Here is a 124,012-nt window from a genome sequence, read left to right as displayed (position 1 = left end):
AACTGTATGCACAATGGCCACAGCAATAAAATGAGATCATTGCTAAGAGATGACAAAACAGAGGTCAAAATAAAACAGCACTGGACCAAGAATATAAAAGTTAAACTATGTTTTTTGTTTCTGTTAAAAATACATAAACTACAGAAGTAGAGAATGGTATGTATTATCAGTTACAATCATGTTATGTGATTTTGCTTAAGTGTTTTCTGGAAATTTTACAGTTATATTATTTCAGTATTTGGAAGTATCCTGTTTCAAATCAACAGTTATAACTTATGTTTGTTGCTAGGGCTAAAGTTTTAAAAATTGAAATAGTTGGTATTTAAACCTAACCTTTTCCATCTTTTCTAGTCCTCTTGTATTTATTTACTCCCTTCCTCATACTCTAATCCATGGACCCTGGTCTTTCTTGCTGTTCCTTATCTCTTGACTCTGTCATGTTGTTGTTTATCCTTGCTTTCTAAAATGCTCTGCCTTCTAACTTCTTATAAGATTGTAGCAAGCCATTCCTATTCTTCCCAGGCTTTTCCCTCTTAAGACTATTTTCATTTAGATTGTGTGTGTATATGTCTTCTGTATATATGAACATACACAAAAATGCTGTCTCTTTTATTGTAATGTGAGCTCCGGGAAAGCAGGGAATACATTTCCCCCATTCTTTGTATTCCCAGGGCTTAGTACAGCCCCCCCTGGCATGTAGTAAGTACTAAACAAGTGCTTCTTGACTGATGTTGTTGACCAATTTTGCTTTGTAACAGTCCTGATGAACATAAGGCAGACAAAGTGGTAAAATGGAAAGAGTCCTGGTTCAAGACAAGAAGATATTGGTCCAAAAACCACTTTTGAAGATTACTGTGTTTCCTTTGGCAAGGAATGATTATGATTAGATGGCCTCCAATGTCCTTTTCAAATCTAGAGTTATGACCCTCTAATTCTTTTCCTGCAGTAACTGAAAAAACTTTGGACTGGAAATCAAGAATCTAGGAACCTTCTATCAGAAGTTTTCAGTACTGTTGTTTCATAAAATCACAATTTCAGACTTGGAAGAAAATTTAAAATACATCTAGTGGAAACTTCTCAAATTGTATTGATTAGAAAACTTTATACTAAGAAAATTGAGTAACCTAATGTGCCTTATATTTTAAATAAAGTGATTGTATCTGGGTGCTGTCCAAGAACATTTTCATTTCTAAAATTCTATAATTCTATAAAATTCTAATTTTACAAAGTTTATTTGATTGAAAATATTAATTTAACGGCTCACCATAGAACAAAACTATTACCACTTTTTTTTTGAGTATTCTTTTGGCCACTGGAGGGCTTTCAAATGCAATAGAATTGACTGTGCCACTTAAATATTTCTGATGCTTTCCCTTCAAGGATATGAGGATATAATCTAGGAAGAACTAGTGAGTAGAGTATGGATAGCATGTGAGAGATACTAGTAGGCTAAGGGAACTTGGACTTTTTTTGAAATTCAATAGGATGCCAGTAATAACTAGATTTAGTCATATGATCACACACTTAGTGATTTAAAAAAAAACAAAAAGTAAAGCTGAAGGAAATAGTAAAGGCTATCTATAAGGATGCATAAAGGAGAATATTTTTCTAGGTTAGTGAAACCAACAACTCCCTTTTTCCTGTTTGTCATATATATTAAGCTGTTTCCACAAAGGAAAGTTTCGGGAAGCTTCATAGGAATAACTGATAAGTACAAAACTGTGAAGTAGAGCATATTATTTCCAAATTTATTTTTACTGAGTTTAACTTAATATCCCCATTCAAAACAACACAAAACTATTGAAAAGTGAGAGGGGAAAATTAGTATTCACAATCATCAAACAAGTCCTGCTTCCAAATACAACTCTTGTGTTACATAGATTGAAACTGTCTGAAGCCAAATCTAGCAACTTTAGTGTATTAGAAATACTCCTAGGCAAAGTCACAGAATTTGATAGATGCCTCTGTAGTTGGTTGTGGTTGCTTAGTCAACTCTGCTATCCCATATGGGATTTCGTGGCAAAGATATTGGAATGATTTGCTATTTCCTTCTATAACTATTTTTTTTAAATGAAGCAAAGAATGTTAAGTGATTTGGTTAGAGTCACACAGCTAGTGTCTGAAGCCAGATTTGAACTCAAAAAAATTGCTAGCACTCTATCAAACCTAGCTATCTTGCCTCAATAGTACTAAAGTCAAAAAAGAAAAAAAAAAAAAAAAAAGCTAAGTCATTCCTTCAAATACAGGAACAAAAAAAAAATATGTAATTGAAAAATAAAAACCACCTATGGAATTCCTACTTTATAGAAATCTTTTCTTCTCATGCTCTGTCTTCTGTTGTCTTTCCATGTACCTGGAAGACATATCTGCAGTCCTCATTTCCAGTACCAACTTTTCTAATATTCCCACCACTCCTTTACTGCCTCTCCTTTGCCCCCTTACTCCCACCCTACTGATTCTGGGGGAGCAGAACTACCTTGTTCCCCACTGCAACTTTCAGATATTCCCTGTTACCATTACTTCCTTTCTATTCAATATAATCCTTCCTATTCAAATGTCATCAAATCCAGAATTTGGTGACAGCTATTTATTGGTCTATTCTTTTCTTAAGGAATTCAGTACTTAGTTCTATCTTCCAGTCTACCTGAAACTCTGCCCTTTATATTAAGAAGATTTAAATACACACTAATGTTTAATGAAACACCCTTGGCCTTCCTGTTCCTTATATTTTTCTTCTTTCAAATTTCTTGTTTTTAACCTTGCCAAATTCCAAACCTGATTTATTTCCATTGTCTCCCTTTTCTGATCCTGTTCTGCTATTTAATCTTGAATCCTTGCCATATGTAATAAGGCTTTCTTTTTATTATTAAAATCATTCTTTATTCCATTCTCCACAGAAACTCTTATGTTCTTTGAAGCTTTCTTTCCATGCTATCTCTTCATTCCAAATTGTCAGCACAAACCTAATCTCAATTTTTACTGAGAAAAATCTTTGCCTGTGAGTACCCTCTTTCTCATTACTTTTAACACAATTCAAAACACTTTGATGTCATTATCCATTTTTTACTTTATGGAGTTTCCTCCTCACCTCCCCCCACTTCCCCATACAAAGACATATACTACTTCCCTTTTATTTTCTCTGGCATAATGTTTTCTTACTCATCTCTTCTTCCGCCCCAACTCCCGTCTTCATTTTGTCTTTATTTACTGGATCTTTCTCCATTGACTATACACTCAAATCTCCCTCATCGCTAAGTCAACCATCCCCTCAAGTTATCCTCTTATTTTTCCTTTCTTTCACAGCCAAACTCCTAGGAAAAGCTGTTTATACTTGCAGACTTTTATCTTTTCTTTTTTTATCCACTTGCAACACAAGTTCCGATTCACCATAACTAAAACTACTCCCTCCAATAGCCTATTATTCCTAAACCATAACTCTCTGCATCACTCTTTACCATTCTGAGAATTTTCACTATCTGCTGCTTCTCAGTACCCTTGCTGATTATGGATATTCTGTCTACTTAGTCTGAATATATCCCAAGATTCCATCCTAAGCCATCTTCTTTAAACTTTCTGAATGATTTCATTAGCTTCTATAAGTTTAATTATCTCTAAGCAGATTCAGATTTCTTTCTCTAAGTACTTTGATAATCTAGAGAGCACCAAAAGGGAGCAAATGAGATGGCTAGGGCACTGGAAACCTGGCCATAAGGATCAGTTGAAGGAACTGGCGATTACATTTATTCTGATGATTGAATATCAAAAAAACCTAATAATTTTATATCTGAAGATTTGTCATGTGGAAGAGGAATTTGTTCTGCTAGGGTTTCAGAAGGGCAAGCTGGAATAAATGGAATTTACAGAAGGTTTATTTCAGTTTGATGAAAGGAATAACAACATTTAGAGATCTAGGAGAGGAATGATAATTACTAATTAGAGGACTGTAAGGGATCAAAGTACATTTTCTTTTTCCTTTTATTTTAAACAAGAAAGTTATTTAAACAACAAGATGCTTGACTTGAAGGGAAAACTAGGATCTTTTTTTTAAATAGTAATTTATTCCTACCAAGAGACAGATTGCCCTACATGTAACAGCTATGTACAAAAAAGTTACAAAATTGTCCTTGGCTTTACAATGATAAAAGATAAAACACTGAATATTCAAAGTATGCAAGCATTTTTGGGAGGTGTATTTGTTGTTGCTGTTGTAAACTGACAGCAAAATAACTTACTAGAATATGAAGATAAAAATTGAATAAGCATGCTACTAATGGAAAAAAGGGATATTTTCACAGAACCAGTTTGGTTTTTTTCCCTCCCCATCTCCATTTGATGTTGATCAATTTAGTTAAAAAAAAATGCATTATGCCTATGCATTACAGCATTTACTTTATGTACAGAGAAGGGAATCAAAGGGAGAAAACTATACTGCAGTAGTTAGGATGTGGATGAACCATATCTTGGTTTTCTAATTTTGAATGTATTATTTTCCTTGATAGCATAGTTCTGGAGTAGAGTTGTAAGTTTTCTTTTTAGTAAATGCCTCCTATCTGTTCCTGGAATACAGCAATTATATCTTCATCTTCCATTTCCAGTTGTGCAGGTGTGTTTCATTAATTGTCCATCAAATTGGAATCTGGTCTGCCTCATTAACAAACTCTTGTCATCCACAATAGGCTTTCCTTAGTTTACTAAGTGGTATGTGCCTCAATTATATTTTACTTTTCCCCTCTTTTTTTAAATATTTTTTTTATTTTGAAAAAAATTTCTTTACAACATTATCCCTTGCAGTCACTTCTGTTCCGAATTTATCCCTCCCTCCCTCTACTCCCTCCCCCAGATGGCAAGCAGTCCTATACATGTTAAATATGTCACAGTATATCCTAAATACAATAATTGTGTGCAGAAACGAATAGTTCTCTTGTTGCACAGGAAGAATTGGATTCAGAAGGTAAAAATAGCCTGGGAAGAAAAACATAAATGCAAACTGTTTACATTCATTTCCCAGTGTTCTTTCTTTGGGGGTCGCTGCTTCTGTACATCACTGATCAATTGAAACTGAGTTATATCTTCTCTTTGTCGAAGAAATCTACTTCCATCAGAATACATCCTTATACAGTGTCGTTGTTGAAGTACATAATGATCTCCTGGTTCTGCTCATTTTCACTTAGCATCAGTTCATGTAAGTCTCTCCAAGCCCCTCTGTATTCATCCTGCTGGTCATTTCTTACAGAACAATAATATTCCATAACATTCATATACCACAATTTACCCAACCATTCTTCAATTGATGGGCATACATTCATTTTCCAATTTCTAGCTACTACAAACAGGGCTGCCACAAACATTTTGGCACATACAGGTCCCTTTCCCTTCTTTAGTTATCTCTTTGGGGTATAAGCCCAGTAGTAGCACTGCTGGATCAAAGGGTATGCACAGTTTGATAACGTTTTGGGCATAATTCCAGATTGTTCTCCAGAATGGTATGCCTCTTAATTTTAAAGTGTACCACTGAACCATCCCTCCCTGCCAGCTTCAAATTAATGTAGCCATTGTTTTCAGTCTTGACTCCTTTGGCTTTTTGTTGGCCATAGCAAGTCTAGGGATCTTCTTAGCACTACTTCACAAGAGAGGCTGAAGGATGGTCTGCTCCAAGGGAAGGAGGGTAACAGCAGCTGAAGCAGGAGCAGGAGGAAGATGGTGGTAATGATGGGGAGGAGGATAAAGAAGAGTGAGAACCTTTCGTTATAAAATCCGTCTTTCATTATTCAGTCTGTGGATCATCGAATGTTGAATTCATCTGTTTCAGTCACCTCATTTTACTGGTGAAAAAACTGAAGCCCAGAGGTGAATTGTCTGAATCATACAGGTAGTAAAAAAAAGTTGGTATTTGGACCCATGTCCTTTGACAACAAATACACATAAATGTTAAATCTGTTTTTGAAGCAGTCTGCCTGTCAAGTCTAATGTAAAATATCAAAATATAGATATCCTAACATAACCACAGATTAATCCATGATTTAAGGCTAAATGTCACCCAGTTCTTTTAGGGAGTATGAGACTATATTAGTAGGTCTTTTGTCAGCACAAACAAAACATGTCTTATAGATTTTATTAAGATAGAGGTGTAAAAAATATTGTTTTAGCTGGCATTGGGCAGGTCTCTGTTTAAACCACATTTAATTTTAAATATCATGCTTAAAGAAGAATAAGCTGGAAATAATTCAGAGAAATAAATGCATAACTAAAGATTTAGAAAATTAGACCCATGAGAAATTTTAAAAGATTTGTACATGTTCAGTCTAATGAAAGAATGTCAGACTTACTAACTATATATATGTGAAGAAATTTTATGCAAGTTTGGAATTTAAATTATTTTCAGAAACAATGGCAGAAAATGAAAGAATGGGATATTTATTTGACAATGAGAATATACTTTTAATTATGGTAAAAAATTAAAACCTTTCAAGAAATCACTATCTTATAATACATTACTGATGACAATTCTTTGAATGCTGTGGAAATTATGAGGGGAATATGGATCAGAAAAAAGAAATGGGAAAAATGAAATAAAATGAAAGCAAAGAAATACCTTTGGAAAACAGTGATCGTAATTTTTAAAAAAATTTTTTAATGAACTCAAACATAAAAAAGAAAAGATTTTTAAAATAATACAAGGAGAATTATATATAATACCAATAATTTCCATTACATGCATTTTGTTTTTTTTAAGTAATTATCAAACATGTTATCTTCTGAACTTCTGCTTGCTTCAGTTTTTTTGAAATATTTTATTTATATGCTTTTCTTTTTGTTTTGCTCTTATTTCATTTCCTCACATCCCTCTCATGCCCCCAAAGCTCTTTTATAACAAATATAGTCAATCAAGAAAATCTATATGTTTCTATTTTTTTCTTTTTAGTTTATTTTTAATACACATTGTTTTATGAATCATATTGGGAGAGAAAAATCAGAGGAAAAGGGGAAAACTGTGGGAGAGGAAAACAAAACAAAACAAAACAAAAAATAAAGGAACATAGCATGTGTTGATTTACATTCAGTCTCCTTAGTTCTTTTTCTGAATGCAGATGGTATTTTCTGTTCAATACACATTGCAAATGAAAACAAGACATTCTTCGCCTTCACCATATCATCTCTGCCAGGAAATGGTTAAGTATAAAATAAATGCAAGTCTTTTCAATTTATTATGAAATTCAACTTATTTTCCTTGTCAATCCTATAGCTAGCATTTCTAGAAGTACACCAATTATTAATGACAATGGAATTCTTGTATTACTTTTAATTTTATCCCTATGCTTCTAGCTTGCTCTTGGTTTTGGAGAGATTTATCATGCTAAAGACCATTTATTCTTATGCTTTTTAATATTTTAGTATACTAAATGGATGTGTTCTATTTTGTCAAAAAAAATTTCTACATACTCTACTTCTCTGTACTGCAATTATGTAAAAAGTACTGAGTTTCTCCATCCTCATTCTCCTCTGATGTATTCCTTTCCCCCTTCCTTAAAATCAGTAAAGAACAAAAAACAAAAAAAAATCCAGCTCCTGTATTATTTGTATTATTTGATTCCATTTAAAATACTTGAAGACAGTAGGATTTTGAAAAAATGCTTTTTTCCCCTACTAGAATAAGCATGACAATTATTTAGCATCCTTCTAATTGCTCAAATATATTTATCTTTATAGGTTTATGTTTGTGTTTTAAAAATCTGTTCAGAAATACCTGAAAGTCTTCTATTCCATTTAAGAACCATTTTTCCATTTTTAGGATTACAGTCAATTTTGCCATGTAAATTATTTTTGCTCATTTTTCTTTTGCCTTGTGAAAACATTGTATTTCAAATTTTCTTCATCTTTACAGTAGTTGCAACAGATTTGTATAATCTTGATTACAGTTCTTACTAATTCTTTCCTTCTAGCTGTTCCCGATATATATATATATATATATATATATATATTTGCATTGAAAGCTCTAAATTTGTGGCATGACATTCCCAATTGTATTCAATTTAGGTTTTTTTTCAATGGATTTTCTTTTCATTTTTGAACCTCTTGTTCTTAAAGACATATCTGGCCAATTTTCTTTTATGATTTCTTGAAATATCATGTCCAAGTTTCTTCTTTGTTCATGGTTTTCAGAAAGTCCTATTCTTAAATTTTCTTCAACTTATTTTTCAGATTGTTTTCAAAATAGTAGTTTTCTCCTAGTAGTTTGCTTCACTTTGCTGTAATATTTTTTGCTGTATCATGAAGTCATTGAGTTCTGATAGTTTCATTCAAAATAGAATGGAAATCTATGTAGGTAAAGGTTTTGTATTTTCCATTTTAAGTTTTTTATTCTTCCAGTTTTTCCTCTAGCACTCATTTCAATTAGAATTTCATTTCTCTCATTATTTCTTTCAGCCATGCTTATAATTCTTTTGGCCACAGATATTTTCTATAAGGATAGGGAGCTTTTACATGAATTTTATAGAGAGAGTTTGTGAGAGAGGGGGGTGGGGAAGAAAAGGGAGAAAGGAAGGGAAGGAATTAGGATAAGGAGGACAACAGCAACTTCCCTACTAATGAACTGTATATTCCTCATTTTACATGACTATCTGGGTCCTGTGGTCATGTGATGTTCTTACAATTAATTCTATTGGCTATCTTCTGGCATTTTTTCTTCTGCTTAGTTTTCTAGTTTCTGTATATTTTTCTCCTGGCTCTTTTTTCCATTCTATCAGTTCATCACAATCTTGCTATGTTCCTCTGACTTATTTAATTTGATGGACATCCACTTTGTTTCCAGCTTTATGCTACTACCAAAAAAGTGTAAATGTTTTATTTTTTGGTCTTCCTAGGACAAATGCCCAATAATACTGGGATCAAAGGGGTATGAAGGATATTATTAGTTTTAGTGACATGAGAGCAGAATATTTCACCTTGATAGAAAAATCAAGTTAGTGTTTTTTTTTTTTTTTTTTTTATACTTTCGCTTCATAAAAACTGAGTAAAAAGACTTAAAAATTATTTGCTTTTGGAAATAACATCTATTAGCAAGACTAGCTACAGCAATGTTTACATTTACTTTAATAGTTCAGTTTATTGAGTCTATATATATATATAGCAACAGATGTTAAAAATTTTATGTTATAAATAGGCAGTGCAAAGGTCTCAGGTGGATCCTATTACATTGGGTAATAACATTTTCTTGCTTTTCTTTTAAGTTCTCAAAAATATCTTACATCTACAATTCTGGGTATCAAATTTTGTCCAGTCTAAGCCTTAACAGTTTTTACAGGAGTGAATGGAAATTGAGGTAATTACATTGTAATTAAATATAGCACTTCTACACACAATGTATTCAAGGAAAATTTCCTTGCTGCCTTTATATTTGCATGTCATATGCGTGTTTGAGGTCTTAGAGAAAAAATGTATTTCCTTTTTAGTCTAAGAATTCAATTTTGCTAAAAATTATCAATAACTATCATTATGATTCTGCTGCTTTATTAAAACAATCAGCTCCTTTTATTTTATTACGTTTGTAAAAATACTCTTATGAAATATAATTTACGGGTTGACAGATTAGCCACTTTACCTTTCAGTGTTGTTGTACTTAATGGATTAACACACCCCCAAGTTTAAAAAGTAATAATTCTACAAGTAGAAAAAAGAAAAAACTTGGATCAGCAATAATGAAAACGAATACATGCACACATTTTAAAACATGGTCAATATGGGAATTTGCTTTGCTTGACTATGTATACTGATTACAAAGATTTTGTTTTTTCTCTTCTCTCTCCACACACTCCCCCCCACTCCCACCCCCACCCCCAGGATGGAAGGTGGGGAGAGAAAATACTTATTGGAAATTATTTTTTAAAAATTTATAAACAAAAAGGAAATGCATGGAGAATGTAGAAAAAGGAGTAAATAATCTCAAATGTAGATCAACATATATGCACCTTATTGTGATATATATATATTTAGGTGCATTGGAAGAGGGGAGGGATATGACTTGGAGACAAAAAAGACTTTGTGCTCAAGTTGCCAAACAGGTTTTTTGAGTCTATAAAAGTCCAAGGCAGAAGAGGTGTAGTTAAATGAGCGTTAACACAAAAACAAAAGAATTAAAGGAAGATGGTAAGCATCTAAAAATATACAAAGCATAGGAACATCAGGAGAACTTATATTTAGAAAATTAACAGAAACCAATTTTTATTTTAATCCTTGTTAATTTATTACTTTTGTTCAGATGGCAAAATCTGTGCCCTGTTGGTTAGGAACAAAGAAATTCAGAAAAATGATGGCTAGGATAGGGGAAGACAAGACAGGATAGGATAAAGACAGGCTAGAGGCAAAAGTTTTAAGTATCAAAATTTGAAAATTTCTTATTTTGCATATAAGGAAACTAAAAGAAAATGAAATGTTTTCATAATTCCTTTACCATCACTAGAAAGCAAATTCACACAGTTAATAAGTATTAAATGTCTAAGAACTGGTTCTGTCCACTGTACCATCCAGCTGCCCCATTTCCAAGGTATTTTTTAAATGTCTTAATCAAAAAATAGATCTCAATGTTTTATAAAATTATTCCTGAAAATATCTTGAGGTCAGTAGAGCTAAATAATTCTTGGCCCATAAGAGATCATTAATTCTCGAAAGAAAAGTAGAATTAAGTACTCCTACCTATAGTTAGTTCTATAGCATAATTCTAAAGATCGATCTCTAGAGCAAGAAAGTTATGCTAGTCTAAAGATTTTTTCTGTCATCAGTTTTAGGAACCTAAGGTCCAGTATGAATATTTAGTGTCTTAAAAGTCAATTTAGTTTTAATATTTTTAAGAGCTTAAAACTGGGCCTGGACTTTGGAAACATCCTATAATGGAATAAGGGCAAATTGTCTTTAATATCTGAAGATGTTATAATTTTAAAAAACATTGTGCATTATTAATAGTTCTTTCCACTTGACACATTATTTCTTGTTATATAGCTATGTCCACAGCTTATAGGATCCATTATTCTTTCAGGTCTATTTCTGTCTTGTTATTTTAAAATGTCAATACTTCTCAAATTACATATTCTCCGATGAGGTCCTGGGTTACTAGGTGGGGTTGGCAGAGAGTACTAATAAAATTACTCCCTGAGGCAAGCAGAGGAGGGCATTGATGGGGATCAGTTCAACCTTTTATTTCATTCTCTGTGGAAATTGTGTAAAGCCCTACCTTGCTGTGTCCAGTTAGTCTAAGCTGTGTTAAATCCAAGCCATATCAATTCTCTGAGGTTAAATTTCTTCCATGGATTACATAGCATCTCTGCTGAATACCTTTTGGGTTAAGCACACCACAACACTCTGCCTCAAGGTATCTTTTTCCTCACTTCTCCCCCTTGCCTCATATTGCCTTTCTTTTCATCTTCCACTATGCCTCATGGTTTCTCTTTCCTCCTTACAGCTTACTCTTTTAGGGTGTTAAATCCCTGTTAGGATTTACCTAACAGTCAATGGTATGTTCCCACCTCAAGAAGTATTTCCCTTCTGGTTAATTTTGAATTCCACTAGGGAAAATAACTTTTCCATTGTTAATGGTTAAAACCCCTTTCCTTGCTAACTATATATGCTTTTCCAACTCTTTCATTATTTGCCTTCCTAGTGTTTATTGTATCTCTTCATTTACTCTGTAATCTTTTCTCCTTAATAAGCCTATTTTTTGCCAAAGGGAGTGGCCATTGTGAATTCTTCACACGACCAAACCCCAACCTTTGGTCCCTTTTGTCTGAACATCGTTCTCAGTATTTGGTGTGCTGAACTCCCAAACACATCACTTAAATTTAATTAGTTCATACCAGCATCATCTGTTTTTGAGTAAAGGCAATACACATCTCTCAAACAATTTATCTTTCCTTTGAATAGAAATGGATTGGTTTTGCTTTATTTTTTTAAACATTATATCCAAATTTGGATAAACTGTGTCTCTATCCAATGCCTTCTAATAGGTATTAGAAAATTACTGGGAAGCCAAAAATCTGTTTTAATACAGATTTATGGATACTATAAAAATACTAATCAACCACTTGGGCTTCAATTTTTATAATGCTAGGAAGAGCATATTAAGAAGATAGGTAACTTATAGACAATAATTTAGATCATATAAAACATTTTTAGTTTGAAAATGTTTAATACCATTGATCAGAAATCTTTCATATTTTCCTTTTCAAATATATATTATACAGTCATCTAAAATCACTCTTAACTCTGTTATTTACAAATTTTTTTTAAGGAAGATATTTCTTCCACTTAATTTGTTGTATCCTCAAGGAATTTATATAATCAGAAAATGAGTAATATAAATACATATGTAACTCATTATCTTTTCTAACTCATGCCTCAGAAAGTAGATAGTATGTTTCCTCTTATAGGAAGTTTTTACAGAGAGACTTGGTAATGTTGTAGACAGAATTTTTAGGCAGTTATGGGTTAAAATAGATGCTTTTTCTATCTCTGAGATTCTAAGAGGCAGCATGGTGTCTAATGCTATGAGGGTTCTTTGAATTTTTCCTTTGGATTTCCCCAAAGAATCTTAAAATTCCTTCTTTCTATATAAAAAAGGCACTTGGGAGGGAAGGGAAATAGAAAAGGATACTGTAAGTCAATTCTGGGTAAGTTTGAATGACAAGTAATTTTCAGCAATAAATTACATAAAATAATAAATATCTCATTTGATCTTAGAATTCTGGGAGGTAGGTGCTATTATCCTCATTTTACAGTTGAGGAAACTTAGGCAGAGGGTAAATGACTTGCCTCAAGGTCACAAAGCTAGTAAATGTATGAGGGTAAATAAGATAAAAACAGTTATTAAATGAAAATCAAACTAGAATTATTTGTAGCTAAATAAATCCCTGTGTGATCTTAGGGTAAATTTGGGCTACACTTTCTAAATTTTCAAAATAAAGGGGTAATAATTATGATTCTAAGGCAAATAAAGGAGGGCCAGAAACTGATTTGCTCCTCTTAAAACATTCATGTAACATGAAAAGTCTATGATAGTTAAAAGCTTATGAGAGTGAAGAAAGGGAAAAAAAGGATGCCTTTTCTCATGAAGAAATAGGGAAAGCGAAGGGGTAGGGAATCAGATTTGGACATGGAGATAGTGCCTTTTTGTCCTTCCTAAGGAATTTATCTTTTTAATTTAATTTACTCAAGTAGAGAATAAATGGGAAAGAAACAAAAAATGAGTTTTAGTAGTATAGGCTGTTTCTCCTGAGGTATCTCAGATTAGTTTGATTAAAGATTGCTCTAAAATTTCAGTATTTATTTGATTTTGCTTTTGTATGACTGCTTTAGTTTTATTCTTTTAATATTAGAAAAATTAATGATTAAAGATTTATAAGGTTGTAGGCAGGGAGTCACATATCAAATTTTAGTTAAGACATGCCTTATTTGGCCATGGAACAGTATTGCCACTCTGTGGCAGCATATCTATTTCAAAGGTCCAGCTGCTTTTAAAAAATAAGTGTCCAAAAATTTTCCTTTGGACTAATGAAAAAGTAGTAGATCATAAATGCCATAATAGAGCAGTAATTAAAAAAATTAAGATCAATCTCAACTTTTAAATGAGGTAATTTTTCTTTCACATGATCAATTTTTCCCTCTATAAACTTTACCCTTGATCATAAAGTTGCGTCACCATTTATGAAAGACTTCATACTATTTATCCAATGACTTATCTGTTATCTGGAAATTATCTTTTACCTCTGCCTTTGAAGTCAAAAGGATGGTGCAGGGTTAGGGCAGAGTAGACAGAGCTTACAAATATACTGTAACATGTGAACTTAATATATGTATATGTGGAACCTACACTTCTACATTCTAATTTCCTCCCACTCAAGGCCAAAGATGAGCTTCTTGGAAGTTAATCTGATTTTTTCTTATGAAACATTAACATTCTTCTGTGAGCTAAAAGTCCTCGTGGGGCTAATCAGAGCCCAAGAAATTCAGGGGTATTCATGGCATACTCTTGTCCAGTACTACTAAGTATGTACTTATAATCTGCTTTGTAGATTAGATGAACTTTTAGGGTAACTGACTTGATTGTATCTTCCTCTGAGAGTAGCCTCTTGGTGTCTCCTGGTAGATAGATCTCAGTGATTGAAGATGAATTGTTTGATTAATTCTAGGAAAACAAACTCCTGTGGGACCATTATCATCTAAGAGACAACATCTTACAACTAGTCCTTTTTGCTTTTCATTGAACCATTAATGTCTGCTTTTGAGCAAGGAACATAGGCGTCAAATCATCTCCACCATGTGGGATCAATGGAAAAAGGAACCATATGATCAAATGGTACAGAAATGACAGTCTCTTGTCCCAATACATAAGTAATAGCTGCAGAAACAATAGAATATTAAGAGTGCCTGTATCTAGTCCTAGAGCTTTCTCTAGGAGAGAGCCAAGGTATACATGACACCTCAACCCTGAAAGAGGGAAACACAATCTGAGTGGTAAGAACCTCAACTTCCAAAGGACTACTAAAGAAGCTTCCTTGGAAATTGAGGTTCTAGTAACTACTAATTCAAGAGTCCCAGAATCTAGGCTATTATCAGAGAGAGGGGAGTTTCTAAATGTCTTTGATCCAAGAATCTAGCTTCATTGGAAAGAAGAGGATTGCATATATGAAACCTAAAGCAGGCAGAGTTACAAGGAATTAAGCTCATGATAGAATAGGTCTTCAGATGGCAAATCAGTGTATTTGCTGACCTTAAAGAATTAGGAAGGTTTCTCAGTAGGAATTATAAATACTAATGAAAATACAAGTCTAAACCCATCCCTTTACCTGCTCCTCCCACTCCAATCAGATGACATATGGAGGAAGGAGGTTCTCCTATGTAGCACCTCTAAATGTATTTTTTTTCTCAAGAGAAATCTAAACCCTCAGATCTGTACCAAAAAGCTGGGTGCCTGTATGATTATGAACTGGAAGTGATACTTACTGGAATGTTGAGATTTTTCTGAGGGGAGTCCAAAGCATAGGGTAAATAAAGGAATGTATATATCCCTCACCAGAATGAAGGGAAGATGGTGGGGAGGGGTAGGGAACAAGAGAGAAGTCCTGCTAGTAATTTGTTTCCCTTCCTAGAGATATCTGGATACCACAAGGTGGTGCTATGAGTCTGGAGGACTCTTCCAGACATGATTGATAATATGTGTTGTGTAGTTTTCCACTGATATGGACTGATAGTTTGGGTTAGAAACCGTGGGGATGACAATATGAATGCAGAATGGGACAGATATGAAAGATGTTGTGGAAGTAAAATCAAGAGGACTAGACAATTTAATCTGAGAAGGAAAGGCATTTGCTGTATAGAAAAGTCTCTTAATTAACCTAGTGTTAATTAGTGATGGAAGATGTTTAATCCTGAATCAACTTCTATGTGTCACAACAGGAAAATAGTGTGCTTCTATTATCAAGTGGTATGAGTTCAGCAAATGCAACTGATCTGAATCTAAGTCTCAGATAAATAAGGTTAGAAGATAAACCCATTATGAAAATTACACAAAATACATTCATTCCAAAGCCAAGAAAATTAATACCTACTATATTAGATAATGTGGACCACATATCCTCTTTAGTACGTGAAATGAAGGTGAAAGTGAAGTGGGAGTGGCCTCCCATATTTGAATTCAGCCAGAAGTTGATTTCAGAAGACATTGAAAGATGGTTCAAATTTATTGAGGTTTTGGGGGCACTTTTCCCACCTTTTTCTAAATGTAACATTCAAATAGTTGCCAATATCTCCAATAATACAACTTTTTGTGGATGATGCTACTGGTTATATAGCATCTTGATATATAATTATAACCAGTAGCATCATCCACAAAAAATTGTATTACTGGAGATATTAAGAAAACTTTAAAAAATTGAAAAATGCTTCCTTAATGATATGCAAACAAGTATGTACAAAGAATATAAAGTATAAATGGAAGGTAATCTCAGAAGTTAGGTATTTAGAAGTGTGGCTATAAAGAGATTCCTCTTAAGTGAATGGATGTCCATCAGTTGGAGAATGGCTGAATAAATTGTGGTATATGAATATTATGGAATATTACTGTTCTGTAAGAAATGACCAACAGGATAATTTCAGAAAGGCCTGGAGAGACTTACATAACTGATGCTGAGTGAAATGAGCAGGACCAGGAGATCATTATATACTTCAACAACAATACTATATGATGACCAGTTCTGATGGACCAGGCCATCCTCAGCAACGAGATCAACCAAATCATTTCCAATGGAGCAGTAATGAACTGAACCAGCTATGCCCTAGAAAAAGAACTCTGGGAGATGACTAAAAACCATTACATTGAATTCCCAATCCCTATATTTATGTACACCTGCATTTTGATTTCCTTCACAAGCTAATTGTACAATATTTCAGAGTCTGATTCTTTTTGTACAGCAAAATAACGTTTTGGTCATGTATACTTATTGTGTATCTAATTTATATTTTAATATATTTAATATCTACTGGTCATCCTGCCATCTAGGGAAGGGGTGGGTAAGAGGTGAAAATTGGAACAAGAGGTTTGGCAATTGTTAATGCTGTAAAGTTACCCATGCATATATCCTGTAAATAAAAGGCTATTAAATTAAAAAAAAAAAAAAGAGATTCCTCTTGCAGTAGATTTTGAACTAAATCTTTGATGGAAGCCAGTAGTATCTTAACTTCCTGTCTTAACAAAAACAAAACAATATAAGGTCAAAGTAGAAATAAAACTACATAGTTTTTTTTTTTTTTTAAGCAAGTACAAGGAATTATAGGTTTAGAATTGGAAGGTACCTTAGAAATAATCAAAAGTAACCTCGTGTTATAGATGAAAAAACTGAAGCTCAAAAAGGTTAAGAGACTTACCTAGCATTTCATAGCTAAAAATCTTCAGCCTATCCACTACATTATATTATAGTGAAATCATGTAAAGGATTATGTGGTAAGGAGTTACATCATCTAAAAATTTTAAATTGAACTGAAATTTTTAAAAAATTTAAAATGTACTGTAACCTTTTGAAAAATAGACATATACTGATACCTTTACAGGTTTTCTTGGTTGGCTACTTCTCTGACTGGCTTCCTCCCTCCTCCTCTCCACCCTTTACCCTAACTTAATGTTAACTTGAATTTTTTTCTCCCTACAACTTGAAAAAGAATGATTTTAAAAACAACATTGAGTTAGGAATACTCATATTAGACAAAACAAGTCTTCTAGTAGTTACTTCCTTACTACTCAAAGCAAATATTGCTTTCAAATTTTATGACAATTACTTTGCTTAATTATTTGCTTTGTTGATTATCTATCTTTGGAATTTACTCTAGTTCAATTACTTATCCTATTAATTTCTTAGCTCTCTTTTTTGTAAAGCATTTTTTCAAGAAATTTTTTTGAAATCCAGTACTTAAAGACCTACCTTACTTTAGGGAAAGTTTGAAAGAAGTCATCTGGTCAGGTATTTCTGAGAAACATGGAGAAAATAAAAGCTCACATTTATATTAAAACTTTAAAATGCTTTTTAAATAAGAATTCTGTGAGATGGGTCATTCACTGGGACCTAACTAAAAAGACAGGTCATTATTATTTTCTTTGAAGTGTATTCCTATATTCTCATTTTATAAAGAGTCAAGTTTTACAAGAACTTAATTTAGAAAAGGGAATTTCATACTTCATGAGGTATTCAGCTGAGAGAACAGCTTAGAACATTATAGATACTTAAAGTATAACACTTCATTTTGAGGCCTAATCTTAAAAGTAAAATCCATAACAAGACTATCAGAGTGTGAATGATCTCTTCACACAAGGCCTTATAACCTTGTCCATGGTCCTGCTATTTCAGAGGCTTTTCCCCAACAAGTATCAACAGAATTACAGAATTGAGTAATCCTCCCTCTAGTGGTAAACACCTTGACAAAAGGCATGGAAAAAAAAAATGTTATGTCACACCTAGCATATGCTCCAAGATTTATAGTTGAAAGAAACTTTAGGGCAAGCTAGTCCAGCATTTTAGAGATAAGAAAATTGAGGGCCAGAGAGGTTAAATGAAAGGGACAGAGAAGGAATATTCAGAGACATAAAGGTTCCCACAGCTCACAATAAACCAGAACACTGTTTTATAAGATATGAGATTTGGCACGAAGAAAGCAAGCCAGCCTTGAAGTTTCTATCACTCCCTTCAAGGCTCAAGTCAATTGCTTCCTGTTTTATGAAGATTTCTCTTAATTTTCTCAGTCAGAAGCTACCACTTCTTTCTCAAATTTCTTAAGAGAATGAATGACTATAGTAGAAAAGTGGGGAAAAATATTGTGCTTGGCTCTGGAGAACCTAGGTGGGAAGCTCACTTCGGAGAAGACTTCCATGGGCCTCTTTCTACTTCTGTAAAATGAGGCCCTCTAAAGTTCCTTCCAGTTTTCAATCTATATTACCTTAAAATCATGATTACTTGTATCCTACCTTATATCTAATTCACATATTTTCTCAATGATTTATTTGTACTCTTGAAGGCTGATATTATATCTAACTTCATTTTTAAAAAAACTGCCAACACAGTTTCTTGATCAGTCATTACAAAATGTTTGTTGAATTGGGACTGAATTAGTTTATGAGTAAGTTGGGAGATAGAGACAAAAGAGAAAGAAAGAACTGGTGACCTGAAGAGTACAAATATGAATGTACATTGCTGCATTTTCTTGCTATGCATATGTATTTTTAGATTAACAAATTTTTCTTATCTGTACAACTACAGGGCTAATTTCACCTGCTTCTAGGTAAAATGACCTTGGGTTAGCAATCTCATATATTGAAGACTATGGTAACTCAGGCATTCAATTATGTTTTTATCTAGTAGGGATCAGGAGAGGAACTTAGAAGCAGGATTTCATTAGTAAAGATTATGTCCCAGGTTAGGAACTCCCTCTGCCAATGCAAGTTGGTACCTTCTCTATAAAATCTACTTCAGTTGGACAAACTGAAAAATTTTAATTATAGATAATAGATAATAGATAGAGTCTTTCTTTCTCTTTGTAATATAAAACTATAGAATCAGAGTTGGAAAAAAAAATCTTAAAAGTCATTTAGTCCAACCACCACTTGAATCATGCTTGCCTTTTATAGCAACTCCAACAAGTAACTGGTCATTTAGAAGACTTCTAGTGAATGAGAATTCATTAGTTCTTAGGGTAGTCAATTCCATTTTTTGAGTTTTTTTTTAACATTGAGATTCCATCTACGGGGCCTCTTGGGTCAAGCAGAATAAATCTTTTTCACATGACAATTTTTCAACTATTTGAAGATGATAATACCCTGGCCTCCCTCAAATCCTCCTTTCTCCAAGTGAAACATTCCCAAATATATCAATCAGTCCTCTTATTTTACCATCTTGACTCCCTTTTTCTCAGAAAATCCAGCTTTTTAACTAATTTACACAACAGAGCCTAGGGCTCAACATAATAATACATATGCAGTATAACTAAGGCTAAATATAATGGGACTTTCTCACTTCCCTCATTCTAAACAGAAACTGCCCCAGAAAACAAAACAGTGACTTTGTATCTGTTACACTACAGTCAAATAGATCCTTATATCTTTTTCATATGAACTGCTAAGGAAGATAAGGCTAAACATATACCTATAGAGTTGGTATTTACCGTTTTTAAACTATTTTGTTTTTACATCATTAATATTTCCCCATTATATTCCTTCAACTCTGAATCATTCCTTCTAACAAAGAATAAAAATAAATAAATTACTTAATTAATAAGTAAAAGTAAATATATCAACCAAGCCCAACATTATTGTTGGTAGTGTTTCAAACCCCCCCTCCCCCGTTTATTCAATTAATCTTTTGAACTTAAATGTGAACCCAAATTGGATTTTTTATATCTTTATTAAGGTCAATTTAGCTTAAAAGCATACTTGTTTATGAATTCAAATCTTGTCATGTAATGTGTCAGAATCGGTAGAGGTTTGAAATGTTCAGTTCAGGGAGAAATGGCTTGGAGGAAAGAAGAGGGATTTTTTTAGGATTCTAAGATAACAGAAATCCTTGAGGAATAGGGTGGAGGTATTTATTGGTAAAGTCAGTAGTATATAGTCTGAAATGGATAAGAATCAGAAAGAAATTAAACTTTGGGAGTAGATGGGAAATACCTTATCCAGTGTGCCAGGGTCCAGGCAGAAGCTCAAGAGAGCCAATAAAAATATAGCCTACCCTAACATCCTGGGAGGGTCAAATTTGGAAATGACAATGGCAGCAGGTTTTAGGAGGTTTGAAGATGAGAACAGTAATGTTAATCCTAAGTAATTTTGGGATGGAAATGACAGTATATTTCTCTAACAAAATTTATAATGCAATCTAGAAAATTTTGATTTGCGGGGAAAGGACTGGAAACTATATACCACATAATCAGCAGTACCTAAGTTTTTTTTATTAAATTATTTAGGATTATTAACCTACATTTTTAAAAAAGTTTTTTTTTAAAGGTTTTTGGTAGTTAAGATTTTTTTTTTCTGGTGGGATAAGAAGTAAGGGAATATTATTTACATTAAGTTTTCTCATAAAAATTCCTTTTGAAATGTTCCAACCCTGTCTCAAATGAAACCAAGAAAAAAAATTTTTTTATATAGGATAGTTATGGAAATTAGTTTCTCCCAGTGGTCAGATGTAGTGGTGGTGGCAGCAGCACTGAACTGTTTAAAAAGAAAAAACTCAGGAAAACATTCAGAGCAACTTTGAAATACAGGTACTTCTAATTTGGCTCATTCAACAGACATTTACTTTAGAAAGAACGCAGGAGTAAAACAACAATGTCATATAGTTATGTGGAAGAAACTTTGGGAGAATTGTTAGTTTAAAAGTTTAGACTTTTCTTAATTGGAAAGATTTGAAAACAAAACCAATAAATGTTTTGCAGTTGAATAAAGATTTCAGAATTTAAAATTCTTAAATTTATTACAAAATGTATTTTCTACTCATTTAGTTGTTAAATAACATCAGCAAGATTAAAATCATCTTATCTTTCATTTTAAGGAATCATATTGATGTTTTAAGGTAAATCCCAGGTCACAAATTAAAATTAATTAAAGAATATTTTCAATTAATTTTAGTAGAGAAGAGTATGCATAGCTATCCTAAATGTGAATTGTACATACCTCTACTATTAGTTTACATTTACATATTGGAATATGTTTTATAATGTGGTTTCTCCAGAATTAAGTATCTCCTATTGTGCACAGTGTGATGGACATGGAGTTATCAAGCTCTGAATTCAAATGTAGCCTTAGAACTAGCTGTGTGTCAAGTCATTTAATCTCTGTAGGCCTTAGTTTATTTATCTGACAAATGAGGATAATTACAGCACCTGTCTTCTAGAGGTCTGAGGATTAAATGAGGTAATATTTGTAAAGTGGGTTATATAAACACAAGTTTTGCTAATTATATCTAGTATTTTAAATAGCATTCATAAAAATTTGTACAGCCTTTAAATAAATAAATAAATAAATAAATGTATATGTATATGTATGTTAATTTATTTGATCCTCACAATAAACCTGGGATTAATTTCTATTATTCCTCTCATTTTACAGTTGAAAAAACTGAGGCAGAGAGTTTAAGGGCCTACCATATTACCTAGCTGCCTCTATCCATCAGTCATTCAGCCAGCCAATTAGTCAACAAGCATTTATTATGTGTTTATAATATGCTAGGGTGGCACTGCAACTGGCAATACAAAAAAAGGGAAAGTAACTCCCAGAGGTAGGGAGTATATCATCATCTCCATTTACAGATAAGAAAACTAGCTCAGAGAGGTTAAATAACTTACCCATAGTAGAAGAGCTATGACTCAAACTTAAGGTTTTTATTTCAAGTTTAGGCTTTTCAAGTCATGTAGGATCATGGGATTTAGAACCAGTTTTTTTTTTTTTTTTTTTTTTAAATTCATTGTAACTTCATTTTGTAGATGAGAAAACAGATACTGAGAAGTAACTTGTCCAAGGTCACAGTGGTTGTAAAGCAACAGAGACAGGATTTGAACTCTGTTCAACTCACTTCAAATCCAGTGATTATTACATTATATTATGTTCATTCCTGGAAATTCAAAATTTTAAAAAGATATTTTTAATAATAAAAAAGAAACTGTATTATCTCCACTTTTTGAGGTTATACACATCCAAACGCTTAAGATTAAGGTTGATTTCAAAGACCCTCAAAAATGTACATGTTCAAAGATTTTAAACACATGGAATATTTATTTGTAATAGTTAAGTGTCTCTATTCGTTCTCTCACCTTGACTAATACAATTTTATAATCTTATTGACATTTTCCCTACTTATATCTTAAATCGATTCTAATGGTTACTGTTAAAAATCATTCTATTCTTTAGTCATCTCTTAACAACATTACAATCTACACCACAGATTCCTTAATTCTGACATTAAGTCCGTTTCAGAAGCTAATGGCAAACAAGTCACCTTTAGCATTACTGGTTATTACAAATTACTGGTTTTTAAAAAACTTCTCAAATCCCTTTCCCTTTAAGTAGACAGAGTACAAAAACAGTTAGGATACTTAATAAAGTACTCAAAAATACAGTAATCTTAAAATAGCAGTTTTGCTCAAAACTCTTAGATTTTTCATATGAATGAATAGGTAGGCTTTAAAAAAAAAATATGCCAACGACTTTTCTGTTGGCTTCGGCCGGAATTGGCTATTTGACTTTTTTAAAAAATGGGCAGATAGAACTCAAAGAAAGAAAGAAAAAAACTTTTTTAATTGAAAAAAGTTTAACATTTTAAAGTGGAACTTCTGTAAGCGAAAATGTCTTGGTGAATTCTAATGGTTAATGTTAAACCAGCAGCCAATCACGATAGGTGAGAAGGACCCAAAAGCGCAGCCATACAGCAGGCGTTTAAAAAAAGGCTATCTGACCAGAGACTGACTGACCCCAAGGAAAATGATGTCGTAAGGCAGACGGCAGAGACAACAACGACAATAACAGCAGCGGCACCACCAGCATTTTGTCAGAAACACTAACTTGAGGTCCCTTCCTCCATCCCGGATACAAACTTAAACCGAAAAAAACGACTTACTCTCCTCTCCGCCTGCAGCTTCCTTCCTCTGAACATCCCTGAGATTAAGTCGTCAGAGATCAGTGAGCCAGGAAGGGGGCCCAGGGAACAGGAAGAGAAGGTAATGAAGCGTAAAAGAAAAGAGAAGAGGGGAAAAAATACTTGTACTGACGGAGAGAGGTGCGAGAGCTGGGGAGAGGCGTGTTTGGGCATCTCGGGCGGGGCCCCACGCTCGGCAGTCACCCCCGCGAGCCCCTGGAGGCACCGATCCAGGAGGCGGTTGGCAGACCTTCCCCGCCCCCTCTCTGTCTCGCGCCGCGTGCCGCAGAATCCTACTCAACTTCTCCACTCTGCTCTTCGGTTCCACCCCGCCTTTCCCTGTCCGCGAGTATGATTGGCGAGTGCAGGGATCCCTCAGCATCGCTCGTCCTATGGCGAACGCCTCCGGGCCGCCCCTCCTCCGCTCCGCCCCTTCCCCATCTTCCCCTCCCCTCCCGATGATGGCCCGCCCCTCTAGCCTCAGCGCTTGGGAGCGGAGGGAGAGTAAATACAACAGGAGCGCAAAATGGCGGAGCCGCTGAGCCCAGTTCACGGTGCTGCCGCCGCCCCGGAGAAAGAATCGTTCTGCAAACCGCCGCCGCCTCCCTCTACTCGAGACCCATCATGCTCTCTGTCGGCCAAGAAAGTCAGGACGGAGGAAAAGAAGCCGCCGCGAAGAGTAAACGGGGAAGGGGGCGGTGGCAGCGGCGGGAATAGCAGGCAGCAGCCGCCTCCGCCTCAGAGCTATGGCAGCCCCGCGTTGTGGAGCTTCGCGGCCGTGGCCGCTGTCGCCACCCCTCCCGGCGGGTTCTCCTTTCCCGCGGGCACCGCCACTACTTCCTCCTCTTCCTCTTCCTCCTCCTCCTCTTCTTCCTCTTCCTCCTCTTCTTCCTCCTCCTCCTCTTCCTCCTCCTCTTCTTCACTCTCTCCTCAACCTCTGCCCCGCAAACTGCTTGTCTCTCCGACGCTACTCCACGCTCAGCCCCACCACCACCTTCTGCTCCCGGCCCCCGCTGCAGCTAACGCCAAGCCTCGGAGACCCAAGGAGAAGAGGGAGAAGGAGAAGAGGAGGCACGTCGTCGCCGGGGCGGGGGAAGCCGGAGGGGCCGGAGAGGAGAACGGGGAGGTGAAACTCCTGCAGAGAGGTGGGTGCTCGCCCGGGCCCGTGGGGTGGCGGGCGCAGAGGGCAAGATAGGGAGCGGGCCGCGCGGGCTGGGCAGGGGACAGTGCCCGGACTCTAGAGCTCCAGCCTCTTTCCGTCGCCCCCCCCCCCCCCCCGGGGCAGGGGGAGGGGTCGTGGTACCCAAGAGAAGGTTGGCTAAGGGCTGTCCAGCCCCCGGCCAGGATGGGGTGGCCCAGGTTGGCAGCGCGCCCCGGGAAAGGACTTCTCTCCCCGAGGTGACTTGGTCGTCACCCCTGGGACAGGAAATGGAGCCTGTAATTATAGTAGCCAAGTGAGGGAACGACCGAAACTCTTCCTTCTCGCCCTCCTCAACGCCCGTTTGAGCCTTCGAGATGATGCGCCGTGCGACTGGGCATAGCTTCCTATAGGGGACCCACGTAAGATGTCTCTAGGTGCTGCTGCACCAGTTCCCGGGGAGGGAGGCGTGGGGCGTGTTGCCGAGTGCCTAGATTTGATCCGCGAACCCTGTATTTGAGACGCGGTCCCCCCTCACCCACGCCAGCGATAGCTGCTGCTTCTGAAGATCCTGTCAAAAAAAAAAAGGGGGGGGGGGGGTTGGTGTGAGAACACTGGCGTCAGCTGGAAGCTACCAGAGGCCTGAGCTTTTCATCCCTATTAGGGAAATGAGGTAGCGTCCTGGGCGCTGAGTATGCTATTTCTTTCTCTCTCCAACATAGACGAGTTCTTGAGAGATTTTGGTGACCTTGCTCGAAACTCTTGCCCTTGCCCCTCAAAAGGTATATATGTTTACTATTATGTCGCCTCTAATGGAGATTGATACATAAGGGAGATTAAACTTTTTTTTGAAAATGACAAAAGTGGAGGTACGTTTCAGAAGCAGGGGCTTAAGGATCTGATCCTGGAAAAAGTATTTCTTTCAGTTGTAGAACTGTTAACATTTTTCAGGCACTACTTGTTATTTTTAAAAATTGCTTATGGCAACTATTACGGTATGATAATCGATCTGGTGTTGCGTTTATAACTTGGAGAGTAGTTGAGAATTAGAAATACGTGGTTTTTCAGTTCCAATAAATAGAAATAGCAGAAAACTTTAGTATTGTTGCTGCTTTCGATTAGCGTCTTACAATCACGAAAATCGTTTATTTGAATTGGCTTTCTTTTATCATTGGCAATATTATTCTTGCACATGATTTCTTAGCTACATTGTTACTTCCGTTTTCATGTTTTATCTGTAACAACTATGCATCTAAGCTCAGCCATTTAATACTTTGGGATTCCCCACCTTTGGGGAGTTTCCTTTTAAAGTACTTTTGAGAGTGACAGTTATTCTGGTTATATTCAGAAATACTAAGGAGCATATATCTTGAGGTTATTTTGTTTTCATTATTGGAAATCTTGATGATGGCAACCATTTTTTTAAAAGTACATATTCCTTGAATGTTTTTCAATTTCTGTTCTTAGTAATTAGGGAATAAGCAAGCATATGATTCCTTTGCCATATTGGTCTTCCTGATCAAAAAGGAGTTTAATGATACATTTTCTTTAAGTTTCTTTTCCTTCAGTTTGTAAATAATAAACGAAATTCTAAGATGACGGCCAGAAAAAAATTGAGATTTAGAATGCTTTAAAATATAAAATACATCCAAGCAGTTATTAGTAATGCTTCTGATCTTAAGCAACATTTAAAATCTCTTATTCTTTGGGTTACGACTATTTTAACCAGATAAACAACTGAATTATATTTGTTTTGTAATTTCTGTAAATTCAGTTACATAATTTCTTTTTTCATTGTTTGAATTGTGTGTTGAAGTTATCTCAAGGTGGCATATTTCCTTCTTGAATTTTTTTTCTCAAAAAGAACACCTAGGTACAGCATATTGGATAGAAGATCAGCCTTGTAATCAAAAAGTCTTAGATTCAAGTCCTCACTTTGACTCTTATTTTAGGGTAAGTCATTTAGCCTTTCAGACAGATCTCTAAATGGGCTTCTTAATCTTTTTGGTAGTTTAGAACACTTTGGCAAACTAGCAAAATTGATTCATTTCATCTCAGAATAATACAAAGAATTACCAAGGAAATTAATTAGATTGAAATATGGTTCATAATAATGATTCAGGAAAGATCAGATTGTAGTTTTGAGAAGACTCATACACTTTTGCTTTAAGACTTTAAAGCTGCAGATCTGTATCTTAGAGATTGTTTTCACATCTGGAATTCCCTACACTTCAAGAACTAGATATCAGCCTAGGGGTTATTATTTTTTTCTTTTTAATGACCATCTTACTGTTTCTTTGAGGGGGAAAAAACCTCAAGAAAATATAATAACTAGTAGTTTTGAATCTTTGTTGGTATATTCGTAGAAATCTTTGCTTTCTAATTGAGAAAGATTGACTCATATCCTATGGAAATACAACATTGACTGAATTAAGAAATAAAAATAATTTTCTCTCTGAATAGTAATAGTTCTTTGAGCAGATAAATGACATTTGACTAATACTGATGTTCCATTCAGATAGACATGTATAACTATAATTCAACCCTGCAAATATGGGATTTTATGATATACTTATATGCAGTATATACAGAGATATACTTAATTTTTAGTTTTTGTTTTTTTTTTTTAAACTTGAGATAATAAGCTGAACAGTAATATTAGTAGAGAACTTGTGTTGTTTAACCAACAAAGTCAGCTTTGAAGCCAGGAAGACCTAAGTTCAAGTTCTACTTTTCAAATATATTGGTTATATGACCCTGGGTTAGTCATTTAACTTCTCAGTGCTCCAACCCACTTTCTAAGACTATTAATTGCAGAGATGTTGTAGACTTTCATTGATAAGGGATGTTCCTTCATCTGGGAATCCCCTATGCCTGCAAAATTTTGAGATCATTTTTTCTCTCCAACATTAAGAGCATTTTTCTAGACACCTTAATTTAATTGGTTCTATTAGCTGGTTAGAGTGTCACACATATAGAATGTCTTTGGTTTTCTTAAAATATATGTCATGTTAAATTCCCTAAAGTGTTTGTATATGTATATATATGATGCAGATCTGCAGTTTGTCTGTGATTTAGGTTTAGAGAACTGTACTTAGTCTTAGAAATTTGCCTTTGTCCCTGAAGTTGAATAACTTGCCTTACACAGCAAATGTGACTCAGGCAGGTCTTGAATCACAAGTATTTGAGGATCCAAGGTCTACACTCTATTCATTAGACTACACTGCCACTCAAAAGTATATTTAAAAAATATATTTTCATACTAAGTTAAAAGATTAGTTGTGTAATTTTGCTGCTCGGTTAGGCTCAAATCAGAGGGACATAAAACTGTTTATGTTATTGCCACATGAACTTGGCTTATAAAGAAGAGTGGTGTTAAATTTACTGCCGCCTACCCAGCTTTTGCTGGACCTGTCTTTCAAGTGGCATGCAGAAGCTTGAACGCCTAATTTTTTTCCCAACAATTCAGATTAAGGGGAAAACTATTTTCAAGGTTAAGATATTTCTATTAAGGACATGAATTTCTGTTTACAAAAGTTTTTCTTTTTTTGAAAGTAAAATTAATTTGTTGCAAACATTTCCAGACTATATTTGAAATGTAACTAAACAGGAAATTGGTACATTTAGTTAAATACATTTTTTTTGTGTATTTATATCCATACATATGTTTTTTCCCCTATGAGGCAGAAATATAATAAATTTTATTGGCCCGATTTTAAGATTAAGGAAGTTTGTGAAAGTTACCTGTTTATCCCTTTGCGGCTCAGACCTTTTGGCCCTAGACTTTGTTTCATTTCGTATTTAGCAGTTAGAAATAGGAGAGAAGGATCTTGGCTGTTAGAGATAGGCTGGCTAAAAACGGCTATTATATCTGACAGTTTTGGGTGAGGAGTTATTTAGCTATTTATGATCGATTTCAATGCCTTTTTACATGTTTTTTTTCCTTTTTTTATTATAAGCTTAAAAAAATCAAAAAAACTTGAATATTTCAGTATAGAAAGAACACAAAGAATTGCATATAAAACTGAATCTTAAGAACATCCTAGAACATCCTTAGATATTTTTTAAAGTGCATATGAAATGTTAACACAGTATTACCCACATTGCCCTCCTTGTCTGTTGACCTTTCTAAACTTTCCTTTTCTGAGTTGGTTTTAAATGTTTCACTGAAGATCTTTTTAAAATATTTTTTTTTACTACCAATTGATTAGTCAACAAAAGCATAATTACTAACCACTCACTCTTCACTACTGTCTTCTCCATTGCCTCTCTCCAAAAGCTCACTTGTAACAAATACTTAAATTGATTCCAGTGTCTTTTTAAAAGCCTGTAGCATCAAGTAGTTTCTCCTATTTCTGAACTAATACGTTATTTCCATTTTGACATTATGCTCTCTGTTATTATGTACGTGTTTATTATATACATGTCTTGTTTCCTCAATAAAGCTGTAAGCTCCTGAAAGCTTGGATCTTAAAGTTCCCATCCTGCCTAACACTGTATTGAACAAATACAGTAAATAAAAAATAATATTTTATGAAAGAATTGATTTGTCTTAAATAAACTTGAAAATAAACAGACCTTGATTCTTTTTGTACAGCAAAATAATGTTTTGGTCATGTATACTTATTGTGTATCTAAGTTATATTTTAATATATTTAACATCTACTGGTCATCCTGCCATTTAGGGGAGGGGGTGGAGGGGGTAAGAGGTGAAAAATTGGAACAAGAGGTCTGGCAATTGTTAATGCTGTAAAGTTACCCATGTATATATCCTGTAAATAAAAGGCTATTAAATAAAAAAAAAAAAAAAAAAAAAAAAAGAAAATAAACAGACTTATTTTCTGGATATGTGTTGTTTCTTCCAAATAGAATTTAAGAACAAGGACTGTATCATTTTATCCTTGTGTCTCCAGTGATTAGTAATAAATGTTTGTATTTAAATTAAGAATCATTAGAATTTAGTTAGTGATTAGTTTATCCTTAATTTCATTTTTATTCCTCTCCCCAACACAACCAAAGGACAAAAACCACTGATAAATAGCGAAGCCCCCCTTTTGGAGGGAGGAGATGAAGTGATGAATGAGATTAAACTTGGCTTTGTATTGTGAGGCAATGATAGATACTTTTGGACTGTACAATTAAAATTTTGTCATACAGAACATTGCTCAAACAAGAAGACCATTAACTTAGGCTTCGGAAAATATTTATTTACAAATGGCTGGTTTTTCTTTTCTACCTTTTGCTAATCATCTTCTGGCCTTTATTCTTAAGATTTTGGAAACTTTTCCATTTTCTTTAGTCTTCCTCTCTGGCTTTGCTATTTACCCTTTCTGTACTGCAACTGTCAGCTTTTTCAGTTCCTAATAGAAACAGTTCTGACAATTTTCTATTCTCTTGCTGTCATTTATAAGTTTATTAAAAAAAAAAAATCCACCAGTACATTCTTTTGTAAGAGTTGTTAGAATATGAATATGGAAATATGTTTAGAAGAATTGCACTTGTTTAACCTATATTGGATTGCTTGTTGTTTTAGAGAGTGGGTGATGGGGGGGGGGGGGGGGAGAAGGGAGAAAAATTTCAAATACAAACAAGGTTTTACAAAGGTGAATGTTGAAAACTATTTTCCTATGTATTTGGAAAAATAAAATACTATTTAAAAAGAGTTGTCAATATTTGAAGAATATTTTACATTGTATTCTTGTATTTAAAAAGCATTTACTGTAAGCAAATTGTTCAAGATATTGGACTAGACAATGAGCATACAAATATTAAGAAAATTATAAAGTCTGTATTCAAGGAGTTTATATTCTTTTTTTTTTTTTAATTTAATAGCCTTTTATTTACAGGATATATACATGGGTAACTTTACAGCATTAACAATTGCCAAACCTCTTGTTCCAATTTTTCACCTCTTACCCCCCCACCCCCTCCCCTAGATGGCAGGATAACCAGTAGATGTTAAATATATTAAAATATAAATTAGATACACAATAAGTATACATGACCAAAACGTTGTTTTGCTGTACAAAAAGAATCAGACTCTGAAATATTGTACAATTAGCTTGTGAAGGAAATCAAGGAGTTTATATTCTTTTAGAATGTGGTTAATGTAGAATATACATACAGAGAAGTAATTCATGACCGAGGCAAAGGAAGTTTTAAAAACATTAATCTAGCAATGGTATGAAGATTGTTATTGCAATCAAGAGAAATTGAAAGCAAGTTATTTAGGAGAGTAATATGATAGCCAGATAAAATGATCTATAGGAAAATTTGAGAAAGAAGAGAAGCCACTTTAGCTAGAGAAGGTTTTTTCGGAATATATGGTATATATTTGAAGAAGGAAATTTTCTGAAAGGCAGGGATCAAGTTTCAGCAAGAGGTTTGATAGCTTCTAATGGCTTTGTAGACAAGATGGAGGCATGTAATACATTCAGAACTGGTTGACTGACAAGACCCAAAGAGTTATGATTATTGGATAACTGCCAACCTGGATGAAGGCCCTTATCTAGTTCAGGATCCTAGGGCTCTGTCTCTTGCACTGTTCTGTTGAATATTTTCACAGATAACTCCAACAAAGCCATAGATGACATATTTATCACATTTTCAGAAAGCTGGAATGATTATTTTGCTCATTATATAATAGAATCAAGATCCAAATAGATATTAAGATGTTGAAAAGATTGGTCAAATTTGATTTTTTTTTTTTTTAAGAAGATAAAATTTAGTAAGTCCTGCTCTCTTTTCCCAGCATAGTGGATAGAGAATTATTCTCAGGGCCAGGAAGACCTGGTTCAAGTCCTACTTCCAACACAAACTGGCTGTGTGAGTCTATTCAGATTGCCTCCTTTCTCTCAAAGCCTCATCTTTTTGCTCTAGGTAACCCTGGAAAACTATGAGAGAAGATAACAGCTGCTAATTTCATATGACACTGAAATTTCAGGTCCTATTTCATTTCTGGTTTTATTATAATGATTGTTTTGTTTGTTTGTTTTGTTTTGTTTTGTTTTTTTCTCAACCTGTTCCTTGCTCTTTTATAGATAAGAATGGGTCCTTTTGTTCTCCTTGATACAGGGGTCCTCAAACTTTTTAAATAGGGGGCCAGTTCACTGTGCCTCAGACTGTTGGAGGGCCGGACTATAGTAAAAATAAAAGCTTTGTTTTGTGGGCCTTTAAATAAAGAAACTTCATAGCCCTGGGTGAGGGGGATAATTGTCCTCAGCTGCCGCATCTAGCCCCCTGGCCGAAGTTTGAGGACACCTTGAACCTCCTGCTTTACTCCTTGTTAACAAAGTGGGAGGCAAGATTAGAGTTCTGTCCTTTCTCATAATACACATAATAGCTAGGATAGGCAGCTAACTTCTTAGCCTCAGTTTCCTTATCTTTAAAAGTGGAAAAGTAGCTATTTCACTTTGTGCTGTGAGGGCCAAATGAGATAGCATATGTAAAGTGCTTGGAAATCTGTAAAGCTATAAAGGCTAGGTATATTACTATGTTTCCTTGTTTCCAATGTTCCATATTCTCACAGTTTCTATGCCTTTCCTTTTTTTTTTTTTCCTGTTGTTTTGGAGGAAAAGGTGACCTTTTTCCTTGCTTGTTCAAAACTTCTCTATTTGTGTCATTGAAATCATGTCTTTCTATCTCCTTCAGAAGTTTATTTCATTTATCATTGTCTAGTGTGTCTCAGCTTCAATCTCTTCTCTCCTTTTTTGTTGCCTACACACATGTTCAAATTTAACATATTTTTAAAAAAGCCTTCAAAAATTGCACATATTTAATCTATATTAGATTACTTGCTGTCTAGGGAAGTGGGGGGAAGGAAGGGAGAAAAATTTTGAATACAGGGTTTTGCGAAGTTGAATGTTGAAAACTACCTTTGCATGTATTTTGAAAAGGAAAAGCTATTATTAAAAAAACCCCAAACAAACCTTCACTTGATCCATCACTTCTTTCAGGTTACTATCATATTTTCTTCCCTTCTCTTTGAATCTCCTAGGAACATTTGGCTATATTTGATGCCTTTCCTTCTTTAGTACCCACCACTTAGCTCCTTACATTCTGATTTCTCAGTATACCAAGATTAACAGCAGTTTCTTAAACCCTAAATCTGCACCCTTCTCAGTGCTTATTTTCCTTGTCTTCTGCATCTTTTATTTGTGTTGATCACCCTCCTGGATAGTCTTTCTTCCTTTGGCTTCTGAGATATTGATGTTTCCTCATACTCTTTTTACTATCATTTGCTCATCTAATTGACTCAATATCCTTTATAGGAAACTCCTTTATTCTATGCTCCATGTCCTGTCTCCCAAGTATAGCTGTTACCTAGAGTTCTTTTTATTATTACTTGCTATACCTTCCTCTTTTTTGACATTTCTTATGATATAATTACGTTTCATTACATTGCATAGCTACTATTTCTTGAGCTTTTCTCTCAGTTCTTGGGTGCATAGTTTCCTAAGTGGTTTTTGTTTTTATTTTTGCTTCTTAAAATTATGCTGCTTAGGATATTTTCGTTGAGAATTCTTTTTTTCTGCCACTAACAGTAGTATTAGGATAACTTTTTCCCATAGTCATGTCAGGATTGAATTATAGTTTATTATTTTAATGATAGTATCTCAGAATTGTTGTATTTTATTTCTCTGATTTATTAGACATTTGTTATTGATAATTTGGGTTTCAAGAATTTGCTGTTCATAATCTTTGCTTTATCTCTTAAGGATTTGTTCATAAGTGTATACATTTGTATAGTCAAGTCAGCAAGCATTTGTTGTGGGCATTCTGAGATAGGCACTATGCCAAACGCTAGAGTTGGAAAGAAAGACAAAAAAACAATCATTTTCAAAAAAGCTCCTAGTCTGATGGGAGAGTCATCATACAAACAACTATACACAAAAAAAAATTTCTTGTAGAAAGTGGGATTTTAGCTAGGACTTGAAGGAAGACAAAGAAACTGACCACATATAAGGAGAGAGAGCTTTCAGACTTCTGCTTTAGGACACCTGATCAATTTGACAGTTGAAGAAAGCTGAAGGTGGAGGGATGTGTGGAGAGGGAGACTACCCAGAAGGTTAGTGTAGTAGTTCAGGCTTAAGGTGATGAGGACCTGTACGGAGTGGGCACTTTTGGAGCAGATGGAGGGTAGGGCAGGAAGGGCAGGGTTTATATAGGAGATATTACTGGGTAATGGACAAGAGTTGGCAATTGATTGGGCCTGGGGAGTGAGGGAGGAGGACAGTGCCTAGGTGGGGAACCTGGGTGACTGGGAGAGTGGTAGTATCCTTGACAGTAGGAAAGTTAGGAACTGGAGAGGATTTTTTTTGGACATAATGAGTTTAAGATGTGTTTGGGATAATTCTTTTGAAGATCAATAAGTTGGCAATCAGGAATGCAAGATTGGAGGGCCTTATATACTTTGAATTTTTATTAGAAATGGTTATTGCAAAGCTATTTCCCTCATCTTTTTTTTTTTCAGAAGGTATCTTTTTTGTTATGCAAGAACTCTATATTTTAAAAATAATTATTCATTTAGTGTCAGTATGTTGTAATATGTTGTGTGTTGGACCTTGAAGTTAAGAAGATGTGGGATCAAATTCTGCCTCATAGACTTACTGGCTATAACCCAGGAAAAGAACTTAGAATCTGTCTGGGTCTCAGTCTCCTCAACTATAAACCAAAATAAAAAGTTCAGCCTTGACCTTTGAGATCACTTTTGGATCTAAATCCCTGATACTTGTGATTGGGAAGGAAAAAAAATATATTTTATATATTTTATATATATATATATATATATATATATATATATATATATATATATATATATATATACACACACATACATACATACATACATACACACACACACATACATATATATATGTATCCTGTAATGGATATAGTTTTGCAGCCTAGAAGAACCTAGGGGTTCAAGGCCCACTTGTGATACTCAATAGCTATGTCATCATAGGCGGGTCCTTTAATTTCCCTGAGCTTTAGTTTTTTTATTCTTAAAGAGGATAATAACCCTTGTAGTATAAACCTCACAGAATTGTTGGTATGGCCCAAGTGAAGCAATATTTTAAGAAAATCTCTATGAATGCCACTTGTTCTTCTCTTTGTTAAATGGTAAAGGATTTTCACCTTACTACATGCAGCATTCCAATATACTAATTTTGTGGAGTTTTTTAAAAAGGAAATATTTTGATTTATTGATGAATTTGGAATGTGACATAAGATCTTCTATTCTGTTGTACTATGTTCCCCAACAACCTTCCTTGGATTTATCAAATATTGCTCAATCATATGAGCTAATATGTTCCATTGAACTGTTTTTCTTCCTAATTTTTAAAATTTACTACAATTTTGACATATACTGCCTTGTATAATTTGTCATCAGACACTGTTAGTCCCCTTTTTTCCTTTATATTTTCCCTTTGTGTTTCATTTTGTTTTTCATTTAGTCTATTTTTAGTTAATAGTATAAAGTTTTCCATTGGTATTTTGTTAGTTGCATTTTTAAAGTATAAATTAATTTTATTAGTATATGCATTTTTACTATATCAGCTCAATTTGGCTATGTATATTGAATATCTTCTTTTTTTCTTGACTAAATATAGGATTAGATGTGTGTAAGTAACTCTTAAGAGTTATGAGATTATGGAAACTTTTTCTACAAAGACCAGTGCATAACTGTTTTGCAATGTCTAGTTTTTTCAGAGGTCTTCCTGATTTTTATGGTCATCTCTTTTTAAGCCATATTGCTTATTGATTTTTTTTTTTTTTTTTTTTAACCGAAATAAGTCATTGGACTTCATAGATTTATCTTATGTTTTGCTTTTGCTGAAATCATTTGTAATTGCAGTTAAGTTTTTTTAGTCTCAGTTATTTTAAAGTAAATTGTTATACCATATAAAAGATATTTAAAGCTCTTTTTGTCTAATCTGTTAATATTTTAAAGAAAATTCTGGGTAAGAATAAAATGTTTATTTTTAGTGGGAAAACATAACATTTCTTTTTAATTTGTATTCCTAGTTTATGGATTGATAACATTTTTAAACACATTTCCTTAGTAGAACTTTGATTTCATTAGAATATAGGCATTCAAAACACTTTAATCCTGTGGGGTCTTTTTAAAAAATTTATTTAAAAAAAAAAGAATAAAAAAATGAAAAACAGAAAAGCAAGACGAGATAAAACAGAACATCGTGTCCAGCAGAACATCAGGAAAGTTTCTTTGTGTGTATGTATGTGTGTGTAAAACAATAAATTAGCAGTTCAAGAAAGGATATATGAGTAGAAGAAATTATATCCATGATTATCCATCTATACTTCCTTGAAGGTTGTTCTTTTGTTCTCTATTTCTACCCCCTTTCCTTCCTTACCCCAGTTCCTCTTACCCCCCCTCCCCTTCTTCCCCCCACACCTCTCCCTTTCATATCCCTGCTAATTCTTTCCTTAATTCTGCTCCTTAACTTACTTCACTGTTACTTAACTTCCCCGTCAGGTTTTTTATACAAAACCCACCCAATATACACTCTCTGTCTCCTCAGGAAAAGTTTGCTGATAGTTAGCCAACAGTAACACCAGGGGTCTTGTGCTTTCTTGAACTTTCAATTGAGTGAGTGATTGTAAAGATGTGTTCTGCTGTAAAAAATTGCTTTTGAAATGTGACTTTTGCTGTTTTATTAAAGGTACCTGAAATATGTATGTAGATCACTTTCTTATTTTGCTTCTTGAAAAAGGCGCCTTATATATTTTTTTCTATTTATGAAATCGCTTATGCATTATTTGTTCTTTAAATATTTTGATAGAATTTAGTTGTGAATCAGTTCTGCCTTTTCAATGAATGCTTTATTCAGTTCCTTCTTCAAATTTTGCTTATGTGATCAGTCTCATCAGTTAAGGAATTTTACAATTTTTTACAATCTGAATTTTTTTCTGTTTCAGATAATGATTTACCCTTTTATTCTCCACTTTTTTGTTGTTTGTTCTAATTTTGTTTTCCATTTTCTTAATTTAATTTTTGTTTATGCTTTTTGGTTTATCAATTCCATTGTTCTTAAAAAAAAAAAACCTTGAATTATTTTCTATTATGAAATTTATTCTTTAACCCTGATGATTTCTTATTTTGTTTGCCGTTAGTTTTTTCATTTTAAATTTCTTTAGCTTAGCTGAAAAAAAAAAAGCATTATTTTTCTCTTTTTCTTTTGAAATATTTTCTTCTCACCTCTGCCTCTTAAAAGTTTTCCTGAAAGCTTAATTGGGTCAACACTTTCTTCCATGTGAGACCTTTCTTAATTCTATTATCCCCTCTACAACACCCCCCCCAATACTTTTTTTCTGTATACTAACACATGTTTATCTCCTCTTTTAGATGTGTGCATACATATGCCATTTTTTTCTTAATGTAAGCCTCTTAAAGAAGTTTCATTTTTGTGTTTGTATTCCCATTGCTTAGCACAGATTTTGCCACTTAATTAAAAGTTTAATAGATGCTTGTTGGTTAATTGTTGAATGTAAATTTGCCTTTGAATAATAGAATGGCTATATCATAGATTTTGATTTGTTCTATTTATATCGTCAATTTGTAGTTTGTTTCTGTAACTTGTTCTTTAACCTAGTCAGTATTAATCAAGTCTTCTTCTAGTTTCCATGGGGACTTGCAACTTATTATTATTGTTATTGTTGATTATACTTTTCAGGCATTGAAATCCATAATGTAATGTTTAGAATTTGTAGCTATGTGAATTAACTTACATCTTCATTAGGTCCTTTTTTTGTAACGAGTGTTGATGATTATACCATGTTTTTTTTAAAAAACAACATGGTCTTGCATTTTCACAGTAGTTTTCTTACATATGTGTGTATATTACATACATATATGTGTTTAAAAGGTCTTCATATATGTGCAGATCCAGTTTTTCAGCACTGTTTAAATTTAATTTCTTTATTTACCTTTTATAATATTCTGTTGTAGTATTGAAATCTTCTTTAAGTATTTTTCCCCCCTTATCTACTTTAAGTTGATTTTTTTATAAATTTAGTTATAAAAATATGGTTAACATTTTTGTGGTAAGCAATTCAAATCTCATTTGATCCTCACAATAACCCTGGATGATAGAAGCTATTCTCATCTTCCTTTTACAGATAAGGAGATTGAGGGAAACAGACTTAACTCAGTATCACGCAGCTAGTAAGAACTTGAACTCAGGTCTTTTTATCTCCAAGCCCAAGACTCTATCCAACTGTGAAATCTAACTCTCTAATTTGGTAGGCCAGTAATTGTAGAGATATTTAATGTCTGTGTTCACTTATTGTCAATTATACTTTTTAAACATAAGTTGGGTAATTTCCTCTATTTGTACTTCTCACATTTTAACTTCATTTTGTATATATATCTAATTCTTCTTGTTAGGCAGTAAACTTTCTGAGGGTTGAAGGTACATATTATTTTGTCCTTACATTTCTTAGCCCATTGTGCAGTATAGTGGGCATACTTGAAAAAGATATTTTTTAAAGAGTCTCTTGAGTTATACTTTTAATCAAAATGAAGAAATATGGCCAGAGTGAGATAATCTTGTCATTTGTCAAACTATCTACCCAAATAGTGTAGGGTTACTTAATATATTGGTGTTAAGAGGAATTATTTGCAGATCATACAAATGCAGAAAAGAAAAATAGGTTTGATGACTGATCAGAACTAAAAAACGATACACTGGAGCTAGTGTGTTGAAATTAACAAAATCAAATAAGTAGAAGTGAATTTCAAATTTTGTGCTGTGAAAAAAAAAATCAAATATATAAAGTTAAGGCTGGAAAATCATTTCATATGAATGTGAATTAGTTATTTTTAGCAGTCAGTTATGGTGAAGTGGCCAAGCAAAAAACGTGCCATCTTTGGCCAATTTAATCAAAGTTATTACTTTGTAGAAAAAAGGTTTTACATTTGTCATTCTCCATTGAACTCTGAATTAGATCACATCTGGTCTCTAATGTTAAATTCTATATGCCATGTTTTAAGAGGGACTTTGAGAAAATAGTATGTGACTCTTGAAAGATGAAGGCCCTTGAAAAGTTTCCTAAATACAGGTCTGCTGACCTGTATTACTTTACGGCAAATGTTTTTTGATAAAGTCCAGAATATTTTTTTCTCTCAAATAATTTAAAACCTGACTATCTATCCCTACTTGTGTCCTATAGCTATCCCCAGATTACTTCTTCTCTTTGGCTTCTTGCCCTCTTACCTGCAGAGAGTTGCCATATTGAGGGTCTTGAGACAGTAATTTCTGGGAGAAAATTTACATGTTTTTGTAGTGATCCTGTTCTTGAGGCTCTATCACATCCAGGAATGGAGTTTGTTCATCCATTTTTCAGTGGTATCTGACTTTTTATTATCTCATTTGGGCTTTTCTTGAAAAAGATATAGGAGTGATTTGCCATTTTCTTCTCCAGTTCAGTCAACTGTTGTGCTCCCCTGGATGATGGGGCATTATCATACAAGTGCTGCAGTTAATGTGGACCTCTGACAGACTTTTAGAACAACTATAGTTCAGAAATCTTAAACTCAAAACAATCCATCAGCCTCAGCTTTTACAGCAGCAGGAACTACATGTGTGCATCACTCTTAGTTGTGTTAAAATAGTATTGAAGGGGATGTTTAGCTAATAGTAAGGAAGATAGTTAATAGCTGTTGTTGTAGCTGTTAAGAAATTACATTCTTTGCAGATGATATGATGGTATACTTAGAGAACCCCAGAGATTCTACTAAAAAGCTATTAGAAATAATTCATAACTTTAGCAAAGTTGCAGGTTATAAAATAAATCCCCATAAATCTTCAGCATTTTTATACATCACCAACAAAATCCAACAGCAAGAGATACAAAGAGAAATTCCATTCAAAATAACTGTTGATAGCATAAAATATTTGGGAATCTATTTACCAAAGGAAAGTCAGGAATTACATGAGCAAAATTACAAAAAAACTTTCCACACAAATAAAATCAGATTTAAAATAATTGGAAAAATATTAAGTGTTCTTGGATAGGCCGAGCGAATATAATAAAGATGACAGTATTCCCTAAACTAATCTATTTATTTAGTGCTATACCAATCAGACTTCCAAGAAAATATTTTAATGATCTAGAAAAAAATAACAACAAAATTCTTATGGAATAATAAAAGGTTGAGAATCTCAAAAGAATTAATGAAAAAAAAAATCAAATGAAGGTGGCCTAGCTGTATCTGATCTAAAACTATATTATAAAGCAGCAGTCACCAAAACCATTTGGTATTGGCTAAGAAATAGATTAGTTGATCAATGGAACAGGTTAGGTTCATAAGACAGAATAGTCAACTATAGCCATCTAGTGTTTGACAAACCCAAAGATCCTCACTTTTGGGATAAGAATTCATTATTTGACAAAAACTGCTGGGATAACTGGAAATTAGTATGGCAGAAATTAGGCATGGACCCACACTTAAAACCATATACCAAGATAAGATCAAAATGGGTCCATGATTTAGACATAAAGAACAAGATTATAAATAAATTGGAGGAACATAGAATAGTTTATCTCTTAGACTTGCGGAGGAGGAAGAAATTTGTGACCAAAGACGAACTAGAGACCATTATTGATCACAAAATAGAAAATTTTGATTACATCAAATTAAAAAGCTTCTATACAAACAAAACTAATGCAAACAAGATTAGAAGGGAAGCAACAAACTGGGAAAACATCTTCACAGTTAAAGGTTCTGATAAAGGCCTCATTTCAAAAATACATAGAGAACTGACTCTAATTTATAAGAAACCAAGCCATTCTCCAATTGATAAATGGTCAAAGGATATGAACAGACAATTCTCAGATGAAGAAATTGAAACTTTCTAGCCATATGAAAAGATGCTCCAAGTCATTATTAATCAGAGAAATGCAAATTAAGACAACTCTGAGATACCACTACACACCTGTCAGATTGACTCAGATGACAGGAAAAAATAATGATGACTGTTGGAAGGGATGCGGGAAAACGGAGACACTGATACATTGTTGGTGGAGTTGTGAACCAATCCAACCATTCTGGAGAGCAATCTGGAATTATGCCCAAAAAAGTTATCAAACTGTGCATACCCTTTGACCCAGCAGTGCTACTACTGGGCTTATACCCCAAGGAGATACTAAAGAAGGGAAAGGGACCTGTATGTGCCAAAATGTTTGTGGTAGCCCTGTTTGTAGTGGCTAGAAACTGGAAACTGAATGGATGCCCATCAATTGGAGAATGGTTGGGTAAATTGTGGTATATGAATGTTATGGAATATTATTGTTCTGTAAGAAATGACTAGCAGAATGAATACAGAGAGGATTGGTGAGACTTACATGAACTGATGCTCAGTGAAATGAGTAGAACCAGGTGATCATTATATACTTCAACAACGATACTATATGAGGATGTGCTCTGATGGAAGTGGATTTCTTTGACAAAGAGACCTAATTCAGTTTCAATTGATCAATGATGGACAGAAGCAGCTACACCCAAAGAAAAAACACTGGGAAATGAATGTAAACTGTTTGCATTTTTCTTTTTCTTCCCGGGTTATTTTTACCTTCCGAATACAATTCTTCCTGTGCAACAAGAAAACTATTTGGTTCTGCACACATATATTGTATCTAGGATATACTACAACATATTCAACATATATAGGACTGCTTGCCATCTAGGGGGGGGGGGGGGGGGGGGGAAAAATCGGAACAGAAGTGAGTGCAAGGGATAATGTTGTAAAAAAAATTACCCTGGCATGGGTTCTGTCAATAAAAAGTTATTATAACAAATAAAAATAAAGAAATTACATGAATTATCTTGTGAGGTATAGAACTTATTTGGAGAAGTGTATAAAAAGAAAGTGAATGATTAGCTTTATTTTATTTTTTATTTTTTTTTTTTATTTAATACTTCTTATTGACAGCCCATGCCAAAAATTTTGACCACTTTTTCCCTTTTCCCCCCTCCCCCTCCCTGAGATCCAAGCAGTACTATAATTTAAATAGGTTACAGTAGATCTTGGATAAATATTTAAACGGCAATTTTCTTGATGCTCAGGGGAAATTGGTTTAGAAAGGTATAAATAAACTGGGAAGAAAAAAAAAATTAAGCAGTTTCACACTATTTTTTCTTTGGGTGTATTTCTTCCATCCTTTATCCTGAAACTTTTAGAAATTTCTCTTTTAAAAAACTCTTCCCGCTCCTCATCAATATTTGGGTTGAAAAAATGCTTTTCTGCTCATTCTCAACATCATTGTTAATCCCAAATCTCCATATCCCTTTCTTTTTTTTTTTTTTTTTTTTTATTTTGCCTTTTTTACAGGTTATATTGGTAACTTTACAGTAACTTCCAAACCTCTTGTTCCAATTTTTACCTCTTAGCCCCACCCCCCCCTAGATGGCAGGATGACCAGTAGATTTAAATTTAAAAATATAAATTAATTACGGCCAAAACGTTATTTTTCTGTACAAAAAATCAACTCTAATTTTTACAATTGTTTTGAAGGAAATCAAAAATCGGTGGCATAGATATAGGGTTAAATTCAATTAATGGTTTTTATCATCTCCCAGATTCTTTTTCTAGGGTAGCTGGTTCATTCATTACTCTCCATTAAATATTTGGTTATCTCATTTGAGATGGGGTCTTCAGAACTTCATCTTAATTTTATTGAAGTATATAATGATCTCCTGGTCCTGCTCGTTTCACTCAGCATCAGTTCGTGTAAGTCTCTCCAGGCCTTTCTGAAATCATCCTGTTGGTCATTTCTTACAGAACAGTAATATTCCATAGTATTCACATATCACAATTTATTCAGCCATTCTCCAACTGATGGACATCCATTCAGTTTCCAGTTTCTAGCCACTACAAAAAGGGCTGCCACAAACATTCGTGCACATACAGGTCCCTTTCCCTTCTTTATAATCTCTTTGGGATATAATCCCAGTAGTAACACTGCTGGATCAAAGGGTATGCACAGTTTGATAACTTTTTGAGCATAGTTCCAAACTACTCTCCAAAATGGTTGGATTCGTTCACAACTCCACCAACAATGCATCAATGTCCCAGTTTTCCCGCATCCCCTCCAACAATCATCATCATTTTTTCCTGTCATCTTAGCCAATCTGCTGCTGGTCATTTCTTATAGAATAATAATATTCCATAACATTCACATACCACAATTTACTCAACCATTCTCCAATTGATGGGCATCCATTCATTTTCCAGCTTCTGGCCACTACAAACAGGGCTGCCACAAACATTTTGACACATACAGGTCCCTTTCCCTTTTTAAGTATCTCTTTAGGGTATAAACCCAGTAGAAACACTGCTGGATCAAAGGATATGCACAGTTTGATAATTTTTTGGGCATCGTTCCAAATTGCTCTCCAGAATGGCTGGATGTGTTCACAATTCCACCAACAATGTATCAGTGTCCCTGTTTTCCCACATCCCCTCCAACATTCCGCATTATCTTTCCCTGTCATTCTGGCCAATCTGACAGGTGGGTAGTGGTATCTCAGAGTTGTCTTAATTTTAATTTCTCTGATCAATAGTGATTTGGAACACTCTTTCATATGAGTAGTAATAGTTTTAATTTCATCATCTGAAAATTGTCTGTTCATATCCTTTGACCATTTATCAATTGGAGAATGGCTTGATTTCTTATAAATTACAGTCAGTTCTCTATATATTTTGGAAATGAGTCCTTTATCAGAACCTTTGACTGTAAAAATGTTTTCCTAGTTTATTGTTGTCCTTCTAATCTTGCCTGCATTAGTTTTGTTTGTACAAAAACTTTTCAATTTGATATAATCAATTTGATAATAAATTTTCTATTTTGTAGTCAATAGTGATCTCTAGTTCTTCTTTGGTCATAAATTCCTTCCTTTTCCATAAGTCTGAGAGGTAAACTATCCTATGCTTTTCCAATTTATTTATGATCTCATTCTTTATGCCTAGATCATGAACCCATTTTGACCTTATCTTGGTGTACGGTGTTAAGTGTGGATCAATGTCTAGTTTCTGCCATACTAATTTCCAATTTTCCCAGCAATTTTTGTCGAGTAATGCATTCTTATCCCGAAAACTGGGGTCTTTGGGTTTGTCAAACACTAGATAATTAAAGTTATTGGCTGTTTTGTCCTTTGAACCTAACCTATTCCATTGATCAACTAGTCTATTTCTTAGCCAATACCAGATAGTTTTAGTAACTGCAGCCTTATAATATAATTTTAGATCTGGTACAGCTAGGCCACCTTCATTTGATTTTTTTTTTTTTTCATTAATTCCCTTAAAATTCTTGACCTTTTGTTTTTCCATATGAACTTTGTTGTTACTTTTTCTAGGTCATCAAAATCGTTTTTGGGAAGTCTGATTGGTATAGTACTAAATAAATAAATTAGTTTAGGTAGTATTGTCATCTTTATTATATTTGCTGAATGATTAGTTTTAAAGGATGTTTCAAGATTTTCTTTTTAGATAGGTGGTAAGATTAGCCTGTCTTTTAAGTTTTCTTCCTATTCAATGATTCTGTTAGATGTTAATTGCTGACTAAGAATAGAGTTAGTGAAAAAGAACAGGCACAGAGGGAAGAACCTACATTTTTCTCTAATACATAATCATTTATACTGATAAAAGTAAAAAAAAAAAAACTATTTTATTATTAACTTTATCAAGTATTTTTAGTGTAACTTGTATAAAGAATTCACATTTAGAAATTTGATGTTAGGCTCTTGATATAAGGTGGTGTAACATAGTAAATAGATTGTTAGACTTGGATCTAGGAAAACCTAGTTCAAATTCTACTCTGACATTAGTTAATTAACCTCTCTAGGATCTTTAGACACTTAATTTCACTAAGCCTTTGTTTTCTCAGCTATAAAAGTGGGAGTAACCTGTAGTACTTGCCTCATCAGGGTGTTGTGAGATCACATGAGGGGATATATTTAAAATGTTTTACAAATTTAGTTTCCTATATTACTATCATATTAATGATAAAACTAGCTTAATCTATGTGTTAAATATAATATACCCCTTTCAAGCTGGCAAAGAGCTTTACAAATATCTCATGTGATCCTTATAACAACTCTGGGAGGATAGGTAGGATAATAGTTATTAAACTACCAAAATATGAAAAATACTGTGGGAAAAGTTATAGTTCTTAAGTATATCTAAACAAATGTATATTTTGGTTCATTGATTTTTTTTTTGTTGTTGTTGTTTAGTCATTTGTCATATTTGATTCTTTGTGACCAGATTTGGGTTTTCTTGGCAAAGATAGTAGAGTGGTTTGCCATTCCCTTCTTCAGTTTATTTTATAGATGAGGGAACTCTGAGGTGGACAGGATTAAATGACTTGTCTAGGGTCCACAGCTAGTAAGTATCTGAGGCTGGAGTTGAACTCAGAAAGATGAGTCTTCCTGACTTCAATTCTGGCCCTGAATCCACTGAGTCACCTACCTGCTGAAACCTATTAATATTTTTGTCATAAAACATAGAGCATACTTGGGATAGTTTTAAAATCTCCGGACTTATATACAACACCAGTGTTCATATCCTACTTATTTTATTGCCTGCTTCTATCACCTTGAACAAGTCATTTAACTTCATCTGTAAAATGAGGGATTTGTCAGCAAGATCTGATTTCAAATCTGGCTTCAGATGCAAGTTTTGTGACTCTGGAAATTCACTTAAAACACACTTACTTGTCTCCCTCTTTCCTTCTCTCACCTAAATAAAGGCTTTGGGTTAGATGGATTCTAATGTCCTTTGCAATTCTATAATTATGTAACAGTAAAAAAAAATGACTAAAATATGTAAACTTTCTATCTTAGTTGTCTTAATAACAGCGAAATACTTTTTTGTGTCTGACTCTTTTTGCTAATGGTATTAATGTCTTGAATTGAAAGGTGAAGAAACTGAGTCTTGAGTTGTAAGTGGTAACATAGCTAATAAGTATCTGAAGGTGGAATTTAGCTTGAGAATCTTTATGCCTGCCCATAGCCAGAACTCTATCACACTATTTCAAATTTTTCTTCCAAGTTTAATTTTTTTGGCAGCCAGCAAAATTAAAGGTTACTTTTTTATGTTTCATGTTTTATATTTTTTCTGTCTTGGCCCATCACTACTACCTAGTGTCTGATTTAAAGGAACAAGGATGCTCTCTACCTTTTAAGTCACTGTAGGAAATGTTAAGTGGACTGTGTCAAATGAATTTATCATGCTCATGGATGATTCTTATTCTTTGTTGCTTTGAATTTGTTGAGAGATAATTATCAATTGTCTACTGTGCAAAAGACATTGGACTAGGTACTGGATTTTTTTGTACCAATTTGTTATTTTAGTGTTGGGTATTCCTGGTGGAGCAAATGAAATCATTTAGCACATAGTATAGTGTAGTTATATGTAAATATTCCCTCCCTTCCTTACTAAAGACTTTGTGGTTGCAATATGTGTATTAACAACCATTTTCTAGGGCACTGAGAGATTACATGGCTTGTCCATGGTCACAAAATTAATGTGTATCAGAGGTAGAATTGGAATGTGTTTTCCCTATTTCAATCTCTTTCTGTATTCACCTATCTGCATTTCGACTGTGCTAGAAATAAAAAAGTGAAGGAAACCGCACCGTATCTTTCTCATTTTATGAGCTAAACTCATATTAAATATACCTAACACCTTCACTGTCTAAGAAAGGAATATACATCCACAGAATTAAAGAATATTGAAGTTGAAAGGGATTGTTAGAGGCTATCTTATATGTCTACCCCTCATAATTCATTAATCTCTACAGCAGTCTTAACAGCTAGTTATCTAGACTCTATCTGGAAATCTCTAGTGATGATAAACTTATTGCTTCCTCTACAAGTTATTTCATTTTTGACCTGCTCTCATTGTTAGGAAGTTCTTTTTTATATTCTTTCCTTGTATATCTCTCCTGCAACTTCTTGTTTTTAGTTTTGCCTTTTAAGGCCTACCAAAATACAAGTCAGTTGTGCTATGGTTGACATATGTGTTCCTAAAAAGCACCATACTATGGAAAATCACAGTGCAAACCACAGGGCTTAGGTTTAAAATGTATTTGGTGATATAACATTCAAAAAAGTAAAACATATAATAAAAAACAGTAGCACAGTTTTATGCATGTCACATAGTTAAGAAATACATAAATATTACAATAAATAATGGCATTCTTAAGACTTTTTCTTGAGCTGCTGTTCAACTTATCCTCCAATTCCCACGACCTGGGTTTGCAGAGTCAAGAGGAAATTGGGCAAGCTGAAACTTCAGACTGGGACCAGAAGCCAGGGAGGGAAGGGGGAGTTAGGGTTATACTGTGTGAGTCGTTCGGTTGGAGGAGATGGGTGATGGATGTGAAGGCAAGCAAGGTTTTTATCATTTGATAAAAACTTAGCTTGTGGAAATGCCACTGGAAAGAGTGCAAGCTTGTAAGTTATTGTGAAGTTTTTATGCCATTTTTCTTGCTTCCTGGTTAAGAAATACCAATTCAGATTTCAAATTATGCTAAAAATATCCCCTCAACATATCAATCCCATTGGAACAAATTCGAGTATTTTGAAACAAACATTAAAGCAAAACTGACTAATCCCTTTCCTATAGGACAGTCTTTCAGATATTTAATATTTCTTTTTTCTTTTCCAAACTACAAAAAAATATCTAGCCATATTTCTTTGCCCTCATTATTCAAGATTGTGTACATGTATTCAAGTGAAAAACCTGCCTTACACAAACTTAATTCATTACAGTATTTCATTTCGCCTCTGGGTAGGAACTATCCATTAGGCTTGCGTTTTCTGTAGGTCAGAGGTACTGTGATTCTTGTTCACAGATCAACTTGACATGCACATTACTTGCGAAGGCTAGGGGGAATGAGGTTGCTTTTTTGAAATCTGTGCAATCTTTTTCTGTTGATCATACTAGTTTCAACTTTGCCCCTTGATAGATCTTAATAGACACAAGGGACCCATGTTGTTCCTTATTCTTCCCTATCTCAACCATCCTACATAACAAATGTTTTTAAAAGATTAAAAAAAGAGAGAGAAATCATCACAACTTTTTAGTACTATACATCTAAAAAGTCAAATATATTCCATGTGCCACACTTATGGACCACTCACTGTTGTAAAAAAAAAAGTAGCGTCAGGGTGTCTATATCTTTTTTTTTTTTTTTTTTTACATTTTATTTTTTTTAAATGGCTTTTTATTTTTAAAATACATGCAAAGATAGTTTTCAACATTCACCTTATGTTACAAATTTTTCTCCCTCTTCTCTTCCAACCCTCTTCCCTATTCTGCAAGTAATCCAATATAGATTAAACACGTACATTTCTTCTAAACATATTTCTATATTTATCATGCTAAACAAGAAAAATCAGATCATGATGCCAGTTCCAATGATCTTGTGATGAAGAGAGCCATCTACACCCAGAGAGATGATTGTGAGAACTGAATGTGGATCACAACATAACATTCACACTTCTTTTGTTATTGTTCACTTGCATTTTGTTTTCTTATTCATATACTTTTTTAAATCTGATTTTCCTTGTTCAGCAAGAGAATTGAATAAATATGTTTATACATATTGGATTTAACATATATTTTAACATGTTTAACATATTTTGGATTGCTTACAATATAGGGGAGGGAGTGGAGGGAAGGACAAGAAAATCTTAAGCACAAGGCTATGCAAAGATCAATGTTGTCAAATTATCCATGCATGTGTTTTGAAAATTAAAAGCTTTATTAAAAAAAGAAAAGAAAAGAAAAATCAGATCAAAAAGGAAAAAAATGCTTCTCATCTTTTAATCAGTAGTCAGTAAAACATATTAAGGCACTTTTGTGCTAAGTACTGGGGATATAAAAAGAGGCACTTTCCCCAAGAGTTCATATTCTAGGGAGAAGACAAGAAGCAAACAATTATGTACAAATTATATAATGGGTTAATAGGAAATAATTGAGAGAGAGAAGGCACTAACTAGGATTAACAGAGATTAGGAAAGCTTTTTATAGAAGCTGAGATTTAAAGGAAGCCTAGGAAGGCAGTAGGTGGGGCTGAGGAGAGAGTGCATTCCAGGCCTGGGGGACGCCAGAGAAAATACCCAAAGCCACAATATTGTCTCATTTGAGGGACAAGAAGGAAGCCAGTGTCACTAGTTTGAAGGGTACTTGTTAGGAAGTAGGATTTAAGAAGATTGGAAAAGTAGGAGGGGACCAGGTTATAAAGAGCTTTGAATGGCAGAGGATTTTGTATTTGATGCTGTTGTCCTCCCTTCTTGACTTGCAAGTGAATTGGATTTAAGTGAAACGGTTGTGAAAACTCATCAGCCTCATTCTCTCTTCCAGAACTATTTGGAGTGGCAGGAGGATTCACTGAGAGATCTTGACCTTTTTAAGCAAAGACCCTTCCCAGGTCTGTTTGGGGCAACAACCATTCAGTAATTAAGGTTGGGTAAGAAATGAGGCCAAAACAAATGGACTCTTTTACCTACTCAAAAACAAAAAAATCTTGGAGAGGAAGACCCTTAGGGTTTCTGACCAGAATGGAAACAGTTGGTATTTATTCTCACTCTGAGCTATCAAAAAACAAATTGTGACTAAATTGAGATTTGGGACCAATTGGCCAATCTGTGAGAGCCAGAGGGATTTGGGTTTTAGGTTTGGTACAACAGGTCCATATGACTCCCAGTGAGCTTTAACAGAGCTTGTTTTTTCCAAAGCTGTATTTCTAGAAATCATAAATAATTCTGTATTTGATCCTATAGAATATGGGAAGCCATTAAAGTTTATAGAGTTTATTGAATCCCTGAATAGAGGGGTGACATAATCAGACCTGCACTTTAAGAAAATAATTTTAGTGACTGAATGGATAAATGGAGAAAGGATTGAACTTGGGAGAGATTTGAAGCAAGTAAGTTAATAAACTTCTGCTATAGTCTAGAGGTGATGAGGGCCTGCAATGCCAGAGGAGAGAGGGAGCTTGTTTGAGAGATGTTTAAAAAGTAAAATTGCTGGGCTTTGGCAATAGATTGTATATGGAGGAGGGGAGCAGTAAAAGAGAATGAAAAATCAGGGATGATAGTGGCTAGGTTAAAAGCCATAGGGCCTGATGTCTTCTCTAGGGACAGAGGAAAGAGGTTTTGGGGAAAGATAATTAATTCGATTTGGGACATGTTGAATTTGAAGGTTACTGGGTGTCCATCTCCTTATTGGTTCACCAATCAGATCTGATTTTTGTCTGTCAGAGACATCTCCTTTTCCAAAGGAAATTGCCATGGTTTTTCCTTTGGTTACTTAGACCACTAACCATCAGTTTATTAATTAGCCCGACTAATAAATTGATCATTACCCACCCAGAAACTCTTAAGCTTTTCATTTGTCTCACACAATTGGCTCTTAACTTCTATGGACTTTTAGGACCATTGAACTGAACTAGACTAGAACTGAAAAGCATGTTAGAGGTTATCAATCCTATTCTCTCATTTTACAGTTAAGTAAAGTTTGGGTTGTCCAAAAAAGCAGTGAGAAATGTAAGATTGCCGGTGAGAAGAGAGATTAGGGTAATTTAAGTAGATTTGAGAATCCTCAGCTAGAGGTAGTAATGGAGCTAAATTCATTGTTAGTCATTTTTTATTTCTTTTGTTTTCCCAATGCTTTTTTTTTTTTAATTTATTTTAATAAATATTGCTTCATGAATCATGTTGAAAGAAAAATCAGAACAAAAAGGAAAAACTATGGGGGAGGAAAAAACAGAAAAAAGAACTGAACACAGCCATGTGTTGATTTACATTCAATCTCCATAGTTCTTTTTCTGGATGCAGATGGCATATTCTGTCCAAAGACTATTGAAATTGCTTTGGATCTTTCCCAAGGCTTCTTAAATAAGTAGTATGTCTTATTTCTTGGTCTTCCATTATCTTTACCAAAAATTGAAAATTTTTTCACATTTCTTTTTCTTTTGTTCAATTAAACAAGCATTTTTTCTTCCTCCTGAATGAAGTGAACTGTGAAATCTGACTCACAAGATGGAGACAGTGTTCTAAAACGAGTGAAGGATCTGCTGTGCCCTGGGGCCAAGTTTCTTTCTCCAGAGATCACATGGTTTACATGGTGTGGGATCTTTTCTTTGTGAGATTAAGTTGGGGCCATCTTGGCATTGAAACTCCCATAGAAGGTAATTTAGTAATCTTAAAGATGTGGTTGGATTGAAAGTTTTTCCTCATTTATGACTTAGAATGTGAGGTTATTTGTCCTGGCTAAGCAGGGCAAAGGTCCAGCCTATAGGGAGTGTTAGCCCAGGCCCTATATAATCCTGGTCTGTTAAGTGGGTCTTGCCTCTCCTTGCCTAACTAGTGAGGAAGGAGACTCCCACCCTTGTAGGGAGAGCGATCGAAATAAAATTCATTTCTACTTTTACCTTGAGAAATCTTGATTTATTTGAGCTGGTGGTCTTTGTCCCACACAACTTCTACTTGAAAAAAAATAAAAAGAAGCTTGTTATATATAAGAAATATGTCACCAATCAATAATAATATTAATATTAATAATAAACTCAAATTATTATGTTGACCATGTTTTAAAAATGTGTATTTTATTCTGTGTCTGGTATCTATCATCTCTTTATCAAGAACCTGTACAACAAGCTTTTTCATTTGTCTTTTAGTTATTGCATTGATCAGAGCTCTGTGGCTATTTTGGTACAATGGCTTTTGAAGTAGAGGTTTTTTCTTTTATTACTCTTTCATGATTTGTATAGAAGAACTAAGTGGGACTGTGGATAAAATGTTGGGCCTAAACTTGACGTAGGAAGACTCCTTCCTAAGTTCAAATCTGGCCTTAAGAGACTTAGTAGCTGTGTGACCCTGAACAAGTCACTTAACCCAATTTGCCTCAGAATCCTCATCTGTAAAATGAACTGGAGAAGGAAATGGCAAACTACTCCAGCATCTTTGCCCAGAAAAACTTCTCATAGTGTCACAAAGAATCAGACCTAATTAAAAAATAACTGAACAGCTGAAAATGAATACATTCTTTTCCTTAACTGATTGGGTTAAAGTATTCCCTTTGAATAAGTGATTCTTATTATCTGAAACTTGGCCTCCAGTAGGAGATGAAGTTTTGGGCTACAGTCATTAGCTCCCTAGAAATTATCTGTATCAGTGTAGAGATTATCTGTATCAGTGTTTCTTAAACTTTTTGATCTCGGGACTTTTGTGTATTCTTTAAGGTTATTGAGGACCTCAAAGAGCTTTTATGTATATGGGTTATATATATCATGTAAGAAAATAAAATATACATTTAAAACTGTTCACACATTAACAAGGTATTTTAAATAAAAATAACTATTTTCCAAAAGAAAACATTGAGGAGAAGAATGGTATCATTTTATATGTTTTTGCAAATTTCTTTAATGTCTGACTTAATAGAAAATATCTATTTTTAAGTCTATTCCTGCATTCAATCTGCTATGTTTTGGTCAAAATATATGAAGAAAATCAAGCATCACACAGGATTATTTTCATAGGCAATAATGTGTTAGTAATTATTGTGAAAATAATTTTGATCTTATTGATTCATGGAAAGGATCTTGGAGATTCCTACGGATCTGAGGACAGAATTTTGAGAATAGTTGATTTCTATTTTATCAACAAAATTAAGCATCTTTTGAAATGCTGGGTTTTATTATCATATAAAAATTGATGGAAAATTTGAAATAATTTTTAGTGGTTTTTCTATCATTTTATAATTTTTTGCCCAAATATTTTATTTTTTAATAATAGCTTTTTATTTTTCAAAGCACATGCAAAGATAGTTTTTATCATTCACCCTTGAAAAACCTTGTGGTCCAAATTTTTCTCCCTTCTTCCCCTTCTTTCCCTCTCCCCTAGACTATAAGTAATACATATAGGTTAAACATATCCAATTCTTCTAAACATATTTCCACACTTAGCAGGTTGAACAAAAAGAATCAGATCAAAAGGGGAAAAAATAAGAAAAAAAATAAGCAAACAACAACAAAAGTTAAAAAAACTATGTTGTGATCCACATTCAGTCCCCACAGTCCTCTATCTGGATGTATATGGCTTTCTAAATCACAATTTTTTTGGAATTGGCCTGAATCTCACCTCATTGTTGAAAAGAGCCAAGTCCTCTACAGTTGATCATCATATATCTTCTTGTTGCTGTGTACAATGATTTCCTGGTTCTGCTCATTTCACTTAGCATCAGTTCATGTAAGTCTCTCCAGGCCTTTGTGAAATCATCTTGCTGATCATTTCTTATAGAACAATAATATTCCATAATATTCATATACTATAGTTTATTCAGCCATTCCCCAAATGATGAGCATCCACTCAGTTTTCCAGTTTCTTGCTACTACAAAAAGGGCTGCTACAAACATTTTTGCACATGTGGATCCTTTTCCCTTTTTCATGATCTCTTTGGGATACAGACCCAGTAGAAACATTGCTGGATCAAAAGATATGCACACTTTAATAGCCCGTTGAACATAGTTCCAAATTACTCTTCAGAATAATTGGATCAGTTCACAACTGCACTAACAATGTATTAGTGTCCTGGTTTCCCCACATCTCCTCTAACATTTATCATTATCTTTTCCTGTCATTTTAGCTAATTTGAGAGGTGTGTAATGATACTTTAGAGTTGTTTTATTTTCCATTCTCTAATCAATAGTGATTTAAAGCATTTTTTCATATGTTTAATTTTTTTTCATCTGAAAATTGTTCATATTCTTTGACCTTTTGTTAATTGGAGTATGACTTGTATTCTTATGAATTTGAGTCAATTACATATTTTAGAAATGAGGCCTTTATCAGAAATTTTGGATGTAGAAATTTTTCCTAGTTTTCTGCTTCCCTTCTAATTTTGGCTTTGTTGATTTTGTTTGTACAAAAACTTTAAAATGTAATCAAAAGTATCTGTTTTGCATTTGATAATGTTATATAGTTCTTCTTTGGCCATAAATTCCTTTCTTCTCTACAGATCTGAGAGGTAGACTATCCTATGTCTCCAAATTTGCTTATAGTATCACCCTTTGTGTCTATATCATGAACCCATTTCAACCATATTTTGATAAAGGGTATTACATGTTGGTCAGTGCCAATTAGTTTTTGCCACACTTTTCCAATTTTCACAGAAATTGCTGGAAAAAATGGAAAATAGTATAGCAGAAACTAGGCATTTTTTCTATCATAAAGACATAATAATTAGATTACATTATGTAGAAAGTTCCATTTCTTAATAATGCATTCACACTAGAGAAAAATTTTTTCTAATTTTAATGATAATTGATTTTTTTAGTGTTTTAAGGTTTGCAGAATGTTTTCTTGCTTGGCACATAGTGAGTGTTCAATAAATATTTGTTGACTTGTATGTAGTATGAACAGAGTACTAGGATCCCGTTTTAGAAATGAGGCTTTGACAAATGTGACTTGCCCACATAGACAATAAGTATCTAAGATAGGAACCAAATAGAAGCCCTTACTGGAAAGCTGGAACAGACTTCAGTACACATCCCATATCCGAAAGGAATTCCTTCTATAACATACCTGAAAAGTAGTCATCTAGTCCAAATTTTAAAATTTCTACTACTTGCCCTTTGTCAGCAGCCACCCTGCAGAAAGGATTAGAGGCCATGCCCTGGAGGACTTGATCCCTTCAGCATCATAATCTTCTGCCTCAGAAAATGAATTAAGTAGAATCAGAAAAATAAGCTACATAGTAAGAGCAATAGTGTACGAAAAAAGAAACCGTGAAAGACTTAATAACTTTGATCAAAACCATGATCTACCACAATTCCAAAGTTGTGATATAAAATGCTGTCTACATCCAGGTAGAGAACTGATGATGAGTGAATCATATTTTTTCCCTTTTTTTCCCCTTTAGAACATGGCTAATACAAAAATGTTTTGCATGACTGCATAGGTATAATTGCTATTGTATTTCTTGCTTTCCCAGTGAGGGGGAAGAGAGAGGGAAAATAAAAATGAAAATAATAAAATAATAATAATAAAAATGAAAATAAAAATGAAATAAATAATAATAACCTCTGCATCAGGACTTCAGTTTCCTGATTGGTGAGTACCTCATGCAGACCATTATAGAGGGTGTCCAAAAAATCTTAGTGTAGTTGTACACTTTAATCCTAATCTTAATTATAGGTATTAATAACTTAAAACAGCACTAAAACTTTTGGTATACCCTGCAGCTGGACTACCTGGACCACTGGAAGGTATGTTGCCTTCCCAGTGTGAGTACTCTACTACTTTATTATACTTCTAGAACTCTAACCAAATCATTACTTGAATTTCTCCTGGGAAGAGTTACACCCCTATGATTTCATTACCTATCTGTTTTACATTCGAGTCCATTGACCATCACTTCCTTTATCTACTATCTTTCCCAATTAGAACATAAGTTTCTTGAAAGCAAGGGATGTCCTTAAATTTTAAATTTGTATTTCCAGGGTTAAGCACAGTTATTGGTACACTGTGAGCACTTAATGAATGGTTATTTATTCCTTCAAGGAGGAACCCACTATCTGACGGCACATTCCCATTTTAGATAACTTTATTTGGCATTAAGCCTAAATTTGCCTATTTTATAGCTTCAGCCTATTGCTCCTTGGCATTAACCAAAACCTGTATAATCTATCTTCCTTGTGACTGCATTTCAGATACTTGAAGGTGGCTGTCATATCCCCATTGAAGTCTCTAGGCTTAAGAGCTCTAGTTCCTCACCTCCTGTTGATGTGTCATGGCCTGGAGTCCCTTTACGTTTAGTTGTTCTCCTCTGGACTCTTTCTGTCATATTAATGTCCTGTATAAATTCTAGCACCCAGAACTATGGAAAATTGTCTGAGCATTCACATGCTATCACATACATCTTTATTCTTGGAAGCTGTGTCCCTCTTAAAGCAGCCCATGGTTGCATAGTTTTTGTTGTTATATCACACTGCTCAGTCAACATTGTTGACCAAAACCTTTAGCTTTTTTTCAGACAACCTACTGATTAATCTTGTACTTTTGAAGCTGATATTTTTGATCCCAAATATGACACTTCAAATCCCTGTTGAATATTATCTAATTAAGTTTAGCCCAAAGTGTCAAACTCAAATAGAAACAGATCCCTGGGGCCATATATTGACTCAGAAAGCCACAAATTTACATAATCTGTTTTATAGTTTTATTTATTTTGTTAAGCATTTCCCAATCACAATTTAATCTGGTACAGATCTCACTTTCAGTTTTGTAGCTGTCTTGAAGCCATCTTTGACACTTTTCTTCTAGTTTGGCAAGAAATTTTTGGAGCTTTACTCTTATTGTTCAGTGTATAGATTTGTTGAGCAGACTTTGTCCAAGTCATTATAAAATTGTTAAATAGCATAAGACCAGGAATATACCAACTGTTCTTTGGTGGTATAATGGACAGAGAGTTGGGCCTGGAGTTAAGCAGAAGATCATAGTTCAAATTAAGCTCTAGATACTTACTGAGTTTATGACACTCAACAAGTCACTTAATCTCTCTCAGCCTGTTTCCTTGACTGTAAAATGGGGTATAATAATATTACCTATTTTGGTATGAGGCTCAAATAAAATATTTGTGAAAGCTCTTTGCACAGGGCTTTGTGATTAATAGTATAAGTAGTATATAAATGTTTAAGCTTTTTCTTTTCTCTCAAATGAGTTGTAATTTCATCTGATTGTATTATTGTGGAATTCATATCTTTACATTTTCTAAATGGGAATAGTGTGAGATATTTAGTGTATTCCTCTTTTTCATCATTTAGGATTTTTTAAAATGTCATTCCCTCAAATTCACTTTATATCCATACCCTCTGGCCTTGTATATTCCTTGTAAATGTACTATTAGTGACAGTTAATAAGAATTACAAGTATCATTTTCCTGTGTGTGGATATAAATGGTTTAGTGCTGTTGAATACTTTGTTTTCTTTTCCCTTTTTACCTACTTATGCTTTTCTTGGGTCTTGATGTGGGAGGTCAGTTTTTTATTTAGTGCTGATCCTTTTCTTATGATAAAAGTTTGAAATCCTTTTACTTCACTGAATGATCTTTTTTCCCTTGAAATATTATGCTTGCTTTTGCCAAGTGAATGATCCTTGGTTATAGTCCTAGCTTCTTTGCCTTCCTGAACATTCTATGACTTCTGGTCTTTTAATGTTGCTACTGCCAGGTCCTGTGTAATGTTAATTGTGGTTTGTTGTGTCCTGTTTTCTAGAGCCCCCAAGTTGGGGTGATTAAAATACTGAGTCCTGCTTTCTAGAGCCCTCAAGCTGGAGTGACAAAACATACCGTTGCTTTCTAGAGCTCCTACACTGGGGTGATTAAAATATACCTTCTTAGTGGAGAAATGATAAAGCAGGACTCCTGAGGATGGTGGGAAAATGAAATCCATTTATTTCAAGAGCTTTCCCCTTTACATAGTGTTACAAAAACAACACTGTGCACTTGGGACCACATAAACAACTTGCTATTGTATGTAGTGTGCCACCTGGTGTCACTCTTCCACCTGCTATCATTCTGCTTCAATCTCAACACAGGTTGTCACCACTCCCTGACTTCTCAGGAAGGCTGAGAGCCCTTACGGGAGATGGGGAGCTGAACCAGACATTGTTATCAGGTTCCCTCTGGGGTGAAGAGTCTTATATCTTACCCAGAGTTTCCCCACTGACTGTGACCTTCTACAGTGGTGCTCTCATATTTGAATTGTTTCTTTTTAGCCACAAGTAGTATTTTTTTCTTGACTTGATAGTTATGGAATTTGTCTATATGTCCCTTGGAGTTTTTATTTTGGAATCTCTTTCCTGAGGTGGTCATTGAATTCTTTTAATGTATATTTTCCCCTCTGGATACAAGACATTAGGACAGTTTTCTTGAACAATTTCTTGGAAAGATGCTCTCCAGTTCTCTTTTTGATTATGGCTTTCAGGTAGTCCAATGATTCTGATATTGTATCTCTTGGATGTTTTCCAAGTCATTTGTTCCTCCCATGAGATATTTTACATTTTCTTCCGTTTTTCCTTTTTTTGAATTTGTTTCATTGGTTCTTGATGTCTCTTAGAGTCATTAGCTTCCACTTGTCTGATTTAAAATTTTTTTCCCCAATAGTTATTTTATTTTTCCAAATACATGCAAAGATAGATTTCAACATGGGCACACCTAAGTGAGAGGGTCTACTTCTTTAGATCCTTCAAGTTTCCTGGGCTAAAAGATTCTTGCTGGTTTTGCAGTCCTAGGACATGTCTTGGGGCACTATTTTATGATTGCTTAGAGATGAACATGGGAAGATTACAATAATTCACTGTTTTCTCTGCCATCTTGGTTCCTGGAATCTCAGTATGAGATATTTCAACAAAATTTTTTGTCAAAACTAAGTAAATTACATTCATGATATTCTCCTTGTCTAATAGTTTAGCAAATCAGTTAAAAAAACTACTTTGTTTTGTCTATCATGACTTGTCGTACTTCAAGAAGAGATCATGTTTTCTCCCCTAATTCTTTACCAATCATCTCTGAGCCTTTCTAGAATTTTCTCAGGAATGGTTTGTGGACTCTGTTTACCTTTTTTGAAAGTCATTTCAGTGTTTGTCCTTATTCAATTTTATGATACCTGTCCTGTTTTCCTAAATTTTAAAAACATATTTCTGAGTTCAACTCTGTGTTCATTCACAGTTACTTTTTATACCTAAAGATGCAGTTCATCTGGGCCACATGGACTTCAATTCATCAAGAGTAATTAGATGACTCAGATCTCCTAACTCCAAGATTGGTCCATTGTCCAGACAAGACAACAGCTCGTGTCCTCTGTTAGACGTAGTCTATATTTCAAGCTAGAACTTGTTGTCTTCTTTATCCTTATTTTCTTATGCCATTCCCACTGCTTGATATTCTCTGTGTTCTCTTTGATATGTCTTGAAATCCCACCTGTTCTTAAAGACCCAGTTTAAAAGTTTTGCCCATGAATGCTTCTACTGTCCTCCTTAAAATGGGTGATTTTTGTCTCACTTGAATTCATAGTAGCTTATTTGTAGATATCTCTCTTACTAACTCAAATCAAATTTGTGTTAGTTATTTGTGTATATCATGTAATGCTTAAGGCATAAGTTTCTTAATATTTGAGCTTCTCTTGTAATTTATAAAAGTTTATTTAGTGCAAATTGAGACTATTGGGGTGTCACCTCACATCTCTTTAGATTGGCTAAGATGACAGGAAGACCATTCTAAATTGAATTTTTGGAATAGTAAATAGATTTCTGTGACAGTATATACATCACTTAGCAGTATACAATGATATTCATTTCTTTTGGCAGTGAAGATAAAACTGTAAATGAGTTATTCAAGTCCAAAAAGTTGGCATATTGGTTTTAAAATGACTTTAGATATATCTGTGTATTAAAACTTATCTTATTGTCACTAAGAAAATCCTACTAAATAAGTATAGAGCAATAATGTTCCCATTTACATGGCACCAGGGTCACACAGGCAGTTACCATTAACTAGAAAAGCTAAAGAACTAGTTTGTTCTCTCTGGAATTTAATTAGAGGGGTTGCAAATTGCCCATAAAAGCCTGGATGGTGGTGATTTCTATTCTGTTCTTGATTTCTTTTTTTTTTTTTTTAAATCATTTAAGAATTTGTTCTTAGTGACTAAAGTAACTTTAAAAATTATTTTTATTTTTATTATTTTTTTCATAATCATAACTTTTTATTGACAGAACCCATGCCTGGGTAATTTTTTACAACATTATCTTTTGCACTCAGTTCTGTTACGACTTTTCCCCTCCCTCCTCCCACCCTCTCCCCCAGATGGCAAGCAGTCCTATACCTGTTAAATATGTCACAGTATATCCTAGATATAATATATGTGTGCAAAACCGAACAGTTCTCTTGTTGCACAGGAAGAATTGGATTCAGAAGGTAAAAATAACCCGGGAAGAAAAACAAAAATGCAAACAGTTTACATTCATTTCCCAGTGTTCTTCCTTGGGTGTAGCTGCTTCTTCTGTCCATCATTGATCAACTGAAACTGAGTTAGATCTTCTCTTTGTTGAAGAAACACTTCCATCAGAATATATCCTCATACAGTGTTGTTGTTGAAGTATATAATGATCTCCTGGTTCTGCTCATTTCACTTAGCATCAGTTCATGTAAGTCTCTCCAAGCCTCTCTGTATTCATCCTGCTGGTCATATCTTACAGAACAATAATGTTTCATAATATTCATATACCATAATTTACCCAACCATTCTCCAATTGATGGGCATCCATTCATTTTCCAGTTTCTAGCCACTACAAACAGGGCTGCCACAAACATTCATGCACATTCAGGTCTCTTTCCCTTATTTAGTATTTCTTTGGGGTATAAGCCCAGTAGTAGCACTGCTGGATCAAAGGGTATGCACAGTTAGATAACGTTTTGAGCATAGTTCCAAATTGCTCTCCAGAATGGCTGGATGTATTCACAATTCCACCAACAATGTATTAGTGTCCCTATTTTCCCACATCCCCTCCAACATTCTGCATTATCTTTCTCTGTCACTTTAGCCAATCTGACAGATGTGTAGTGGTATCTCAGTTGTCTTAATTTGCATTTCTCTGATTAATAATGAGTTGGAGCATCTTTTCATATGGCTAGAAATAGTTTCAATGTCTTCATCTGAGAATTGTTTGTCCATATCCTTTGACCATTTATCAATTGGAGAATAGCTTGATTTCTTATAAATTAGAGTCAATTCTCTATATATTTTGGAAATGAGGCCTTTATCAGAACCTTTGACTGTAAAAATGTTTTCCCAAAGAAGGGAAGGGGACCCGTATGGGCATGAATGTTTGTGGCAGCCCTCTTTGTAGTGGCCAGAAGCTGGAAACTGAGTAGATGCCCATCAGTTGGAGAATGGCTGAATAAATTGTGGTATATGAATATTATGGAATATTATTGTTTGGTAAGAAATGATCAACAGAATGATTTCAGAAAGGCCTGGAGAGACTTACATGAACTGATGCTGAGTGAAACGAGCAGGGCCAGGAGATCATTACATACTTCAACAACAATACTATATGATGATCAATTCTGATGGACCTGGCTGTCTTCAGCAATGAGATGAACCAAATCAGTTCCGATGGAGCAATAATGAACTGAACCAGCTATACCTAGCGAAAGAACTCTGGGAGATGACTAAGAACCATTACATTGAATTCCTAATCTCTATATTTTTGCCTGCCGGCATTTTGGATTTCCTATACAGGCTAATTGTACAATATTTCAGAGTCTGATTCTTTTTATACAGCGTAATAACGGTTTGGTCATGTATACTTATTTTGTATTAATTTATACTTTAATATATTTAATATCTACTGGTCATCCTGCCAATCTAGGGGAGGGGGTTTGGGGAAGGAGGGGAAAAATTGGAACAAAAGGTTTGGCAATTGTCAATGCTGTAAAATTACCCATACATATAACTTGTAAATAAAAAGCTATTAAAAAAAAAAGAAAAAATAAATAAAATAATGTTCCATTTAAAAAAAGAATAAAAAAAAAACACTCCCCCCCCCAAAAAAAAAATGTTTTCCCAGTTTATTGCTTCCCTTCTAATCTGGTCTGCATTAGTTTTGTTTGTATAAAAACTTTTCAATTTGATATAATCAAAATTTTCTATTTTGTAATCAATAATGATCTCTAGTTCTTCTTTGGTCATAAATTCCTTCCTCTTCCACAGGTCTGAGAGGTAAACTATCCTATACTCTTCCAATTTATTTATAATCTCATTTTTTATGCCTAGATCATGAACCAGTTTTGACCTTATCTTGGTGTATGGTGTTAAGTGTGGGTCAATACCTAGTTTCTGCCATACTAATTTCCAATTTTCCCAGCAATTTTTGTTAAATAGTGAGTTCTTATTCCACAAACTAGGGTCTTTGGGTTTGTCAAACACTAGATTACTAAAGTTATTGGTTGTTTTGTCCTTTGAACCTAATCTATTCCATTGATCAACTAGTCTATTTCTTAGCCAATACCAAATGGTTTTGGTAACTGCTGCTTTATAATATAATTTTAGATCTGGTACAGCTAGGCTACCTTCATTTGAATTTTTCATTAATTCCCTGGAAATTCTTGACCTTTTGTTTTTTCATATGAACTTTGTTGTTATTTTTTCTAGGTCATTAAAATAGTTTTTTGGGAGCCTGATTAATATAGTACTAAATAAATAGATTAGTTTAGGTAGTATTGTCATCTTTATTATATTTGCTCGCCCTATCCAAGAGCATTTAATATTTTTCCAATTGGTTAGATCAGACTTAATTTTTGTGGAAAGTGTTTTGTAGTTTTGCTCATAAAGTTTCTGATTTTCCCTTGGCAGATAGATTGCTAAATATTTATACTATTAGTAGTTACTTTAAATGGAATTTCTCTTTGTAACTAACTGTTGGCTTTTTAGTGATATATAAGAATACTGATGACTTATGTGGGTTTATTTTGTATCCTACAACTTTGCTAAAGGTGTGGCTTATTTCTAATAACTTTTTAGTAGAATCTCTGGGGTTCTCTAAGTATACCATCATATCATCAGCGAAGAGTGATAGTTTGGTTTCCTCATTGTCTACTCTTAATTCCTTTAATCTCTTTTCTCAACTCTTATTTCCAAAGCTAGGATTTCTAATACAACATTAAATAGTAACGGTGATAGTGGGCAACCTTGTTTCACTCCTGATCTTATTGGGAATGGTTGTAGTTTGTCCCCATTACATATGATGCTTACTGATGGTTTTAAATAGATGCTACTGATTATTTTAAGGAAAAGTCCATTTATTCCTATACTCTCAAGTGTTTTTAATAGGAATGAATGTTGGATTTTATCAAATGCTTTCTCTGCATTTATTGAGGTGATCATATGGTTTTTGTTAATTTGGTTATTAATATGGCCATTTATACTGATAGTTTTCCTAATATTGAACCAGCCCTGTATTCCTGATATAAATCCTACTTGATCATGGTGTATTATGCTGGGGATGATTTTCTGTAGTCTTTTTGCTAATATCTTATTTAAAATTTTAGCATCAATATTCATTAGGGAGATTGGTCTACAATTTTCTTTCTCTGTTTTCAACCTACCTGGTTTAGGTATCAGTACCATGTCTATGTCATAAAAGGAATTTGGTAGGACTCCTTCATTCCCTATTTTTTCAAATAGTTTATATAGCATTGGGGCTAATTGTTCTTTAAATGTTTGGTAGAATTCACATGGAAATCCATCTGGTCTTGGGGATTTTTTTTCAGGGAGTTGATTAATAGTTTGTTCTATTTCTTTTTCTGAAATGGGACTAAGCAATTTACTTCCTCCTCCTGTTCTTGATTTCTTGTACACCTCAAGGATGCTGATGTAGCACCAAAGCTATTCATCTTGCTATCCCTATATCTTGACATATGGCCAGCCCTTTTTCTTTGTTTATACATTTTCCCAATGATGTATTTTACTCCAGTTTTTAAAAAATATATATTTTATATTGTACCCTGCTCGTGCCTGCCATGTACCAATCTGTTGCTTTCATTTTTAACTCTTCACAGACTATAATATGCCATATGCCAAAACTCATAATCATACAACTGTCAAGAACACCTAATTATTTTAGCCCTATTTTGCTATTTTTACCCTGCTTTCATGTATATTCTGTAACTCTTCTCTTTCCTCACCCCCATTTTCATTTTGCTATATTGTTAGGCACTACTTTTCTTAAATCATGCTGCAATCTGGAAATGTATTTTTAACAGCTTTTCCTATATCTTATTTTTCCAAGATACTGTTGGTACTGTCATTTAGGATTAGTTAAATCCTTAACTGGTGTAGAATTGTTTTCCACCTTCTGTTTCTTTTTTCTGTTCTAGAGACTTTAGCCAGAGTTTAGTCTGTCTTTTCAGCATAGTAAGGAAAAAAAGCCATACAATTTGAACTTCTTTCATATATCTTCATGAAGAAATGTTTTGTATGAATTATGCAGATCATAGGATATGACTACGAGCATTTCATATATAATTATCTTATCCCCCCAAACTCTGAATTTGGTTGTTTTAAAGCAGAGTAAATAAAAGGAATAAGCAATAACACCTTAATCATAAAATCCTAAATAGCCAGTTTGCATTAGAACCAAATACAATTAGAGTATCTCCAAGTAGTTTATAATTTTTATACAGTAAAAAAAAAATGTGAGTTTATTTGAAAACTAAAGAAACCTGATCTGACAGGTAACAAATGAGATCTCTTATTTCCCCAAGGTTAGTGTTCTTTTCACTGTTCTGTAATTCTAATCCATTGTGAGACTTTTCAGATGTTCTGTAAAGATTTATTCAGAATAAACTCATTATGCAAACAATAATATGAAGTATCCCCAAAAATGATAATAGAATTATGATTCTATAATTATTCTCAAGTGAAGTAATATGTTGTATGTCTCATTTCGTCATGAAAATAGTATGTGGTATTGAGCTACAAAATTCTGTGATTGTTTCTTGGAACCTCTACCAAATACATTTCTCAATGTAAGATGTGACTTTAAAAAATTTAAAAATTTTTTGTTTTCTTTTAAAAATTGCAAGTAGAACACTTGTATTGGAGAGACATTTTCTGTTGAAGTAACTCTTTTGATATCATAATTAGTTTACTTTTATAGTAAATTGCATCAGATTGGCTAGCAGGGACAGTTAAGCAATGAAACATGAGAATTATTTCTTAAAAATTAGACTATTTGTTTGTAAATCTGACAAAAAAAGCCAGTAAAAAAGCAAGGTCAGATATATCTGGCTTCTTTAAAATTAGTTTTGTTGATGCTTTTTATTTTCACAGCAGTCATTTTTGGACATACTTCTCCAGCTTCTCATTCTTACTACCCAATGAATCTTCCTTTAACAAATAAAAACAATTATGCAAAATCAGGCAACACAGCTAACTTTTTTCGACAGTATTGATGATATTTCACAGCTCCCCTTTCCCACTTTGTCCTCAAAAGGAATGGGTGGTTATTTCCTCATCTGTTATCTCTTTTCTTCAGGGCAAAGATTTGTTGTTATCATAATTCTGGAACTGGAAGGGACCTCTGGGTCACCACTCTATAAACCTTTTATTTTATAGATGAGAAAACTGAGAACCAGGGAGGGTAAGTGACTTGACTAAAAATATCTCGTCACTAAGAATCAGAATTTAAATTTGAATTTGGCTTCTGATACCAGAGAACAAACACATTGTTTAGTTTTTAGTGTTTTTTTTTCCCTCCCCCTCTTCATTTTCTACCAGCTACTTTGCTTGCTTGAATGTGATATTTCCCCCAGGATAATAAGCAGAGATTTCATTGACATAAAGATTGTTTTTACTTCTGTAGCTCAAGATCACTTCTGTACTCCCATTTGCTTATTCCTTTTGATTAAAGGGATGGAGGATGCAACCAGACATTCCTAAATTTTCCCTTTAGGACAGCTCAGAATTCCCAGCCATTTCTTTATTTCCTACTAGCTGCTGTGCTTAGTTTTGAGCTGCCAGAGCTAAGGGGTTTCCTTGTAGCAACTTCTTCCTTCTTCCTTTCCCTTTCCCTCATCTTTTTGAATTCCTTTTGTGTATTGTCTTTTCCTATTATATTGGAAGCTGTTTTTTTCTTATTTGAGTCTTTAGTCCTTAGCTCTTATATGAGCTTGATAACTTTATTAACTATTCTTTTAATTTGTATTATGGTGGTTATTATGTATGTTACAATTTTGTTTCACTCAGCATCACTTAACACAATTCTTCTCATGTTTCTTGGAATTTCTCATTTGTTTTTCTGATACAGTAATTAATATTATGTTCAAATGTAATATTAATACTGTTAAGCATTCCATCTCTACTTCAGAGAGCACAACTCCATTGGGTTGGTCACATTGTTCGAATGCTAAATGCATGCTTGCCAAAAAGATTTTATGGAGAACTCACATAGAGCAAGTGCTCACAAGGTTGTAAAAAAAAGTGGTACAAGGACACTCAAAGTCTCTCTTAAGAACTTTAGAATCAGTTGTATGACATGGAAGACACTGGTGCAGGCCACCTAGCATGGTAGGCCCTCATCAGAGAAGGGGGTGTGCTGTATGAGGAAAGTAGAATGGATTAGCTCAGAAGAAAGGTGAGATGCCCAAAGTCAGAGAAGCCCCCCAGATGTTCATGAGGGCTACTTGTGTCCGACCTGGGACAGAGCACTCTGAGCTCATATAGGTCTAATTAAGGTCATTTTGGTCCTCTTCAAGAAGGAAGGAAAACACAACATTTAAATGCCACAAGAGGCCTGTCTATTTGTCCAGTAGAGGGGCAGTAATAGACAGTTTAGACCACTTATTGTAAAATAGTGCCCATTTTACAAACACTTGTATTCCAGAAGTTTGTGGTTGATAGTTCTGGAATTTTGAACTTGTTATCCTAGATCATAGGATCATAGAATTAAGAGCTGGAAGAGACTTTGGAAACCTTCAAATCTAAACTTTTTATTTTATAGAGTAGGAAACTGAAGTACATCGAGGTTAAGTAACTTGGTCACTTGAACTCAGGTATTCCTGACTCTCTGGTCCCCCACTACTATACTCTTCAAAATCCAGGATCACCTTTAAGTTGTAAGCATCAGAACAGCACTATAGTTGAACATTGTCTCATTGTGTCTATGTGTGTGCTTACATAATTCCATTTGCTGAGATTTCTTTCTGCTGTTTCTGTTCTACCAAAATATAAAATGACTTCTTCAGAATGTATATAGGATGAGAGTTTAGTATTTAAATAACTGTTATAAAGCTACAGAGAACTAACACACTCACTCTCACTCTCTCGATTGTTAATGTAAGAGTTATGTTATTGCAAAATAAGTAACGAAGTCTTTAAGTTATTATCATGTATGTTATACTATTAGCTCCTTTAACTGAATGACTCTAGATTACTATATAAACCTTTCATCTGTTCTGGTTTCTCCCATTCTCCTCTTTCTCCACACCTACTGGTTGCCTCTCAGTTTCTATTGCTTTCTACTCTTCCCATTATAATCTAGATAGGGTTGAAAGTGATTAGTAGAAATCACAATACTTACAGTAATACCTTACTTATGCAACGTAGAGAAAATTGAAAATCCATGTAAGTGAAATTTTATGTTTATCTGAAGCTTGCATACTTAAATACCAAACTTTTTGACCATTTAAAAGAAAATGTTTCTATGAGGTATTTTTTCCTTTCTTGATGAAACATTTTAAGTCCATAAGATTTTTTTTAATCAAAGTATTAAGTGAACTCATACTAATTTAGTATATAGTTCTGTTCTTTGTTATTAGATGTCACTTTTCATTACTATCTATATGTCTCTTTCTATGTGACCATAGTTATATTTAGTTGAGTGAGGATAAGAAAGTTTTCACTCAGATGAATGGGACTCATTGACAGCTTCTTAACTTTCAGAGAATTTTTTGAGATATTTGATGTTGTCCAAAGTCTGGCTTGCAACCAAGTTGAGGATTCTACCATGCTGCTTTCACTTGGTACCTCTCTCTCTCTTTCTCTCTCTCACATTCTTGCCCTCTCTTTCTCTCCCTCTCTCTCCCACATTCTCCCCTTCTCTCCTTCCCTCCCCCCTCATTTATAGTCAGTCAGTTTCTCTCTCTCTCTCTCTCTCCCTCTCTCTCTCTCTCTCTCTCTCTCTCTCTCTCTCTTCCTTTCTCCCTCCTTTCTATAAATAAAGGAAAAGGTACTTGACTTTACCTTATCTTTAGATTCATAATCAGTTTCTAGAACCAATATCTACATAATAGGTAAAGGGTACAAATGCAGAACTATTGGATTGGATCTTTTTTTCTGTCTAAGAGTGTATTTTTTAAGTTTTTGGAAAAAGAAACAAAAAACAGAACAGAATAAAGCAAAACAGAAAAAAAAAAAAAACAAGCAAAAACACAAGTAGACTTTTCAGCCTGGTCAGCAGAAATAATAACTGCAATAATAATGGCATTATAGATTGTTAACATTTATATATAGCACAAACCATATTTTGTAATAAGCACTTTATAGCTATTATCTTATTTGATCCTAATAACAACCATGGGAGGTAGGTGCTGTTTTTATTTCTAATTTACAGATGAGGAAACTAAGACAGATATATTAAGTGATTCATTATGATCACACAACTTGTAAGTATCTGAGGTCATATTTGTACTCTGATCTTGCTGATTGCAAATCATTGCTTATATACTGTATCACATCTAGCTGCCCCAAGGGACATAAAAGAAGTAGGTGCCTATTTATATCATTTCTCTGATTGATGACATTACCATTTTCTTAATTTCAGTATTTTTCAGTCAGTAAAGTAAAATGTAGCCAGTAAACATTTTCTGATTGCTTATTATAAGCTAGTCACTGTACTAAATATTGGCAATGCAGATAAGAACAATCCATGCTTTTAAGGGATTCACTTTTTTTTCCCCTAGTAAATATATTTATTTTTAATACACATTCCTTTGTGAAACATGTTGGGGGAGAAAAATTAGAGCAAAAGGGAAAAGTCACGGGAGAGATAAAAAAAAAACAAAAAAGAACTGATCATAGATACATAGATGTGTTGATTTTAGTTTTCCTTAGTTCTTTTTCTGGATGCAGATGGTGTTTTCTGAGGGACTCACATTCTAACAGGTAGTTTTGATTCTTTCTCTCTCCCTTATTGCCTGTATACAAGTAATTGCCAAGTACATTCAGTTTTCAACAACATGGTTTAAATCAGTACCTCCTTGGCCTTTCTCTATCCTCATATCCTCCATTTTCACATAATACAGGTTCCAGTTAAATTGGACTACTCTGTGTTCCATATTTTATGGTACTCCTTTCTTTGTCTGAGCTCATGACATTGCCTGTGCCGGTAACGGATCCTAGTAACTTCCAGCCTTTCCCAAGCCCTTCTCTTTGACCCTATTTGGGGATTTGTGTTTTGCCTGGACTTTTTGAACATGATGCTTTCTCCAAGATATCAGTGATCTTCATATTGGTGTAGCCCTCCCCTAATGATGACCAGAGGGTAAGCTTCTTGACAGAGAGTTCGTAAAATCCCTACCGCCTAGTGTAATGTCTTGCAAGTAATCATAAAAATAACACACATTTTAATAACATATCTCTAATATTTTAGAATTTGTGTAGTACTTTCCATACATTTTCTCACTTGAATGAGTGAAAAAGCATTGCTAGGATTACAAATAGAAAAACAAGTTCCTGCTCATATTTCAATGGGGGAGACAACACATGAAGGAGGTTTCAGTACAACCCTTTCAGATGTTATTCCCATATTTCTGTTGAGGAAATTGAGACTGAGAGAAATAAAGTGGCTTACTCAAAGAATGCTTTTCTATATCAGTCTTGTGAAGGACTGAAGGGTGAGACAAATACTACTCCCATTTTGTTGATAAATAAGGGACATCATTGCACTATTTCATGCTGCCTTGAGTAGTCATATGTTGTATTGAATCTCATATCTAAATAACTGGTTCCTTACCCCAATAATTTTCAAAGGACAAAAGTTTGCATTAGAAAGCACTGATCCTTCCAATGAGCCCAACAGTTTAGACTCATCCCATGTCACTCCCTGGGGCGTTAGCAATGTCCTGAGACAGTGTAGTAGTGCTGTAGCCAATGGACAGAATGTACTGACGAGATGGGTGAGGTATCCCTTGCTAGTTTCACACATAGGAGAAAATGCTTCTAGCATTAATGTCATTATCACTGTGCTTCCTCACCATCCGAAAGACTGATCTAATTCTGCTTCTCTAGGTTCTTGCATTATATTGCCTTGTGCCTATAGAATTATCTTAAGAAGAGGACCTTTTCATATGTTAGCAAAGATTGAATTCCCAAAAACATGTAAATAAACTATGTACAGGAGTGAGTAGATGGGACAGAAACATAATTTACCTTTTCTGTGAATTGGCTATTTGTTTTAAAAAATTTTTCTTATATAACTTATGTGGTTGGAATTTACTATTGATACAGAAACAAATAGTTTGACAAAAAATAGATTTTTAAGATATATCAGGTTAATGCAAGTTCTTCTGTAGGTACAGGATTATGTTATAATTTCTTATAATTGTGACCTATAAATATTAATTCAGAAAAGTGAAATTCAGTATCATACATAAATAATCTGTATTTATACCTCTGAACTCTCCAAGGTCCATAAACAGCATAAAAGTATATGTAACTTTAAAGCTAATAGTTATAAAATCTTAGCCAGAATCATTTAAAAATTTTAGCATAAACAATAACCACCAGAAGACAAACAAATAAATATACAAAAATAAAGAGAAAAATATTTTATAAAGCTCATCATTTAATGTTACAGAACCAAACAAATCAGTAAAAACAGCGATCAAAATGTGAATTTTTGGATAAATTTTTCTGTCTGAAGTTCTGTTGCATTTTGATTTTCTTTTTACTTAGAAAGATAAAATTGTCATGCTATTTAAGTATCTATTTTCTGTAGTTATTTTTAACAGTTTTTTCTCCACAGATAAAATCAAAGACAAAATTAAAGAAAGAGACAAAGAGAAGCAAAAAGAAAAAAAGAAGCATAAAGTAATAAATGAAATAAAGAAAGAGAACGGAGAAGTCAAATTATTGCCGAAAGGTAAGTCCTTCCAGAATAATTATATTATTGCTTAATTTTAATTGTGTAAATAATAAATGCATGTTTTTCTTGGAGGTGGTTTTAATAATGATTAAATAAAATGGTGAAAAGTGGTTTGAATGTAACATAGATAGCATGAATATTCTATATTACAATTTTCTATCAGTAATGTTTTTCTATTCCATCCTTGTCACACTTAGGAATAGTAATTTTGGATGTCCCTTGTGTTTGATCAATTTTCAATTTTTGATTAAATTTTATCCTTAGAGGATAATAGTCATACATACATGTTAAATGCTTTTTAAAAATGTTAGTAATACAAAACCTGCATGGACGGAATTATAAAAGTTGAATTGGGTTGTCGGGGAACAAGAGAAAAGGGGTATATGATAGTGAAAATAGAAATCATTAAATTTTCTAGGATCCCAGATACTCTTCTGGCAAAATTTGTTCACTGTATTATTAAAATTCTGACAAATTCATCACCTTCAATATTAGCTTATAAGATATTGAATCCCTGTGTCTGTGTAAATAACAGAATTACTTAAATATTGGATATTCAACAGAGCTGATCTCAGTATCTGTATATCTTTAAACATACACACACAGAGAAAAGTAACTGGTTTAATTTAGAGTCTTAAAAGCATTCTTGAACCAAAAAATAGATTTTTTTTTTCAGTTTCCATTTTCATTTTTCTCTCATACTAGATGATTTTGTACCATAATTTTTACAAGCTGCTTTCTCCTTTTCATAACTTTGGTCTAAAAGAAACAGAAGTCAGGAATAACATTTTTGGATACTTTAATAGATAATTCTTTTGTTAGCTTTTCTTTACTTATTTGTTTTGTCTAAATAGTTTATGAGAGCCCCATGTAATCTTAACTACTTCAGTCTGGATATACTACTGATTAATATTCACACTATTTTAAATGATGAGTTTCAGCCTATTGGCAAAAATAATTTTTTTCTAATTCCTTTTTTTTTTTTTTTTTTTTTTTTTTTTGCTGAGGCAATTGCCCAGGGTCACAGAGCTAGGAAGTATTTATTTTCTAATTCTTAATATATAAGTAAATTCATAGTGGTATAAATTTTATCCAGTGGTCAGTTCAATTAAGTGTTTATTAATTGCTCATTATGTACCAGGCATTGTGCTAAGTGTTGGGGATACAAAGAAAGAACAAGTCATAGGATCTTAAGAATATAGATTTAGAAGTAAGAGGACTTTAGAAGCTGTCTAGTCCAATCCTTCACTTTATAAATGAAAAAGTGAGCTTAAGGGTAGTTAAATGACTTATCAGGGTCATGTGGCTAGATTCTAAAAATAGGATTTGAACCTAGGTCTTTTTTTTTTAAATTTAATTTTAATGTTTACCTTCTGTTCCTCCTGCCCTGTTTCTCTGTTGCTCCTTTCCTCATTAGAGAAACGAGAAATAAAAAACCTATTACAAACATGTATAATGAAGAAAAACAAATTCTTCCATTGGCCATATCCAACATAAATTATATTTCAGTGTGTACAATTCTAACACAGTCTCTTCTCTGTCTGGAGACTGGTAGCACTTATTAGGGGAGAGAGCATAAATTTAAGTTGTGTGTGTGTGTGTGTGTGTGTGTGTGTGTGTGTGTGTGTAGGAGGCTATGTTTGAGCAAAGTATTGTAGGAAGCCAGTGATTATCTGAAGCAAACCTGAGGAAGGACAAGGGGATTAGCCCGTGCAAAAGCACATCACTGGAAGATAGACTATCATGTGTGAAGAATAGCAAGTAGGCCAGTATTCTTGGGCCACAGAATGTGTAAGAGAGAAGTCATGTGTAAGAACACTGTATAGAAAGGGGCCAGATTGTTAAGGGCTCTAAGTGTTAAATAAAGGAGTTTATATATGATCCTACAGGAAAATAGGAACTATTAAATGGTGAGACTTGCACTTTAAGAAAATTACTTTGGCAGCTGTACTGTGCATACCCCTGACTATAAAATTGGAAACAGTAGTAAGATAATATTCAGAAAGTAACATTTGAAATGAAATAATACAATAAAAAAAGTTTGAAATTAATCTGAGACTATGGGTATTGATAGTTAAGTTCTTTTCCAATGTAGAATTCTTAGCCAAGAAGAAAATAGGAAAATTGCTAGATATCAAAGAGGAGTTACTGTTGAAAATTCTGAATATGATAACTCAGATTCTATTGTATTCTATAGCAGTTGATTATTCATATTAAGCAGGAGTTTGTGATATTTCAACTGACAATAAAAATTACTGATCATTAGGATCTATTAATAGTAACTTTTCCATCCTTCCTAGAGAAAAGATGCTCATGAATGAAATTATCATCCTTTTTTGCTCAGCAAAAATTATCATTCTTTATTTTCAAGGCAAAAAAGTAATGTTTGACCACTTCTTTAGTTACTCTGCAGTCAGGGATAAGTATTCTGTTGCATGTGTACAGTTACTTTTCTCCATAGGCATCTTTTCTTTCTTTTTCTCTTTCCCGTTATCAAACTAATTTCTTGCTCTTCCTTTTTCCTCCTGTTTTCATTTCTTTACTGATGTGAGTCAGTTGTACTAATAGCATTTAAAGCCATAATAATGCCACTTGAATGCTGATATTTAAGGCTAAAATTATTGGTTATGAGAGTTAGGAGAGCATAGTGACGAGACTGAGCCACTTGAAATTATGAGACCTTAGATACTGGCTGTATTTTCATATTCAAATCACATTCAGAACCTTAGACTCTTCATCTGGAAATTTGACTTTTATTTATATTATCTATTTCACAAATTATAAAGACTTGTGTAAACTGTGAAATATTATCATATATCATAAATGAGCCAAGAATTATATATTAAGCACTTATATTACTATGTAGCCAGCATTGTGCTAAGCTCTGGGAGTCCAAAGAAACGCAAAAATACAGGTCTCTGCACTTAAAGATCTCATTTTCTAATAACTGAGACATTTAAAAATTGTACCTATGAGAAATGTTACAGTTTCAATATAAGGTAATCTCAAAGGGAAGGCATTAACAGCTGGGAGTAGTGATAAGGGTCTCTTGTGGAAGGGAGGATTTGAATTAAGTCTTGAAAGAAGCTTGAGAATCCAGCAGGTAGTAATGAAGAGGAAGAGTATTCCAGGCATGGAGTTAATTGTTGGAGTGTCTGTCATGTATGAGGAATAGCAAAAAGGTCATTGTCACTAGATCATGGAGGGGAGAAGAAAGCATAAAAATCCTGGAAATTTAGGAAGAGGAGAGATGGTGAAGGACTTTAAAAACCAAACAGAAGATGTTTTATTTGAATCTGGAGCTAATAAGAAGCCACTTTTTCACTGAGCAAACTTGGCGTTAACCTGACCAATTTGGTGCTTTAGGAAAATCATTTTGACAACTGAGAGGCAGACTAGAGTGAGCAAAAGCAAGGCAGAGAGAGTAACCAGCAAGCTTTTGCAATAGTCCAGGTAGAAGGTAATTAGAACCTACACCAAGCTTTTTGAGTCAACAAAAGATATCAGATGGGATATATGAATTGCTTATGAGTGAGAAGTCAATGATGATATCAAAGATGTTAGCTTATCTGACTGAACAGATGGTACTACTCTTGTACAAAAATTGTCTAGAAGAAGAGGAAGAATTGAGAAGAAAAACTGACATGTTGAGTTTGAGTTGTCTGATGGACATCTCAATTACTATAATATAAATAGTAATGAAAGAGGTCTCATTTTTTCTGGATAACCTTCCTCCTCTAGTTGTCAATCCAAAAAATATACTGGTACAAAACAAAACAATAATTTTGAGAAACTTATTCAAATTAAAGCTATTTTGTATGTATGTATTCTTTTACCTTTCCTGGCTTCTCAATTAGTTAAATAATCCTATTCTTTCCAATAGGTAATAGAAACAAGTAAACATTAGTCCATAAAGTGAAAAATTCCAGCTCTATTTGGCTCTGGATTTATACTCTTAGAATAATGTATGTTTGAAAAAATTTCTGTTAATGCATATGATAAAGCTTTAAAAGGAGAAATGACCTTATTGTCTTATGAAAATTAATATGTGGTTTAATTTTAAGGTAGTTAGGTAAGTTAAAAAACTTAAATTCATCTTTATATAGCTAGTTTATTTTTATTTTATCATTTCCTATATTTTACATACAAATAGTTCCATACACATAGAGAAAGAAAATGAGTAAAAGAGTAGAAGAAAAATAGTTTGAAAGCATAAGAAGGCAAAAATAGTTTGACTATGCCCTTGTATATCCCATAGTAGCATAAAATGAAGAGGAAGGTGTACCTTATTTTGATACATCTAAGAGAGTGTGTGTGTGTGTGTGTAAACGAGAGGTTTTTTGTTTGTTTAAGCCAAATATATATTATAAGTGGTGTATGGAGCTCTTTTTGGAGTAGCATTTAGGAATTCATAAGACCGAATCTAATTGGCAATTAAACCTTCAGTCTTTTAAAATAAGTACAATATTCTAGAAAATTGTTAACTCAGGGCATGTTTGATAATTGATAGTTCTGAACACCAAAAGTGCATATTAATAACAGAAAGTTATTTATTCATCCTTAAGATTAGAATTGTCAAGATTTTTAAACTTGATCTAAGTTTCAAACCAAATTTATTTTGTGAATTTTAGGTTTTATGGTTTACCCTAAGCTATTTTAATAATAGTTCACTAATTCTATCAATTAATCTACTTTTAAATTTTCATGACTCTTTTGAAACTTCTAAGGCATATGAATTTCTAAAATTTAAAATTTAAAAAAATTTAGTCAGTTCTTTTCTTTATCTGTTTTGATTTTGAAGTATTAACCTGGTTGAAATATTTTTATATTTAAAGTGACAAGTCATGATTATTTTGAATAAGATTTAAGTATCTGTATCTCTGTAGAGAGCTTGATATCTGTTTTGCTGTTATATTAAGTGAGTCAACAGGGAATTTATGGTTTAAAAAAAATTTGTTAGGAAAAATTTTTTTCTTTACTGCCCCTTTTAGGGGCACGAAAAACCACTGTTTTTGGTGACATGCTTTTCTTTCTTGACCAGAACAACAGCTTTCAATCACTTCTTTTATTAAGTAAAACTTTTTAATGAGCCATGATTGACTTAAAAATATAGCTAAATATTTCTTCTATTTTTGTTTTCTTTTTGTACTACATCCTATAAAACACGTTTTGAATAAGTATAAAAAGTAAAAAATAAAGCATAGAAAAATTATTCTGAATTGTTTACTGTTCCCACTTTAAAAATTGTGAGAACTGAAGAGATTGTGTGTGTGTATGTGTGTGTGTGTTTGTATTGCTGAGGCAAACTTAATGATATGGATGGTATTGAAGAACTTCATTTAAATGTATATGAGAAAGAATGGTAAGGGGGAAAATCAATTCAGTGATTTTGTAGGTTTTTCATTCAGATCTTTTTAAAAATCTTTTATGTGCAAGATAACGTACTAAACATAGGAATACAAAGACATGGTCTCTGTGAACTTTATAACTTATAAAGTTAGTAGGGTGGTTAATATTTCAATAACTTTCATGTGATTAGCATAAACAATATTTAAATTGAATAAGTATTTGGAAGAAGGAGAAATTATTTTTAGACATGATGGTCAGGAAAGGCTTCATGGAGAAATTCCAGTTTAAGCTGGTCTTTGAATGCTAGGTGGAATTTTAAAAAGAGAGATAAAGGAGGGAAGAGCATCCTAGGTAGAGGAAAAGAACCTTATTAAAGGTAGGAAAGATTTAACATTTCTTCAGGTAATGCTGAATATTGCATTTATTCAAGACTTCATTATTCAAGGTTCATTTTAGGGATGTACTAGAAAGAAAAGTTAAAAATTTTGAGACTGAATAGTAGAAATGCTTGAAAGCCAGTTTAGGTGTTTATTCATTATTTGGCAAGCAATAAGAAAAAACTCATTGTTTGATGAGGGGAATGACAAACTAAGTAGTATGTTAACAAAATTTTTATGGCAACTCTGCAAGATGTTGTGAGTGACTGTAGACTAGAGGGAGTCTAGTGAGTGAGAGTAGACTAGAGGTAAGAATACTAGTTTAGGAGACTTGCAGTAGTTCCAAATGTGAAATAATAAAGATTTGAGTAGAGTAGAGAAGATTGGGGGAGGGAGGAAGGATAGATATAAGCAACATTGTAAAACAAAAATAATCTACTTAAGAATAGATTACACTGAATCAGCAGGAGGAATCAGAGGTTTTTTATTGAATGGTAGGGAGGATGATGGTTCCATTTCACAAATTTAGTTCAGGAGCGGGACTTAATTTGGAAAGAAAGATTTAGACATTTGACTTAAAGTGATCTTGGGACATCAAGGTAAAAAGGTACTGAGAAATTAGAAGTGTAGGATAAGAGCTCTAATTAGTGCTTAAATTTTAAATTGAAGTTTGAATAATAAGTGCAAAGGTGAAAGTTGAAATTATAAGTGTGAGAGATCACATAGGAAATAAATGTAGAGAGAAAAAGAAAAAGTAGAAATGAGAAGGGATTCCCAAAGAAAGTTCAAATTTAGAGTGCAAGAGGAGGACCAAAGAAATAAGTTGGGGAAAGATTCAAGGAAATTGGTATCAGTAGCAGAAAATAATAGCACAGTACTCCAGAAAGATGATCCCAGAAAAAAAAAAATGGATTGGTAATTAAAGATATTGTTGGGATTTTCAAAGGCAGTTTAAGGAAATTAGTAATTCCATGCACTGCAAGCTAATTTTCAGGGAGTTAAAAAAGGGAACAAAATTTAAGGAAATGGAGACAATTGGAGATTAATTGTGAGAGGAAAGAAAAAAGTAGAAATGTGATATTTCATTTTGGATGTAGCAGCATCAGGTCAACATTTCTTTCTAGAATAAACAAGGAAAAAGAGGTTGACTGAAATATATAAAAATGCTTCGATAAAGCAGAATGTGTGAAAGAATTAGCTTTGAGACAAGGATGAACAAGAAATGAAGTCAGAAAGAAATTCTGAGAAGAATTCAAGAGGTTCAAAGAAGGGGGTGTCCTATATAGATAAAAATGAATATACTCATTTAAATTTTTTACATCATTTGTTCAAGAGAATCATTTTAGGAAATATAATTTTCTTTTGAGGAAATTTATAATTTTCTGTTCTATGTTTAGAGAGATATGGTCAGCTTATAATTTATGTAACATAACCAAACCATTATATAGTTTCTTTTGATTTATATTTCAGTCCTTTGAGTTAGCCAAGAGCAAGTGTTATCCCCATTTTATAGGTGAGGAAAATTGAGGCTTAGTAATTAAGTGACTTGCTTATAATCTGTTTTGCCTATCATGCACAATTCATGATTTCTTCTTTTTTGTTTCTATATTGTTTAGCCCATGGGGCTTTCTTTTGACCACTATTTTTGATTTGGACTTTTAGTGGTATCAGTCTGGGAATTAGTAAACTTCTTAAGGATGCTGAAGCACCTTACAGTTGTCTGGAGCAATAACACATTAAGTGATTGCCCTGTGATCACATGGGGTTATTATGTGTCAGATGCAGGTCTTCTTGATTTCAAGGCCAGCCCTCTCATTTCCTGTACCAGATGACCTGTTAGTCTATAGCATTATGTTAATATAACCTTATTCTTCTGCCTCTGTATCTTGTCTCTGGTGAAAATAAACAAAAGCTATGGAGCTATTAGAGTTCTATTACTATCTTTACACCTTTGAGAAAAATACTAATGACTTTATAAATTGTCTTTTTGCTACATCTTTTTCATTGGTTCCTTCTTGGAATTTAGAGAACTACAGGATTCCTAATGAGTCCATATAAAGGCAAAATTAACTCTGACATAGAAGTAAATCAGATAGCTTACAAATTGCCTCCTCTTCCTGTTTTGCTGGTTTCACATATATCTCCATGTATACTTTCTGTCACTCTTCTAATTGTAATTAGTGGGGTGGGAGTAGGGAATGAATTTGAATCTAAGGGCAGTTTTCTAACTCTAAATAACGGGTGCCTTTCTACACAAGGTTAGTGTCGATAAATTTTTCCCCCCTCATATTTTATGGTGGATTGGTCAATTCTTTTTATTTTTTCAGTGTTTTTATGCTTTTGACCTAAAGTGTGATATTTAAACTTTATACATCTGAATGTCTTATTGGTCTTAGGGATAGTTTGCTTAAAATGGTACTAAAACTTTTGGGACATTTTGTATACTAAATTTTCTGTGCTGTATAAAATTAATACCCAGTACAAAGTACAACAAAGATAAAATTGCCTTTTTTTATTAAAATGCTTTACCTAAGGTGTGGAATTTTAGCAGTTAAAATAAGGAGTTTCAAAACAAATTTTTCCCAACAGGTGGGAAGGACAAACCAAAAACAAATGCAGAAGACTTACAAATTAAAAAGGTAAAGAAGAAAAAGAAAAAGAAACACAAAGAAAGTGAAAAAAGGAAGCGTCCAAAAATGTATAGCAAATCTATTCAAACCATCTGCTCAGGATTGCTTTCTGATGTTGAAGATCGAGAAGCCAAAGGCATCATAGATGATCATCTTAAGGATTATATTGGAAAGAATTTGGATATCAAGAAGGAGTATGAGTCTAAGATACCAGAGAACAGTGAGTTTCCATTTGTCTCATTAAAGGAGCCTCGAGTTCAGAATAAAACGAAAAGGTTGGACACATTGGAATTCAAACAGCTCATTCATATTGAGCACCAGCCTAATGGAGGCGCATCAGTTATCCATGCCTACAGTAATGAACTCTCCCACTTGTCTCCTGTGGAGATGGAGAGATTTGCAGAAGAATTTGTAGGTTTGGTTTTTAGTGAAAATGAAAACTCTGCAGCTTATTATGTAATGGGTATTGTTCATGGGGCAGCTACATATTTACCTGACTTTTTAGACTACTTTTCATTTAATTTTCCCAATTCACCAGTGAAAATGGAGATATTAGGAAAGAAAGATATAGAGACAACAACTATGTCCAATTTTCATGCTCAGGTAAGAGGTTCTCTTTTTAAAAATAACTAAATGGTATTTCATAAAGGTTTTTTTTCTGCTTTGAATTAATTGTTTTCAATGTAGTTATAAAATGGAAGGTAAAAATGAAGTGTATAGAAGAGTGTTAAGCATAAATTATTTTCTAAGCCTGGATAGATTACATGCAAAATGTTTTTAAAATTACAGTTTCTAGCCATTACTTCAGAATTTTTCCTTAAAGCTGATTAACAAAACTTATGTAAAGTAAAAAGAAATCTTGTTGCTCTAAAGAAAGGCTGTAGGTAAATAATAGTCATTAAGCATATATTCTTTTTTTAAAAAATCACTTAAAATTTACCAATATATTTTCCCAGGCCACAAAATTAACCTCTTTAAAAATTTGCCTAAAATTCATCTTTGCCTTCCACCCTCTCTCTTTCCCCTCCCCTCCGTTAAATTTGTTTAGCCTCTTAAGTTCTTGTTACAGCAGTCTGATTTCTGATAAATCTTTGAAGTAGAATCATTATGTAATAGACTTGGAAGGAAACATTTAGATCCACTGTACTGACCCTCTTTTAACTGAAAAGAAAACTGAGATAAGAGAACTTACATCTATTGCTTGCAGTGGTCACCATATTAGTTTTATTAATAGAACCAGAATCTTGTTTTCCTTGCTGACAATCCTGTGGCTTTTCTATAATCCTGGATTATTGCAGTTAATCGTTGTACTGAACTAAATTCTTTTATCATCTTTAAAAAGTGCTGTTTTTAGAGAAATTGATTCAAATATTTATCACCTGACAACTGTACATAGTATTATGTTGAGTTGATGGGGATACAAAACTGAAATAGATTGTGTGTTCAAGGAGCTTATATTATGTTGGAGGATTTCAGTCTATAAAATAAGATAATTTAAAGAGGATTTGGACAGATGAGTATAGGGTTGATGGTGGAGATGGTAACGTTTGAGCTATGCCTTCCAAAAAGATAAGATTTCTTAAAGTTGAAGATTAAGCGGATGTATATTCCAGGCAAGGAAAATTCCTTCTGTGAGTGAGGAGGGAGATGTAATGGAAAACTTAGAGAACAATTTGGCTGGGATATAGAGTCTGTGAAAGGGAGTAAAACCAGACCTAAAAGATGAGTTGGAGGGAGATGGTGGAAGTTCTATAAGGAATCAAACCTCTTGGAGAAGGTGGTTGGGGTTTTTAGGGTGATGATGACATGGTCATTCTTGTGACTTAAAATATTTTTGGCAGTTGAATGAAGGATAGATGTAAAAAGTATAATTTAGAAGCAAGGAAACCAAGTAGGAGGCTGTTAGATTCGAGGTGAGAGGGAAACTTGGAGTATGGACAGGACGGATAGAAATATGAGATATGTGATAGAAATTGAATTGATAGGACTTGGCAACTGATTAAAGGGGTGGGAAAAAGAGAAGAGTTAGTTGGCTCTCTAGTTACAAATCTGGGTGACTAGAAGGATAGTGTGGCTTCAAAAGAGAAAACTTTTCAAGAGTGGGGTGGTAAGATAATGAGGGTTTTTTAAGACATGATGAATTTGGAATTTGAGGGGTAATCTAGATTGAGATGGTTATCCCAGAAGATAGTTACAGTTCAGGAGAGAGATTGGGAACTAGATATGTGAGTTTAGAAATAATCTTTATAGAGAAAATAATTTGCATGTGATGGAAGTGAGTGAGATCACTGAGGAAGAATGTGTAAAGGAAGAAGAGGGCCCAGAAGAACCTTGATAGATGATGACCTAAAAGAGGAGAATGAGAAAGAACAAATTAAACAAATAGAAGAGCCAGTAGGAAGAATTGTCATAGAAGCCAAAGAAGGAGAATGTTTTTAGGAAGGGTTATTGTCCTTGTAAAAAAGAATAAAGAAATCAAAAAGGGTGACAAAAGACCTTCAGATTTATCAGTTGAGAGATCATTACTCCCTATTCTTTGACTTAGAAGTTTCAGTGGAATACTAAAACCAGAAACTAGATTTCAAGGGATGTGAGATGTGAGTAAATGGTGAGAAAGTAGAGGTATTAATTATGGAAATTTTTATTAGAAATTTGGCAATAAAATACAAGAGAGAAATAATATCAGAGTTTTAGGAGATGTTCATGTCAATTAAATGGTAAAAATTATTTAGCACTAAGGAAACAGTGAAAAGGGAGAAAATGACAAGGAAAAGGGGACAAATTTTCTAAGAAATGAGATTTAGGGATGATTTCTTCTGTAGAGCAAAGGAAAACATAACTTGTGAGAATGTAAAGGGTGTTTGAAGTATGGAATATAAAAGGATTAGGGAGTGTGAAATAGATGGCCTCAGGGTTCTTGGTAAAAGTAGGAGATTGTATCAGTTGCTGAAATAATGTGTGAAAAGGGCTGTTTGGAATGGGGGGGGGAGTAGAAGACAGAGAGAGAATTTAAGATTACATAATATGAAATGATAGTAGACTGAGTTGCATAATTTGTTTTAATGCACAGTAGTTTAATAATGGAAAATGGATCTCAACTGCTGGATTGGTTTGTTTTACCTTGAGTACATAGAAGCAAAAATATTGGCAAAGTAAATTGGTTAGAAAAAGTTTTGCATATCAGTTCTCATATTCCTGTGGATGACCTGTTTGATTAATTTTCAACAACTTATAATAATCTAATACGATACAGTCATCTTTACTTTTATTTGAATAATAATCACACTGCATAAAGGAATCCAAAGCTGGAGTCTACAAAGTAGAATTTACTTTTCAATTTGCTTTCCCATCTCAACAATGAAAAATTCAATGCCCTTTTCTTTTGGTCTCCATCAATTTGGGGTAGGGATGGGGAGGACAACTTATGCTGAACCACTTATCAAAAGTTAAAGAAATCAATTACTCTATTAGATTCTTCCCTCCCCCCCAAATCCACAACCACCCTTTCCTGAAAATTTTAACCTGTGTAAATTTTTGCATTGGTTCATTTTGTAATTTGCCTAAGTAGATGGTACTTACCTTTTTCACCTTTCTTATTGGCTATTAGGAAAGACCTTTAAACAAAGAAACAAAAAATAGTTATATCTTCCCAAAAAAAAAAAAAAAAAAAACACTTTAGACCAAAAAAAAAATTGTTATTTTCTTCTGTCTTGAGTCAGAGAAAGCTGAGTTTGAATACTAGTTAGAGAAATAATGTCATTAGGGATTTATCAAAGGCTATGGAATATAAATTCCTAGAATGTCAGATTCATATTTGGATAAAAATGTGGTACTGCCTTATTTATTCCTGTAAATATTTTGCATTAGGGCTTTGTGCTTTATAACTTTAGAATTATATGTCTTGAGATTCTAGAGTCTTGTGCACATTAAGATGTCTTCCCTTTGAATATTTTTACTCTTCCTTTGAACATTTGTGTTTCATATCTTGGTAAATCTGGATATGAGGTTGTATTATAAAAATGTATTATGAATTAAAATATAAACATTTGGGGGGTATTAATAGAAACATTCCCTAAAATTTGTAGAATAATCAGTTTATTTTATGTTATTTTAAAAGATATTATGGCAAAAGGGTGTAGGTTATCTGATTATAAACTTCAAACCTTTTGATAAAATTTTATTTGAGAAAAGACAGATGTGTCTTTTTTGTTAGTTTTTGTTAGTTTAAGCCTACTGTTTTCTAGGTATAATCTTTAGTCAGCCTCAAATTCAGTTTATAAAATAAGAATTTGTTCAGCTCTTTTAATTGCCCAATCTATGTTACTAAATGTTTTTCTCACAATAGCCCTGTTAGGTTATAGCAGTAAGATGAGGAAACTGAGACTTAGAGAAGTTAAGCAAATATCTATGCATGGTCACATATATATATAAAAAGTGTTAGGGCTACGTTTTGAATTCTATATCTTGATAGGTATTTCAGTATTCTTTCCATAATGCCACTCTACTTCTAAAACCAAATTATTGATCTTCTTTATTTCTCCCTCTGAGGAGACCTTTTGAGTTGACCTTCTGATTATCTGTACCTTTCTTTTTTTTCTGTTTTCATTTATAGCAAAATTGCTAATATAACCCTTCTAACGGTAGACACATTTGAGCAAAGAGCATTCATTAAAGAAAACAATTTTTAAATTTTCAAAGAACTTTTTAATTCTTCTAATTCTCTAATTCTTTCATACCATTTTATCAAGTAAGAAGAGCTCCAGAGGATCTAAGGCCACTGTTCTTTTTATTTGTTTCATGAGCCACATTTTGAGTGAGACTCCAGTTGTCTGGTGATGAGATTTTTCTGTGTAGGTATTTGTCCTTGGACAATATGTATTCTGCTGATAGAACCTATGGCCAAGCCATAATAAAGTTCAAAATTAGGAGTTTTGTGGTGGTTGCTAGAAAATTACATATTTGACTTCCACTAGCTTTTAAGTTTCCTTTTGAATTAAGAGAATAAAATTTTAAAAAAAAATAGAGAGACCTTAGAAATAACTAAGCCACATCTTTCTGTATTCCTTCTCCTTATTATATCAAACCCAGACACAGGTGAAGTGGTATGCCCAGAGGTCATCCCATTAAATAGAAGATGTCACATTTAAAAGTTGAGGTCCTCTGACTCCACAGTTAGTATTTTTTCTTTTATTATCTACTGTCTCCTTGGCATTGCATCATTGCGCTCTGGAGCCAAAAATCAGAAATACAAGTTTATACAAGTTAATGTGTTCTTGGAAATAATCTTTGAAGAAGCTTTTTTAAAGATCTGTCATTTAATATCAAATGAACTATTGAATTACATTAAACATAAATATATCAAATATGGAGGTATCTGCTAAAGTAACCACAGAGGAATCAAAGCCAGATGAGTCCTACCAGTTTTAATATATGGTAAAAGCTGTATTTATTATTTTTGATAAATGTTTTGTAAAACTGCACAGATGGAATATGAGGTAGTAGAAAACTGGTATTTAATAAAATAATCTAGATATAGATATTGGACTTGTGATTTCAATAATATAAATAATTTCCAGAAGAGAAAACTCCCTCTTTAAAATAAATCTTTCTGAACATTTAACTGTAATTTAAAATCTTTCAGAGTTGCTAGACCTTTGAGAGCTTAAGTTAAATAATTTGCCCAAGGAGGTTACCAACCATTAAGGACACCACGACTCCTTTGAAAGAACTGTGCTTTAAAGGGGAGAAAACAAGAAAAAAGTTGAGAGACAACTGAACAATCAAAATGATGAACTTCTATTAAAAGTTGTAAATAGAATAAAATTTAGTAAATACTATTCAGGAACAGAATTCATTAAGAAAAGTAGAAGTTTTAAATTTCATTCTTATTAAACAAAGTTTTACAATTTTCAAACACTCAGGGTCTTAGAAGACTAATGAGACTAATAAACAGCAACCTTATTGTTGTAACCATAGCTACTTTGCTGTAGTAGATAGAACTCTGGACTTGGAGTCAGAAAGACTGTCACGTAATCCTTCTGAGCCTCATTTTCTTCTCATGTACAATGTGGGTAATATCACTTGCCTTAATAGGTTGTTGTGAAGCTCAAAATAAGATAAAATATCAGAAATGCTTTGCAGACTTTAAAACATGATATAAATGTCAGCTAATATTAGTAATAAGTTGTAGCAGCAGGAGTAGTATGTTGTGCTTTTCATGATGCATTTCAAGAGGTTATGTTCATTTTTGTTGACCTTGCACTCTACTTAAAAAACAAAAACTGGGGTCCTTTTCATTTAAACAATCTAACCAAGCATACCCAGTGCCGCCATTGTAAGATTGGTTCTAGAACTCAAGTATGAAATCTTACAATTTGTCTCAGATTTCCTTCCCATTCTAAGCTGTTGGAATATTTTTGGATCCTGACTTTATTATCTTGTATATTGTTTATCTCTCTCAAGTTTGTGTCATTTGCAAATTTGATAAAGAATGTCAGCTGTACACACACATGATTGATAAAAATGTTAAATGGAACAGATCCCTGGGGTTGTCTCCTCAAAACTGACATTGACCAATCACTTAAGATTTGACTCTAGCCTTTAACTATTTCTTAATGAAAAGTGAAATGAGAAGGACAAAAGACAATACCTATAGTGACCAGAAGAGTGTAAACGATCACAGAAAGGAAGTTGACCTTATAGTTGGGGAAGAATTAATAAAAGTCCCAGGCAACAGATAATAAAATATGTCTCCTTCCTACAGAAAGATGGAATACTAGGATATTGTATTCATAGACAGATTTCATCACTGCACAAAATATTTTTGCTCATTTGTTGTTGGTTTTTTTTTTGGTTTTTGTTGTTGTTGTTGTTGTTGTTGTTGTTGTTGTTGGAAGGGAAGAAGTTCCATTTAGAAGGATGTGGTTTGAAAATACTGTAGTTAAAGACAAAGGCATAGTTTTATGTATATATGCATACTATTTTTAAATGAAAAGAGGTTTTTCTAACATGATTTGTTCTTGATGAAGCTATTCTAGCTTTTACTCACCTCCATTTTCTTTATTTTTTATTATTTTAAATTAAATTTTGTAGTTTTGAATCAGCAAGCATTTTTTCCCCGCCTGCAAAAAAACTAAGCCTTGTATTAAACCTTGTAATGCAAACATAATCAAGGAAAACAGATTCCTATGTTAGCTCATCAACTCCCTGTCAGGAAGTCATCACGGGTCTTCTGTAATCATTCCTTTGACTCAACTAGATGTCTGTACTCATCTCAGATTTTTCAGTTACCAGAATGAATAGTTTACTTTCATTTACCTTTTCATTTACATTGTTTTAACAAGTGTGTTTATCTTAAAAAACAAAACAAAGCTAAAAATTGCTCTGCATCAGTGATGTAGATTAATATTTGTCTTTTCAGCACAGTTTTTCAGCCATTCTCCATTTGATAGCTATTCATACTTTATTTTATTTTTGTGTTATTGTTTCTATAGAGTATTACTATGGATACACACATGTACATACATACATACAGGCAGGTCACCATTAGGATGAAATAATATACTCAATAATTTAGAGAGTTGATAATTTTTTATTTTGGCCATAAATCTTCATTTTCCTTTCTCTTTTTTAAATCAGCTAGTCTTTTCTGTCTTTCTCCTCACTCTTATTACTATTTGTCAAGCTGAATGTAGTTACAATTATATTAGCAATATGTTGATTTTCCTAACTTGGTTTGCTCTTTATAAAGCAGAGGTTGGAAGGGGCCTTAGAATTCATTTAGTTTAATTTGTACCTAAGCAAAAATAATCTCATTTGTGTTATTATAATAAGAACTACAATGATGGAGGGGAGGGCTCCTTACTTCTACAAGTAGCTCATTCTACTTTTATATAGCATTGTTTAAAAGTTTTTCCTTATTTGAAGAATACACCATTCTTCAACTTCAACCTAGTTGAAGTTCCTAGTTCTGCCCTCTGAGACCAAACAAAACAAATGTAGCTCTTCTTCTGTATAACTATATATAACTGTATATACAGTATATAGTAACTGTTACTTTATAATAGTTATTCAGATATCTTGAAGGTAGCTGTATCATGTATTTATATATGTCAGATAGGTGGAAGGTAGGTGAATGAGACTTAGGAGACAAAGGGGGAACAAGGACCAATGAACCCTTGGAGCTAAATAATAGAAGTAAGACCCTCTTTGAGGTATAGGGAGATTAGCCCTAGGAAGAAGCAGCTATTTATCCTTTGTTATACAAAGGAGAAATAGGAAGTAGCACATGTCAATTGTGTCAAACTCAGATCCCTGTAGAAACAATCCAAAACCCCAGGCCCTAGACCTCTGGGAAAAGCAGCTCTACCTTCCATGACTATTGGCACTGCTTTTTCCTTAGCCCTTGAAACTATCATTCAGGGGAGTGTCCTTTCTGGAGGTGGGACTTGCCACCATTCAACTACTTACTGCCACCAATGGGCAGAGTACAGGGATAGCATGACCTCCTCTACCCAGATCACCCCTATGGTCTTTGTCTAAGTAAGGAACCTTTATGGAAATTTGACCTCTCAACCATCTTTTCCATTGTCTTGTCTTTTCTCTTCAGCAGTCAGAACTATTTGAAAACCCAGAAAAGAAAGTTCTCACCTCCACATTCCTTAACACTATCAAATGGTTGAATATGGCTTTATTAATAGAAATGAGACCAGAGAATACAGGTTGCTGTCTGCCTTGATATTGCTGCCTAAGCTGATTAAGATTTTCTATTTATCTTGTAGCTAAAAACAAAACAAAACAAAACATGTGTTTTTCCTATTAGAATGTGAGCTACTTGAGAGCAGGAACTGTTTTTTCTTTGCAACTGTAGTGTTTTGTAAGCTCTCCATAAATGCTCAGATGTTGATTCATAGGTCCTATCAGATGAGAGATCTCTCTTCCTATTTGCTCTGAATGTAACTTGCTTTGTGAATCTCTGCTACATATTGTCTGCCTAATTAGATTGTAAACTCTCTGAGGGCAGGGACTAGTTTTTTTTTTTTTTTTTTTTTTCCCTTTTCCTCTTTTTATATCTCTAAGGCTTAATATAGTGACATGTGTCAGTGCCTGATATAGTAAGCATTTAATAAATGTTGGTTATTGATTGATTCCTAAAGCAAATCTCTAAGATGTGAGCAAGAATGTTCAAGTGTTGCCAAACCAGCTATTTGCTGCATCATAATTCTGGTGAATCCCATGAGCAGAAATGATAAGGATCTGGGAAAAATTCCTAGAGTATGCATTTTTTTTTTTTTTTTTTGGTGGTCATTTAACTTCTTTGAATCTCAGTTTGTTTAACTGTTATATGGGCGCAATAATAGCAATAGTGCTTAAATGAAATCATCTATGCAAATCTTCTAAGTTAAAGGCTAAGTGAAGACAGCAGATTTAGTGAGTGAACCAATAACTGATGTTTTAGAAAATATTTCAGAAGATGACTGGATGGATTTCTGGACTCTGAGCTTCAAAACACAAGAATGACTATCTGCTTGTCAGGAATGCCTTTTAATTATGTGTTTTCATGAGCTTTGTAAGCCTAATCAAAAGAACCAAAATGTAAAAAGAGAGGTGGAAAAAGAAAACTGCTGATGTATCTCTTGCTTACCAAGCCAGGGTACCAAGCATAGGGAGAAGGAAAAATAACAATCAAAAGCAAATTCACAGAAGATATCATCCAAGGAAGTGAGCATTATGACTTAGGCCTTCAAATACTTTATATACAAATATAAACACTGTGAGTAATAGTAGTGTTGATTCAAAATTTTTATTTACAGGGAAGTAGAGTGAGTTGATACAGCAGCTCATTCGAAATAAGAAAGACTTGGGTTCAACTAACCTCTGACACATACCTCTGTGATTTTGGGCTAATAATTTAATATTTTGGGGGGTAACATACCTGTATCTTATAAGACTATAGTTTTCAGAATGATATTGTAGTCAGTCATGAAACATGTATTAAATTCCTAGTGCCAGACTAGTGTTATGCACTAGGAATGCAGAGAAAAGCAAAAGACAGCCCTTCCTCTCAAAGTCTAATAGGGAAAATTATGTGCACACAATTATGTATAAACAACATATGGGATGAATTTGAGATAATCCTAGAGGAAAGGCTTCTTGTTTAAGGATAGGTTTTTTTCTGGGACATAAAAGAATCTAGGAAATGAGAATGAGTTGGGAGAGAATGCCAGTCAGCCAGAGGGATCAGCTATTGAAAAATCCAGAGGCAGATGATGATGATGTGCCTTTTTTGAGAAAGAACTAGGAGGCTAGGGAAAGTTTTGAAGGGCTGGAGATGAGGCATTGGCTTTGAGAGACAAAAAGGGAGAGAGAGGGGTAACATTGTCAGGCTTAAGCTTTAGGAAAATCACTTTGGCAAGTGAGTGCAGGATAGATTGGAATTGAGAGAGTTTTGAAGCAAGAAGATTAATTCGAAGGCTTTTGCAGTAAAGTAGGCAAGAGGTAATGATGGATTGAATTAGGGTGATAGCTTGGAAAGAGAAAGGGGTGTTATGAAGAGAGATGATGTGAAGGTAGAAATGAGGAGTTTTGACAAAGGGCTAGCTAACTATGTGGAGTGAGTTAAAGTTCAGTTTTAATTAATAGTGAGGTTTCCTGAATAGATTACTGGAAGGATTATAATCCCCTCCATGATAATGGAGAAATCCAGAAGAGGAGAGATCCTGAGGTTTGTTTAGCACATACTGAGAATGAGACTCATAAAGGGTGTCTAAGAAGCATTTTGAGATGGGTGATTGTATCTCAGCTAAGACATTAGGGCTGGGACTTTAGATCTAGGAGTCATATGTATGGAAATGATAATTGAAAAACCTGTAGGAGCTAATGAGAAGTGATGATGAAGAATAAGAGGAGTGCCCAGAGCAGCATCTTGGGGGACTCCACAATTGAGTATGATGTTGTTTAAGAAACTACACTGAAGTAGTGTGAAGGAAAAGTAGGAGAGAAGAACTCTGTTATAGAAAGGTGGAGAGAGTATATCCTAGAGAGAGGTGATCAACAGTATCCTGCCACATAGAGGTCAAAAGATACAACAGTTGTGGGAAAAGTGATTAGCTATAGCAATAAAGAGATGGTGGGTAAAACTGGAGAAAATAATTTTAGTTGAATGATAGAAGAATAAAAGGAGAGGAAATAAAGAATGAGTATAGAAAGATTTCTCATGGATTTTAGTTGTGAAGATGACTAGAGATAGAAAATGATGGGGATTGCAAGTGAAGGTTTTTTAAAAATGAGGAAACTTGGGTATATACTTAGGTAGCAGAGTAGGAACCTCTAAATAGATAGAGCTTAAAAAGCTAGGAGAGAATTGGGATGATAGGATAATTTGTTGGGAGAAGACAAAGAGATGCATGTAGAGATTTTCCTTAACAAGGAGGAAGGCTCTCTTTTTCATCTAAAGGAGGATATATCTGAGTGATATGAGATAAACAAAGGAGAATTGTGCAAAAAATCCAAGGTTGGGGACTGGGAAGAATGGCAAGAATTAGGGAGCAGTTATACTATAGAATTTATTTTAATTTTTAATAGCTTTTTATTTATAAGTTATATGCATGGGTAATTTTACAGCATTGACAATTGCCAAATCTTTTGTTCCAATTTTTCCCCTTCTTCCCCTCACCTCCTCCCCTAGATGGCAGGATGACCAGTACGTGTTAAATATGTTAAAATATAAATTAAATGCAAAATAATATACTATAGAATTTAGTAAGTTACTCAAGAGCTCAAAATAGGTAAAAGGAGAGTATGGTCAGTGCAGGAGTGATAGCTTGGGAAATAATTTCAATATAGAATAACACCTATTCCTTGGCCTTGAAACTTTTGGTGGTAGTTCTTGTCTGATTTTTTCATTTATTTCCTTATTGAGTAATTGAAAATTTAAGTACATTTAAGAGAAAAGAATTTTTTTTATAATAACTTTTTATTGATAGAAGAGTTCATGCCTAGGTAGGTTTTTTTTTTTTTTTTTTACAACATTTTCCCTTGCATTCTCTTCTGTTCCAACTTTTCCCCTCCCTCCCTTTACCTCCTCCCCCAGATGGCAAGCAGTCCTATACAAGTTAAATATGTCACAGTATCCTAGATACAATATATGTTTGCAGAACCAAACAGTTCTTTTTTTTTTCTAAATTATTTATTTATTTATTTATTTTGTTTTATTTTTTATTTAATAGCCTTTTATTTACAGGTTGTATGCATGGGTAACTTTATAGCATTAACAATTGCCAAACCTCTTGTTCCAATTTTTCACCTCTTACCCCCCACCCCCTCCCCCAGATGGCAGGATGACCAGTAGATCGAACAGTTCTTAAGAGAAAAATGTTAAACAGGTTTTAATTCTGTGATAGCAAGGGTGTTATTACCAAACTTTATGAAACATGTGTGACCTGGTAAATTACTTAATTTTGATTTGAGGTTTACAAAATAATAACAAAATAAAAGCCTTTTTCTGGTTCTTAAGGGTTTTTTTTTTTTTTTTTTTTTTTAGCTTTAATCCCATAAAACTTTTTGAGAATAGATAAAATGGGGATTTACCCCAGTATTTTGTCTCTAGTTCTAACACTAATCTTTATCTTTGAATAATTCTTAATTATTTTCATATTTAAATTATAAAGTGAAACAATGAATGATGTCATTCTGAGACGACAGAATAATGAAATTGAAAGCTCGCTGTAGAATATTTTATAAAACCAGGAATTTTATTTTCTTTTTCTTGGAATCCCCAGCACTTGCATTTATTTTCATTTATCAGAGGCACTCACAGAATGTTTGTTGAATGGAAACACATTTTTTTGCCTCCCTGTCTCATTCTTGCTTTGTTTCCATCCTCCTAAAATGTCTTTCAAGATATTTTAGGAGTATGGAAGCAAGTCTTTCAAGACTTGAAATATATTGATTTTACACTGAAATCAGATTGCTATATAAGACTGTATTAACTATGAAAGTTTTAATTCATTTAAAGTAAAGCTTTTCAATTTTTTTGTTTCTGCTGTCATTTTTGTTATTCTTTTCTTTGAAATCTATTGTATCTCTATACCATCTATCCCCAGTAGCAACATTATATGAGCAAGTAAGGATTTAAAAACTCCAATTTGTATTTGTGTGTGTGTCCTATGTTGAATTAGTGTTAATTCCTTCTGAGTTGTTAATTGATAATTAAAATGTTTAGTTAATTAATCATGGCTTCAAGTTTTATTTCCATATGTATCTCCCCTCTCCTCCATTTGCTTTGAGACATGTGTGAGGTTATTTCCTTTGGAAAAAACCTTTTTTTTAAGTATTAAAATGCTTTTTTTTTTCCTGCCCCTTAAAGAATGTTTCCTAATGTTTCTATTTTTAGGGAGAGTTTTTATTTAAGGAAAAGTAGCATAATTATCTTTTGATGGGGTAAACTTATTTCAGTTCCTGCCCACATAAAAGATTTTTGGGTGGATAATTTTGAAATGAACTGTCCTTATTTTGAAGAAATATTTGTAGCTTTGGAAGGTTTCTTAGATGTGATGGGGAGTAGCTCCCTCTTGTGGTACTTATTATTATCAAATGTTAAGTTGTCCTGATCGCCTTAGCTCAGAAAGGCTTCAAGGTTTCCCACTGCATAGGGGCCATATCTTGCCCCCAAACCCAGATAGCTCAGGAGGATTAGAGGCCAGTGACTTTGCATAGCCCTTCCTCATTCAAATCCAATTCACTTGCAAGGCACAACTTCTCTTTCCTAATTTTATGGGTCTCTTTGGAGAATGAAGGTCAAACAACCACCTGGATCATTTCTGATGGCATTTTCAAAAGAAGTAATATACATTTTTTTTGTTTGCTTTTATGCAGTAGGCACCTTCCAGTACAAATCCTCCTACAAAGTAAGAAGTATTTTCCTGAAGAGTTTATCGGTTTTTGTTTCACCTGATAGAATTTAAGCTCTTTGCAAACAATAAAATGTTTATCATTTCATTATAAGGAGACATAACCAAGCACTTGCTTTTCAATTTTATCTTTGTAACTTTTGGCTTTGTTTTCTTTGCTTTGTATCACATCAGATCACTCTGTTTCTCTGAAATATTCATTTTAAGTAATTTATAATATTCTCTTATGATTATACCAGTTTGTTCAGCTCATCCTCGGTTCTTGTGCACATATTTTGTTTCCAGCTTTTTATCAGTTAATGCTTTTGTGAACATTTTTGTATGTGTATATTTTCTTTCAGTCAGTAACTTCTTTGGATATGATAGTAGTTATAGACTCTCTGGATAAAAATTAAAGACTCCTTTTTTAGAAACAATAACAAAACTGAATATCAGTGTCTCTTGCTTGAAGAACAATAAAAGTTTTAAACCTAAATTTTGATATATGCATTTGTTATTTCTGCAGTTAGAAATTTCCAAGGCAATGTGTAATTATTAGAAATTCATTGCATATATTCTGTATACTGTATTTTGTTTAAAATTTTTTAGTATGTTTAAAGAAAAAGATTAGGTTAAGAAGGTACTGAAAAATATTTGATCTTGAGTTTAATCTTTGGTCATTTTTGCTTTTATTAGTTCCCTTTTAATGAGCAGATATTTTGTCAATAAAGAAAGAGAAAAAAATATAGGAAATTATGTAGTATTATTTAATTTCTATAAAATTGGCTTCAGTGGCTTCTTAACAGTAAATCAAAAGGAGGAAGTTGAAAGAAACATGTCTGCAAACAGTTGTTGAACATTTTTACTATTTACTTTAATAGCTAGAAGGGGTTTTGCACTTGGTGGTGTGGGTATTGTATTTGTAGAAAGAAGTGTTGTGTTTGAAAAGCCTGTTTTATTCTATCACAAAAGAAAAGAAAAAGATAAAATGTATAAGGGAGTAATGTGAGTAGTGTCCATATAAAAACATAAAACAAAATGAAACTCATGCCTAAAAAGAAAAATGTACAATGGACGTTTTGCTAGATTTGACTTCAGAGGCTCTGTATTTAAAATCCTTATTTCGTTATCTGATCTTAGTGACTTTCAGGCAAATTACTTCTCTTCATTTTATGTTCCCTATAAAATAAGATGATTTAACTATATGACCTACTGTAAAAGTTCTTTTCCAGTTCTAAGTCTATGAAATATTTCTCATTTTTAAAAGAAATGTTAAATGCTCATACTTGCTGATGGTTATGCAGCTAGTTTCCTTAAATATTAAAGAGACATTCCAAACTATTTAAGTTTAAGCGTTGCAGTATTTATAATTTTGTAACATGATAATTTTTGCTTGTTTCTACCACTGGATTAATCTTTTTGTTTTTGTTTTGTTTTGAAAAACTCAAAATTTTAAGCATGCAGATGTGGTTAGGCACAAGAATAATTAAGGGTTATAGTTTAAATTTTATATATATATAGGGTTTAAAGGCTTTGAAGGTAAGGTGTGGCCAAGATAGAAATTATAATCAACATTTTTTCTTTAAGAACAGTTAATTTTTCTGGATTTGATGCTGAAGAATTGAAGTCCATTGTACCTTTGCTCCATAGAAGAGGGACCTTCTAAATTTACAGACCCGGAGATTCCGTGTCTTGTTCTGGCCCTATTTGTTTTTATAACCTTCAAAAACTGGAATATTGAAAGCCCTTGTTATGGCTAATTTCTTTTGCTGGTTAATACTAATGTCACAATTTTCAGGCTTAGGCACAGTTTAATGATTTTAGTTAATCACATCATAAACATACCAGCTATTAGTGAAATTAGAAAGACTGGAAATATATATGTTATGTATTTATGCATATATATGTATAATCTAATATCTTTATTAATATAAACAATTTGAGGCAATCCTGTAGTGCTAAGCAGTGATCATAGCTTTATTTAACAAAATATCTTCTCATATTACCATACTCCAACAAATTACACAGAATAGGAAAAATAGTCCTTGAATCTTTCAGTAGATGGCAAAATCTAGGAACAGGCCATTAAGATCAAGAGATGGGAGAAGTACACAAAATAAAAGTAAAATAATTATTTTAGGCATATAATTAGAATTTTTAAAAGCTGATTGAGATTGAGCTCAATTGCTCTGGTTTTAAGAATTTTTATCTATGCTATGGGAATAATAGATAAGATAGTGTAAGATAGTCATTTTGTCAGAATTTTTTCTCTATCATGATTTAATTAAGCTATTCCTACCAGATTTTTTTTTTTAATATTTGAGTTATTTCTTCAGAATTTATTAAAATAGCTTCATTATAAGTATCTTCATTTGTAGGAAGGTACATATAGGTTTAAGAGCAGTGATTTTTTTTTTTAATATTTAGGTTATTTCTATGCTTATACTAATTTTTAAAAATGAAGGAATACTTCTTTAAACATTGTTTATAAAGTTTTAATTTTATAAACATTATTTAAGAATTGTGTGGTGTTTTGTAAGTTATTTAATCTGTCTTTCAGTATTTATTCAATGATTTCTGAAGTCTTACTTGATCTGGAGACTATGTTCTCTTCTGTTTTTAATATTTTACTTGTTGGTTTATTTGCTTATGTAGATAACATTTTTTTGGAATGCTTTTCCTTGTGAAATCTTTGATATTTCAAACTTCTTTCTGACCTTATTTTTCCTTTATATTTATTTCCCTGTTATTAACTTTCTTCCTTCCTTTAGAAATACAAGTCATATCACTGAATAAAATAAAATAAAAAATAAAATATTCAGCAAGCATCTCATTAATTTTTAAAAGGAAAAATAGCAACTGTCTGACAAAAATATTCACAAGAATACTTAAATAATATTAATAATTATTATTTGTATGCTGAATTCTGATTTTTTTCTATTGGAAGGGGGAAAAAAATAATGACTTCAAGTTATAGTTGTCGCAACTTTTTTTGGGGGGAGGATAGGATTTTGTTTTAACTGAAGATATTGGAACAGTGAATTGCCTTTGAATTAGAAAGTATGTTAAAACATTTTTTAGCTGTCTAGATTAGTATTTTGAGTTTTTCATATTGACCCAGCTGAGTTAGTACCATATAATATTTAAACATATTACTTGAAATTGTTGCAACTTACACATTCAAGTTTTGTTAAAATATATTCAGTCAACTAATAAGCATTTATTGAACACTTGTCATATACCAGATACTGTGCTCTGTGTTGAAAATACAAAGAAGAAATGAAACATTCCCTCAAGGAGCTTACATTCAACAGAAACACTTACATAAACATATGTGGGCATACTTTGGAGATATTGTGGGTCTGCAATAAAACAAATACTGCAATTGGTTTCCCAGTAGTATGTAACTTTTATGTTATATTTATACTATGCTGTAGTCTATTAAGTGTACAATGATATTATGTCTAAAAATATATACATGTCTTAATTAAAAATACTCTCTTGCTTAAAAAGATTAACCATCATCTGAATCTTTAGCAAGTCATTATCCTTTTGTTTGTAGAGGGTCTCATCTGATCAAGTTGGTGGTTGCTGGGCAGTTTCTTTTATTAAACAAAAACAGTGAAGTATGCTGCATGACTTGATTTGTTCATGTAAACACTTCAAGGCCATTGGCAGGGTTATTAATTAGCATAATTTCAATATTCTTGTGTCACAGGGAATAAAAAGGCCAGAGAAGAGACTGGGGATAAAACTGTTCACTGAAACAGAACCCACATTTATCAGTTAAATTTGCTATCTTATTTGGGCATAATTCATGGTGTCCCAGAAAAATTAGTAAACATCAAAAATCATTAATCACAGATCACAATAATGGATATAATAATAATAATGGAAAAAAGTTTGAAATACTGTGCGAATTGCTAAAATGTGACACAGAGACATGATATGAGCACATACTATTGGAAAAATGGATAGACTTGCTCAACACAGAGTTGTTATAAATTTCCAGTTTGTAAAATATACAATATCTGGGAAGCACATGAAAACAAAGTGTAGTATATTTGTATGTACATATATAAATGCAGAAGTTGGGTGGTACAGTGGTTAGCGTATCAGGCCTGAAATTATCTTCCTGAATTCAAATGTGGTCTCTGACACAACTGAAAAACTGCTGAAATAAACATAAAATATATACAATGTGGGAGGGGCATTAGCAGGTTGGGAAGTCAGGAAAGGTTTCAGGTAAAAGTGGTTCTTAATGAGTTTTGAAGCGAGCTAGGGATTAAAAGGCAACAAAGTGAGGAAAAACTGAATTCCATCTATGAGGCATAACCTTAAAGACCTCAGAATTAAAATAACTTATTTGCTGAATAGCAAGTAGATCAGTATTGTTGGAATGTAAAATGTGTGAAAGGAAGTAACCATGTCTGGAAAGACAAATTGGAGTCTGATTGTGAAGGGTTTTAAATGCCAATTTGTATTTAATCCTATAAGCAGAAATGTATCACTTGGTGTGGGAATCTTTGTTGTGACTGAGCCATTGAAAGTAGAGAGACTGGAGGTCCTTCCCAAAGAGGTAGCATAATCAGACCTAGGCTTCTAATAAAAATGAAGTCTTCTCTGGGATACTTATTATATAGAAGTCAGCCTACTGTCCCAGAGGACTGTTGTTGATGTGAGTCCTTAAAATAGCTATCTTGGTGTCTTTTAGCAGGAAATCATCAACCTTTACTATTTGATTCCTCTTCCTCTGAATTTAACTAATCCCTCTCCTGATGTGGATTCACCTTAGTATTTCTTGGAGGGAAAGCAGCTGCTTCCTCTTTAGAGGGTGAAGTTTCCTCCCTTTTGTTTCTCCCTCCCCCTTTTATGTGAAGGCCTCATATTCATAACAGATAGTGCCAAGTGATCCTTGATTCCCCTTTCTTCTTTGAATTGTTCTACTTTCAGAACACCTGACAGGTTATATTTCTCTTTTGGCTTTTGAGATACTTTTGTTTTACCTGGAAACTTTTCTTTAAATCTTTTAAGGTACACTTAATCTCTTTGACAGTTTGGAGAGTGTTAAGAAATTGTTGAAGTTTCTTTCTTTTCCTTTTAGGAGAAATACTAAGTACCTATCTTTTATTGGATTTAGAGTTAGATGTTAGTCTAAATATCTCATTTTCTAGGAAACAATCAATTAACTAACTTTTAATTTCTGTGTGTCCTACTTTGATAAGATATACAGATATTAGAACTAGAAAAGACCTAATAGATCATCATTTTGTTTTATTTTTTATTTTATTATTATTATTATTTTATTATAGCTTTTTTATTTACAAACATATGCATGGGTAATTTTTTCAACATTGACCCTTGCAAAACCTTCTGTTCCAAATTTTTCCTTCCTTCTCCCCACCGCCTTCCCCAGATGGCAGGTAGTCCAATACATGTTAAATATGTTAAAAATATATGTTAAATATAATATATGTATACAGTTTATCTTGCTGCTCAAGAAAGATCAGATCTAGAAAGAAGGTAAAAAATAAAACACCAAAAAAAAAAAAAAAACCTGAGAAGGAAAACAAAAATGCAAGCAAACAATAACAGAGTGGAAATTCTATATTGTGGTCCATACTCATTTCCCATAGTTCTCTCTCTGGGTATAGCTGATTCTCTTCATTAGTGAACAATTGGAACTGGTTTGGATCATCTCAATGTTGAAGAGAGCCATGTCCATCAGAATTGGTCATCATATAGTATTATTGTTGAAGTATATAATGATCTCCTGGTCCTGCTCATTTCGCTTAGCATCAGTTTATGTAAGTCTCTACAGGCCTCTCTGAAATCATCCTGCTGGTCATTTTTTACAAAACAATAATATTCCATAACATTCATATACCACAATTTATTCAGCCATTCTCTAGTTGATGGGCATCCATTCAATTTCCAGTTTCTAGTCACTACAAAAAAGGCTGCCACAAACATTTTTGCACATGTGGGCCCCTTTCCCTCCTTTAACATCTTTTTGGGATATAAGCCCAGTAGTAACACTGCTGGATCAAAGAATATGCACAGCTTGATAACTTTTCGAGCATAGTTCCAAATTGGTCTATAGAATGGTTGGATCCATTTATAATTCCACCAACAATATATCAGTGTCCCAGTTTTCCCACATCCCCTCCAATATTTGTCATCTTTTCCTGTCATCTTAGCCAATCTGAGAAGTGTATAGTGGTATCTTAGGGTATCTTAATTTGCATTTCTCTGACCAGTAATGATTCAGATCACCTTTTCATATGACCAGAAATAGTTTCAATTTCTTCATCTGAAAATTGGCAATTCATATCCTTTGACCTTTTATCAATTGGAGAATGGCGTAAAGACCACCATTTTAGAGATGGGGAAACTGAAGTCCCGAAATATAAAGTTTATGAACAAATGCAATAATAAAACAAAAGGGGTTTGAAAATTTATAAATGACATGCAAATGGAAAGGTTTTTTTTTTTTAAACTTTTACTTATCTTACAATGTGGATTGGTTCTTTCGGATCTTATGTTAGGATTATCAGCAGTTTATAGAGCTAAGGCTATAAAACTGTCAAATAATGAGAATCATACAAAAACATGTATCCCTTTTTTAACATACTAAAACATGTATTTCTATTTTAACAGAATAGACTTATTCCTGAAAAACATGTTATAAATCACATTAGATACATGAATCCTGTGTTCCTATAGTCTTTTTAAAATCAGAAACATTCTGATGGCTTTTTGGGATATCCAAACTTATAAACCAGAAGAATGCTTAATTTTGTTTACAATCAAAATTAATAGATTTTAATTTTAGGATGTAGATAGTAAAGTCCAAGGTATTTTTCTATTCTTAGAAACTGAATGGACAACACAGTTGATGAAAAATTGTAAGAGAGCTCCAAATTCTTTGATGAAAGGGTGTATATTACTGTGTACAATGAACTTGCCACGGTTTATTAAAACTTAAATTTATAATACTGGTGGGCAAACTTTGACTTACTATATTGTGTATCATAGTTAACAATGTTTGCATTGGTATTGCAATACACAGAGAATCTGACCTGGAGTCAGGAAGATCTGAATTCAAATTTTGCCTCACACTAGTTGTGTGACCCTGGACAAGTCACCTAACCCTTCCCCTACCTTAGTTTTCTCATCTGTAAGATGGGGATAAGAACATTTACTTCCCAGGATCTGGTGCCTTCATGTACTCTCCCCCTCTCCCTTTCTTTTCCCCCTCTCCCTTTCTTTTCCCCCTCTCCCTTTCTCATTCCCTCTCTCTCTTCTCCTCTTCCCCTCTCCCTCTCTCTTTCCCTCCCTTTGTCTTACTGTCTCTTACTGTCTCCCTCCCCCACTTCTCGCTCTTGCTTTCTCTCTTTCTTTTTCTCTCAAATCTTGTTTTATTACAATTGTTACAGTTCATGTTTGTAATACATAGTCTGAATGTTAGAATATCTTTAACAGAATTATGCTATTGTATATAACAGATGTTGTTGAAGATTATTCAAGTAGAACCAATGTACTGCCCACAACAGGGCAAGGCCAAGGTAAAGTAACAGATATTTATTAAGCACTTACGTGCTAACCCTGTGTCAAACATTAGGGGTACAAAAAGAAGCAAAAATAGACCTTGCTATCAAGGAGCTTAAAGAGTATATAAAGAGTAATTGAAGAGTAATGGATGTAAGAGGATGTTGGAGATTCAGATGCTCTGGAAGAGTAAAAAAAGACATGTTGGCTCGGGTCCATTATCAGAGTAGAGGCCCCTCAAAGAACTTGCCAATGGAAAGGGGCCAGAGATGCAGGGGGGTATTCCAGGCCCAGAAATCCCAAGAACTCAGGAAAGTTTTTCCTTTCACACAAAAGCTCTGTCTTATACAGATTCCAGAGATTCATAAGTATAATTTGAGCATGAAATGGAGGATGATGGCTAAAGCTCTAACTCTAAAATGATGTTCCTGGATGGAAATCATCAATTGGAGAAGGAGGCACTTCTGCTTGTATTTGCTATGGAGATAGTTATTTGTTATTTTAAAAAAGATACTAGACCTTGTTCGTGTATAGTATGTCAATAGTTTGAGCAACGCTAGGTTCTTTTCCTTAAAAAAAGAAATATATTTGTTGAAATTCAAACACTTTATTTACTGACAAAGGCATGATTCACTAAAATTAGTAGAAATAAGTGCTTAAAAGTATAATTAGAACTAAAATGAGTCAGTATGCTAATTATATTCCTTATTACTTTTAAGATTGCGCTTTATAAGGAATGTTCATTTTCAGTTATGCTGGGATTGTACTGAAGTCTTACTATTACCAAACCATTAATTCTGTAAAAACTTTTCATTTTCTCTAAAACATTTTCTAATGCAACTTAGTAGCATAGTGGTTACATTACTGGACCTGTAATCAGGAAGTTTAAATCCAGCCTCAGTCCTTCCACTACCTTTGTGATCCTGGACAAGTTTCTTAATCTTTCTTTTTTGCCTCAGTTTCCTTATCTCTAAAATGGGTGTTAGAATAATAGTACTTACCTTCCAGAGTTTCTGTGAGGTATCAAATGAGATAATATTTACAAAGCACATGGCTAAGCACTAGTTAGCTAGCAATAGCTAGTAGTAGTACTACTAATAAAAATAAATTTTATCTCAGTTTGCATTATTACATATTGTATTTTATTTATAGAGGGCAGAATTAATTATTAATGAGAAAAATAACATTTATTTCCCCTTGAGCATTAACAAATAAGCATAAGGTGATACTAATGCATACTCTTCTTTTTAGGTAAAAAGAACATATTCCCATGGTACATATCGAGCTGGCCCAATGCGACAAATCAGCTTGGTAGGAGCAGTGGATGAGGAAGTGGGAGATTACTTTCCTGAGTTTCTTGACATGTTGGAAGATTCACCTTTTTTAAAAGTAAGGGAAACTTCAGAAATGTATTTATGTGTGGAATCATTCTCTATGAAGCATAGTGGAAGGAACAGTGAACTTCAGAGACTAGGTTTGAGTCTAAGCTCTTTAGCCATAGGAAATTTATTTAGTCTCTTCTAATCTCAGTGTCCTTGTATGCAGAATGGAATAATGAGGCTTTCATCACCTACCTTAGTAGTAATTGTGAAGAAAATATTTTGTGGACTTAAATGCTATACAGGTTTAAATTTTGATATACAGTGATATGAGAAGTATACTACATTTAGTATTAGTATAACAATGCAAGCTATTGATTTCATATTTTTTATTTTTCTAAATATAATAATTTAAAGGTGCTACATGGAGATGAGATTAAAGATTTATATGGCATAGCTCAAATTTTAGTAGTGTTTGAATTTGAAGCAAGTGCCAGATGCCACAGAAATAAGCAAATATTTTCTCTATTTTCTGTCTCTCACAGTCTAATAAATTACAGCTGCGAAGTTAGGCGCTATACCAGTAAACTGTATTTATCAGTTCTTAATTAAATTTGTAAGTTTTCCTCCCAATTTTATCAACCCTCAAATATCAGAACAACAAAAAAAAAAAAAAAGCAAAGATGGAAATGGGGCAGGGAATGAGGAAGTAGTGATGTATAATGGAAAGGGAAATCAGGAGGACTTGGCTTTAGGTCTGGTTTTGCTCTTCCCTGGTTAGGTTGGCCAAGCTCCTCTAATTATGACAGGCCCCATTTTCTTTTGGCTTATTGAAGGCTTCAGTTTCTTCTTGTGCTAAGATTCACTGATCTCCCAAAAGTCTTAGTACTTTGCCCATCGTCTGTGCGTCCCACAAAATAATTTCTGCCACTTGTGGGCTGCTGTTGTTATTTAATTATAAGTAGAAGTTTCGTTCAGTAGTACATGACTAGTCATTTAGTTGGCATTTCAAAAGTCAGTGATGAACATGCTATGAAGCTAAAATTTCTCTCAATCATACTTACTGTGAATCACATGAATTTCTCTGAAATCTATTTTTCTTCCTTTAATCCCTCCAAATTGCTTATTTATCTCTTCCTTGCTATAAAAATAATATCTGTTGTTCTTTTGTTTCCTTCTCTTCATCCTCTTGTTGCTTCCCCCTTTTGTGTTTCATTTGCTTTTTTCCTGCAAACCCCATCTCCATACTCACTCTTTTCATTTCCCACTTAAATGGGTATAACGTGGCTCACATTTTAAGTATTTCTTATTAGATATTTGTTATATTTATTAAATTGAGATTGATGAAATCATTTTCACTGTAAAAAACCAGGCGAGTTAAAATTTTTAATATACTTTAAGTTGCTTTTTTTTTTTAAACTTATGTAGCCTCAATCTTCACTCCAGTCAGTAGTCCTCATTTTTTTTCTGCAAAGGTTTTTATTCTATCCTAAGAAATGGCTTCCTCAGTTGGGAGCTAAGCAAAGGTAAACTTTAGTTTGTATTTAGTTTTCCTATTGTCATTATCAGGGAATGAAGCACATCTTAAGTATTACTTTTTTTTGAACTCATACTTCTCTTTTCATTTTTACAGGCATCTACTAATGATCAGGAAATTCTTCCTTCTGATGTTTACTGATTGCTATTGCTGTAGCTTATACGATCTGGGGAAAAATAAACACATAACTCATTATCCATCCCCCACTCTCCCCCAACAAAAAACAAAAAAACCCAAACAACTTTTAAACCTTTTAGGTTATTTTCTTCTGTTTCTTCCCTTTCATAGCCAAACTCCTTGAAAAAGTTGTTTCTATATATTTTTACCCTACTTTTTCTTGTCATTCACTTCTTAGCACCTTGTAGTCTGATTCCCAATCTCTACAGTCAATTTGAAAAAGCTCTTTCCAAAGTTTTCAGGAATGTCTTAATAGTCAAATCCATTGGCCTTTTTTCAGTCCTCATTTCTCTTGCCCTCGTAGCATTTGTCAGTGTTATCACTGTTGTCTGCTCTACTGAATATTCTGTGCCTTATAAGTTTTCCTGACATTGTTCTTTCTTAGTTCCTTTTCTAAAGTTTGTTGAATCCTCAGTCATTTTTGCTGGAATTCAACTCGTGTCCTGTACTCTTTTGGCTATTACCTTAAAGCTTTGTTGAAGAGTTCTTTCTATATTCATATGCATTTTAACTCAGTGATTTCTCTCACCTCCCATGGCTTCAGTTATATCTATTTAGATGACTCTTAGGCTTCTTTATCAAGTCCTAGCCTCTTTCCTGAAATCTATTTCTGCTTTGCCAGCTGTCTCTTGGACTTTTCCAAATGAATGTCTTTCAGGCATTGTAAGCTCAGCATATCCAGAATAATTCAGTATCATCCATCCAAAATTTATTGTCTTCTGAACTTTTTAATTTTTACTGAAAGTACCACTACTTTTCCAGTCACAATCCCAAAGCAGCTTCTTACTTCTCACTCTGCCCCACCTCTCTGTATAGCCAGTTGAGAAGTCCTGATTCTTTTTCCACAACCCCACTCACATCTATCTCTGTCTTTCTCTTCAGGCCCTTATTAACTGTCACCAGGACTATTGCAAGAGTAGATTATTGGTCTTCCTATCTCCTTTCTGTTTCCTCTTCTCTCCTGCTGAATATTTTAAAAATTTATGGCTGACCTTGTCACTTTCCTACTCAAAAAGATACAGTGAATCGCTGTTCCCTCTAATGTTAAATATAAACTTTTTCTTGCATTTAAAGTGTTGTAAAAACTGGTCTCAATCTACCTCTCCACACAGTTTTCTTCTTCATACTTTCTGAAGTCCAGCCAAAATGGCTTCATTGTGTTCCTCTCATAGACATTCTACCTCCCATGACTGTACTTTTGCCCAGGCTGTCCCTCTATGTCTGAAATGTCTTTTCTCATCTCTCTGTGTTTAGAAGTCCTTAACAGTTCAAAATAGACCCTACTTATCTTACATCTCCTCCTCCCCTTTCTAATAATGTTACTTTTCTCCTCCTTCAAGTTTACATTATATTTATTTTCTTGTATTTACCTTGTATACATTTTGTTTGTAGTTCTGTGTGAACATGCTATTCACTCAGATACTTGTCATCTCCTTAAGAACAAGAACTGTTTCATTTTTGTTTTTATGTCTCAAGTTGCTTTGCAGAATGCCTAGGGGAGAAGCACACACAACCCAGACACCCACATACACAGACATGCACATGACACATAGACACACACAGTAAATCCTTAATAATATATGTGGATTGGTAATAAATACCTTAAGAATGGAGGAAAATTATTAAGAACTATTTGACAGATTTTTAAAACCATTTTTTAGATCACATCCAGAAACATAATTGTATATGTATATGTCTTTGTGTGTATCTATTTCTATATATATGTATGTGTGTGTATTATATATTTGTGTGTGTGTGTGTGTATAGAAATATATATAAAAATAGGACTGCTACAAAATGCATGCTATCTAGATTGTATATATTTTGTGACAGTCCTATAATTTAAGAATATATTTGAAAATGTACTTATGAAATCAGTTTTAATATAAATATTTCTCTCTAGTGTACACTGCCATGGGGAACACTATCTAGTCTAAAATTAGAGAGTCGGAAAGATAGTGATGATGGTCCTATCATGTGGGTACGTCCAGGAGAGCAAATGATCCCTGTGGCTGACATGCCAAAGTCACCTTTCAAAAGGAAAAGGTATGTTGGACCCTAGTTTTGTTGTCCACTTGGTGTTTCCATGCTACACAAATCATATATAAGATTTAAGGAATTATCTATTTTAATAATAAAAATGTACTAATTTAGTTTTTAGAAAGACACACTCAATTTTAAAAGATAATGTCAGAAGTGGCAGTGTGGAAAATATAATGGATTAGAAATCAAGATCTGTGTTCAAATGTTTACTGTTATTTGTTATGACTTTAGGCAAGTTAACTTCAATTCTCTTGGCCTTAGTGTTTTCACTTGAAAAATGGGGCACTTAGACTAGATAACTCTTTCAGTTGTAAATCTCTGTGTGTGAGAACATAGGCAGGTCCTAATTTATGAATGGATCATTGGTTGTTTGGAGCCTTGAAAACATTTTTCCATAGAAATGATTTTATTATAAGTGGAGTTCATTTCCCAGGCTCATCCAGTAAATCCAACACATAATAAATATAGATGAATTAATATTCTACAAATAGTACTAATTTGTAATATCATTCATCTGTATTTTAGATTAGAACTGGGAGAGACATCATGATTTAATAGAAAACTGATTTCAGAATTTGGAAGATAGACATTTAAGTTCTATCTTTTAGATGCACTGTTTCTATAGGTAATTACTTAATCCCTCAGAACCTCAGGCACCTCTCCAAGATTATATGTCATAGATTAGGTACTGATCATTCTTGGGAGAAATGAGCTCCTTATTCCCCATGACTTCCTTCTACTGATGAAATCAACTTCTATCAATAAAATTTAAAAATAGGTTATACTGGAGGCAAGCATGATGTAGGCTGAAGAGCTAGCTTGCAATCAGGCAGCCTTGGCTCGTTTTCTGCATTTGTCAGACATTAGTTATATTGCAGTAGGTAAGTTACATATTAATTTCTCAGTGCCTTGGCAACTGTTTTAGGATTCTTAGCTGAATTGCATCTTATACCAGGAGCTGCAGATTCAAAACAAAAACAAATACATTGAATATATTTTTGTGGACTACTCTGGAACAAAGAAATTATTTGTATAACATTGTTTCTATAGGAAAATGTGTTTTAGGACACATTTTTGTATCTCTAGCTAACTGACTTCATGTAGCACCACTCCCTGACAATCTCTTGGTTCCTGGGAAAGTATCTAATAGTGGCTGCCAAGCATGGTAACTTAGAATACAATTTATTCTTTGGAGGGAAATGTAAGGGATTGCCTGTCAGAGACCAGATATTTTTAGATGAGATATTATAAATTCAACATTCTAAAGTTAGCTGCCCGTAATGTGTTTAAACATAAAATATTGGAAGAATACAAAATAGGAAAATGTAATTTCTAAAATTTGTAGTTTGGGTAATATAAGGATATTAATTTCCTCATTTCTGTAAGACCATAGGGTAATAGATTTAGAGTTGGAAGTCACCTCAGAGATCATCTAGTCTCCAAAGTTTTCATTTTAAAGATATGCATAGTAGAATATTTTTAAGATGAGGACACTTGTGGTAGTTGTTGTAATAGTATTTCTACTTGTCTAAAATCCGCTATTTATGGCATATGACATTCTTTTTAATTCATTTAAAATTTTTTTTTAAATTATAGCTTTTTTATATACAAAACATATGCATGGATAATTTTTCAACATTGACCCTTGCAAAAACTTCTGTTTCAACTTTTCCCCTAGTAGTCCCATACATGTTAAATATGTAAAAGTATATGATTTTTCTTTTTAATTGTGTCAACTACTCAACCATTACATATAGTTCCTTGAAACATACTGACACTATGTCTATTTTGTCGACATGGATTTTGATCAAGCCAAGAAAGTTGCTACCTTGTGGTGGTGTTGATACAATGGGAGAGGTCAGATTATCTTTAGTAGTCTTTCCCCCAAAATCATGTGTTCATTGACAACTAGTAAATTGTGTTTTGTCCTTGTATTACATACAAATAAATTTTTTATAGAACATATACAACTTTAGTAACATTGGAAAGTAATAGTATTACATTATGTCACATCTTGGTAAATTAGTCCAATGGATTAGAAATGATAAAGCTGTTCATTCAGCTATCTAGGAAATAAGTTCCATTGGAATAAAAAATATCATTCAACAATATTTGTTGATATAGCTCATTCTAGTAACACAGGTAAAACATAACTTTCTATTTACTACTCATCAAGTTTTATTACTCATGAAAATCATTTTTATTAAGGTGGTTTTTGCCTATTGATGTAACCATTCACTTGCTCATTTCTTGAGAATAAATGATTAGAGTCACATTAGCATCTGGCATATGAGCATATTGGTAGACCAGTCTAATATATTTTAGGGTTTTAGGATGTTTTCCCAATCCTGGAAAACACTTAAGCTATAGAGAAATTCAGATAACAATATTTTTCTCTAGTACCTCATTTCTTCTAGATTTACATATTTTACAATCTTTTGGAACCTCAGAAAAAAGGAATTTAGAGAAAAATTGTGGAGAGGGGTAACAAGGAAGTGAGGAAAAATTTGAGAATAGGTAATTTTTTAAAATTTTATATCTTATATAGAAATGATTAGCCATTTTTGTGTTGTTGCCAAGCAACCCTTTGTAGTATGCTTTAAATATTTGTTCATTTGAATCCTCTCTGTACAATGAAAAACATGAATTTGAAAGAAGTCACAAGAATGTGTGTGTGTTATGTTTTTTTGGTTTAAAAAAAAAAAAAAACAGAACTACCAATGAAATAAAAAACCTGCAGTACCTACCTCGAACTAGTGAGCCCCGTGAAATGCTTTTTGAAGACAGGACACGAGCCCATGCAGATCACATAGGACAAGGCTTTGAGCGACAGACTACAGCTGCTGTTGGAGTGCTAAAGGCTGTGCACTGTGGGGAGTGGTAAGTAACCAATTTTGGTTTTTTTGAAAATAATTTTTTAGCTTTTCAGAAATAGTTGTTTGAGAAAGATTAGCAGATGTCATTTATTTTTTTCCTGAGCATTTTTTCTCTGTTGTAAACATACTTATTCTTTTATAATTGCCTTTAAAAAGAGATTGTGGTTTCTAACTATTTGTATGTATTAACATGTATACAGATATAGATAAAGTAGTACCTTTCACTTGCTTTTGTGGACATTTCTGATCTTTGTGGTATGAGGAAAGTCATGAAAGGCTATTCCACCCATTTGTTTTGCCTCTGAAGCTGTCTTGTCTGAAGTCCTTATCTGCTTCCAAAAGGCTGGTAGACTTTCAAATAACAAGGTGTCTTATAATATGAAAAGACTTATATAAGACTTCAGTTCAAAAATTTTAATTACTGAGATTTAGAATTTTTATTAAAAAGGCCTACTTGTTTAGATTTTAAATGAAGCTTATATAAATATATGTATGTAAATATGAAATATTACACAACTGTCTAGAATGTATATACTTTCCAGGAGATCCAAAGAGAGGCTATTTTGAAAATTTAATCTCAGAAACTTAGTAAGATAGTAAATCATACCACTTTAAAGTAAAACATAAATAAAGCAAACAAAAAATGTCTTTTAATTATGTTGAATTGGAGAATATAGATAAAAGATTTTTTATTTTTCTATTCATATTATCCAATCTGTTTTCTATTCATTAATTGAATTCATTTCAAGAAAGAATATACTATTATAATGGAGAAGCTTATGAGAATGAAGAGCATCATCCAAGAGGTGGTATTTAATGAAAACTAGGGCCAGTGAATGTTATTCATTGTTATACTAGCTTGACAAGTAATGAACAAAGGAAAGAATAAAATAATCTTAACACACTTAGTTTGTTTTTGTTGTAATATTCAACTAGAGTTGTGTTTTTAAAAGGTAATGAATAAAATCAATATAAAATTATTAATAACTAAAAGATTTTGAGTGAATTTCCTTTCTAATACCATAAGATTATTTTCTCCCATTTTTCACCTCTCAAACCTAGATGTTTCTCTATATTAAATCTTATAAAATAGATTTAACAGGATTATATGAATATTTATGGGGGCATGTCCAATTTAATCAGAATATATATATTTTTTAATTTACTGAATTGACAATTATCATTTGGTTATTTGTAGTGTAATGTGTCATGCCAAAATATGGTAGTCTGCTTAAAAAATAATAGAATCTGAAACTAAACTTTTTCATTTTAGAATTAGCTATAAAATTATCTTAATTACATTGCTAATGTTTTGGTGGTATTTGTCTTGGGGGAAAAAAAGTCCAAATAAGGAAAGTGAATATACAATGTGCATATGTTTGAAAGGTTTCTGGGGTGGAAATATTTTAGAGGTGAAAAAAAGAACTTCAAAACTATGAGACTCTTGTTGATCACTATTTGGTCAAGTGGAATGCTCATTATTTCCAATATATGATTGGATGGTCAAAAGAAATTGGAGAATTGATTTAGGTAACATTATTATAATGTACTTTAATACAGTATGTTTGTGGACAAAACTGGATTTTTAAAATGTCCACAGCTTTTGCAGAATACTTAAGAATTTTACTTTCAGATTTTTTTTTATACTCTTAATATTTTCTTCTGTGTCATAAACCTAGCTTTTTAAATTCACTTTTGTTTTTGCTGAACTGATTTGATTGGAGGGTTGGAATACAGTTCAAGAATAGATTGTTGTACTGTAGTCCTGTAAATTTAATCTTGGTGAAGCCTTTTTAATTGAGCTGTTGGTCCACTTCAGATTATTCCTAAACATCTTTACTATCCATTTTGTGGAGTTTTTGGCCTAATAGTATGTAGGTAGAGATCTTTCAGTTCTTATTGGTGCTATCTATGCACACCAGTAGGAATCAACATAATATATAGTAAACATAAAAATTCATTCTTACTTTGACCTTATTTTCCCTTGTCATGAAAATTTGAGGGTTTTGGGAATGGGGAAGAAAGTAGAAGTAGAAGCTGGGATGAGGAAAACAAACTTTGAAGTTTTTCTTTTCCTACAATAGATTAATTTCTATTGAAATGACTGTAAAACCATCACCTTTCTACTGTAATTGCTTCCTAACTACTTTCTCTGCTTATAGTTCTAATTTTTTCCTGATTTTTGTTCTGTATAGCAAAATGCCTGATTATCTCCTCTACCTGGATATCCCACATACATCTGAAATTTATCATGCCTATAACAAAACTCATCTTTCCCTCTAAACTTTTATTCCTCTCAAGCTTCTTTATTTTTCTTGAGGGCACCACTTCTCCATCAGTTGCTCTTGTTCATAACTTGACTTTTCTTTCTGTCATCTTCTAGCCTTTTCCTAACTCCCTTATCCAATCACTTGCCGAGGCTTGTTGATTCTATTTTCACAGCATTTCTCATACCTATTCTCTTCACAGGACTACTGCCTTATTTCACGCACCTGTATTATTGTAATCATTTTCTAATTTCTCCTTGAAGTCTAGCTTAGACACGTCTGCCAAAATCTTAAAAGAGCTTAGGTCTGACCATATTACTCTGGTTCTCAAAAATCTTCAGGAGCTCCTCATAAGAAAAGAAAGAAATTTAGTGTGTATTCAAGGTTCTCCATAGTGTGCCTCCAACCTATATTTCTCCTCTACATTCTATCCACACTGAACTACCAATAACTAAAGTTAGGTGAACTGTAGATTGTTTTCTCTCTCTGAGGATTTTGCAAATTATCCTTATGATTGGGATTATATTCTCTCACTATTTTCTTCACCTCTCATAAACTTTTCAGGGTTTCATGAAGCCTTCACTATTAGCCTCCTCTGCCCTTTACTTTACCTGGCAACTGAAAGTCATCTTTTACTCCTGAAATTACCTTATATTATACATATCTATAAACATATTTTATTTTTCTAGTAATATGCAAGTTTGATGTCTTTGACTTTTCTATTCTCTGTGAATAGCAATTAACTTTTACGTGACTGAACTGAATTTTAGAAAACCTGTATATTCAGACCTGTGAAGAAATTGAAAAATACCATGGTAAAATATTAGTTTCACTTCTCCATTCTGCAACTTACTGAGCAATCCGCTTTCCATCTTTTGGCTTTTGTTTCCTCATCTGTAAAATGAGAAAACTCATGAGAAAGATGATCTTAAGTTCTAAGATGATCTAAGACCCCTAGTTCTGAATCCTCTGATTCTACTGCAAAAGCTACTTTACAAAATTGTAACAGATGTGAGGTTAGCAAACATCTTTTTTTTTTTAAATATAGATTTTTTCCTAGGAAAATTAAAGTCCCCATAAGAAAATTTACCCCATAAGGTGAATTCTTTATTTAGACTGCTTTCTTCCCAAGATGTACTCTGATGATGTGGTGTCCAATTTTTTTTTTTAAGTTGGAACAAAAGACAATTGATGTATTTTTCTAAAAACATAACAGGAGAGTTAGTAGAAAATAGACAAACAGGACAGTTTTGAAAATAGCATGTTGAATTTATTATGTAATTAAAAAGGAAGTTCTACATAAAGCTATATGCTGATTTGTACAATCCCCTTTTCTTTTACTTAGTATAATAAAATATTAAAATCTGTAGTATTAGTTATGTGAGGCATTAAAGAGATTAAGTGACTTGCTCTTATATATGTCAGGACTTGGGACCTGGTATCTTCTGAAAACCTGGCATCATTTATTTGTAACATTTTTATTTTAGAAAATGAATTTGAAAGTCTAAACCACCAACTGACATGTGAACAAACCTTCTGGAAATTTAAGGAATGAACTAAGTAGTGAGTTTACCATACAATTGAATTCTCCAGTGCTGATTCTCACTTCAGGGTAAACATACATCATACCTTTGATTAAAGCTGTATTGGCAATGCAGGAGTGTACTTATCTGAATTTTGTGTTCTTCCAAACCTAGCATAATGAAAGCCTTCCGAATAGTCAATGCTTAATAAGTACTTGTTAAATTTGAGTACATTCATCTTTTAAAAAATATAAAATGATCAGTTATCATCTCAAGATATAATTTTCAAAATATGGCCTGATTAAAATATTCTTAGTGCCTCTCTTGTCATTATAATTATTCATTGTATTCTAGTTATATTTTTCTAGCATGAAATGCTATTAATTATTTTTCATTATTAGCAAAAACATACACCCTCCTTACTCAGGAAGAATTTTGAAATTTGAAGTGACCAACTGATAAATGAATTTTTATTAACAACTTTTGGTAAATTAGGAATCACCTATGCATTTGAGGGGGCAGCTAGATGGCATAGAGGATAGAATACTCGCCTTGGAATTGGGGAGACTCATGTTTTTGAGTTTAAATTTGTCCTCAGAAAAGTTATTAGCTGTGTGACTCTGGACAAGTCATCAGTTCCTAATCTATAAAATGAGCTGGAGAAGGAAATGGCAAACCATCTAGTATCTTTGCCAAGAAAACCCCAAAAAAGGTTAGACATGACTGAAACACAACTGAGCAGCATCAACATACATGTGTAGTGAGCTTACATTCTGGATTTTCCTACTTAGCATTAGTTTCAAGAAAAGAAGGTAGATTTTTAAGTTTGACAAAAACAATCTCTTTTTCAGGTCATCTTGTTTTTAGTTTGGAAAATATTGTCACTGCACATATATTGTATCCTAGTTTAGGAGTTAACATTAAAGTACTTAGAACTTCTATATTGTAAAAAACAAAAACAAAAAACTTTCTAGTTTATGATTGGGAAGAAAGGCCAGTGGGAGTTTGTTTGAATTATAAATGAAGTTTTATTACTTCCAGATATACTTGAAGCTGGAGTGAGAACAACCTGTGTTAGATAGTTCTGCTTTAATAAATGTGTTACCAATTCAGTGATTTTTTTTTTTTAATAAATAGTGGATTCTTTGTCCTCTTAAGTAGTATAGACATTGTTCTTAGAATTTTTTTTTACATAAACCTTTCTTTGTATATTATTCAAGTACTCCCTTGAGAAATTTCTCTAAATTTCTTATCCTAATTTGTCAGGTTTTCCTATATAAATCAATGGCATGAGAAGTTTTACTATTGCATTAAATTTCTGGTTAGGACAGAACCTGAATTTGAGGGCACTCTGGAGCCAAGTGATCTTGTGGGATCCTGTAAGGGCATGAGAGGCAATTATCTGCCACCGTACCTAATGGCTTATGGCCATGATTCTGTGTAACAGCTTGCCTTGGGCAGACACTGGGATTATACGTTCCCAAATGTGAGTTCTTTTTCATTGTAAGAATGTTACTTTCAATATCTAAGGGAAATAGAGATATATAAGTGGGAAGCTATATCTCTATTTCCCTTAGATATTGAAAGTAACATTCTGCCACTGCTATTGTGATTTTTCTGATTTTTTTTTTTTTTTTTGCTTTGATCTATAAATAGTCTGACTCTAGGATCTTTCTTATTTTTTTGCTGTTCATAAAAGAGAAGATAGATATGTGTCAGGGACTTTATTTTTTTTAAGGGTCTTGCATTTTCCTTGAGAAACAAGGGAAGCATCATTTTTGGCAGAATATCACATAAAATATGTAGAAAGAATTTTTACGTGATAATATTTTAATCCAGGAATTCTTAACCTTTGTTAAGATACACAGACTTTTTCACTTTTGATCTGATTTTTCTTGTGCAGCCTGACAAATAGGGAAATGCTTTAGAAAAATCACACATGTTTAAGTTATATCAGATTGCTGACTGTCTTAGGGAGGGTGTAGAGAGGAAGAAAATTTTGAAACACAAGGTTTTGCAGATGTAAATGTTGAAAACTTAATCTTTGCATGTATTTAGAAATAGAAAATACTACTCTAAAAATTAAAGACACCCTCCCCACCACACACATGATTCCTGAATATTCAGGATTTCATGGTCTCTGGATGTGTTTGTTTTGATTTATTTAGTAGATGATCAGTAGTAGTTGTAAGACTGATTGAAATGGACAATTGACTCCTCATACTTGTTTAATTCTTTAAAAGAAATCCTAACATACATTCTATAATAACATAAATGTTACTTAAAAGATTGTTTTGTCCCTACTTTGCTTTTATTTTGGCTAAAACCTTTTCGCTGATTGGGGGGAAAGGGGAATCAGGAGTGAGGAGAAATGATAGTGTGAATTCTTAACTCTAATTTTTTTTTTCTAGGCCTGATCAGCCTCGTATTACCAAAGATGTAATTTGTTTTCATGCTGAAGATTTCTTAGAGGTAGTTCAACGAATGCAGTTAGATTTGCATGAACCTCCACTATCTCAGGTGTGTTTATATATCATTCGACTCTACTCAGGCTAGTTTTCTTCATAGAACAGATTTCTTATTTTATTCCCTTTTTCCTTTTCTCTAGTGTGTCCAATGGGTTGATGATGCAAAACTTAATCAGCTTCGAAGAGAAGGCATTCGCTATGCCAGAATTCAATTATATGATAATGATATCTACTTCATTCCAAGGAATGTTGTACATCAGTTCAAGACTGTTTCAGCTGTATGCAGTTTAGCATGGCATATTCGGCTCAAGCTGTATCATTCAGAGGGTGATGCCTCTCAGAATGCAGATACTTTGGATGTAGGCACTTCAACAGATCATATGCCATCAGTTCTTGGACTTCATACTGATAGCATAATTTGTACTGTAAGCAAAACCACCTCGGATTCCAATTTTTCAGACAAACCTACTAAGTATGAACTTCAACAGATTAAACATGAACCCTTTTCATCTGTAAAAATTAAAGAGGAAACCGTGAAAATTAACATTCTTGAAAAAACTACAGCGCCTAATAATTTGGACAGTCAAAATATTAAAACAAAGTTGGATCATGTTGAATTTACAGAATTTAAAATTGATATGGACTCTAAATTTGAAAATAGTAGCAAAAATTTAAAAGAAAAATTGTGCCCTGGAAGTCATGTAAATTTAGATGACACGAGGCAGCATAGTTCAACACATCCAAGTTTGGATAGAAAAGATGATGACATTTTGTGCTAAATTTGTACATATAGTTTTAAATTCTTTTTTAAAAATTTCATGACATAATAATGTAAAGATTCATAAAATTCTGAAAGCAAGCTGATGCTTTGCTCTCATATCTGTTACAGAAAATAGTTGATGTAGCTTTGTAACATTCCTCAGTGCCTGTCCATAACTGTGAAGTATCAAAGCACTTAGGGCCAGATGCACTGTAAACACTGCAGGTTTAACATAAAGAAGTCTTTAAATCATTTGAGTTATAGGTTTTAGAGTAGAGCTGACATTAACATATATATATGGTTTTTTTTTTTTTTTTTTTTTTTTGGTAAGATGAGCCAGAATTCTTTTTGACAATTCAAGGCTTTTCCATAGAGCTTATTTATACCAGTTTTTTTTTTTTTTTTCATTTTAATGTGTCAGCACTGTAGTGTAAATAGCTTTTTTTAAAAAATCTTTTTAGTGTGATTTTTACTGAAATGTGAGCCACTTAATAAAGGTTCATAATAACAAATTTCTTTTATTGTTGAGTCTGCAAAAAAGACTTATTGAAAATCCAGTTAAATTGTTTCATTGATCTATTATGTTTTTATTGCTGGTGTATTCATTTAGAAGTGGTAATGGAATGCAATATACTCATTCAAATCTAGTGAATATTTAAATTCCCCACTCTGGAAAAGCATTTTTTTTTAAAACTAAGATTCAGTTATGAGAACATATATGTATGTGTGTATCATACTTTGCACAATTTTTTTTTAAGTTGCTGAATAAGATGAGAATTTTGAAATGTTTAGCACTGCTATCTAGAACATACTTTTTCATATTTAAATTCAGCATTAAGAAATTTAATAGAAACTTTCTGTGGAAGATTGGGAAGAACAAGATCTAAAACAATATCTTACTACTATAACTGAGGAAGTCATGTGGCCCATCCACATATTTTGTTGGTGCATAGAATACAATCTGCAATAGAGAAAATTTCTTACTTATTAGGAATTTGTAGAGCACAAAGTCCTTTGTGAGTAAGAATACCCAATTACTTTAATTTTTATTGTAAGGTGCAATTATAAAGTCCTCATATTTTTCTGGGGGAGTAGGACAAAAATATATTAAATGGTGGGAAAATATCAAAGCAAAAATTAAACTTCCAGATCCAGAAATGGTCATTTTTACTACTTCTGGTGTGGGTGCCTCTTCCATTTCAGAGTCTTCTTACCCACTCCTGGAAGGCAGGTGTTTCAGATAATTGACTTGGCAAAGGAAAATTCTAGGAAGTAACTGATTTGGAAAAATAGTTTGGGCCCTGTACACCCAGAGCCACATTTCAGTAATCTATTTTCAGTTAGAAATACAAGTGAACTCGGCAAGATAGGCTCTTTGGCTAGAGTAACAACTGTGTTGTAAAAAATAGCATTTGGAGCTGCCATCATGGAAAGTTAATGTCCTACTTGTTAAATGTAAATGAAAACTAATAGATTCTACCCATACTTTCTTGCAGATTGTTTCCATAGCCTTTTACTTGGCTTTGGATGGGAAATACTGCATTTGTTGAAGACAGCCATCTATCCTTTTATCCAGGTCTTATCTATGACTAGTGCTTCCTGTTCCAATGGCTACAACTCCCGGTTTCATATATCAAGATACTCTTTACAATTGCTGACCTTCCTGGGAAAGAGATATGACACTATGAATGACACTTAACTGCAAAACTATTTTCAGTTCTAATGGTTAGATTAATAACTATACAGTAGGGAACATAGGTTTGGGAATGGCTGAAATTTTAGGAGAAATCAGTACCTTAAAAAGACAAAAAGTTTGATGAAGGGGGGAAAGAGGTAAATTATGATATTGGCCATATAGACTTTTGATGTATTTACAGCTAAATAATTCTTTTCTCTACTCTTCCATTTTTCCTATCTCCTGCCCCAACTAAATAAGTATCTTGACACCTTGAATTTTCAGGAAATAAAAATAAAAATTAACCCACCAAGATTGGAAGAGAGGAAGGAATATTTTCCTGTTAATTATTGGGAGGAGGAATTGATATATTTACAAGATCTGATTTGGTTTTCTTTCCAATTTTCCAATAAGGTAGAAATGGCTACTTAGTTCTCATAGGCCTTTAAGTACTAAGGTAATATACACTGCAATAAAATGCCTTTAGATTCTGTCTCCAAAATATATGAGCCTTAAAACTTTTCAACTTATAGGAAGGCACACCTAAAAGCAGCCCATAATGGTTGTTTTTTAATATATCTTCCTGTATATGCTATAGTTAAACCTCTCTGTATTTTGATAATTTAATAATTCTGTTAAATGCATACATCCCTATGGAGGTGAAATGCAAAGAATCAAGGGGTACGGAATTTCCTCTGTGGCCCTGCCACAGTCTTGTACCATGATCATTCCCCTTGTTTTGCTGGGGGTGGTAATAATGACAAAAACACCTTCTAAGTGACACATTTTGAGATCCTGTGGACTACATTTTGTGGCAAATAAATATTTTCACTTTTTAATGCTATTAATACTGTCTCCCAGTTATAATACATTCCATTTTTCTCACCATCAGAGTGCATAATTTTCTTTTCATTCATTTGTCATTTTATCAACCATATAAAACATTCTGATCACTAAAGGTATAAAAAATATCTCCTAAGTTGATTGTACATTCAACTATAGGTGCAGCATTGTTAAACTGAATATTAAATTGATACACAAACCTTAGAAAAAATCCCAAGGTACCTTTTTGGTATCATCTGCAATGCCCTTTTCTGATTTATTCAAGTTATATGCCTGTATTTCATACTCAGGTTAGTTAAATAAGAATTGAACATTTGTGGTTCTTAGTTGAAAGCTTTAATAAAGCCATATTCATATTCTTGCCCCATACCCTTGCACCCCCTGTCAATAAGGTTGTGGACCTCCTTAATAAAGAGAGATTAGGTTGGTTTAGCACAAGGTATGCACGCGTGCGCGCGCGCGCGCGCGTGTGTGTGTGTGTGTGTGTGTGTGTGTTTTGTAAAAGTTCTGGTCTTCATTTACTCATTTTGAAACCATTTTGTACATAGATTTTCTTTGTCTTGAATCATTCCTTTGATAAAGTATAGTATCACTAAATAAGATAGGTAAACAGAAGAGTTTAATGGGGCTACTAAAATTTATTTTTCCTAAGTATAAAATTCTCTTCCTAGTATAGGAAAAGCATACTTATTTTAATGGAAACATATTTGTTCATATCATCTAGTGAAACTTCTATCATTGGGGAAAAAATTTTCATGTAACATGAATACGTAAAAAAATTTTTAATTCAATTACAGAAGGCACAGATCTTTGGATTTTGAGAGAACTTGCCTTTCAATAACTGCTAAAAGCCTGATGATTAATCTTTTTTATATTTATGCTTTGTAATTGTTTCCTTCATCATCAATAACTTGTTTTGCCTCATCATCTCTAATTCTTGTTAGTTGGCAGAATTTGAGCATTCTAAATAATGTGCTTTTAATCAAGGTGAAGATTATTGTGTTTTTCCATTGCTCTTAAAAACAGGCTAAATATTCTTGATTATTAATTTAATTACATTCAATGTTTTATTAGTTTGCTAATGGCAGGGAGTAAGGTACAGCATAATCCAAAATTGTATATAACCATGATTTTTAAATGTAAGTAATGGGGTGGGGGGCACTGGGCTGGTTTGACAGAACATGCTTCCAATTCCCCCTAAAGCGGGTTACAATCACTACCACTCACTCAAACAAAGATAAAAGTGCTAAATTAGGAATTCGGAAGCCCTGAAAATGCTTTTTTAAAAAAAAAAGAAACAGGATGCTTTTTATCCTCTGAGTGATAGCCCATTGAATAGTCCCCTACCAAACCCCTTATTTCCAGATGATATATAAGAAATAGTTCATTTCCATTGCATTTTGTACTTGTGTTAAAATAGTTGTTTTAAATACTTAAAACACTTGCAATAAAATTTGTCCTTTGAAGAAGAACTCAACTCTGAGTTCTAAGTCTATTCAACTTTACTCTTTTGTCTTTATGGAATTTCCTTATTTACTATTTGATACACAGAGACAATACAACTTAAGTTGGAAGGAATACCTTGGAGTAATCTAGTCCAGTGCCATTGCTTTATTAATGAGGAAAATGAAACCTATCAAGATTGTCTATATTTAATGTTAGTAGTAGTTAGTAGTTCAAATTTGAATCCAGTTCATGTATCTTAGGTCCCACATACTTTTCCACAAATTACATTGTCTTCCAATCTTTAAGGTGGGTAAAGGTATTTTGATTTCAAGTATCTTTTGTACTTTTTCCTGAGCTGTCGCTTACATTATGGAATAAGAATAAACGCTATGAACAGAGAATGATAATAAAGTGTTAAGTTTTAATACTGTGCTGATAAACCTAATGGGAAAATCAGCGTAAGGATGAGTTGGCTATAATATTAGCAAATGGTTCTTTCAGACATAGCATAAGGTAGCTTTGGTGTTAAACCTTCCTCTCACAGAGTATAGTCTGTAACTTATTCTTGTGTCTGTTTTTCTCTAAATCTTCCATAGAAGATCCATTTAATCTCAAGGATACCACCAAATAGTCATGACAGTTCAAAATGTTTTTGGTTTTTGCAATATAATCGCACTTGTCATATATAGTCATTTATCTAAGATGTTGTATTTTATGCCATTTCCCCCACCCACATTATTTTAATATTCAGCCTATTTTTGCCTATCATGCATTTTTTCATTGTAATTATCACCAAAAAAATGCTGGCTTTAGAAATAAGTTTTTCTAATATTGCTACATTTGGGGATTATTTTTTTCATCTATCTCCTTGAAACAATTTCCTAAATGCTATCCCATCAGTTCTGCTTCTATTCAAGCCTGACCCGAATTTATTGAGAGATATATACACATACAAACACATACATACACACAGATACACAGTTTTGATCACATATATAGATTATACATATAGATATACACTTAGCTTTATGTATATATATATATGTGTGTGTGTGTATGTATGTATATATAGGACTGAGTCAGTAGATTTGTTTTTTTATATTGTGGGGTTTTTTTGTTGTTGTTGTTTTTTGCTGAAGCAATTGGTTAAATGATTTGCCCAGGGTCACACAGCTGGATTTGAAGTTAGGTCCTCCTGACTTCAGGGCCAGCACTCTATCCACTGTACCAGCTAGTTGCCTCTGGATTTAAGTTTTGATCCACTTCAGTCTAACCATCCACATTGGACAAGCAAGCAAGTTCCCTATGGATTTTACTAGAAAATCATCATAATATATCAGTTAGCATTTAGAAAGCCATGGCTGTCATCTAGGTAATTATTTGGATTTTAAACTGGAATGCTTTCTTGTTACTAGGAAATACTGTAATGTTTTCCTTTTGTTTCATATCTCACAATGTTAGTATTCATTAGATCCTAGAATTTTGTAAAAGTTTGAATGTAATAAATAGAGAATTGGGCCTGGAGTCAAGAAAATCTGAGATGAAATCCTGCCTCAAACATTAGCTCTGTAATCCTGGGCAATTCATTTAACCCTGTTTGCTTCAGTTTCTTCATCTGACAAACTAGATAAGGAAATGGCAAACTACTCCAGAGTCTTTGTTAAGAAAACCATGGGATTATGAAGAGTCAAACTTGACCCTCATTTAAGGAGAATCTTTGGAGTTGTATTTTGGTTTACCACTTCAGATGTATAAATTATAAATATCAGTGGAATCTTCTTTTCTCTGTGACTTTGAATTAATGGAATCATAAGGATGTGATAGAAAATTATCTGCAAAACCTATTCCAATATTTCAGTTTTTGTCAAGGGACTCTCAGGGTGTATACATAAGTCATTCTCATAAGAATTTGTGCAGATGAAAAGGAACTATGGATTGTTGACTGTTGATATTTTGAATGATTACCTTTTTAAGGAGTAAACCTTGTTACTTTTTTCATCATCTTTCTCATGACATAGCTTGTAAGGAATTCCAACCTTAAAATTGGGGAAAGTGAGGGGATGGGAACAAGCATTTAATAAGTGCCTGCTATATGCCAAGAACTGTGCTAAGTGGTGTACAATATTGGATTTGATCTTCAGAACAAATCTATGAGGTAGACAGCATTATTACCTCTATTTTACAGTTGGGGAAAGAGAGGTTGACAGATGTTAAATGATTTGCCCAGAATCACACAGCTACCAGAAGGCTGAAGATGATTTGGCTTCTGTCTAGTGTAATACAAACAAATTCTACATTCATTTATTATCTGCTAAATGCTAACTGCTAGGGACACAAAGGTGAAAATAAAAATCTCCACCCTTGAATTTGCCCCAATTTTATTGGGAGGGTGGGGTGGAAAGAAAACAAAAAGTTAAGTATATACAAAATTTCAATAATGAAAGTTGTTTCCGCACATCATCTTCTGAATTTATTTGATTAGTTTTACTTGTTCTGACTTCCATCTTAATAGGTTTTAGGGGAAAAAGCCTGAGAGATCATCTAGATAGTCCCCTCACTTTTAAGGAAAATGAAATTCAGTAAGATTATTTGCATAAGATCGCATAGTTAATAAGCAGCAAAGTTAGTATTTGAATTTGGGTCCTCTAGTTTCAAGTTCAACGTCCTTTACCTAGGACTCATTTTTTTTTTTTTTTAAGTAACTTTGCCATTTCCCTTAGTAAACTACTAAGGACTGGGCTAGTAAAAGCTAGAAAATGTGACTCACAAAATCATAGAATTTGAATTGATGGACCTCAGTAGCCACCTAATCTAACACACACACACACTTGAAGGAATCTCTACTGCATGCTTTACAAGAAGTAAACAGAATCTGAGATGCACAAAATGTTTGCACCCCAAATGTTTAGAAAGACTGTGCCCTACCTGTGGCAGAACATTCTGATCAGCTACAGTGGGACACAGTGTAACTTGATAGTGACATTGGTCCTCTTTGAGAAAAAATGAATCTAACTTTTGTTCAAGGACCTTTAGTAGAAGATACTACTTACTTCCTGAGATAGCTTGTCAACTTTTTTTTTTCTCAATAGTACTTTATTTTTCCAAATACATGTGAAGATAATTTTCAACATTGATTTTTGTAAGATTTTGTGGTCCAAATTTTTTCTTCTTTCTCTTACGTTCCCCTCTGCAAACAATCATTGATGTAGGTTATGCATGTACAGTACTTTTAAACATACCTCCATATTTGTCATATTGTACAAGAAAAAGCTTACCAAAAGGGGGAAAAAAAACCATGAGAAAGATAAACCAAAAAGGTGAAAATATGCTTTGATCTACATTCAGTCTCCAAATTTGTCTCAGGATACAGATGGCATTTTCCATCCTAAGTCTATTAGAATTGTTCTGGATCACCATAATGCTGAGAAGAGCTAATAAGCCTATTATAGTTGATCTCATAATTTTGCTGTTACAGGGTACAATGTTCTCTTGGCTCTGTTCATTTCACTGAGCATCAGTTTATATAAGTCTCTCCAGGCTTTTCTGAAATCATCCTGTTGTTAATTTCTTATAGAGCAATAATATTCCATCACATTCATATACCAGACTTATTCAGCCATTCCCCAATTGGTGCATATCCATTTAATTTCCACTTCAAAAAGAGCTGCTTTTTTTTTTTTTTTTTTTTTTGCACATGGGGGTCCTTTTCTCTTATGATCTCTTTGGGATACAGGCCCCATAATATCAGTCCACTTTTTGTCAGCTCTCCTATTTTTCTTGACTTCTATGCTTAAATTTCCCCCCTTTTCACATACCACTCCTTTTCTACTTTTATCCAAGCTCTGGATGGTCTGGTATAATATCTCCCTGAAGTATTCCTTTTTTGCAGACTCAGCAGTCTGAGCTCTTTAAATCTGTTACCAAAAAACGTGGACTGAAGCCAAGCCCCTTCACTATTTTTGCCTTCCACTCATTACTTAAATTCATCACTGTGGTGGCCAGGACCGAATAGAATATTCCATATATATCCTAACCAGGTTGAATGTGCAGTTAATCTTAATTTTCTGTCTCTGGAAACTATGCCTCTCAAATATTGCTCAAAATATTTTTCTGATCACCACAATAGTCTGTTAACTAATTCCATTTCTAATCACCTGAAACTTCCTCTGATCTTTTCCTTTTTTTTGTTGTCGTCGTTGTTGTTGTTGTTTTCCTCTGATCTTTTTCAGACAAAAATTTGTCACTTTGCTTGGCCCATCTTGTCATTGTGAAATTGATTCTTTACACCCGATGATGAAACTATTATACTGTATGCTTATTAAATTTCTTCCTGGTCCTTGAAAGAGTATGAGCCCAATCTTAAACACATTTTCACCATGAAATCTGTCCCACGAAGTTCACATCCAAAGAATCATTTTACTGCTAGATGAGCCATGCTTCAACTATTGATGTCTTAGCTTTTCTTACTAGTCTACACCTTTATTCTGACATTTAGTATCCTTCAAATTATTCTAATAGTACTATTCCAGTTTTGCATTCAGTCTGTTTTTGTCCTTGTTTGTGTCTTCTACACACATCTTCAGAAAATTTAATATGAACTGGTATCCACGTTGCTCAGATCTGAAAGGAAATTTAAAAGTTTAGAAATAGGAATCGCCAATTTAAATGATTAGGTCCAAAGTCATATAGTAAATGAGACAGGATTTGAAGCTAGGTCTTCCTCAAGTTAAAAAAGAGGGAGTATGAGGAATATGGTTAAGTTTCCTCAGATATTGTCATAGCAGGATGAAGGGAGAGGTGAAAAACCTTGTTAAGATATCTCCAACCAATCACTGTGTGAGTCAAGGAATTGACTAAACAACCAAGTTTCTGTTCAAGGGGCCCACACCTAAACCAACCCAAACTGGCTAGGGTCAATGACAAGCCTTTTGACATATGGAATGGGTGAATAAAGAGGATTGTAAATCAACCAATTGTAACTCGGACTGTGAATCTGACCATTTGTGACTCATTCAAATTATAAATCCGAGCCAGGCCAATTGGAGCCTTGAAGGCTGGGGTAAAGAACCAAACTAACAATATAAAGCTTGCTCTCTCTTCTGGGGTAAATGTGTATCATCTGTGAGAATGACGAATAAAGGATTCTTCTCTCACTCTAAAAGAGCATTGATTATGTAACACTACTCCTGGACTGGCTTGCAACTAAGAAAAGAGTGGGCAGCAGCAATTTGTCCTGGACTTACTCCCCAACCCTG

At 33.5% G+C, this 124,012-nt stretch overlaps 1 protein-coding gene across 1 annotated transcript; it reads left to right on the top strand.

Moving 5' to 3' along the window:
• Positions 1–23,569: 23,569 nt before the first annotated feature.
• On the top strand, positions 23,570–118,785 carry RSBN1L (round spermatid basic protein 1 like). Its single transcript, XM_031938688.1, has 8 exons — positions 23,570–24,295; positions 69,908–70,024; positions 78,343–78,986; positions 101,075–101,212; positions 104,760–104,902; positions 107,612–107,779; positions 113,977–114,085; positions 114,174–118,785. The coding sequence occupies exons 1-8, from the start codon at positions 23,677–23,679 to the stop codon at positions 114,810–114,812; spliced, it is 2,577 nt and encodes an 858-aa protein (XP_031794548.1). The 5' UTR covers positions 23,570–23,676; the 3' UTR covers positions 114,813–118,785.
• Positions 118,786–124,012: the final 5,227 nt, after the last annotated feature.

The sequence above is a fragment of the Sarcophilus harrisii genome, chromosome 5, assembly GCF_902635505.1.
Source record: "Sarcophilus harrisii chromosome 5, mSarHar1.11, whole genome shotgun sequence".
Lineage (NCBI taxonomy): Eukaryota > Metazoa > Chordata > Mammalia > Dasyuromorphia > Dasyuridae > Sarcophilus > Sarcophilus harrisii.
This window is presented reverse-complemented; position numbering and strand designations above follow the sequence as displayed.

Bases quoted from the DNA above. Each gene is read 5' to 3' on its own strand.
- RSBN1L (XM_031938688.1), top strand. From the start codon at position 23,677: ATGGCGGAGCCGCTGAGCCCAGTTCACGGTGCTGCCGCCGCCCCGGAG. The intron at 24,296-69,907 runs GTGGGTGCTCGC...TTTTCTCCACAG, and splicing joins GGTGAAACTCCTGCAGAGAG to ATAAAATCAAAGACAAAATT. The intron at 104,903-107,611 runs GTATGTTGGACC...AAAAAAAAACAG, and splicing joins TCACCTTTCAAAAGGAAAAG to AACTACCAATGAAATAAAAA.